This window comes from Coturnix japonica, chromosome 3 (assembly GCF_054131305.1).
Source record: "Coturnix japonica strain WE chromosome 3, WE-NBRP24, whole genome shotgun sequence".
Taxonomy (NCBI): domain Eukaryota; kingdom Metazoa; phylum Chordata; class Aves; order Galliformes; family Phasianidae; genus Coturnix; species Coturnix japonica.
The window spans coordinates 44,664,611-44,790,392 of NC_140665.1; the positions used below are offsets into that span (position 1 = coordinate 44,664,611).

The following is a 125,782-nucleotide window of genomic DNA, read 5'->3' on the forward strand; positions in this document are numbered from 1 at the left end:
CATTGGTAAGCAAGCTCAATAACTTATTTAATGAACTCAGTCACAGATGGAGACTACACTGGAGACTTTTCAGAAGCAATTCTAAGTCCATCTCAAAAAGTAACTGTGTCAGGCATTTTGGGACTGAAATTCAAGCAAGAGCCCACCTTGAAAGGACATAGAATTGATTGCATGTGTCTGTTCCTCATGCAGAAGTTTGTCAGAGTGAAGGGAACAGAGGAACTGAAATGATGACAGGTACCTGAAATGGCACCATTTGTTAATGCCTGCTGGTTTCATTCTGGGGGAAATAAAACAACCACTTCTCAGGCAGGGTCCTATACAGTGATTTAAAGATAGCTGTGGGAACAGTAAATAGACTGGCTTCCAGTTCTTTCTCCCAAAAATCTATTCCTTTTCTCTATCAACCCATCTCAAAAAAATGCCTGCCAAGAGAAAGTCACCAGTGGGTCTGCACCCAGCTTCTCCCTGTACCCAGCAGTCAGGATCCTGCCTACAGAGCTTCTGCTTTCTGCTTTATCTCGTTACATACAGCATGCTGCTGCCTGTGGACATGACATTTTATGGAATCTTGGCTCTAGTTCATGCTTAAGATCTTTTGCAGTCTGCAAAACACCCTCTCCATGGTTCCAGGTCACTGATTTTCCAGGGCAATTTCCCTGAGCTCAGCTCAACACTCTGGTCCCGTGGCCCTACAGCCTGGATCCAGCCTCTAGATCCAGCGGCAAATTTCTTATCTTAATCATATATCAGACATACCCAGTTTCAACAGCAGGGGCAGAAACATGCCTTCAGCTGTTTCTGCAGGAGCTGGTCCCTGCAAGCTGCGTTGTCAGCTATCCCATGAAATGTGCCCTCAGGGGACCCCTGTGCCCCAGTGCCTGCTTACATAGAGGTTTTGGCACAAGCTGGGCCAGCATCCTGCTGTGTCCATTGCTGGGGATGGCTTTAGGCAAGCGTGGTCACAAGGTTGTATCTAAATGCCCAAAGAATGCTGATGTCTTGTTTCAGGCTGCTGCCTGACGCACGATTCTCAGTCCAGATTACCTGACTCCCAGCTCAGCCATCCTTTCTAATGTATTTTAAAATAATACTACTATTACTGTTGTAATTACTCATTAATTTGATCCCCACAGCTCCCCCTGAAACTTGCACATCACTCAATCTATTGGTAGGGAAATTGCAGTTGCTGTTTTGTTTTCCTTGAGAGAATGATCTTGGCTCTTTTTGTTTGTTGATAAGGGCATTTCACATTTCACTGGTGATGCCGGCCTGCAGTCCAGATCCAGCACAGAGAAATGGCTACAATCCTTTGCACTGGATGAAGCTTTGGGTTAAGGAATAGTACCAAATCACAGGCATGCCAGTAACATTCCTCTTCCTGCGATTTCATTGCTATGAAATAATATTCTGTGAAGAAAAAAAATATGATGAATTACCAGATTATTTTTTTTCTAACGCAGCTATCAGCAAAGTGAGGATCCAAGAGTTTCAGTGTATAAAGCCAGAAGGAATTATTTGATCATCTAGTCAGACTTCCTAAACATCACAGTCCATTAAGTTCCATGCCAGTATCTTATATTAAAACCAAAGGCTTTTGAAAAACTGAGGAACTTTGGGAGCTTGCATCTTTTGAGGAGATTAAACGGCATGTTTCAGGCAGAATACCAGAGAGACCAAGCTGGTGCCTGAGGAGCCTGGAACCACAGAGAGCTTATTAGGTGGAATATGTTCCCAGAAAGCAAATAGTGCCCTTGTTGCTGAGGGAAGTACAGAACTGTTCTGTTAGTCTTCTCTGGGAGTTAAGCTGCATTTCTAAGCCCCAGCCTCTGTGGTTGTGTCAGTGAGTGAGACAGCCTCTCCAAACCCTGAGCATTGGCTCCAGGATGGAAGAGTGGGTCATCACCCCTCATTTAAACCTGGCACAAGAAGGCTGAGTCCAGTCCCACCCAAGCAGCACCTGTCCCCGGATTCCAATGCTGCAGGCAGGGAAAACGCAGTCCATCCTGGGCTGTATTAAGGAAATACATTTTCTTCCTCCTGTCCTGATACAAGATTGTTGGGAAGGTTTGAGTAGCAAAACTGGGAGTGCACTGAGCATGCTGTGGCCAAAGTAAGCAATCTGCATCAGCAAAACTAGGGTTAGAAGGGCAATCCAGTTTCACCAGCTTCAGAAACAAAGGAGCCCTCCAGTGCTGTCAGCTCAGCTCTCCCAGAGCATTTTGTTAAGACAGAGCATTAAAGCCTCCCTTTTAGGAAAGGTTTCTCGATGATCCTTTTGCTGATGGGAGATCAGGTCTGCAGGGAGAAAATCAATTGAAAGAATTGATTGCAGTTCCTCAGTGGTGCTGGCTGGTGGTCACAGCTCTGCAGTCCCTGACACAGCCCCGGGATCCTGTAGCGTCTCAGTCCCAGTGACTGCCTGCTCCTCCAGGTAGAGCTCTCCAAGGGTGTTGAACCTAGAAGTCAGGTCATGCCCTAAAGAAAATCCTGTTCCTGTTCACCATTTTTGTCATTTGTGTAACTTTCCAAGTTTAAATAATATACTTCGCAATTAGCAACCAGTGAGTATGGAATATCATAAAGAAAGTGGGAACGTGCAGGAGAATTATCCTCTAGGGAAGGCAGCAGAGGAATGAGCATCTTGTTGAAGTATTACAAGCAGCCACCAATAAAAGTATATGTTTATTCATTGTTCCCATCCTATTGTAGGCTTCAAATATCTAGCGTGAAACTGTGCTCAACCTTTCAGTGATTGACAAGGAGTTGAAAGATACTAAAAACTAGGAGACAAAAAAGACATCAGAAAGGCTAACGCTAGCTAGATGGATATGGGCAGCCCCTCATTGTAATCACCTCAAAGAGAGGTGGCTGCATTCAAGAACTGCTGAAGGGAAGAGCTGTGAAGAGCTCCTTTGTGGTCTCATTGCAACAGGCCCCATTTTCTTTGATTACAGCTAAAATCGATATGCTCTGCTGGTTCAGGAACATTCAGTGTATTTCTTAAGTGCTACTTCTTGATTATTGAGCAAAGATGAAGTAAACAGTGAATGTTCTTGGAGTATCAAAGACATTATTTGGGATTATAAGTGAGACAAAAGTCTGGCAAGCAACCGTGAGCTGCATAAACCAAAAATATTCCACATTGTGCTGAACATTCCATTGTCTTCAAGGGATCCTAAAGAGCGTTAACCCATACAAAAGCAAAACACAGCAGGATTAATGTTCCCAAAAGTGCAGAGGAACAAAGTCTCCACCTGATATAATGAACATCATGGGTTAACTCAATTAATTTTAGAGAGCTGGAAGGGTGCCGTTTTTGCTGAGGGCAAAGTGACCTTAACATGTCTTATCAGCATCTCTGCAGAGATCAGACCTTCACTTGAACTCATGGCTCATTTGTCAGCTTTGTGTATGTTAGAAGAAATGACTCTGAGCAGCTACACTGGTGGGCTGTGGTATCATGTGCATTCAACCTTCAAGCTCCCTAAGCAACACGGTGCGTTGAAACACCGACGTGACTGGTATTTGGTTCAGCTTGTACATGAATAAAATCAAAATGTCATCCAATGCTTCAGAATGAAAGAAAATAATTCTTTTGGACAGACTGCTCTAATTTTATCATCGCTGACTTAAGTGGCAGGTCACAATGAAAGTCCTTAGAAATTTCTGTGTTAGAGCAGTAGAGATTTGCCAGTCAGTACAGAAATAAACTGTACCCAAGATTTATCATCGCTGACAGATTATTAGGAAGTGGCATCCAAAAGGTGAAATTCTGTGGCTTGTGTTACATAGGAGATCAGACTATATTATGATAATGGTCTGCTCTGAACCAAAATAAAATATATATCCACTGACTGTTAACACAGATGAGAATCTGTTGTTTTAAAGTGGACAGAAAACATTAGTAAATTTATAAAGGAAAGAATGCTGCAGTTAGAGTAGAACAGTTAATTGAAATCACTGATAGCATTTCTCTACAAGATACTGTCTCAAAAGACTTCTTCTCTGCCTTACAGGAGGAAAAAATCACCACAATCCTCCCTCTCCTCAAGCTTTGTTTCTGCATGAAGTGGAAAGAAGAGTGACCTCAGCTCTGCACACTTGGCGACAAAGTCTGCATCTGCAGGCTGAAAATTTGTAAACCAGTAAAGCTAATTTTGTTGCAAGATATATGAAGAAAAGAACAGATTTAAATTGCTTTTCACACTCTGTGTAAACATCTTAAAAGCTTGTTCTGTGATTTGTCAGCACTGCAGGCCAAATAGGGAGGATAGTTGATACATTTCTTTGGCACCTATTCAAAGTTTTTCTGCACAGAATGCAAGCGAATATTTGGTTTGATTTATTATTTGATATTGTTTAGGAATATCCATAGCAGGCCATGCTTTACGTTTATGTGCATACAGTTCAATGCAGGCAACACTCAGTGAGATATATATATTATGAGGATTATTTTCATTTGTGACCAGGGTGTGTGTACACTCTTCCTACCTTGCTAAGGTGAAATGAACTGAGTGTTTACCTCTGTTGTACTGGAAGTGAAGAATGCCAGTAGAGGAGTGCAGAGCTGTGCTTCTACATCCTCCTCCTAACCTGATAGCAACAAGCAAAAAATAATAATAATAAAATATTTACAAGGAGAGTCCCATGCTGCAGAGCTAGCTTGCTATGGATGAAACTCTCCTTCCTCGCTGACTCCAACCCCTTTAATACAACTGGGGGACCCTTCAGTCTGGAGTTCTTAGAAAATCAACCTGCTACCTTAAGAACAGAGCTGCTGTAAATTGCAGTTTTCAGCAAATAAATGATTTTCACTCCAGCTTTTTTAGATCTTCTATGTTGTTATTGAACTACCTAAAACTTTAAAAACAGTATTTTTTTATGTCAAGATGAAACAATATTATTTTCAGAGTTCCACCATTCACATTTCTAGATGGCAATAACAACTAGGGATATAACAGTATAGTTTGGATTCACACACCACCTCCCATTCTACAAGTGATGAGTGAAAAAAAAAAAAAAAAAAAAAAGATTATTGAAACAGCAACTGTAAAGTAATAGCATGCTTTTGTTCAAAGAGAGGGATTAAGAACATAAAACTGAGCCTTTGTAATTCCAGGAATCTTCACAAGAGACTTCCAGTTTATACTGGTCCACAGCATCCCTGTCTCATGCTGATCACCCTGGGCACTGAGAGAAACCTCACCAAACTTCGGATCCAGAAGAAGAGATCTGAAGTTACCAGAGGAACTTTCTACAGGAAATCAATCCACCTTCCAACTCCCCATCTGCAAAAACAAGCTATGCAACAAAGAAATCCTTCTCACTGACTTCAGGTGACCAGCAGAAGCCCTGAAGCAATGGGAAAGCAATGGTGGTAGTGACAGCACAGATGGTCCCAGAGCAGGCTTGTGTCCAGCTACAGGCTGAGCAGTGCAAAGCCAATTCTGTGAGCACAGCTTGAAAATGCTTGTGGTAAACTTAATGAGAGGCTTTTCTTGATGAAAAATTGGCAGCTGTTGACAAATTCAGTGGTTTTGAAGGATTTCATTACAAGAGAATATGCAAACAGCCTTAACAAGTTTCTGCTCAGCTTTCATATGCCTCTGTCTGCACAACAGCCTTGATTAGGTAAACACAACAATAGCTATTTCTCTTCAAAGGGTTACCTCTCAGCTAGCTGTGCAACAGCACAGGATAATTAGGGTGAAGAATCAGTGCTTCTGAAACTGGGACAGACAGCTTTCTGTTTACTGACATGCTGCTAAAAACCCTTTTTGGAAATTTGGTGCCAGGTTTGTGAGTTTATTAGGGTTTTTTTGTTTGTTTTGTTTGTTTGTTTACATTATTGTTACTATTTTTAAAGGCATTAAAATATAGCAATGAGATCACAATCTTGGAGTCCCATTCATTTCAAAGTATCCGTTGACTTCATAACCTCTTACAGAAACAAAAGTATCTTAACACACTTCATTTTAGCCAAAGTGGAAAAGCAGCTAAAAAAAGTGACCAATACTATATTCCTAAAATTGGGCACTGAGTCATTTGGACAAACTGTGAGCCTCTTGTCTCACACCCTGGCAATCAGAAGACAAAATGTCAGCTCTTTTCGGTTTAAAAAATAAAAAGGACAACAGACTAGATGCTAATTCTGGACCTCTGTAGCTCTCCAGGGATTGTCTTACTGCAGATGACTCACATGACAGATGTATTTTATCAATACAGATTCCAAGTCATCTTTTGGCAGCATTTCTTCAAGGGACATAGTCAAAACCATACACTTACTTTTTTCCAACTGTATTATGTGCCTGCAGTGCCCTTGGATTAGCATGTCTGGGCTCTACAGCAGAGTTTAAAACCATCTAAACAAAGATCTTGGACAGCTCACTTTTAGTGAACATAAGGCAAATTCTGCTTACTACAATTTTCCTCTGGTGAAAAACGAACAATAAAGATGAGTCCGATTCATTTGTGTTATGCCACTTTCTTCCTGAACTGTGAGATTCTGGTGTTCCAGTTCCACATTTTGTGCAAAAAGAAAAACTGCATGCAGCTGCACTTGAAAAAGAAATCATGTGCTGCTTTATTCTGTTGTTTGCTTTTGTTGATTATTGGTTTTCAGTGGTTTTGTTTGTCTGTTTTCACTTTGTCATTTTGCAACATTGTTGCAATTACTAAAGGATATTAGGAGAAGATATATGTGTGCTACTGGGAAGAAGGAAGATCTATACAAAACATATAACCCACTGAATATATATACTAAGCCATAACTAGGGTGCTACATACTTCTCACTCTAGCTCTCACAAAAATCACTCATTGTATACAGGATAAAAACAATCAGATTTGAGCTTCAAGATGTAGAGTGAGCAAAAAGCCCAGAGCAGACAGTCCCAAGCTGGGTCCCATCCTCCTCAGCTACACTTCACAAGATTAAATCTGAAATGTTCAGCACCTTGTACACCAAGAGCAAGACCAGATATCACATCTAGAATTACCACTGCCACAGGCGTCAGACACTCCATCAATAGTTCTGAAGACAGGAGTGGTTCCTCCGATGTTCAAAGGACTCTTCTCAATATTTTGTTAATTTGAATGCTTTCCAGCACTGTCATCCTGTGGTACAGAGGTCTGCATGTCAAAAGCCTAGGAGAGAAAGTCTGGTGTCTAACTCCAAACTTTTCGTGCTTTACAAATTTTAAAGCTAAGTAAATGGCAACAAGGACACCACCCATGACGGTGAAATCACGGGGTTGGAGGCTTTTATTTCTTGAATTGTTTCTTCTTTCAGATAAATGTGATTTCTAAAGTAAGTCACACATTATACAAAACATGCATACAAAATCACATTGATTTTGACTTTAAGTGTCAGCATTTTTAGTCTTGTTAATTTATAAACACCTCCACTATATGTAAAAACAATTAGCATTTAATTTTGTTCCAGACAGTGTTGGTGCTCTTTCCTGCCTGCCTCTCTCCCCCACACCTGCAAATAGTCTTGGGCTTCAGTCTACAACAGTTGCTATTACCACTCTGAAGGAGTCCAGGCATGAAATCTCTGAATAAAGAGCTGTGGGAGTAGAGTTTTGCCAGGTCAACAAAAGCAAACTAGGAAAACATGTCCAATATACTCTCTGTTCAAGCTTCAAACAAATTTGACCTAACCATTAGGAGGATAACAAATTGCCAGACCACAGCATCAGAGCAACCCTTGGCAGAGCTTGCCCAAATTCTTTCTAACCTTTTGAAAATAACATATTACTGGCTCATATGAGCCACTGTGTGAACGGTGCTAAAAGCCCTTGTCCAAGCACCAGCTTGGGACCTTCATATTTGTTAAGGTGATTGGGTTCTGCTGGTTTTCTACTAGGGTAATTGCCCTAGATCACTTGATAATTGTGAGAGTCTCACCTAATTTCCAGTCTATGCCCAGGCTGGCCTGGTTTGATCAGTTTAAAATGTTCAGAACATACAGGGAAAAAAAAAAAATCCATTATTATGCTTCTCAGAAAGACTGAAGATCCCAAGTTTAATGTTTTCAGTTCCAGCTATGTAAGCCAGTGGTTTGAGACTTGTCTGAGCTCAGCATCTTCATTTTGTCAGAACAGTAATCCTGTTTGACACCATTTCTCATAACGAGGTCACCTGGTTATATCTCCTATAAAGAGAGGCCATTCTGTGCTGCTTATAAGAACATGCTACACATTTCTGGCACATATTATATGTAAACTGTTTTGGAGGCAAAAAATCTTTGATCAGCCTCTTTCCTTAGGTTATACCTCCAGTTATCACAATGAGCAATCTAGCATTGATGGAACTTTTTCATTTTAATTACATTCAATAACTCCTCTAATTTCTGTATTGTTAATATTCTTCCAGGCAATACTGGAAACCCAGATCTCATATTGTGACAAAAGTGTAATTTGAATAAGCTCCACAGAATGGAAGAGTGCTGTAAACTGGAGGGTTTTGATGTTGTCGTTTTGTTTGCTTGTTTGTTTTGTTTTGGGTTTTTTGTTTGTTTGAGTATTACAACCCTGGGGCAATTTTGTGGCTGGCTCTTTCATTAAGTTCACCTAACACCTATAAACATTATATCCTCATTCGCTGCTCTCATTAACCGCAAATACCCTTACTTTCAAACCATAAGGTTGAACTTGATGGTCTTTAAGGTCTTTTCCAACCTGGAAATTCTATGATGCTAGGAGATGAACTTCACCCAAAAACAAGATTTGCGGGTCATGGCTAATGAGGCATGTGATACTACATAAACACACGTGGCTGAGCTTATCTGAGAATTTGCCCAGTAATGTGAACAAGTCTGCTCCAGTGCCAGAGGACCTCAGCAGCATTGCTGATCTTATCTTCAGGTACTAAGAGAGGATGGAGAAGAAAAAGGCAAAGGTTACCAGAAGCAACAGGAAATTAAAATAAATAAATATGTTTTTATATTATTCATCATCTGTGACTGTTTTGTTGACAGAGACTCATTGACCTTATGGGTTTTCCTCATTCAGAAACACACACTTCTGCTGCCTCTACCTACTGCACCAGCCAACAGCACCAGGAGCTGTGCAGGCTCCGAGGCTGCTACAGAGGAAAACCTTTTTTGGAGAGTAAGATTAGAGTTTTCCCTTCTTTCTGGATACTACATTGTATCTTTGTTTTTCCTGAGAAACTACTGTTCTCTTAAGGATTGTTTTCTGCATAGAATAGTGAAGGAAAATACATATATATATTTCAGAAAGCAATAAAGAAATTGCTAAACTTGGGAAAGGTGAAATGCCAGAGAGAGAAAAACCACTGAAGAGTCTTCAGAAGGGTCAAATGGCAGAGGCTGGGTCATCAGTTGCAAAAAGAAGTCAATCAGAACTACAATATCCTGTTAATTAATCCTCTCTGAGCTTCATTTAACATCGAAGAGCCTGCAGAAACTTGGCAGAGAATAACAGAAAGAAAAGTCTCTGAACCAGGCTAGGTATGTCCCTAGAAAGCTGATAACCAAACTGACACACAGAGAAATCAAATGGATCAGTTTCCTTCTTTCTGCCCCAAATGGAATTTTGGTGTAAACTATAAATTGATGTAAATCATACAATACATTACTCACACTGGTCTTTTACTGCTTTTATGCACTTGCTTTAAGCAGCAGTCACCTGAAAGTAGGTGCTTGCTGTTTGTGAAGGCAGACATCAAGACCCACAGCACTTCTGTGCCCCACTTATAAAACAGATAGCATTGGAATTAGTGATAGAGAAGGCCTTGGGAATTATGGAGATCTTCTCCCATCTCTGTGCAGATTAGTTTTGCCTCATCCCACTTTCCAACCCCTTTTTTTTGACAGGGAAGTGCAAATGGAAACATATCAAGAGCAGGACTTGCAGATGAAAAGGAGAACAAAGTGTAGACATCTGCTGGAGTATTTGAATGAAAGGCACAATAGAAGTACAAAGAACTACTGCATATATTTGGCTTCTGATTCTAGCTGTTGCAGGGTTTAAATGAAGTGTGTTCTCTCTTATTTGCTGTGTTGCATTTCCAAATGAATCAGCTGGTAGAGGACCTTAAGGTCCAGGTGCATTTTGCCTCTTATGAGAACACCACATCAATGTTTTACTGAGAACGTAGTAGCTGTTTGGCTCCTTGTCTTCCTCACCCAGCAAAGTAGCTGTGGTAATCCAGTATCGATTGGATGTCTGGTTCTAGAACACCTGTTGTCCCTTCCATACAATGCATGGGTCCTCACAGTGTTATATTCAGAGGCTTTGGCATTTCTACATCTATGTTAATGGCGCATTTCGAGTGAGACTCTTTCCCCTTGTTTTCTTCCATTAGTTGCTTTACAATGCTCTAAGTAAGTAAGGTTTTTGATGTAGACCTACTGACACAGGGCAGAGTGACAGGCACCAGATAATGGCTTTGAAAGCTTTTGAGCAGGAGGCACTCATCAGTAACCCTAAATGCCAGCGGTATGTCCCTTATTTCATTAAAGCTCTCCTGCACCAAGCAGCTTCATATGGTAATTCTCTCACATAATCCTTTATTTTTATTTTCCCCTCTAAGTAATTATTTGGGATATTACTTCTCTCTTCTGCTGCAAGAAATATGTGAGGTGAGCCTTATTTGGGGAAGTATATCTCCCAAGAAATAAAAGAACAACCAAACCAGAAGCAAGTATCAGACCATGCAGGCACTGGCACAGCGGATACATACAGAATTAAGTGACATCAACTATCCCTACTGAAGTTCTCCTGCAGGTTTCTTCTCCAGTGAATGTAAATGGTCATGCAGAAAGACCCAGGCAAGGCCTCAGGCATCACATCCACACTACAGTTCATTGCTGCTCTCATGGTACTGGAGCTGTAACAGGAAAAGGGAAGCTAGAGTCATAGGCTCAGGCAAAGGCTGATAACTGCCTATGTGAGTACTACATTTACAGTATTTATGCAGAATCCTGGACATCAACAAAATTAGGTACCCACTACTAAAACAGTAAGTGACTTGTTAAACCACCCTAGAACCTTATGAAAGCCTATAAATTTGTGGTGAATCTGTGATCTGATGTTTTTCATGCTAGAAGCCAACTGGAAACTGCTGATGAGAAAGCAGTCCTTTCTCTGCTGTTGTACCTATTTGCAGTGTGTGGTTTAATTAATCTCGGCCCACCATAACCCCTGCAGAACTGACTTATTTGTTCATTTTACAAAATTCAAACTTCAAGCGTTTCATTGGCCTCTGGAAAAGGATTAACCCCTTTGAAGCTAGCATCAGCACCTTCAAGAAGCAGGTGTGAACTGCTTTTGGGGACTACTTTCATCTCCCATTTTGTCCTCTACTGTCTATTTAAAATGTAGCTTTAATAGAATCAAATGCTGCACAGGACAGCATTCAAAGCACATTTTACTCAAAGCAAAAAAGGTTACAGTGCAGCAACTCACCCAGCTCCTCATGTCACTGAAAAATCATGCAGATGTTTCTGAGATGTGGGAGATTAGGAGAGGTGGAAGTTTTATATGAAGAGCCAGAATGCTCTTGGGAGAGGCTATGGCAACATGTCTCTGTTTCAGGACCACAGCTGTACTTGGACAGAATTTGTGAACAGGACAGTCAGCATCACTTGGCCATAAAATGATCCAGAGGGGAAAAAAAAAATAAAAATATCATCCAAGTTATAATGAACTTCTATTTCCTTTCCATCCACAAGAGGAATATATCTGAAGTTATGGTATATTAACAATAACACTGTTACTTGACAGTCACTCTACAATAAGCTATAATCTCAGCCACATTTTCTATGTTTGGCAAACACATTCTCATAGCAAAAATTACAAGGGAAAAAGAGAAATTACAGGTCTAAGCATAGTGATCATGGAAAAGATAGGCAGAAATTAGACCTTTATACAAATAATGTAATTTTGAGCTTTAGCAATCACAGACTTGATGTTGCAAAATGCCTACGACGGATTATGTTAATCATATTTTGACTGCATACAAAGAACAGAGGTGTCTCCTTTTCCTGGCCACAGCAGGGTTCTAATCTTTTCACACATTAAATGGCATATTTTTGAGGACACCTCTAGCTTTTAGATTTGCTTGTTGGAGGTGTTTTAAAAGCATTTTTTGGGGGAAGAAAATCATGGAAATCTCCCTGGTATCACAAAGCTAGAGTTTTCCCTGGTTTCTACCAGCCTGCTCCAACATTTTACAACTTATTTAACTCTTCACACCTTAAAACGCAGTTGATTTGGGTTTTTGTTGTTGTTGTTGTTGTTGTTGTTTGTTTTTAAATTCACCTTTTCAAAGATAAATACTGCTGGTGTGCATAACGTTATAGAAAGACCAGACTTCCAAAATACTGGCTAATGAACAAGCATGATCAACACTGGCAACGACAAGATGTTTGTGGATGAATCAGCCATTGCATTCTTTCATCAGTTACAGAACAGTCAATGAGACGTGTCGTGGGAATTTAAAAGAGATGGGAAATAGAACAAGTTAATAGAAAGTAACTGCAGAATAATCACAAATTGATTCAGCATATACTTAAAACCAAAGAATAAATATGTCTTTAGCTAGGGATTTGGATTTTAGAAAAGCAAATTTAGACAAGCTAAGGAAGCTGATTAGCAGAATCATCTGGACTGAGATGATACAGTAACTTGACAGTGGATCAAAAAAGGGATTTTCTGTTGCCTAAAAAGCTAAAAGTAACAGAAAAGATTTACCCCACTTTTTTATCTAATACCCATCTTTAAAAAAATACTAAAATATATACCATTCAAAGCTATATAAACAGAGGATATTAGGAGATAAGTAACAAACAAACAAACAAACTTTGCAAGAACTAGAAAGGGAAAAGGACAGATCAGTAAGTAATGCTAGATTTCACAGGTCAATACACACAAAAGTAAAAAAGGAAACTGCCAACATTGATCTAAGTTAGATTCTGCAAACAGCAAAATGCCCTTTGGCACAGCAGAAAGAAACAAGGAGAAAACTATCTGCTCATCTAGGTGGTGGGTTAACCTGTAGATTAAAGATTAGCTTGATGTGATGCTAAAATTAAAGGAATAATACATAGTACATAGTACATAGATTTTCAGTATGGATGGATGCATTGACAGCAACGGCAATAAATGGGATCAAAATAAAGACATGGAAAGTAAAGCTACTACCCTGGAGAGGAAAGCAAAACCTGAAGATAGCTGCACTTTCAAATGAGTATGGGAAGGGAGGAAGTGGAAGTAGTCTGCTTGCTAGAAGTAGTATCTCGAGCGCAATGTAAGTGTTTTTGTGACCCAGTTTTAGGAAGCATTCCAAATCAAATGTGATAACTTACCAATGGAAACTATTTACAAGGAAAAGGGAAAGGGGAAACAGGATCAGGAAACTTCTCCAAAAATGATCCAATCAAATCCATATAACTTTAGTCGTACAGCCTTAGGTGAGCTTTGGAAGGAAAAGAGAACAAAAGACATGGAGATAAATACAAAGCGGCTACAAAGGGTAATGGCTTAATTTCAGTACAAGTTAACTATTAAATATGAGTGCTGCTTCTGCCTCTGCCTAGTCCAGCTAGTTCCCTGAAAATTCCAGAAACAAGGAGAGCATGGGAGGAAAAAGCAGGTAGCCAGTATGTATTTTCTGTCACTTGTTCTGTCACAGGTACTCAAATATATCACAGTCGCTTCCCTTGATATGCTTATACAGGAAGAAACTTCCTTGTCCTAAGGGATTTTTTTTAATGTCCTGGAACCAAGTACTTCCAGCCATATCTACCTCCCTTCTTCAATCCTTTCCCACTGTTACTCTCATACTGTTCTATTTGATGATGCTTCCTGACTCTGCCAGTGATGCGTTTGTCCTATTTGTGCAAAGATCACTAATGAAAATGAACAGGGTCAGATCCTCTAGGAACCTGCCTCTACGTTATCTTTAAAAGCAGTTTATTTCCCCTGCAGTCAGTTCCTGGCTGCGCTCTGCTTCTCTCTGGTAATCCCAATATTTCTAACCTGACTTTAATACTGAAATCTAAAATAAATAATGATCAAGACTGGTCTGGAGGCCCTAAACTATTAGTAAAATTCATTTCCAGCCTCTGCCAGGACTTGCTCAGGGACTGGATCAGGATCCTCTCATAGCGTGTCAATCCTGAACCATCCTATGGAGCTGTGAGACATTTAGGGGGCCCCATCACAGCCCTGGGAGACCCAGGTGTGGTGCTGTAGAGGGGCTTGAAGCTGGATAAGGAGAGTAGCAGGAGCCACATAGAAAGCAAAGCTGACCTCTGACAGGCACCTGCTCTCTGAGTGTTGTAAAGTATCCAAGTAGAAGCTGCCCTGAGGCTATTCTGACACCTACAGTCCCATGGCAGGTAAAAATACACAGGGAGACACATAAAATTAACTTGTATTCACTCTTGCTGCAGAAATCCTCCCATCCTGAGCACAGGAGGGGGGAAGAGGAGCAGTGCACTGGGCCTTTCCTGCCTGAAGCTGCTCTGCCTTCCCTCCTATGGAAAGCAAGACAAGTGAATAAAGAAATCAAATAAACACAGATCTTCTGACCTCAGGGATGATGTACTGTGAAAGAATAAACCCGATTGTTGCCAAAATGCAGTTCCCTGCCCACTGTTTCCTCAGGCCTGCTGCATGACCTGAAGAGAGGGTGAAGAGGGAGCTCTGTGGTTGTCCATGCAGCTCTGCTCCAGTGAGCAGAGATGCCGGCAGCATCCCCTGACAACCCACAGGTGTAAACTGTCTAGACAAATACTGAAAGAAAGCTGAAGAAATACTACACTAAATACCAAAGGTTCAAAAAATGTATTCTGAAATAGTGAACTTTACATTTTGCCTTAGAGAAAACTTTGGTGTATGTATTCAAAGAGAGTTTTCTTGACCCCATTTGCAGCTCCAAGGCTGCAGAAGATCCAGGTCTGTGTCCAAAGAGGAAAGAAGCAGAGACAAAACCTTCCTGATTCAAGAGCACAAAGGCCCCAGCTGAGTGCATGCTGCTAGCACACATCCTGCCATAGCAAGAGTTTGCTTCTCTACCAGGGATGGACAAGGGCTCAAGTGAGACACATCTTTCTGCAGCACAGCAGAGAAGTGTGTAACATGCTCCCCAGCAGGAAAAAGAGATTTAAATCCAACTCTTTTTCCAGTGAGATGAGGCTTCCACAAAGTTGAAAACTTCCTTAGGAAAATTCAGATTCAGCTTTACTATTTTTTAATTTCTACCAGAAGACCTAAATTAAGCAATTCATCTGAATGGCTTTGGCATTAATTTCTTTCTTTTTCATCTGTTCAGTGCTCCATGGGTGCTGTTGCTAGGTACCTGATGTCTCCATGGTCTCTAGACGTGCTGGCTGAACTGCACAACTTGTAATGTACTTGCTGCACAGCCGGGAGGACTCATTGGTCCAGAAGAGTTCAGTTCATTTCAGAAATATCTCAGTGACAAGCATTTCTATTTCTCCTTAAAAAAAAAACCAAAACAATACCAAAATGCTGGAGTTTGCCTCCAGGTAAAAATCTGTTCACCTATTATTTCCACCTCTGTTTGAATAAACAGAAAATGAAAATGAGCATCTCCCTGCTAAATATCAGTTACTTTGGTACAAAGACAGAATTGAAGGCGGGCTCGTTTTCAGCTTATTTTGATTTCCCACGTGAAACCAGCCCAAACCCTGGAGGTCCATTACCTAAAGGGCTTCATCGCTGCTCTGAGCCAGAACATACCTACAGCCCCCAGGACAGCAGGGTAGTCCGCAGAGGGCAGCAGCTAGTAAATATCTGCAACAGCAAACCAGCTGCTTCTATAAAAACTATCAAGTGAAAAACCAACAGACTAACAAAAAAATGGTAACAGCAGCTCAGAGCTGGCCTCTATCCCTTCTAGTTAAACTGTCAATAGAAGTTCTCTGAGCACATGATGTGCTGACACACCGTGTTTGTTTATGGATCAGTGGCACTGGGAGTTTAGATTTCCACAAAACAAAGAAATAACAATAGATGGGACCAAAACAACCCCAGCCTTCTGATCAATAGCTCTACAGCTGACATCCTCAAGACCATCTTCACACTTAAGTGTTTTCCAAAATTTTATCCAGGAAAGCAAATGTTGTCACTGCAAACAGACTGCAGTAATCCTCCTATGCAAGAATGAACTCATCCACTAGGAACCTTTCCCCTACTCCAGGTTTGGGCTGGAATATCCTACACTGGTGCAGACATTTGCTCTTTCAGGCCTTGGCTTTGATACCCAAGCTGGATGATGCTAAAGAGGTAAAGGTCTGTAGCATTTTCCAGCATGAGATTTGGCAATGCCGAGAGCAGAGTCAAAGGTTATCTCATTTTCTGGCTTGTTTGTTTTAAAAAAAATTAGAAATTGAGATCCTAGAGCACCTGCTGGCTCTGATGATAATCTGAGGATGCAAAACATGTTTCTGGACATTAAGTTTTTTTCTGGACTTTATTCTTTTTCACTTAGTATTTTGTCAGACGTGACATTCAATAGGGAAATGATTCTTTCTTATTCTTTTGTGGAAGTTATGCAGCCCAAATTATTGCACTGAATTTATGGAGTAAAGCACCATGAAACAGCTCTGTAAATCAGGAAAAAGGAGAACTCAGCTTTTAAGGTATAAAGAATGCAGCAACGGACATCCTAGAAATTCTATATTAGAATACAAAAGAGAAAACAAATGGAAACTGCACTCCATTTTACTCTGTGAATACCAAGAATGGGTGAAATGTTAAGGCGGGGTTGTTATAGCAACGAGATAGCTACTTCAAAAAAGCCCCACAGTCTGGTTCCTGCACAGATTTCTCCCACAAGGCAAGGCTAGAAGGGTGAGATGGTGTCTTTCAGTAAAATAACTGATGCAGCGGGGAAAAAAATATATCAAACAAGCTTTTGGATGTATCAAGCTTCTTGAAGAAGAGTTTGTGCTCTTGAACGTTTGTCTCCTTTATCCAGTTATTTCAGTTGCCCTCAGAAGACCTTCACATAAAATACTTCTTACTTATGTCTTTAGTCTGTCTTGGCTGCAGCTGTATTCCTGTGACAGACTGCCACAATGAGATGCATAGCTGCTTTCAGAAATGCTGTGTGGGGGGAGTCTGCATCAAAAGCAGCTGGACAAGAATAACAAAATCTAATATCAGCCTCCTGTATAAACAGAGTCAAGCTCAATAGAAATACAGGGACTCTCACAGTAGTTTCCGTGATCAAAATATATCTGGAAAAATAAAAATAAGTAATAAAATAAAATGACCACCTACTCTATGCTTTCCCTTAGTTATTTCCCTTAATATGTGGTGCTCTGCAGCAGCAGCTTTGGGTGGGAAAAGTGCTGTACACTGTAGAGGAAAGTACTGAAGAGATAGATCATGAAAGGAAGGAAAAGTAAGACATCAAGCAGGAACTAAGGATAAGATGATGACATGAAAAGAACTTAAAAAATGTTGAAGTCCAACTGGCAAAGTGGAAGGACACTGAGTCACTGTTGAACACAGGCACAAAGTCTAGAGATGTGAACACAGGTAATGCCTGTTTCCTGAGCACTGCTGTTTTATTGCTGGAAAGGGTGATACTGCTGCTTTGGTGGTAGTCACCAGATTGGGCCTGGCAAATATACGAGCTGAATTTGACCTGTTTGCCTTCTGTACTACACCTATGTATACACTGTTCCACAGAGAGAAACTCCAGTTACTTCAGAACCAGATTTAAGTTTCAAGCCCTTCAGGATCACCATGCTTAATTCATTTTTCTATACAACTCTGCAGGAAACAACTCAATGATTTTTGTTACATTTTTGTATTATCCTGCTTTAGATATTTGCTGGCCTTTATGCATAAAGGGTCTTCTGCATGGTTGAGCAAGCACACCAGCAAGCCCCAGACCCCAGATGCATAAAGGAGGGGATATATGGCCACCTGTGGGTTGCAAAGGAGAGGCCAGTGTTGGCTGGTTACTGGCAGCAGTAGCAGCTGTGTGGGAGTGAGGGCTGGGAAGAGGGAGCAGCAGAAGTCAGAGCCCTACTGGCTGCTGGAATTAAATTTTCCCTGGAAAGGGTTTCAAATGCCCCAGCCATTATGGACTTTGGCAGAGTATCTAGCAAAGTCTGTGATAGATGGTGACTGATTAGGAGTGATTTGGCTCAGAGTACAACACTGTAGATGAGAGGAGCTCTCTGAAAATCTCAGATGCATTGGAAAGGGGAAAAAAACCCACAGGAGATGTTTTGTGATGAACCAGAGCTTGAGGTGAGCATTTGGAGCTGAGGTTGACCTGGAATGCTACACCACACCAGTGCCCAGCTGGCATGGGACACCATAAGCAGAATACACAAAGATTTGGGGTTATCAAAGCTCATCGCTGGCTCAGCTCTCCTTACTCTACATCATGCAGAGCAGCTGTCTTGGCCTGCACACCAGCCAGGATAGGGGTTTTTTAGAATCTTTCATGAACAAAATGGTAATAAGCTCACTTTCTTTCAGTGCTTTTTCTGCTCGAAAACAACAGCATTTAAGGCAATGGCACAAAGTCTGTTTAGCAGCAACATGGAAAAGATATGCATTTGTCTTTGCCGTGTCCTGAGAAATTACCTTTAATTTTAAAAGAGGACACACTACTTCAATGGATGAAAACTCAGTAAATCATTTCTGCACTCTTCTCGCCCTGCCAATGGCTTTCTGTGGGACATCTTTAGCTGGTCCAGAGTTTTCTGCACCTGCTGACCTGGGATATATATGAGCAGATTTATCTCATCTAGACTTAACTCTCAATTTTGGTACTTGATAACTTTAAATTAAAGGATGCCTTGCCTTGCACATCAGCTCTCATTTTGTAGGTGCCCCTGGATTAAGTGCTACACAGGGTGGATTTAACAGTAGAAAGTGATTCTTGGTATCCATCTTGGAGATAATTGTAATGGAAGGCACCAAAATACAGCACAGCAGCCACACCAACATCTTTTGACTTCTAAAGGGCCATGACTTGTCAACATCTCTGCAAGGTCTGTCTGTTTAGAGCACACAGAAATTCTGATGTTAAAGAAAGTGTTACCTATTTGGAGACAGCAGCTTCCTGTCCTGATGTTTACAGCAATGAAAATGCTTTCTCCAAGTACTTTGAAAAGGCTTTATGACACCATATAGAGCAGACAAATGTAATACTGTTGATACCAGTGTAAAACTGAGTGTAACACAAGCAATTGAACCCATAATTGCCCTTCAGCCCCTAGCTTCCTTTTACTAAGTGGTGCTTTGTACATATTAGGTACAAAAATGAGGGACTGTAGATATTCTGCTTCAATTTTATTTAGTATTAAGTATGTATTTAAGGCAAACCCTTGGGCTTTTAGAACCTCTTCAGATAGAAGTCTTTTAATAACTGAGAACAGATATGAACAAGCCATTACATGACTGAACTAAAAAGCGAATGATTAAAAGGAAAAAGACATAGACATATTTCTAATTTTAATAAAATCACAGTGCTTTTCACGGCTGTTTTTAAGGCTGAAAAAGTAAGCCTTTGCTTCCCAATTGCCTTGTCTGTACCTACAGACTGCAACCCCCGATTTACATTTATGTGCTGTTTATGCCTGGGCTTCTACCACAGCCGTATTATTATTCACAGTTGTTGTCTTTTATTTCACACTGAGCTTGTGCTGCTTCTGATCAGGACACGGAGCATTTCTATGGATACAGCAGACTCCAACGTGGTGTGACAAGACTTTCTAATAATTCATGGGCTCTATAAAAAGCTTATATATGCTCAACTGTACAGTCCAAAGCATCCTTGCATGTATAATTGAGCATTATTCCTAACGAAAATAGAGATATGTATATATTCACATCATAGTGTTTTAGAATCATGAAAACAGAACAATTAAATGATATTTTTGTTGTTGTTGTTGTTTTGATGGTACCTGCACTTTCCATGCAAGATCTTTTCCCTCAAGGAAATGAGATTACAATTTGATTTTATTGTTAGTATGAGTTTCCTTTATCATTTTTCTTTTATTTCTACACCTTCCTGTTACTAATGTCACCTTCACATAAACAGATGCAGCAATTAGCGTTACTGACTATACGTTATACCTGAAAATAAGCAATTAACCAAGGTGTTTTTTCTTAATTAGAAAATAAAAATGATGTGTTTTAAGGTGTGATATTAGTCATCTATGTGACCTTAGAGAAGCAAGATGACAAGTCTAATTCTGCATTCCTGTGAAGTCTCCCAACAAAATTAATTTCATGGAGCCCCACAGTCAAAGCTTTTCTGAAAGCATCTACCGCTACAAAGATGCTGGGTTCACCCACATTCTCCTCTAGAGCTCCCCTGAAAAAAAAAAAAAAAAAAAAGCTCACCCAACATACTTCTTTTTTGAGAGTGGATGCAAAACTGGATGGCACATTCTTGGAGTGAAAAACATTTTTGTACTTTAAGCAGTGCCAGGAGATATGACTGCCTGGCCAGCAACCCCGAGGGCAGCTAACAACCCTGGTGATGCTGCATTACTTCATGCCTGAGGTTGGATGCTGGTGTTGACTTTGGATGGCTGATCTCAATCTGCATAGGGAAATGTAAGCTCTCCTACTTGGCACACAGCAGTAAGATGCTGAGCCCCAGAGAGAGGGTACACAGCAGCTTCAGTCTGGGCACTGAATACAGCCCAAGGTAGCTACAGGAAATGAGAGGCCTGGAAGTACCCAGGGCTGTACCCAGCCTTGAACAGCTACACAATAAAACTGTTGAACACAATAAAGCTCTACAGCAGCTCTGCTTTGTATTCTTCTCGTGAAGCCACCATTCATGCAATAACCCCTACCCACCTTCTCCGGCTCTTGTTCTCATTCCTTCTGTCTCTTGCCAGTCACTTTCTTCTTGGAAGCAAGAGATCATCATCTCTGATTTGTATGCAAAACTGTTTACCTGCCTGAGGCAGATTTTTAAAAGGAAGAATAACCATATTTATTTTAACTGACTATAAATCCCCACACTTTGATTATCTGCAGCACTCTGAATTTTCACATACACAGTAAAAATGAAAACAGTAGGCCTTTGTCTCAGTTTCATCTGGAATTGAATTGCTTTCTTCAGAACATCTGGTGTGACGCTGCTTTGATTCTAGGAGAAAAACAATGATGTTGACAACACATTGATTTTTATAGATGCTGCTAAGCAGGGCTGTACAGAGCCAAGGCCATTCTCAGCAAGGGGCCCAAGGAGCTGGGAGGGAACAGAATCACGACATCTGACTTAAACTGGCAAAAGGAATATTCTATACTACACTGACATTATGCAAGAGGAGTTTTGAAGGGGGCGAGAGTGCAAATCACTATCTCTTCTGCTGTTTGGGAGTTAGTTGGGCATTGGTCAAGGGATGGTCAACAATTGCTTGCACATCACTTGTTATATATGTTCATATATATATTTCTCACAACTATGATCCTCTTCTCGGTCTTAGCAGATAGTTTCATCTCAGCCTACAGGATCCAATTCCTTACTTGCCCAATCCTCTCTCCCACCCTACCAGGAATAGGGAAGCAAGCAAATGACCACGTGGTGCTAAGCCACCTGCCAGGCTAAACCACAACAGTCTTTTTAAAGCCACAGGAACAGAGGAGGAAAGAAGGGGAAAAAAATCAAACCCAAAAAACAGCACAACCAACTGCATACCCTTAGAAGGCCTCACACAGACAGCTATCTCCAGCAAGAAACCCTTGCCTCCACTGCCAACCCTTAAATGAGGTATGGGGTGTATCCTGACTCCACCCATTCTGGTCACTCAGGGGCAATACATGCACCTGAGCTCCCATGAGTTAGCCCTGCCTTCCCACCAGGTGCTCAATCACTGCTTCAAGCCATGACTCGGCATTGCCCCTTCAGATACCCAAGAGAATCTTACTGAAAAAGTTAGGAGAGGCCTTTCTGTTCCTTCTGGGAGACATAAGAACAGATGTATATTCAATATAGAGGTTTGCCTTCATCCTTCTGGTCATTAGCCATCATTATTCATCAAAAAATCTGTGTCTTGAAGCCTGAGATAGATATTTCCTATTAAACATTTGTACAATTGTGCAAGTCTGCAAGGAAGCAAAACTCCTTTTGTTGATTAAGCACGCTGTAACATATGGCTCTGCCATCACCGTGACAGTACCTTTCCACACTTCTTGTTAGCAATAGCAGATGTGTCATGGGAATGTAGCAGTTTTGATAAGTTACTGGAATATCTTTAAAACTTTGGCTGTAAACTAAAGGATACAGATACTGAAACTTTTGCCGGAATACTTTTATTGTAGCCATAAAAAGATGAAAGAGGATTTTCAGTAAAAAGTAGGCACTGACATCCGCTAACATGATAGAAGAGCTAGAGTCAGCTTAGGACACCATCTCAATCCCCGCAGCAAACTGTAGGCAGTGCTCAGCCAAAATGTATGAGAAATAAGGCAATCAAGGCATAGGCTTCCCCTAGCAGCATTTCCAGCCTGCCTTTGCAGATCTTGCAGACACACCTTCATTTACGACAAAGCTGGTAAAGTAAAACCCCAAAGATTTACTGCCTTTGAGGAATCATATCCAAACAGCAGTGCAATCTGGCCTTGGAAGCCCACTCTTTGCAACTCAGAGCCATTCAGTATTCCTTGAATGTGTGCTCAGCTCAACATGCACAAGCTAGAAATAAATAATGAGATGAGGAAATGAATTTGGAGACCAAGAGAGATCTCTTTTTTCTCTTTTTTCTTTCCACCCTCCCCCCTTTCAGAATTTACAACAGAAGAGCGAGCTCTGAGGCTGCATGATCACTGTGCTTACTCGAAGAAGTAAAGCACAGTTCTTCACTTCCTGCTTGATTTATTGCCAGTGAACAGAAGCCTCTATGCAGGTCTTGATACATGTGTTCAGTGGACAGTATAATATTAATTGACTATTAGAAAATGCACATTTGTTTCACAGCCAGGCTGCAACACAAAATATATTTTCAACTCCTTTATTTATGATTTTTTCCTTTTTATTAATAAACGAGGTCTAATACTATTACTCTTGTTGAAGTCAGTGGAATCACCCAGGCAAGGGATCTGTTGTGCATATACAAGGTTATCAAACAGCAGGCTCTGCAACCAGCCTAAACTGAGGAGTGAGTGTCCTGTAGCAGCTAAAAATGCAAGGTTTGTGCAATGAGAGCAGAGGGGGATGCTGCTGGGACAGACAGCAGCAGCAGGGGCTGACCAAGTGGGTCTGACTGGAGGTCAGAGGAAACATCATGGAAAGATACACGTACAAATAAGTAGGGAAAAAAAACAAACATAACAGAGAGTGGAGGTGGTGCCTGGAACTCTTGTTCCCTACTGTTTTAATCCAGGTTTACTTCTCAGAAAGGGTGGTCAGGCACTGGAATGGGCTGCCCAGGGAGGTGGTAGAGACACCGACCCTGGGGGTGTTCAAGGAATGTTTAGATGTTGTGTTGAGGGACATGGTTTAGTGGGAGCTATTGCTAATAGGTGAATGGTTGGACTGAATGATCTTTAAGGTCTTTTCCAAACTTGGTGATTCTGTGATCATAACTTCACCTGTTATCCAGGAAGGGCATTGATTTGCCAGCTGCAAGAAAATTGAGAAAATTGATGCTTTTAAGTTAGCTCTCGCTTCCTATAAGTTTTTTGTTCTTAACCAGTGAAGATAAACTGTGAGAAAAAATTGCTTATGAAAATATATTTTAGCATATTATGTAGGTATACATTAGCAAATACGTGGAAATGGGGCCTTGGGTGTCTCTCCATAGGCTCCTGGTCATTTAGGCCTTACTTATCTAATAGCTGTACTGGTCACCTTGACTTTAATTGCTTTCTTTTTGGTACTCCAGAACTAAAACTGAGGGTGTTAACCCCAACCAGTTCTAACCAGCTGCCATAACAATAAATATATGATACATTCAAATATGAATGTAGCAACCCAGAATACCATGTGGAAAATGATAACTTTATTCAGCCCACCACTTAAGCAGCATGCAGGGAGCAGCCAAGGGGGCACACTGAAACTTCCCTTGGAAAACAGTCAGGGATCACTGAATTAAATGAGCCACCAAATACAAGGAGAACATTTTACATACCTGCATTTCCTCAGAGTACTTCTGTTATTGTGCCATCATTCCTTAATTTCATGTCAAATTCTGGGCAAAACATACACCTCTATTCCCACGGTTTCACAAAGATATAGGAGTACTCTGCATGGCTCCAACTGACCTTCAGAGGAACAGCCACACAAAGGCTATCAGGAGGATATCAACATGTCAACTCTGGGCTGTTCAGAGCTCAGGAACAAAGCATCACCCTTTGCAGGGAGCAGTTCTAGGGACAATTACATGATCCAGCTCATCAGAACCACCAAGCACACACTTAAATCATTTTGAAATTAGAGGCATAATGAGGGCAATGAGGACCCTCTAATGGAATAATTGCATTAGCATGGGAAAGTGATGCTGCTGAGCTCTGTGGTGCTTAGACCACAGCAATGAGACCTTGATGTGCTGGTGATTCAGCAAAGCAGCAGAGGCAAAACAGCTGCTAGTCTGTGGAAATCAGGGCCATTAGAGCAGCTGAGCATCCTCACAGCAAATCACCTGCTGCTCAGTTCCTCTGAAGCTGGCAAACTAAGAGTTTTCAAACCTAACGCACTGATATCTCTCGACCTTGTGCCTCTAAAATATTGATATGAATATTAGTTTTAACTTGAAATGTAGTCTGCTCTTTTGTTGACTTCTGGGTGATGTTAATATATGTTGGAGCAAACACCAGGTGACATGGGTTAGCCAAAGTGCTGCTGCAGCTCTGGGATCCTGTGGCTGAGAAAAAAGAAATAGAATGGAAACATGTGAAAGTGAGAACATATGTAACAAACAAGTCTGTAGCTTTTGTTTCTAAAGGAGATGGGTTTTGTTTCTGGCTGCTGCATTTTTGTGTTCTCTCCTCCTTCATCCAGTAGCAACATGTTAACAAAAGAAAAGAAACATAAGAACTGTTTTTGTATGTATACACATATTTATATTTAACAAGGAAATCATTCCAGAATTGACAGGGAAATTAAGATACTTTTTCTCCAATAAGAGAACCAAGCTTAAAGCCTACGGGAAGTTGATTTGTGCAGAGCTTGCATGCTGTTAAATGTAATGTGATTGTGGAAGAACAGTCAAATTTCACAGCAGGGGTCCTATCCAGGAGTTTGATTATTTGTTTGTGTTATAAATCACTATATAAGTCCCTGTAGTTGGAGTATGCAAATGCTGTAGAATTTTTCCTAGAGTTTTAAACATCTTTCTGAATGAAAATGCTAGAAAAACAGACAACCCATAAAATTGTTAATAAAAGCAATTTCTTGGTGAAGCAGGAGAAAAATGAATAAATTTAGGAAGCCCAGGAGAACTGAATGGTGAAACTGAACTTTGGGGATTTACATAGGCCCTAAGTTAGCACAGCAGTAAGAAGGAGGAAATCTTTGAACTGCAAGTGGTGATTGACGTGCCTGAAGCATTGCTTCGCTGCATACTTAACTGACACAGCAGCCACTGTGGCCAGCCAGAAACAATGAGGGATGCTGTCCTTCTCCAGCATTGCTAGGGTAAGGGGCAGTGTGGTGCTTTGTGAAGCCCTTTCCTTATTTTCTGCTGTAAAGAGCATCATCTGATCTTTTACTGCTTCTGAGAAAGAGCCAGGTTCTCTCTTTCTAGGTGCTTTCTTCTGCTCCAGCCATACATACTTTCTTATGACAATTTGTAATAGTGTTTTACACTACGTAGCTTCAGTTCGGTGAAACGTTAAAGTGTTTAACTGCTTTCCCACACAGCAAAACCCTAATGTGCTAATGGCCAAGCACTCGGATAGTTGTTCCCTCAGTGAACACTCTATAAGCCAAACTAACCAACCCTGAAAAGTAATTTGTGCATACTTCTGCTATAAAGTCCACTTCACTATATTGTTAAAATACAGTTAAACATCAGTAGTAGAAGAATCGAAGAATCATAATCACATTACATTTTCTACAGTATGTCTTGACTGCTACAAATTCACAAAAATAGTTGGTGTCATGAAAGATATTTTTGTACAATGGGAGATTGCATATTTATTTTAGAAATAGAATAGGTAGATTGCTCTGAAAGTAATGCCTCCTATTTATTTCCAAGGAAACTACAGTAAAGAGCACAATAAAACTTTCTGATAGAGCAAATTCTTAGCTACAAAACATTTTTTTTTCAACAGAGTTACCACCATTAGCTATGCATTTACACCAGCTTGCATGCCATGCTCATCAGAATCAGCACCAGTGGAGATGACTGACTTTCACTGTTGATACTGCTGAAACACACCACCAACCTCCTCACTGTGCTCACACACACTGTTTGTACTCCACAAATGTGCAGCAAGCATCAAGGAATGCCAATGGTTGCAATTTTTTCTGCATAGAGGAATTCAGTGACATCTTTGCTTCATCCACACTTCCATGTCAGACACCATGCTGTCTGACTGCCCCTCTGCTGCCATCTGTCACACAGCAATAACATGTAATGGAGTGTTGGTGGGAAGGTTCACTCTCTTCTGCCATACCACCAACATTTGCCTCTGATCACAGAATCACAGAATTACCCGGGTTGGAAGGGAACTCAAGGATCATGTAGTTCTCCCCCCCTGATGTTGTGGGCCAACAGTAAACAACAAAATAGGAGGCATTACTTTCAGAGCAGCTTTTGTATCTTCATTCAATTGGAGACTGCAGGAGAGGTAGAAAACCGGCATGGCTCAGCAAGGACCTGCTAAGAGAACTGAGGGTGAAGAAAGGGGTGTACAAGCTCTGGAAACAAGGCTGTGTCACCCGGGAAGAATACAGGGATGCCGTCCGAACTTGCAGATGTGGGATCAGGAAAGCCAAGGCGCAGGCAGAACTGAACTTGGCGAGGGATGTGAAAAACAACAAGAAAACCTTCTACAGGTACATTGGCCAGAAGAGACAGGCCAAAATGGGCGTACCTACTCTGGTAAATTTAAAAGGAGAAATGGCTTCAACAGATGAAGAGAAAGCTGAGGTGCTGAATGAGTTCTTCACCTCGGTCTTCACTGGTGGCCAGGATTCTAGTTTTTTTCATGTCCCTAAGTCTTGCACCCCCATACCTCCATGTGGGGACCAAGGAGGTAAATTCCTCCCCACTGTAAGGGTAGAGCAAGTCCGAGAGTGCCTCCTTAGACTGAATGAGTATAAGTCTATGGGGCCAGATGGCGTGCATCCCAGGGTCCTGAAGGAGCTGGCTGAGGTGGTTGCTGAGCCGCTCTCCATCATATTTGAGAAGTCGTGGCTGTCAGGTGAGGTCCCGGATGATTGGAGGAAGGGTCACGTCACTCCCATTTACAAGAAGGGGAGCAGGGACGACCCGGGTAACTACAGGCCGGTGAGTCTCACCTCTGTGCCTGGGAAGATTATGGAACAGATCCTCCTGGACAACATGCTTGATCACATAAAGAACAAGCATGTGATCCGAGACAGCCAGCATGGCTTCACCAGGGGAAGGTCATGCTTAACTAATCTTGTGGCCTTCTATGATGGAGTGACGGCGTTGGTGGATGAAGGGAAGGCGACCGATGTCATTTACCTGGACCTGAGCAAGGCCTTTGACATGGTCCCCCATCACATCCTCATCTCCAAATTGGAGGGAGGTGGATTTGATGGGTGGACAACTAGATGGATAAGCAATTGGTTGAAAGGCCGCAGACAGAGGGTGGTGGTCAATGGCTCTATGTCCAGGTGGAGGCCGGTAACGAGCGGCGTCCCTCAAGGGTCTGTCTTGGGACCGGTGCTCTTTAACATCTTTATTAATGACATCGATGAGGGAATGGAGTGCACCCTCAGCAAGTTTGCTGATGACACCAAGCTGAGTGGTGCAGTCGATACGGTGGAGGGAACAGATGCCATTCAGAGGGACCTTGACAGGCTGGAAAGCTGGGCTCGGGTGAACCTAATGAGGTTCAACACGGCAAAGTGCAAGGTTTTGCACTTGGGCCGGAAGAACCCCAGGCACCTGTACAGGCTGGGAGGAGTTGTCCTTGAGAGCAGCTCGGCTGAAAAAGACCTAGGGGTCCTGATAGATGAGAAACTTAACATGAGCCAGCAGTGCGCTCTGGCAGCCCGGAAAGCAAATGGGATCCTGGGCTCCATCAGGAGAGGGGTGGTCAGCAGGGATAGGGAGGTGATCGTCCCTCTCTACTCTGCTCTTGTGAGGCCCCATCTGGAGTACTGTGTCCAGGTGTGGAGCCCTCAGTACAAAAAAGATATGGAGATTTTGGAAAGGGTCCAGAGGAGGGCCACAAAGATGATCAGGGGGCTGGAGCACCTCCCCTATGAGGACAGGCTGAGGGAGTTGGGTTTGTTCAGCCTGGAGAAGAGAAGGTTGCGAGGTGACCTCATTGCAGCCTTTCAATACCTGAAGGGAACTTACTCCCAGGAGGGGAGTAAACTCTTCAAAAGGGCTGATAATAGCAGGACTAGGGGAAATGGTTTTAAGTTGAAGGAGGGAAGATTTAGGTTGGATGTTAGGGGAAAGTTCTTTACTAGAAGGGTGGTTAGGTCCTGGAACAGGCTGCCCAGTGAGGTTGTGGATGCCCCGTCCTTGGAGGTGTTCAAGGCCAGGTTGGACGGGGCCCTGGGCAACCTGATCTAGTAAATGTGTATGTTTAGTGGCCCTGCTAGGCAGGGGGGTTGGAACTACATGATCCTTGAGGTCCCTTCCAACCCGGGTCATTCTGTGATTCTGTGATTCTGTGATTCTGTGTCTCTGTAAGCAGGAATTTCTTTTCCTGAATTCTTCTCCTTTCAATGAATTTCTGTGCCAAGTGCAGCACAGACATGTAGCCCCAATTTCAGCTGGTCTACTTCAGTAAATGAAAATGGCTGTTGCACAGTACCTACAACATCAGCTATTCAGGCTGATTTGGGTCTTCAGACTTTGAGGATTATACAGCAAACAGAAGACTTCAGTGCTTTTATTGCACCACTGAAAATTTCCCTATATGTAATTTGAGAATTATATCTGCATGGCACATATATAAATCTACATATATAATTCTGAAAGTATAAAAGCATCTTCATACCTGGTGAAAATACCTTTCATGCTGGACTTGAATCATGAATCACTTGAAACATGTTGGCTCTCATGGGTTCCATTGCTGTGCAGGGCATGGCCACCCTTCAGTTCCCTCCTCCAAGAGTTCCTCAGCAGGGCAGAGCCAATGCACATTCCTCTCATGCTGGCCCCAGCAGAGCTCCAACAGCCACCCATCAGCCAGCTCTGTGGCACCTTCTTATTCCATAAGTTTAGCCAGGAAAGTTTAGCCAGGAAGACTATCAACTTGTTTTTAGAGATGAGGTGAAAGCGATGATGATCACTTTCCTGACAGGCAATAATTTCTTCTTAGCAAAGCCATTAGAACCATCAAGCAAATCTGCAGTGCAGTACATAAAGTAATTTCAGGGATGCATCTTATTTACTCAACTGCCTGTAACGAGGCTGGTTTGTTTTATCCTGTTCTGTCAGTCACTGCTTTAGAAATACAGATTACACTTATTCTGAAAAATATATTCCATCCCTGTCACACTTTTTTTTTGGAACACAATTTATCAGACTAGTGTAAAATCCCCTGAATTTTCAGCATATATTGAAGTTAATGACCTAACAAGCTATGTGATACAACCAAGTGACACATTTCTCTTCAGTTATGTACACCATTTTGCTGACTTCCCAGGGAGCTTAGCAATTACATTAAATAAAGACTTACATCTGTGACATTTATCTATGCAAGCAACAACTGAAAATGATCTGGTCAACCAATCATTTCACTGAAGTCCTGAAAATAGACCTTCCATATAGCATAACTGTCTGAATTCCAAGTGAATGAATTTATTCATAACAAGACAATCCTTTAGCAGGAGAGAGTAGCAGGGCTTATATTTCTATGATACAATAATATTTTCTGTTTCTGAGGCAGCACAAAACAGCTTAAAATAAGCATAAGGGGTCAAAACATACTTAAAACTAAAGAAAGTCTCCCTTTGAACTGTAACGTATGGGCTGGCCTGAATTCTAAGGAGTCCACCAACTTTCTTTGTCACTTATTCCTTAGGAAATTTCTTCCCCGCAGGAAGTTTTATAATGATAAATTTTAACTCTGAAAAATTCAAATTGCATTAAAGTTTCCATTAAAGCTTTAGGAGATTGCCAGTGCCATCATTTCAGCTTGGAACGGCCACAGTCAGTGACTGTTTCTTATGGGTACCACATAATTTATTTTCTTCCATTATAGATCTCCAGGCATTCTCATTTTTCTACTTTGAGAAGACTTCAATTAAAAGTCTATCTTTTTTCTAAGTATAAAAATAAAACATTTAATAGCACAGAGGAAATGCAGCCCTGAGCCCTCTTGCTCAAAGACAAGGTATATAGTTTGTCTTTTCTAGAATTCTCAGCATGAATTAGCTGGAATCATTAAAGCTGTGGATTGGAGAAATACTGCTATCTGTCTGGTGCTGGGGACATTTAGCATGTAGAAATTAGAAGTTGGAAGACATTTGGAATAGAAAGAGAGAAAAAGAAACCAAACAAATCCACAGTTCCACATTTTAAACTCACAACCCTACACAGAAAGAAAAATCTCCACAGGCAAATCACACTGAAAATTCACATTATCTTGGTTATATTTCATGATACAGAGCAATTCACTCAGTTCTTCTATGCCTCTGTATGGGAAATTGGTAATCACAGCCTGAACCTCTGATTAATCAGCTGAGGCAACTGTTGGATCAGCTGTGGTAGCACAGGTGAGAGTGATTTAGCTGTGCTCCAGGAAGGGGTGGAGCTTGACTCTACCTCCTCTAGACCTCATTTAAGGGCTGACCACCCTTAAGGCAGCATCTCTTGGATGCTCTCCCTGGTGGAGGTTGCCTCAGCACTTCCCAGGGAAGGCATCTATATTGGTGAGTTTATCCTTATAAATAATCTTTTGAATATCTGTTACCATCTTTGTATCATTCCACTTTACTGCCTTCTGTGCTTGTACTCTGTATTTTCTAAGATGACCCTTCTGCAGTTGGTATTTATAAGTAAGTGCCCCCCTGATCTTCCTTCACAAAATACAAGTAGCTCAAAATGAAATGCTAAATCAAATACTGCTTGAAAAATTTTGTGCTATACAGGTATTGTTTGAGTTGGAAGGGACCCTAAAGGTCACCTAGTCCAACTCCCCTGCAATAACCCTCCTCTGCCCTGTAATGATGATGGACGAGAAGCGTTCCACTAAAGCAAAACAGATGTTGTGGAAGAAGCCATACTCTTAGAGCATATCCTCTTGTTGCTCATCAGCTGGTGATGACCCCTCATTTCTCTGCACACCTGTGAAGAGCAGTGTCGGACTAAAGGCTCACCTGAGAGCTCCTAGTATCAGCTTTATCAGTGTTGCAGAAGTGTTGGTCATTTGTGCTTGATCTACTCGGTTGCAAGAATTAAAGTAGCTTGATTTTTAAAGGGCTCAAAAGTGTATGCTCTTCCTGTTTCTAAGCAGAGTAGCTGAATTCTGCTCACTTGTAGCAAAAAGTCAAGTTCTTTCCGTAGTTCTTTATCTTGCTTTAAAGCCAATTGTTTGCTTCTGCCGACTTGTAATTGCACAGAAAGGTGGATGTCTGCAAGTGCGAAAGAAGGTTTTCTATCATTATGCCTAATGGTTGTTCCGCTCTGCTGGTGATTATTCATCTGCCTCTGATGTTTCTTGCTCTTGCCAGAAGACTTGCAGCAGGTCAGATTTTTGCCTTATATATCTTTCACAGAATCATTTGTTTTCTCTTCCAGGAAAACATCAACATCTTAATGCAATTTATTCATCTGATTAATCCACACATTTTTTTCTGATATACACTCATTTTACTCAATAAGCTGCAGATGTTCATGAAATCCCTGTGTGGAAAAGAAAGCATTTTTACCTGATTAGTCTCACTTCTTCCTATTACTTGCTACAGAAAACAAAGGCATTTGGGGAAATGCACTTTGCAATAACCAAATACATCTGGCAAAGTGATATTTAGTCTCTGTGCTTTGCTGAAACCCACCAGGAGGTAGCTGGCTTTTGACTGCCACAGACAGGAGGTCTGGCACTGTGGAATGTAAAGGATGACCATCTCTTTGTGAGCCCAGAAAACCACCATCCACTTCAGAGGCCAAAATCCACAATCCACTAGTCCATTTTGAAAGACTTCTCCAGTAGTCTTTTCTTATAAATGCTGTATTACTAAATGACTTCTTACTAATTGTAACAGAGGACAAAATGAGCCTTGATATTTATGGGAGTGTTGCTATGGAAATGGGTGGAAAAAGACTAATTTATAGGATATATATTTGATCCTAACCATTCTGGCAAAAAGTATGTAACTAAATTTTAGCTGACTTCTTGGCATCCTGAATACTTGAAGTAGATCCTTCCGCTGTATGGGGCACTCTCCTCACACTCTCTGGGTTTTAGCAGACAGTTTTACACTTAAAAGGAGTTTAATTTCTTTGAGCCTTAAAGATAAAGCCTCTTGCCTGAATTTTTAGCAGGAAGAACTTAACTGTCTCTTGGTGAATAAGTAATGACCCAATACATCTTAATCAGAGCATATGTCCTTCAGAGACAGAAGGTCTTGTGAAATTTCACCTACAGCCCATCTGTAATGTCTGTTTGACAAAGTTTAGCACTTGTTTAGTACAATCAAAAATGCAGACTCATTTCATCATTTTCTCCCTTATGCTTTCTCTGAAGGATGGAAAGTTACCAGCCCAGACCTCTTGTCTGGTTTAAACACGTATCAAATGCAGGATTTCTCACAAGAAATACACTTAACTACTTGCTACCTCTTTTCCTGTCCCTGCTGATCAAGGAGAATGCTTTTGTACTGTCATCCTATATAACTTACATCGAGCTTGGTATCTTTGTCTCCAGTTTTGCATGACAACAGGAATACTTGTTCAAGTGCAAACCTTACTGCAAAGTTTTTAAAAGACATTTGTTGAATAACTTAATTTTCATCATTTAGCATGTTTCACCTAATGAACTTCATTTTGCTTCTCCAAGGATACGATCTGTTAATTAGTTCACCTGCTCATTCTCATTCAATGAAAACAATGAATCTTCCAAAAGAATTTCATCATGACATTCCATGAGATCCTCCCCACTGTTATATATCACTGTGAGGGTGATGAAGTCCTGGTGCAGGCTTCACAGAGCTCTGAATGTCCCATTTGTGGAGGTGCTCAAGGCTAGGTTGGATGGGGTCCTGGGCAGCCTGATCTGGTGAGTGAGAAACTAGGTGAACTTTAAGGACCCTTCTATCCCAAGCCATTCTTTGATTCTATGATTCTATGGTGGTGTGTTTAGCTGAAGTGCAGTATTTCACAGAAGACATGCTGTGATCACCAGCAACTTCAGAAAACAGGCTTCTGCAGCAGGAACTGAGAGCTCAGCAGCAACAACAAAAACACAACACCTTCTCTGGTAGAAAAAATAGCTATTTATCTGCAGCAAATGCAAATCCAGGAACTTCAGCAGGGAAGCTTAGCAGATTTACTTCTGGATAAACTTGATCATCCTGTAAAACTTCCCTCAGGACTGATTCTGTGAGTATGAGCAAGAGGCTCAACAAAATACATTTTGCCATGCAAACTGATGATCTGTCACTCACCCCCCTCAGATTTACTGCAGACTCTGGGTCTCGCTTGGGTTTTGCTGGAATGAGATATAATGTTCTGGTAACACTGAGTGGGTTTTTTTTAAAGGCTGGAAAATTTCATGCAATAATTAACCACCTCTTGCTGCTTGGCTTGCTGAAATAATAAGGGTAATTGAATAACATGCTTATGGGTGTAAGCTGACTGCCTGCAGGGCTCTGGAAGGATGTATCTTCCCTGTACACCACACAACATAATTGGATGGGTAATAGCTATTATAGGAGCCTTCCACCTTCCTCAAGAATATCAGTACAGAAGGCACGATGTCAAGTTAGACGAACAAATGATTTAATCTGGTATGGAAAATCCTCTGCCCCTGCAGTGTGCCATAGTGAGCAACCAGCTAGACTGCAGGATATGTGCCTGCCTTTGTGTAATGAGGTCCTGGGTAACCTGGGTCATTATTTTTAATCTGAAATGCCAGCAAAAGCCCCAAACTTCTCAGGATGCTCATCTCTATGGCAACCTCCATGCAAACTATTGTTCAGTTTTGAATTAATATGTATTTATGCTTAAGTGAGAACCAGGAGTGACTATTCCTGGTTTTACAAGCACACCATCTCCTGAATCCCTTTAATCTTCTCTGTGTGTTGTTGAATGTCAGGTAATGGAGAGGCACAGTGTGAGCTCAATTAGTTTAAAATCTTATCAGTGTAATTGGGCAGGATGAGCTGTATTAGCTTGCCAAATAGGACTCAACGCTTTGAAGTTATTTACTCAATTTTATATTCTTCCAAAAGCAATTAATTGCATAACTATTAGCAACTAATATTAATTAATTAATGGGGCTCCGACATAATCGTGTGTGATAGACATCACCAAATGAGTCCACTGAGATGGCTGGGAGGTATGGGATTGCCACCATGAATACCAAATCTACTCAGCAGATTGACAGTAGACTCATTCGTAAACCATGTTGAGGAATGAATAGAAAAGGGCCAGTGCTAAAGAGGGCTCAGAGCACACACTGCCCCACGCATGGCTGCAGCATGGTGGTGCTAAGTGTTGTTAAATCAGGATAGCCTTGCTGAAAACAGGACTGTCAAGTGTCTCTGTCTGCAAGAACAACCTAAGTAAATGCTTTCCCCTACATTAAACAGCATTTCACTTGCTGTGGCAGATTTCTGCCCTTTTGAACTATCTTTTCTTCAGTCAGTTTTCTTCCCTATCATTTCAGGTAAGTGAGGCTGAAATCCTTCAGTGTAATAATCAGTTTACTGTAGGCTTACTTGCCAAGCACCCTGCTCATGCCTGCCAGCACACTACCACTCCATTTCCTCCCATTCACCACTTTCAGCAGCTGTTGCCCAAGGAAATGGAGCTCACCAGAGGTATGTTCTGGGCTGCTGTGCTCACCGCCCTGATTCTCCACAGACAAGAGTGCAGAAGATGCAGTCACAGCACTGAACTTCAATGAATGTCCAGGATCAAGCATTCATTTGACAATTATGAGTTGGGCTATGGAGGTAGCCTGGCATTCAGTGGGGTGAGTATGTGAGCTGGGCATTACTGGGTACTGATCAAAACACTGATTCTGGGGTACGATAGGTAGACAGGATACGATCCTTATGATAATCATAATAAACACAGGTAGGGAAAGAGATGAAGTGAGATGTATTATTTTCAGATAATGTTATTAGTTGGAGACCCATTTTTAGCTGCACTTTTATCTAAAGGTCCCCTGCTGTTTCTGTTGCATCCTGCCTTGCTTCTGTCCCTCGCTGTGGGACTGTGTTGTTATACACAATTAAACACATTTCCAATTTGTGCTCCCGATACTGTGGTGGCTGCACTTCAATAGAGGGTGAAGGCAGACCAGATGGAGAGAAGGTGAAGTGCCGTCAGTCCATTGAGATGGAAGATGCTACAGAAATGCAAACAGAACCTATAGTTTATAAGGGAAAATAATGTCCTGACAACCTGATGAAAGACTAACTCAGAAACCCCCTAGTCCTTCCAAAATTAAGTTCTGAGAAGATTGATATGGGTGCACTGTCAGATGCTTCATCATTTTTATCCTTCTATAGCTTTCTGTGTGTGTGCGCATGAGAAACTGTTCCAATCTAATCTGAATGAGGAAAGTCACCTTCTTTGGTGCTCAGTTTCATTTTTCTCGAGTAATAGAAATGAAAATGAAAATCCCACTTTAAAAACATGAAAAAGGGACATTCTCTCTAAGGTAGAAAGAAGTCTTCAACAGCCCCACAAGGAAAGCTCCTTAAAACTGTCACATATATCCTTAAAAACTCAGGCTGCTTAAAACCATATGTGCCTGTTCTGTATTTTTTTTTCCTCAAAGACCAATAGAAACTGCAGAGCCTCAAAGATCCGATAAATGCATAGCAAGGGAACGCTTGAGAAGAGAAGGAGGGAGGGGAGACAGAACAGAAATCAAGTTAATTTGGGAGGCACTTTAAGAGAAACACACTGGAAGCGTATGAAAGCTGTTAGAACAGTTCTTCTGGGACTCACAGTTCTGCACATTAGTCGGTAATGAAAGAAGGTGCTGATGTATAGATCAGCATCTAAATCCATAATAGTTTTGGCAAAGCACACTACTAGCTGTATCTTCTCTCTTTTTATACTGTAGCTGTTTCACATACATGTGTTTGTATTTCTTACAGAACAGATGCTGCACATCTGAAGCAGTGCTAAGTCCCAGGGCATCAATGGAACTTTCAGCCCTCTGTACAAATCAGGGTCTGATCCTGTTTCCATTTGTTAATCTTTGCAATCATCCTTACCCTAGCAAAGCAACAGTTTGCAGCAGGTTGTGAGCCCCTGATCCCAGTGGAACACTGCACTTGGTCACATCAAAACCAATGAAGGAGGTGAATATCTGCTCCCGTCTGGGGGGTCACAGCTCTGCCCTTTGTGCACAGACTGCAGCAAAACTTCCAGTCAACTGGCTTGACATCCTTCTAATTGACTGTGAAATTATGCAGATCAAGGGCGGTTTGCCCAGGAACGTCCAACTCAAGCATGGCGAATACTGGCTGTAGCAGTACTCTGGATTATGAGGGCTTGCCTGGATTTTCCATAAGCACCTGAAACATACTTAGTGTTTGCATTCCCAACATCCCGCCTGCTTCACAGACACAACATCCAGCTGCAGCAGCCAAAGGAGCTTTTTGCATTGGCTGCTCTATAAACAAAGAACTTGAAAATACTTCCCTTGCCAAAAAGCATACATAGAAATCCAGGTTTCCACAGGTACGCATTTTTTACCCATTTTTGGAGAGATAAAAGGAGCAAAGAAAATAAATCTCGTGTTTCTGAGGTCAGTGTACTGAAATCTGTAGGGACAGAAGATGAGCCAAGACAAAGGAAACCCAGTCCCACATCACAAGGTGCCCTGGGGGCAGGAAGCCCAAGCCCAGCTCTGCCCCACCAGGCAAGGTCAAAGCAAAGACCCTTCTGGGTGGGTCATCTGGGATCCTGCCCGATCCACAGCAAAGGGTTTTCCCTGCAAAATGCTACCTGAGCTCCCTCAGCTCCCTTGTCAAAATCTCCCACGTGGGAATCAGTCACAGAAAGGAGGTGAGATACAGGGAAAACCACAGGGGAGACTCATCCTTCCTTCTGTTTTGTATTGAATTACAGATGTTATAATGTGAAATAGTGTGATAGGGGTATGCATTATTCCCTCACGAGTGTCTCAGGGGAGGAATTCAAAGAGGAATAGAGCAGAATTTAGGTCTGCTAGTTACAAAATGAATATTTGTGGGGCTGCTCTTAGCCAAATGCAAAAGCATTATCATATATTTTAAAACACCGAGCCTATGGAATAAGCAGACTATAACTAACATGAAACTTAATACTAAACATAAAATTTTCTTCAGTGGATTTCTGTATTTCCTCTGCATCATGCATATATATATATTTTTTTTTTAGTCAGCATGACACAGAATACATTAAAGACGTAAGAAACAGATTTCTTGTCTTTAGAACTGAATGCACGCAGCAGACTTTGGTGCATATGCAAGCAACAGACATTTATTAGATGCTGCAAAAACAAAGATCTGGAAAGCCAGAGCCTTTTATTTCTACCTCCTCGCTGATTGTGGGAATACTGTAGCAAAGTCGCTGTAAGGGAAACTGGTAATCACAGCCTGAACCTCTGATTAATCAGCTGAGGCAACTGTTGGGTCAGCTGTGGGAGCACAGGTGAGAGTAATTCAGCTGTGCTCCAGGAAGGGGTGGAGCTTGATTCCACCTCCTCTAGACCTTATTTAAGCGCTGACCACCACTAAGGCAGCATCTCTTGGAGATTGCTTTATGGTGGAGATTGCCTCAGCGTTTCCCAGTGAAGGCATCTGTATTGGTGAGTTTTTCCTCATAAACAACCTTTTGAATATCTGTTACCATCTTTGTATCATTCTACTTACATTTGCCAACCCACACGCAGGGCAGATTGCATATTTTCATATCCAGTCCTCCTTTGCCTTTCTGTCTCGTTACGTTTTCAAGATGGCTTCTTCATTTTCACAAATCTAAATGGCAGGTTTAATTGCAGTATCCCAAATGTGTTCTATGACAACTCTTAAAAGCTTGGAGGCTCACACGATATTTTTAAGCCCTAATTAGCCTCGATTTTTGTGCCAGGCTGTAACAGCTGACATTTCATAGAATCACAGAATGGTTTGAGTTGGAAGGGACCTCAAAGCCCACTCAGCCCCAACCCACTGCCATGGGCAGGGCTGCCCCCTACCAGATTTAGGCTGCTCAGGGCCTCATCATACCCAGCCTTGAGTGGCTCTAGGAATGAGGCATCCACAGATTCCCTGGGTGACTAGTTTCAGTGCCTCACCACTCTCTGACTAAAGAATTTCTTCCTAACACCTAACCTTAAATCTCCTAACCCCAAAATCTGGAAGGAGAATCTTTTTCCCTCCTGCCTTGCCCTTGGGAAGGCAGATTAATGGTAGGATAAACATACCAATACTGATTTTCCCACTGATGCTCATTTTAAAGCTTTGTTTTTGTTTTTCATACAGTTTTTAACACTGTGAGCCTTGAATATTTACAGTAGCACAAAAACACAATGTTTTCAGCAATGCTTCAAAACCCAGCTATTTTTTGGGGTATTTTCTGTGCTACCCAAGTATATGTTTTAGCTTGAAATACAGGACAGTGGTGAAGTAAAAAAGAAGATAATTGTATGTTCTAATTTCAGCAATGCTGTAGTAAACACGGATGATGATAATTAGAAGTACAGAAATTATCTTAGATCTGTATCATTTTTACCAATTTTTGCATGTTTCCTGGAGGTTTTTTTTTTTTTCCCATCTTTTTAAATCTCAGTGCAACTGAAAGGCATCCTGAAATTATCGCTATTAAAGAAAGCAAAATAAGAACTATGTACACAGTTAAAATGAAGTTATTGATTTCATTTCCATAAGCAGAAAAGCACGAATGGCTCAGCTCAGCATTTTTCAAAGTGTTCTCAAATCGTGTTCCCAGCAATCAAGAGAGACTTAATCAAATTTTTTCTTCTCAGAAATAACGATCGTGGCAGATTTTGTTGAATAGCTTGTAAGGTTTTGCTGCTTCAGTGTATATCACTGAGCTTTCGTTGGGTGCTGAGATGGATTTGTCTCGCTGCCGCATCTCAACAGATTGATGCTTTCTTTAGGTCACGTATTTCCCACTCCTCCTTGAACATCTTTCTCTGGTTTGCAGGCCCAGTACATACCTAGTTCTTACCTTGGGAAACTTCTAGTCCTTTGCATGAAACTTGCAGCAGAGTAACACATGTATTTTACAACTAAGGAAGGATGAAAGACATCAAAACTGACTATTTTCCATTTTGGTTGTCCACAGAGGTAAAAAAAACAAGTAACCTCCCACAACCACTGTGGGTCGATGTACTGAGAATAGCAGTTGTTGTATGGTTGTGGGTCGATGTACTGAGAATAGCAGTTGTTGTATGGTTGTGGGTCGATGTACTGAGAATAGCAGTTGTTGTATTCAATTACTGACAGTAAACTGAGGTTAAGAATTCTTCACGCCACCGCAAGACCCAAAATGTTGATCACGTTTTCAAGTGAGTTGTGGTGTTTGTTATCCCAATTCAATATGTTTTTCATTGACATTAGCTGCAGTTATACTACGAGTTTTATGTATTTTGCCTTTCTGCAAATACAATCCTTATATTCCTTTCCTAACCTCTGTGTTTATGTATTTTACTGATTTTTTTGGAAATTAGATTCCTTTTCAATGTTTGGTTTGTTGCAGTGACTTTGGGCTGGCTGCCCAACGTAAATATGGTTGCAACTCTTGGATGATGGCCTGGTTGTTAATTATTTTCCTTCTGAAACTGTTAGCACAAAACAAATTTTGTTATAATGACGTTAAATAATGACCACAGAAACCTGCCTGGTGTTATAATTTTTTATCTTGGCAGCTGTTTTACGCTTTTTCCTCACATCACATAAATTAAGAATGAGGTTTCATTTAATATTTTACCAGCTCATGAATAAACAGGCCTTCTATTTTCCTTGATGCAAATCTAACATCAGTATGGGAATAATTACCAAATAATAGACATTATCTTGCCATTTTTATAAATTAAGTCTTCCGAATAAGACAACACATTTAAGCACACACACACAAAAAAGCTGAACTATATAGAGTTTGGGCTCATGATATCACCATCCTTGTTTTACATGATATATCTGTTATTATTTCCTCATCCAAAGCCAAGCTTTGATATGCATAAAAGGGCTTAAAATACTTCTTACTTATCTTTACAAATATGGCAATTTTTAGTCAGGGACCCTTTCCAACTAGTCAAGACTGGGATGGAGCAGCTTGATGTGGAAGGGTAGAACAAGGAAAAGAATCTATCTCATTGAGAATTAATATCCTATAGGTTCAGTGTTAACATAACGGAAGGTTCAAAAACATGTTTTGGTTGCTTATATCGCAACTATGCTAACATATGGCAATGGCATTGCCCTTGAAAAATTTGCTTTTTTTTGTTAATTTAAGAAGAAGATCAATAATAAATTCAAATGATTTGGTCTTGCTGGTGATGTCATTGCTGTGTCACAGAGCAAAGAAAGAATGATTAATTCTTTTAACTTCCACTGTTCAAAAAGCTGCTCCCTTCGAGCTGCTCCTTTAACTTTAAGCTATAAACATGTGTAAAATAAACCATAATTCTTTCCAGCACAATATTTTAAAGAAGCAACTGCAGAGGTGTTGATTTAACACATGGAATGTAAACAGCTAGAGTTGGAGAAAGTCATCTATATCCTGTCCTCCGCTACATTAATCCAATTCCATTTTAGCTAAAGGCTGTCTACTGTTCATTATTCTACAAGAAGTTAGGGCTTGCTTGCCAAATATATACTTTTGTGGTAGTTATTATGCTTCCAAATATTTATTCACAGCTTCCCACTGCACAGTCTCAGTGCATTTTTTTAATGAATTAAGATTTTTGTTTTAACTCTACTATTGATATGAAACCTCTCGCTGCAATTTAATGAGGAAAAATAAAAGAAGAGGCAAGGTAATAAAATTAAAATAAATTTTTTGATGATTTTCAATCAATTTTTTCTTCTCATTAGGAGGTCAGTCCTAAAAAAAGTCCATGTGTTATCCTATAAATTAGAACTCAAAAAGTCGATCTGTTTTAGCTAGAGAGTCTCCTTATGGTAATGTACATAGTTTCCAGGTGTGTTTTCTGGTGTGTTGTATGTTTTTGTTATAAATGGGCAGTTCATTTCCTGCTCCTGCGCAACCTACAGCCTAACCTCCATCACACTTCCTCAGGAAAGCATGGCTGGGAACCTCAAATCAAGAGACAATAACACGGTTTCATAATAAGCTTTTGTGCCGCGCATACAACTCAGTTGCCCACTGTAAGATTTTCCAGCTACTCTGGAGCACAACCTGGTACAAAACCAACAGTCCAAGTAACATCCAGAACTATGCTGTGCTCAGTGCTGGACCAGCAGACAGGGAAGACTGAGAGATTCCAACCTGAGCAGACAAGTACCAAAGGGAACAAAGTTCAAGGTGTGCACAGGAGCAAGGGGGGGTATATGGAAGCCCTGCCAGCAAGCCCAGCATCCTTTATTGAACTGCATCTCTGTCTAAAATCTCATGCAGGAGGTCCACATTAACTGCTTTCTGATATCAAAAGGCAAAATATTCATGAAACCAAACCACTCAGAGCTCAACCCGTTCATCAAGGGCTGTGTTTGTTATAACACTATCTGTAAGAGCTAGCTGTGCTCAGATCCTTCAGGTACACAGCCCTGGGAAAGAACATGCACTATTGCTGGGCCTATTAATGACACTGAAGTATTCTAAGTATCCTGAGTCAACAAATGGCCCCATCCCATGTAACATGTTCTGCTTTCTTCTTCCATCTTGCAAGGGTGAAAAACTGCTAGAAGAGGACAAAGAATACTAATGCTCTTAATAGCAGATAACCATTTTCCTTAACTGATGCTTTTCAATGACATTTATAACAATATTTCTACCTGGTTCCTGTTACTGTCTGTTTGGCTTATTGGGTGCACTGTAAAATGAGCATTATTGTTTATCTGTGTGTTATTCTTTCAATAGGAGTTGCCCTTCTCTAAGTATCACAGCACGTTTATGACTAAGCTAGTAAAGTATACATGGATGTAAACAACAGAGCTGTCCTCATCGTGGCATCCAAACTGCATAAGGAATCTAGTACGAGGAAACAGCTAATCAGCAGAAGAACATACTGAAAATTGCAATTCTAATAAATAAGCAGTAGATGCAGCTCTATCGTGTAATTATACATTCTATTTTCATATTATTGCTTCTTCTATTACTGTAGCCTGTTCCGATAACCTCTTCAGCATTTAAATTCCCAGTGGCTTTCAACAGACAGAACTTATAATGGATGTTACTTGACAGAGTGGCCTCCACTGGAGAAGGCAAGGAGGTGGCAACGAGAAAACAAAGCGACAAGTCAGCACAAAGGAATTACAAGTCACAAGAACTCACTGCATTTGTTGTTAAAATGATATTGACAAGCTATTTTCATGTATGTCATCAGCTAATGTAATCTGTTTATGGTACATCTCACTACCAGTTTAACAGACAAGGAAACTGAAATGGCAATAAACAATGAACTAACAACCCCTTGCTCAGGATTCCTTCAATATATGGCTTCTATATCATTTGAACTCCTGTACTTCCAGGGATGAAGTCTGCTTCAACTGCCAAGAAAATGAGCATTAAGGAATAACCAATGCAGCATGGTTATATCTTAGCTGTATACTCACTCGTGTGCACCATATTATGCACTGTTCAGCCCCCAAGAACTCTAAACAAGAAATATAATCAGCTATGAAACTAATTAAATGCCAGGAACAAAACCAAAAAAAGTGTTGGTCACAATAGGTAAGTTGCATCAAATCAAAAGGAGACACGCTTTAAGCTCAGGGTTTCAACTGTGTCCCAAAGGAACTATAAAACTTCAGCAAGCTCCAGTTTCTGCTCCTTGTGGCCTCATCCTCCTCTCAGTGCTTGATTGAGAAGGGCAGAGAGCAGACCCTCAGAACTGGCATAGTGTAGCAGACAAGCAACAGATCATCATCATCATCGAAGTGGCTGGTCCCTCCCCCATACAAAGGTCAGTCATCACCCTTCCTGCTACGTATGAAATTGAGCGTCAAATACATAGGACAAAATGGACTACTGCAATCACCACGGTGTTATTTAATGAGTAAACTTTCTCATCCAGTTTTTAAACAGGCACTGTCATTGCAAACCAAAACCAAACAAGCAAACAAAAAATGTTAAAAAAAAAACAACACAACAAATCAAAGTCAAAACCACTCATACAGAATAACTTAAACACTTTTTTCCTTTTGAAGACTACTGAAATAGAAGATAAATAAAACATACTGTATAATGCTGGGCATTCTCCATTAGCAGTTCATATCCAAACAGGCAGTATTACTTCAAAGCAAAAACAAAGAAACAAGCCAGAAACGGAGTCGTGATCAAAACAACACATTCAGAATAACTTAAATTGCCACTTTTCTTCTGAAAATAATTAAAGTAGAAGATAAATAAAACATCATACTATGTTATGCTGGACTTTCTCCATAACAGTTCATACCCGTTTCTATATTAAATATTCAGATAAACTAAACTTATCAGTTATATTACTCTGGCACTGACTGGGTCTTTAGAGGGACAAGTCAGTTGGCTGGGAAAAAAACTCACAAGATTTCACTGAAGAACAAATGTACAGAAATTAGTTTCTTAATGTTTATGGATCCTTAATCCTCTGTTTCCTAGAGAATGCTTTTCCTCCCTTGGTCCATCCTGGACCTATCCTACAGCAAACTGGTTTTGCCCAAGCAGGACTGGGAGCTCTCAAAATATTTAACATTAACAGGAAAAAAAATAAATAAATTAGTTGACTGCATTTTATATTATTTTTTTGCTCAAGAAACTCAGATGAAGTCAGTTTCTGGTCTTTTGCATTAAGACCATTTTTCTACAAAATTACTAGAAAACACTTCAATAATGGACACTCTAAAAAAACTGAGCAGCTTTGACTATCCTCAGCTCCATCCAAATCTGAACCGTAACTCCGTCAACCTCACGCTTGTCTTTCTGAGACCATCTTCCCTTTCTTGTCACTAAAATACTGCCAACAGTCATTATTTTATTTCAAGACTTGCCTTATTATGTCTACCATAACACTTGGTTCCTGTAGGTAAATAGTTAAAATAGAATCTTAGTCTCCTTTTGCAGACCTTTGTCTCATACTTGCAGCAAAAGGTTTAGAAACATGAGTCATATCAGCTTCAAGAACGCAAATGAAAAACACTCAAAGGCACTTCTGAACAAAATTCTCAGGGCTGTTAGGATAAGTATGCGATCTGATGAGGAGAGGCACAAGTCTGATTCATGATTTCTTAATCACTAGGATTCGCGTGTAAGCATTGCTCTTCACCTTCCTTTTTCTCTTCTGCTTTTCTACTCTTCCACTTTACATGAGGAACGAAGAGGTCCAAATTTCTGGAAGAAATCATCTTCAGCACGAATCAGAGCTTCCTCATCTATGTAGACAGCCGGCCTCCTGGAAGCCAAGAAGTACTGCACCTTCCGCAGGCTCCATCCCATCACATACTTCAGCCAGCCACTGACAGCAGCCGTAGACCTGCCAACACCAGCATTGCAATGAACGTAGACAGTGTGTCCATTCTGCAGCAGCCCATGCAGGAGGCAGACAGCCTGTGGCAACATCTGTATTCTTCCTAAAGATAAAAACAGGGTATGGTCACTAGCATTTGGAAAAGTTAAGATTCATGGCAGAGATTTTGTTTGCACAGCCTGATGCACTGTAAATCACAAGGGCAAAATGCTATATATTTTTCTGTTTTCTCTCTCTTTTTTTTTTTCCCCAAATGACCTTCTACTCTAACTTTCATTTCTTCTTGCAACGTAGATCCACATCATACAAAACCTGTAAAATGCCCACAGTCCTCTCTAAATATACATTCTGATTAACACTGAATGTGCATGGCATATTCATTTTACTGAGATAAGGCAGGAAATTACATCAAGCAGCAAATCTTTTATAGCATTCATATCAGCAATCAAAAAAATGATTTTTTTGAAGTTTTTTTTATTTCTTTTCCACCAATGACTTGCGAATCTACCCATGCACTGCTGCTTTCCAAAACCCTGTAATGAAGACACTAATGTCAATTTTAAGGGAGGAAGGGAGAAAATAAGAGTGTTTTCCTGTACAACTTAACACTCTCACAATCTAACTGTGTTCTAAGCATATAGTTAAATAGTCTGTGAATGATTAAGAACTGTATTTCTCACTCCCACAGGGATGTATATACTGTGTTTCTTGATACCTCTCCCTGCTACCCTGGGAATTGAAGCTGCAGACATCAAAGTGTAACTTTTCCTCACGGCATAGACAAGCACTGACGTTAAGCCCTTTCAAATCCCTGTCTTAAGGTTTCCTGTCCTTCCTGATGTCCCATTCCTCACGTGACAGCTCCCAGTCCATGGAATTGAACTACACTCTGTTTGAATGAGTAGCCTACCAGCCAAACACACAGTTCCTACCTGCAGGCTAAAAGCAAGATTCTGAAATGAGCATTCCAACCAAGGAATTAAAAATATTAATTTATGTTATGATGCAATGCACTACGGGTATTCTAAATCAATTGCAAATAATTATAGGAATGACTCCCACGGAGATTCATCAGACTGGGATACTATAGATAAAGAAAAATGATTTGCTTGGAGAAGGGAGTGACTGCATCAGACCTGCAGCACTATCTCTCTCCACTTTTAACCAGCAAGGATGGCAAGCTGTCCTGCTGTGCAAGCTTGCAGTCTTCCACCTACACAGCATGTTTTTGTTATACAAGCTGAATGCACACTGAAAGCACAAGCAGTCAAGCAGTTATCAGTGTCTGGTGGCTTCAACCTCAAATACACATACTCTGCCAGACACAAGGTAGTTTACATGGCCTCTCCACCTACTAGAAAATGTAAGTAAAACAAAAAAGATTCTTGTGTTGTAGCTGTATTTTCACACAAAACTTTTGCAAGGACAAAATAAATAAATAAATAGATAAATAAATAAATAAATTTTTAAAAAGGCAGCCATGACAGCAACAGCTTAGTAACTCAAAGGTTTTATTGCAACTAATTTAGCTGCAAGACTGGTCTGAGCATTACCTTCTGTGCTCATGTCTGGGGTTGGCATCCAGACATAGGCAAGACCTTCCTCTTTGTACAGTTTCATGAGGACTTCAGGGCTCATAGGTTCTGGGTAGCGATTGCAGCCCCAGGAATTCTGAACAATGTCCCACTCGGTCTGGAAGTTCATCACTGCTGTGATACCCAGTTCGTGCTTTAGCTTGACCGTCACATGCTCCAGCTGCCGAGGGCAACTTCCCAGCCAGATGTTTGGAAGAATTCTAGCATGGAGAAGAAATTGCAGTGGGTTTGATTAAAATAGCTGAATGTAAAAATTGCCAAATTAAGTGATGTTCTAGCTCAAAACCTGCTTAGCATCATCACATGAATACTCTTAAGAGCAACCTTTCATTTCATGCAGTGAGAAGCTTCCTCATTCTTTACAGTTTAGTTGGTAAGGGTTGATGCTGGGGATCAAGCTCCTTATCTACTATGAAGACAGTCTGAGAAAAAATTCTGAGCAGTTACTAGCACAGGTCCCCAAGGAATGTATCATACAGTCTGCAGTGGAAACTTAGCAACATCACAAATTAGAATAAGAGAACTCTTTAGATTCATGCAATTTGCAGTGAAGAAAGAGACCCAAGAGATTAACATGATCCAGATCAGAATAATAAGACAAATCACAGAACTCCTCCAGCTTTGTAGCTACCACCATAATGAGGACAGTAGACAGAGGGGGAAAAAAAGAGAAGAAAAAAGACAAGGAAATAAAAACCAACAACCCTTAAACTTCTCTTCTGTGACAAAACTCAAAAAGGAATTTAATTAGTAATTTTCTTCTCCTTTTTTTTCCTTACTAGCAGAGTCCAAGGGGAACCAAGTGCAGAATTTCCCTCAAGGTTTAAAGAACTAGATATTTTCACATGAAAACTCAAGAGATACAGGTGGAATAGATAAACATCCACATTTCCAGTATTTCTTCAAATCAAACTTCAAGACTGCTATCATTCACCCACTAATAATTATCATTAAAATATCCTATGTATGTCCCAACAAATTTTTACATAAACAGAATGCTACAAGCCCTGTTTTTAAATGAGAATATTAAATCTGCATATACAGTTATATTTATGTTATCTAAAATGGATTATTTACATGCATAAATTATTAGTGATTTATTTTTTCTGTATGCATAAACATCTATTTTAAATATGTAATTCACAAACTACAGTAAATATACTTAATAGTTGAGCGAAATTTATTAACAGCAACAAAAACTGAATGTGAACTATATCAAAAACAAGATCTGCAAAAATAAAACATCTGCCATAAATTTCTTAAGGGTTTTTTTTTTTTTTTTTTTAGGTTCCTCAATTTTAACCTCAGGGACAAATGGGAAAACTCGTTTTTAATCGAGGAACAGTTACTCATATAAACAGCCCTTAAGTCATCAGGCAGCTATTTCTATTTGATAAGACTATGACAGAAATAACTGCTAAGTAGGACTTAATTAAGCCCTGCAATTGGCAATGATTAAATCCTGCTACATTACTACAGAAAGATAGTCAAACATAATAAAGCACTCTTTATTGTTATTGTTTCTTGTATTTCAGCTGCATCTACAGTGAGAAGCATACAGCTATAACAGTCCCACCAACCCCCATGTCAGTGAGACAAGGACCCCAATCTCAAGGTACAGTACCTGAGTATGGTAACTGTTAAGTCATGGCCTGAACCACTGCTTGAGCACCTGGGGAATGGACCCGGTCAGCCCTGGGAGCACAGGTGAAGACAGTTCTGCTGTGTGAACAGAAGGTGTGGAGGCTGGCTGCACCTCTCTTAGACCTCATTTAAGGGCTGGCTGCCACTGGGAAGGGTCTTTTTCTGGAGATTGCTCCTTGGTGGAGCTTCCCCTGTTAACCTGGAATCTTCTGATATGGGTAAGCAATCTTCTTCCCTTGTAGCACTTTACTATCATGTCAATCCTTTACACCTCTGGTGAAACACCTTTTCCCATCATATCAATCTGTCCAATTGCTACAACCTGAGTCTCAGCTTTCTGGCTTACAGACAGTGAGTGAAAACCAGATAGTTTGGATGGCTATATTACATAGCCAATGATCATTTTAACCTGTTGCTTAAAAGAAAAAATGGAAGTATTGCTAATGCTTTGTGACTATATGAGGATATTCTTTCAAGAACATTACTGTCCTTCCTTCAAAGGCCTTCCTGGAGATGTACATATCATCTTCTTGATATGTTTAGAATTATCCAATACAATAAGTTACTTGATTGGACAGCAAAGCGTGTTTTCTAGCATTTGATTAAATCAGGAGCGATGAATTCCTGAGATAAATAAAATCCTGGGTAATACTCCTGCTTACATGTAAAGCAATAGCTAACAACTTTCTCCCCAGTGATTATTTAGTTGGAGAACATCATAGCTGCACTATCCACAAGACCATGGAAATACATACCACTTATTTATTCTGTTGGGTTTTTTTTTCAGTCTAAAAGTCTGGTTTGTGACAAGACCATCTGTATTTATCAATAACAATCATACTTACTAAGTTTTTATCACATTATTTCTCTGTAATTAACTAAACCTATGTTGGCATCCAGAATGACCAGATCAACTGCAATATCCATGTATGTAATACAAGTATCTCTTATGTACTGGTTTTCTGAATAGATCAGAGTTTTGCCTTTGACAGCATCAGGGCCAAGCTTGAAGCTTGGTACTCAAGCCTCTTATTTTATCCAGTTCCAATGACTGTGAACTCTTGGCTTTGCTGGAAATGGCTTAGCTGCTCTTTTTCTTGGAAAACAGTTCCCTGCACAGAAGGGCAGAGCTCTCCTATTGACCCATTGATATTAAAGTCCTGGGATAATTCCACAGTACCCATATTTCCATTTGGCTTTAGCTGGTTCAAACATTAATTTAGTCTTTTATCAGAAGGAAAAGATCGGCACAAATGCAAGTGTGGCCACTGATGAAGAGTTTAGCAGCTGTGTTTTATATAGAGATTACTGACAGCCCTACTGAGAGCTGGATTGTGCCAAGGACCAGGGAAGTATTAATTTCAATTTTACATCTCTTACATTAGTAATAAGAAATTCTAGTTTCTTTTTCCAAAGTGCCCTTTCTTCTTTAAGCTGCCATTGTACTTCAATAGCAGCTAACTAGATTGTAGCAATGTAGCTCTTGGCATGAGGAAGAAACCTCTTATTTTCTCCCCTCAACTGTCATGCAAACTACTTTGAGCAGCTCAACAGCTGCTGCTTTCCAGCTCACATGTGGTTGTTTTCCAGCAGTAGATTAACTGATCTTTACATACAGTCAAAAAAATCCACAACATTTAGGGATTATGCGTGATTGGTAAACCTGTACTCAGTCATTAGTCCTTTTCATATTCCCCAAATATTACAATAAGATAATGTTTAAACAAGATTTTACCTGCAATTCTGTTTTAATAGTAAGCACTCTGTCACTGTACGTGTAAACTCTCTGTTACTAAGGACAGTATACCATACCTGGACTCAGAAGATATGATCAATTCAGTCACAGTTTAGCAATAAAGAAATTACCTACTGCAACATCAAAACATTCAGCTAACCTGGCAGGGTAACATCTATGGATTTTCTAAAAACTGTTTCCTTAAGGCTGCTTTCTGCAAAGTTTATTTCATCCTGCCTTACAACTCAGTTCCCCATTGGGAATGTGAACATGATATTTACCTACCTCAAGAGGACTTTAAGGGGGGGGGGGGGGGGGGGGAAGTGCTGATCTGTGGTAAAAACAACAAAACGTGAGACAGGTATCTACTGAATTTACTTGGCTTACAGATCCCAGGCTGAAGGCTTACATGTTTATATATATATATATATTTATAATTATTATTATAAATTATAAAAATTATTATATAATTATTTATATTATAAATATATATATATATAATATATATAAATACTGCATTTTGACTTATAAACTGAAAAACCCAATAACAATTTATCATTACTGAGGAAAAATTATTATAAACACCCTGAAATCACTTGTATCATTATTTGCCAGCTGCAATCACACTTAAATTATTTTTAACAATGCAGCTATACATTGTACTTCGTTGCTTCCCCCAGGATTCTGAAAAGTCCAGATTAAATTTAAACTATTCACTAAGAATTCATCTGGAACAATAAATGCATCCCCTGTAACCAATGCATATACAAATGGTCTTCCCATCCATAAGGGCAAAATGAATCTGAGGCAATAAAAGATTAGCGTTCTGATACTTTCATTTTTAATGGAGCAGATTGTCATTTTCAGGCTAGAAGAAATGTACCCAAGGAATGATGCACTGAGCATTTCAATCCTAGACCTCCACAGGCAGCACAAAAGCAGTTCAGCAGCTGTGGGGCTCTGGTTCACAGCACAGGTGACCTGCTACAGGGGAAGGTACTGAGTTACTGCATCCAGCTGCTTCTTCACACACTGGTGTCTATACTACTGAAGAAGCTCTTGTATTATTGCCATTGTTTGCAGTTTAAAGTAAACAGACTTTGATTTTTCCTTAAAATGCTGAGCTATAAACTAGGATGACTTGGGTACTGTTTCCAGGTCCATTGAGTCATTAGTGCATTAGGAGCAATCATGTTATAAAGTCTCTTAAGTTCAGTCAGCCCTTCTTGGGAGTCATGGCTTTTACAGAAAAGTGTAGGATTTAATCCTTTGAGGAACACATTTCATTGGAACACTTATCAGGGACAATATTGCAGATGTCCATTTAGCCGTATAGTTGCCAGATTTAATCAAGAAAGAGGACTTCATCAAACCAGAGGGTTTTTTTTTCCACTGGTTATTGGCAACAGAGAGTGATCCATTAACCACTCCATTTGTTTATATTGATAACGTTTTTTGATCAAGATCCAGCATGTTATTTTAAATGAAAAGTGATGGATTCATCCCTTAGTGCCAGCTCAAGATGTAGCCCAGTGTTAAAGCTTGCAATTCACTTCAGTTGTCTGCAATACAGTCTTCTCTTAAATCACATTAAGCATCTGATGACAAGCAGGGATGTGATTTAGCAGAGGGTTGTTAGGGTAGTATGGTTTGGATGAGGTTGGACTTGATGATCTTGAAGGCTTTTTTCCAATCTAAGCAATTGTATGATTCTATGAGTATTAATATACACACAGGACAGAGCAATTTAGTTGAAAATAAGAAAAAAAAAACTGATTAAATTGGCTGTGTTCTCTCTAAAGGCTTTGGTTTCTTAAAGGTGTAGTATGCAACTATGGCTACATGCAACTTGCTGCGAAACTTATTTTGCATTCCATAGGAATAACATACAATTAAGTCAATTTGCCCTCAGAGTTTAGTGGTGCTCCTATGCAATATGGTTTTGTACTGATGTGATGCTGTTACCCCGATAAGAGCACAAGAAAGCGGTCCAAGGGGAACTTGGCCCTGAAGTGCAACTCAGATGTATTTGCAGCTCAGTAACTACTGGAAACTGCTTCAAATTTCAGTGCAACTGCTCTGGAGACAGAATTTTTTAATAAGGTGGATTTTCAATGGAAAATATCAGTCTGAATCAAAAGACTACACTGCAACTTTTTAGTTTTAGACAAGTTTAAACTAGTTTAATGACTAAATGTCTGATGAGAAATAAAGGAAGAGTGAGGAATATAAGAAAAAATTCCTACCTCTTTTCTCTCTCACTTGACAGATAAGAGATTTCCAAAAGTACTGCTTTGGGCATATTCAAAATGAGAATATAGGAAATCTCAGCAGCTGTAGCTGAGATGCTCTTTCATCTTTTCTCTACACTCTGCCTTGTGACAAGACACACATTGACCAGTAATACCACCAGATCATGATGATCTATAGCTATTATGCTGTATGTGCTCTCTGTTCTACCACTAGCATTTTTTAAATACCACACTGCAGCTTATTTTTAAATACACGTGCATCTTCCCCAAAGCACCAAATTAGATATCTCTTTCCTGGGCCTTACTTGATAAAATCTCCTGATGACTTGCTAGAATTCAAACAGAGTTCCTGTTACTTAGATTCCTATCTGAAGTCCTGGAATACATTTACAAGCAAAAAAAGGTTTTTCAGATGACCACACTGTGACCTCCAATGGATGATGTGAACACTTTCAAATATTGCTTGATATGTAAAAATACACTGACTATCCCTGACTCCAGAAATATTCTCCTAATGTCCAGTGTGAATAGTGTAGTCACAGGTTACAGAAAATTGTTGTCTCTACAGTGGACATGCAGAACAGATCATTCCCTTCCACTCTTTAAAACTCTTACATATCTGGAAATTACTAACACACACCCACACAGCTGTGCCTTCTTCACACTAAAATAAAGTAGAACAAAAAATAAATTAATCTTTCCTCACTTGTTATATAGTCAAAGTATTCAGTGATTCTTGTTTGCCTTTGGACTCCAGCTGATGAACATCTTTCTTAAGATGCTATTCCCAGTATTGGAAAGAAGCCCTACCAGTTCAGAGCAGAACCAAAGAGTAGTTATCTCTTGTGCCCAAAGGCTACCTTCCTATGTTTAGTTCTGTTTTTTTTACAGCATGATACCGTCGATCTATGTTCAACAAGAAATTCTATTTTCAAGTTAAGACCCCTCACAAGAGATGAGTACTCAAGAATGGAGCAAAATCTCCCTGAAACAGAATTATTTAAGATCTTATTAGTTACAACTGCCACCATAAAATAAAACTAAATGAACACGCAACAAGAGAGCAGATGAGATTCATAGTTGATGTGTCACAGGAATACATATTGGAATAAATAATCTCAGCCACTCACAAACATCAATTGGGTTTAAGTTAACTATAATTAATTCCAAAAGGAAACAGCACATCCTAGAAGTTATGCTTATAATAAGTGTTGCTTCAAAGTAGTAATGTTAGCTTGAACAAAGAACTGAAATGAAATATAGGATTTATAATAACCTTCTCAAATCAATGATCTCAGTCTGTGTACTAGAAGTTTGAACCTTCTATTAACTAGTCTACTGTATAAAAGATATAGAAAAATGAAAACAGTGAAAATACAGGAGATACAATCTATTACCAAGAAAATAATTCCATATGTAAACAGACCAGAAATGCAGAATATTTAAGAGAGAATTAGATTACGGTTTATGGATAAAATAAATTGGAGAGATAAATCAAGTGACCCTATCTACATAAACAAGGTAAAGATTCTCAGCTTCCATACAGCTTCACCTACACAGCAGCTGCTGAGAGACTATAAAAACAGGCAGGTGCTTCATTTTTGGGGGGTGGTTTGTTTGTTTTTTTTCTTGCTACTTCCCCAAAATACTGACAACATATGTGGATGTCAAAGCAGATGAATCCCTGGTTTGGTCTTGTACAGCAATTCTGACTTCACTCCAGTCTCTTTAAATAAAGGACACCTCTCACCAAAATGAATCCTTGCCACTGAAATACGACATAATAATGCAGATCTGAGGGGTTACGACATTGACAATTCATTGCATATCACACAGGGCACATGGGTAAATTATTGTGGTCTTAATCCCTTCTCCTGCTGACTTACTGATGAAGTCTCCTTGCAGAAAAAAAGCTGATGAGGCTTTGTGATGAGAGGCTTGACTTAAGTAGGATTGAATGAACACAATCTGATGCACTCAGTGACCCAGCATGCAGGCAAACACTAATGACCACAGTAAGAGAGCAAGGTTTGATGACATTAAGGTTTAACTCACAAAACACCAACCTCTAATTGCCAGGCTTAATAACATCACTCTTCTTAATAAAGATGGGTTAAATGGCTGTAACATCAGCAGAATCTTCACAGAAAAGCACTGATTAATGATAAAACTATATCCTGCTGAAATGACACAGCTGTACATCTTGTAATAACTAATATTTTTGAACAAAAAATTACTTTTACCTAAATGGCAAACACAGAATAAGTCGTTGTACAAATTGCTCTGCACTGTAGCTGAAAGCACGCAGCTTATTTTGATGTCAAGAATTCTACCACAGGGCTTTAAAAGAAGAGAATTAAACAGACTACAGTATATATTGTGTGGTTTGGTTCGGGTTTTGTTTTGTTTTCTTCTACTTATAATTTGGCACTGTGATAAAAAGTAATTAAGCTTGGGCAAATGTTCTTCTTAGACGTAATTTGGTCTACTTATCTAGCCACTCACATGGGAGCATACTTGGCAACAAAAAAGAAACACCTGCTTTTATCACCTTAGAACAACACTCTGTCACCTTAGCAATATGCAAAGTTTCTCGAGCACTTGAGTCCGAGTGCTGTGCTTAATAATATTGCATTTATTCCATGCTCACAAATGTATGAAGGTAGCATTAAACAACCCTGTTTACTGATACGCAGAGCAAACAAGCCACTAAGAACTGAAATTAAGCTGACAACGTGCTAAAATGAAAACAGCTAATAAAAATACCAGAGTGATACCTGAAATACAAGGTTACACATTCAGACACAAAGCAGTTCCAGTAGTACAGTGACTTAGAAGATTTCTGCAATACAGGGCTGATGGAACAACAGGACTGTAGTCTTCACCCAACAACCTGCATTTCAAGGCCACAAAAATGAACTAAAGGCTGGAGCTCATCTCCCGTGAAGACAGGTTGAAAGAACTGGGCTTGTTTAACCTGGAGAAGAGAAAGCTCTGGGAAGACCTCATTGCAGCCTTCCAGTACTTAAAGAGGGCTTATATAAAAGATGGAGATCAATTTTTTACACAGGCAGATAGTGACAGGGCAAGGGAGGAACTGTTTTGAACTAAAAGAAGAGAGGTTTAAATTAGATTTTAGGAGGGAATTCTTTACTCAGGAGGGTAGTGAGGTGTTGGAACATGCTGTCCAGAGAACTTGTGGATGCCCCATCCCTGCAAGTGTTTGAGACCAGGCTAGATGGGGTCCTGGGCAGCCTGATCTAGGTAACCCTGTGGTGGTAACCCTGCCCATAGTCGGGACACTGAAACTGGATCATCTTTAGGGTCCCTTCCAACCCAAGCCATTCTACAATTCTGTGATTTACTGCTGGTGGTATGATGACTACAAGACAAAATACAACCACACTAATGACTAAGCATAACTTTGCACCTCATTCATAATCTTCTGGTGGATTCTAGCTGCGGCAGAAGCCTGTAGGCCATGCCTGTTCTATGGATTGTTCTAGCTTTGAATGCATTAGGAACACAGGATAAAGTAGAATCCACCTGAGCAAAATTCAAGTCATTCCAATACCTTCTAATGGATGCCTAAACAAAACAGCAGTTGGTACCAGCATTACTCAGAAATGACATAAAATAGGAGCAGAACTAAGGTTTCATACATGTAATTGGGGCCACTGATATGCTAGCATGTGTGAAACACAAAAAGTCAGCATTTTCCATGCTAGAAAGCCAGATTAATTTGAAGCATTCTGGCATTGTATGTGATAGAGTATGAGGAGACTCACTCCTATTCCACTGAATTATTTCTTCATGTACACGCAGCCTTGAAGATTCTGTTACTCTGACTCAAGCATAAATACTCTCCAGACCACAAACTGAACCTGCGCAGCTTAACATCAAAACATGGAAGCACAGAAAGTTAACCAACTACAAAATTTTCTCTCCACACTGTACAACTAATCTTAGTCTCAGATACTTCAGAATAAGTCAGTAGCACTCAAGAAGCCAAATCAAATAGGCATGAAACTTTCTCATCGCTTTATTCACAGAAATCATAGGACAGGGGATTATCTGCCTAAAGATGCTATAAAATGTAACGTCATAAATGTAATCACCCTTACAAATCTTTTACCAGGAGACAACAGCAGTCTGATAAGGAGTCTGATGTACTAACAATAATCTGAAGAAAGTTGAGAAACTTTCCACAAAATCATCAAGTACTTTGGAAGAGCAAAAAGAAATAGAGAACAACTGACAAGAGCAATCAACAGCACAAAGACAAAAAGGGAGCCATCTGCTTAGCTAACAGACCTAACAAAAAAGTAGATTTATATAAACCAAAAAACACTGAGATGTTTCCAACTCATCTATTATGTGATTCTGTGAAAAAGGATAGCAGTTTCCAAGCATATAAGAAATGGCCATGAAGGAGCAGGATATTAATCTGTGCTCCATGTCTGGCGTGGAAAGGACAAGAAATAAACTTAAATGGCAAGCTCATAACATTAGGAAAGCATTTTAATGGCAAAAATAGTGAGTTCATTGAATGAAAGAATGGGCCGTAGAATCTCATAACTGAGATGAGATCATGTGTAAGACCACACTGGATAAACTTGGAATTATTTAAATATAATTGAGACTAAGTCAGAGCGAGAAAATGGACTGGATGTTTTTTTAGGTCTCTTTGAGCCTATGATCTATGACACTACAATCCTCTTAATCTCTCTCTCTGGGATCACTACTTATATTTACTTATCAACCTCCATCTTTAAATAATTTAGGTTCTTTGTAATCCTTGCCCTGTTTGAAAGGTCATGCCAGAATTCAGCTACTATCCCTTTGATGTCAGAAATATCATTCTAGTTTACAATCTAAATTCAGAACCAATTAATATCCATTTGATGTAATAGAAAATTCTTACTTCCTTGTACTAATTCTCAAATGCTTTTCACAAATAGAAATACATTTTCTCTCTATCTTAATTTAACAACACCATCTATCTCAGACACTCAAGGCAGACAAACTATGGAAGTACAAAGTTCTTTGCAAGCAAATTTACTTCACTACAAGTTCAGTGCCATGGCAAATTTAGGTTGAATATTAGGAAACACTTCTTTACAGAAAGGGTAGTTGGGTACTGGAATAGGCTCCCCATGGAAGTGGTTGAATCACCATCCCTGGTTGTGTTTAAGAGCCATTTGGATGTGGTACTCAGGGATATGATTTAGTGGAGGGTTGTTAGAGTTAGGGTACTATGGTTAGGCTGCGGTTGGACTTGACGATCTTCAAGGTCTTTTCCAACCTGGGTAATTCTATGATTCTATGACAGCTACGTAGCCTCTGGAAGACCCCTCATTTATTCCAAGCTCAGGTATCTGTGCTTTCCACTAGCAGTTTGTGTTGAAGGCATATCTTATGTCAGGGAATCCAAAAACAATGTTCCATATTTAAATACATTTGCAAATCCAAATCCTGTCATTCCCACTGAACTGATGATACAAAGAAGACGTAGAGTTCTTCCAATCAAAAGTCTGAGGGATTTTTTTTTTATCATTATTTTCCAGGGGTATCTGAGGACCATGAAGTTTATCTGAAGACAACAGAGATGAGGAGAGATGAGGAAATGTATCCCCATTAACAGAGGTTACATCATTACTTCAAAGGTTAATTATTGAGAGAACTGAAAAAACAGCCTGATGAAGCTGACCTCTTCCATGGAAGGACTAGAACACGACCCAAATTCATCCCCCTTGAGAAACTGAGTGCAAAAGGAACTGTAAGCTATCTTTGCTCTTCTGTCACAATAATAGATAAATGAAACTTAATTCTGCCTCAGGGATAAATGGGCATGCTCCAGTGAATTCAGTGGAATTGTTCTCATTAAGCTCACAGTATACTTCTATCTATACAGGGAAATAAACTTTTCTATCTTCTCATTCACCTCACTCCATTAAGAAGCTTGAAGCCAATGAATTTATATCTCATGCATTTTTAATAATCTATTTTATCTCTGTTCTAGAAATGATCTAAAATAACTTGGTCATACAAGACTTTACACACATGACCAAATTTAAATTATGGAAGATAAAATTTTATCATCCCTGTGTTCAAAGTGAAATATTTTATGTCATAATTCACTGTGTTCTTCTATCATGAAGATAAGATACTGTGAAAATAAGAACAAAATCTTATCTTGCACATTGATGCCTTGTAAGACGTCTACATCCAGCCTTATAGGATACAGTCAGTATTTGTTTCTGCTGATTCGTAGGAGCACACTGTATGCAGGAGAAGACAGTATTTGCCTTTACAGAGAATGACATCTCATGACTTCCTTTGTATAAATGCTATCTGAAGCAAATAAAGTGGCAATTGCAAAAATACAGCCTGAGAAGAGAAAAAAGTTCCAAAGCTTGCACTGAACAATCTCAGGACCTCATTCTGGAAATGACTGCTCATTTGGCTTGTGGGGATTCATATTTAAATGCTCCAGTTTTAGAATCTTGTTTCATAACTGGCTGCCAATGGTTACTTCCTACATATGTCTCCATCAGGTTGCCAACATTCCCATTTGTTTTGAATTAGAACAAATACTTAGAAACGCAAGAACAACCGGCTGCTAAACTAAGCCAGATAGTAATGAGCCATGAATCCCTTGGCAAAAGGAAGGAGAATTTCTAACATTAAAGCTTAGTAACAGGAATGGTGCCACTGCTGGCATCTGTATGTTAAGGCAACTTTGTTAAGATGACTTAAGCTTGGATGAACTTCAAGTTAGTACCTGAGAAGTGTTAGTAAAAATATCTTTCACATTTTTTCAGTGTTTTTTGATCCAAATGGTAATGTGTACACACACGCGGTGTACTGGAATGTCCTTAGAGCTAGGACACAGACACAGGAAAAAACACACTCATTTCTCCTGGTACCATCCAGACACAACAGTCCTGATGGACATTGTATCTGTGTTCATCCCAGTTAAATAATTTATCCAGAACTTCCAAAATTTCAACAGTTCATTTATATTTGTTTAGAAGAGGGAGAGGTGCATTCTAGTGTACCACAGACTGGGAAAAACCATTTTACAAACAGTGAGGAAAAACTGAATCAATTCATCATTACAGTCAGAAATATCTAAAAGAGTAATCCTCCACTAAAAAATGTCTAGTCAAAGGGACAAAGGCTATCTGGTAATATCATACTAAATTGCCAGCAAACAATTTTAGATGGAATACCTGGATACTGAATCATAAACCTGAGATTAATAACCCTGGTGAATGAGTTACCAACCTATGACAGAACTCACATTATAACAATCTCTTTTCCCTTTATTTTTTCCTGATTTCGTGTGTACATGCATGCTTTTCAGCCTAATTAGCTTTCTCCAGGTCCTAAAAAATTAACAGAAATAATAGTAATTAAAAAAAAAAAAAAAAAAAAAAAAAGAACTTTGTCTGCACCCTTCACCCTGACATAAACATCTCTAGTACCTAAAAGTCAAGCACTATAGTAATTTCAATTCTCAGGTCTGCAAACAGGGTCTGAATAATAGAGAGGCAAACATGGGGATGGAGCTGTAGAAAGCACCTTTGCAGAGCATGCTTGGAGTGCTGCACAGATTAGAAAAGAGAAGCTCAGTTAGTACAGTACAGCTGCAGAACACTTCCACAGACAGCTACCCTGCTTCAGGACTTAAGCTAACTCATCTACTGGCACAATTCATGAAGGACAAGTCTAGCTCTGTGTTTTCTCTCCTGGCTCCTGGAGGAGCTGAAGAAAGGGGGGAAAAAAACACATTTTACTTGACATTTTATAAATTAACTATTCTGCAGTTTTTATGGGAACCAACAGATTAACAACAAATACTACAGCTTGTCTAATCACAGAATCACCAAGGTTGGAAAAGAACTAAAAGATCATCCAGTCCAACCAATAGCTCCCACTAAACCATGTCCCTCAACACAACATCCAAACATTCCTTGAACACCCCCAGGGTCAGTGACTCCACCACCTTCCTGTGCAGTCCATTCCAGTGCCTCACCACCCTTTCTGAGAAGTAATACTTCCTAACGTCCAGCCTGAATTTCCCCTGCTGCAGCTTGAAGCCAGTCCCTCCAGTCCTAACACTAATGGCATGAGAGAAGAGGCCAACCCCCAGCTCACTACAGCCTCCCTTCAGGAAGTTATAGAGAGCAACATGGTCTTCCCTGAGCCTCCTCTTCTCCAGGCTGAACATTCTCAGCTCCTACGACCTCTCCTCATACAGCCTGTGCTCCAGACCCCTCACCAGCTTTGTTGCCCTCCTTTGAGCACGTTCCAGGACCTCAATGTCTTTCTTGCAGGGAGGGGCCCAAAACTGGACACAGTACTCAAGGTGCGGCCTCACCAGAGCTGGGTACAGAGGGACAATCACCTCTCTGCTCCTTCTGGCAACACTGTTTCTGATGCAGTTTTTGAAACAACATTTTTCCAGCTTTATTTCTTTTCCTTGCAGTATCATTTTTGAGATTGGAGCATTATTACAGTATCATTGGAGAATTTAATTGCAGGCACTTGAATAAACCTATTAAAGTCAGCTACTGTTACTAAAGTTCTTGCAAATGTGTTTGTGTTGTCAGCTGAAGCATAACTTCGTAAAACATTACTCAGTACTGGATAGTCCTCTACCGTCTACATTTATGAGAAGGTTTTTCCTCTTTCATTTTATCAGATTGAAGCAACTCAGTGTGAGAAGAAGCCCAGCAGTTCAGTCTTTGGCAGTGAAAGCGATAGTTAATGTTATGTTTAGGAATGGCCTGCACAAGGCAGACCCTTCTAGCTGGCAGCCTGGCACGAGAAAGAAGAATGTTAAGGAAACTATGAAGGAAATAGTGTTCTCCTCATCAGACTTCCATCCTGAGACAACAAAGGCACAGGTTATAACTGTCCTGCAGAGTTTTGAAAAGACAACCCTGGAGGAGCTAGATAAACTAAATTAAAAGACTCTAAGAAACCCACAAACTTCAATACCAGCACATCATGCCTCTAAACTGAAAGACTGAGCCACTGAGAGTCTTGTCCCTGGCCCATTGCTGATACTCCATGCTGTATGACATCATAAAAACAAACAAACATAACAAAAAACCCACCACCCTTGAAAAATGGTGGGGTGTTGGTCAGTGTGTGGTGAGCAACTGCTTGTGCATCACTTGTTTTGTGTATTTATAGATATATATATAAGTATCGTTACTGTTCTCTTTTTTGTCTTCCTTTTCCATCATAGTAAATAGTTTGTATCTCAACTCGTGAGTTCTACTTTGTGTTTCTTTTCCTCTATTTTCAACCCTATCCCACTGGGAAGGGGGAATAGTGAGCTAACAACTGCATGGTGCTCAACTATCTGCCAGGTTATACCACAACACTATTCTTCGCTCAGCTACTTTAAACTACAGGTAGGTAGACAGGTAAGTAGGTAGGAAGGTAAACAGATAAAGCAGACATTCTACTTCACTGATGATCTAAGTTAGATTCTCTGTTCTTGTCTCTGTATTAAAACTGAAATGCATATTTCCTCCTTTCCCTCTTCTTGCATGCTTAAAATCATCTTTTTCTATTAGCAGGTTTTTCACATCAAAGTGAAAGACATTTCATTTAAGCTCACAAACCGCTGTATTTTTTGAACCAAGAAAGAAGAAATCCATATTTCTTATAACTTGGTAACCTTTATGACACCTGACTCAATTTTTTATCTCAGTTCACAAGAGGACATGCATTAAACTCATGAACAGTGTCACGGATTATGTACCTGACTCCCTGAAATTAAATTTCCTAAAGTAGAAGCATAAAAGGAGGGAACAAGAGAATTTTTCAGTACAGCCTCTTAATGCACTTCCTAAGAACACAAACATCATTCGTTTCTTTAGGTTTGTTTTTTTCTTGCAGACAGTAAAATATACACAGGAAAATACAGCAGCAATTTGATGATGTTTACTTGTTCCTGGGAAATAAAATAGTTAAGCTTCTGAGACAAACTTCTAACAGACTGGAGCCACATACAAGTTTTCCTTCCTAATAAGTAATTTTTTATTCTTTAAGCAAAATTCCCTGTATTTTTGTATAGAGGACCTTTTTCAAAAAGCATCTAGAACATTCCAGCACAAAAGCTTGTTTTAAGTCTATTGGCACTTACAGAAATTAAAGACAGGGGTAGAATTTGTAATTTCATACCTTCAGGTTGCTACTCTTTTAAGTGAATTATCTTTTACACTTTTCCCATTTCATTCATATTGAAACAGGAAAACAGTGTTGGTTTTTTTGTTTGTTTGTTTTCAGATATTGTGACTTTGAGGTTGCTGGTTTCAGAATTAGAGTATATACTCAGCAAGTAAATACCAAGCAGTGTGGTGGAAATAAACTAAGTAGGTTGCTCCAAAAATAGTACTTTCTATCTATTGGAAAGTACAAGAGATACAAGAACAGGACATCACTATTTGATAGAGCAAACATCCAGCTACAAAACACTGTTTTTCAACAGTCACCACATTAGCTACATGTTTTTGCCAGCAATAAACAAAAGCCTGCATACCATGCTTGTCAAAATATGTATATGGCAATCCAGAATGCAGCTTGCTTTTCACATTGCTGTCACCACTGCTGAAACACAGCACCCAGTGCCTCACTGTGCTCACATCCACTGGTTTGTCTACACCAATGTTCAACAAGCATCAATAAATGTCAATGGGTGCAACTTTTTCTTGAATAGAAAACCACACCTTTGCTTCATCCGCACTTCCATAACAGATACCATTGTGTCAGACTACCACCCTGCTTCCATCTGAAACACAGCAACTACAGGTAATAGAATACTGGCAGGAAGTTTCAACCTCTAATGCCATACTACCAACATCTGCCTGTGATGTTGTGGGCAAACATAAAAAATAGGAGGAATTACTTTTAGAGCACTCCTTATATCTGGTGGTGTCACCTTTCCTATTTGGAGACTGGGACACCTATAGATTCTTCTCTAAGAGAGTCAGCTGAAGACCTGCTGGACTAGATTGGCCCAGGAACTGTACCTGTGAAGACCACAGAAAGGTGATATAGGGACAGCCTACATTGCAAATACCAAGTCCCTGGTTCAGCTGTTTCTCTGGTTGTAAATCTTGAGGTTTTTTTAAAATGATATTCTTTCAATAACAAAAAACTTTATGAGTATCTCAATTCCCACCTCCCTGATAAATAATAATAATTTTAAAAAAAAGCAAGAAAATTGAGTGTTCAGTCTCTCATTTTTAAAAAGAGCTTCTGCTATCTTGAGATAAACTACATTAAGAAACACCAGAGATTACAGTGGACCTGACAAATGCATGTAAAAGATAATGAGAAATAAATACCTGCGAGACCTCTGGAACATCCTCTTTGGTGAAAGCACTGTGCTGCCTCCCTCCCTGCCCGCAGCCCAACTGTGAGCTAAATGGAGCAGGATTTCACCATCTCAAGCAATTTCATTCACAGCCAGCACCACCAGCAAATTGCTTCCCAATAAAGGCAGAGCTTTACTCTCTCACTGACCACCTGAATGCTAAAGACTAAAGAAGCAAGAGAAAGGGCTGAAGACGTTCAGAAGAAATACTGGCAAGGGACAGGAAGGCTCAGTAAAACAGAAAAATAATCTAGAAGCAGCAATAGGTTTTGCTCCCTAGCAGTGATCCCCGCATAAAATTCATACTCGCTAGACTATCAACATTTGTCTGTTCTATCCCACAGAGAAAAACAGAACAAATAAGTACGTTTACTCCTCAGGTTTTCTTCATGCAGAGTTCCTGGGTTTTGCTCCTGGGTTTTAAGCTTTTCTTACAAGAGAAGGAAATTATTTTGTGCAGCGACACAGCTAGGAAAAGATCCATTTAAAAAGGCAACAGTGGTTTTAAGAAAATATTACCCATTATCAGACAGTTGAAAAACATTCAACTTGCCAGCAACAGTCAGGCTCTGTTTGCAGCCATTTTATTAACAAAATACTCATTTTGTGAACAATCACTTCCTCCAAAGAAAGAATGCTCAGTCAAGCATCAGTTCCAAATATCACGTATGATCAACAGAATGGAAAGAACAAGAAAACAAACAAAAAACAGACAAAACTCACAAGACTATCAGAGCAGCACACTAACTCCCCCTTAGGTCTTGCTGGCCACATCCTATTTGGAATTTATGTAGTTAAATTACCATTGTTCACTTTTCTAAAGCACCCTGCAAGTCACAGGCTCTCAGCACATGAAGGAAACTTTTACTTCCATAAAACACAGCTGGTCTTTGTTTGCAGCTTCCTCTGCCCCTGCCATGTCACAGCACTCAGTTCAGCTCAGCTAGAGACTTCCTACCAGGTACACCTGCACACAGCATATAACGCTTATCATTTAATATTATTAATGTAATTCTTGATCCTGGTGATAAATACAATTTTGAAAATTTGCCAACTTTACCTGGCTGCTAAGAAGCACACTGAGCCATGCTCAACTCATGTATATACACATGATCTGGTTTCTAGAACTCACTTTAACAACTGCTGCCCTTCTGAGCTTTGTTCTGATGTGGATCCTTCTAGTGATCCCATTGGTTTTGTTTTTGCCATTCCCAGGTTGACAGTCCAGAAGTGGGACTACACAGACCTCAAAGTTCATGCCATCCCTCTGACAGACAAAATTATATACTTTTTTTTTTTTTTAATAGCTAACAAATGCAGGGAAAAAAAAGTGTGTTTACTACCTCTCCAGAGCTCCTTTCCAACCCCCATGAACCTGTGACTCCAGTACAGGGAGACATCCAAATAAATACAAATCAGATAAGGACTATAAAAATTGGTTAAGTTATCACAGAATCACAGAATTGTAGGGGTTGGAAGGAACCTCTAGAGATCATCGAGTCCAACCTCCCTGCCAAAGCAGGCTCCCTACACCACATCACACAGGTAGGCGTCCAGGCGGGTCTTAAATATCTCCAGAGAAGGAGACTCCACCACCTCCCTGGGCAGCCTGTTCCAAAGTTCTGAGCTTACAATATGGTTCTCTTCCTGCTCCTCTTCCTTCAGACAAACTCACTATACAAATTCTGCATTTTCAAGAACTTGAATAGAAAACTGCTAAAAAAAAATCAATTCTTACACTGATTTGAAACGTTTTCTTCCCCTCCAGAGACTAGTAAAATCATTTCATACCTCCGGTTGAGAGTGATAATGAGAGTGATAAAAACCTGAAGATATACATGGGACAAAACCTCAAAACTATTTTTAAACAATTCTGTAAAATATTATTCTCACTGGCAAGTAAACTGTGGAACTAATTTAGACTAGTTTATAGCTAGGTATAATGAAAGTAAACTTAAACAAGCAGTCAGATGTCCTAATTCATGAGATATGTATAACACAAAATGTGGCTTAGAATATTTTAATAACTTAATGAAAAAAGGCCAGATAATTTTACAATTAGAACCAGCACTGAAATCAAAGCATGAACTCATATTATGTTAAGTATTTTTAATCAGGATTGTTTTGCTAGAATACAAGGGAAAACTTTTGATCTGTAGCTCATTTCTTTCTTATTCTCTTCTCTAATATTGTTACCACAAGTCTCTTCTCCAGGCACAGGGGACCACTAGCTCTCAGCTTTTAATGTTAATTGCTGTAATCTCAGTAGACATCATCACCTCTTAGTTCATAATGTAGGCAAAAAGTATCAGTGTAGCTTTCTACTACAGCAGCACAGTTCACTGCACCAGAGGGGTTTTTTATAATAACTTCTTCTTTAAAGCTTCTTTTTTCTTCTTTTTTTTTGTTTTAATAATTCAGTAATAAAAGAATTACTTTAGAATGACACAATATAGAAGGGTATTTTGTTCTTTGAATGAATTAAAAACAGTTAAGCCAGAAGAGTAACTCTCCCCAAATTAAAAAGCAAATAAAAGCACTCTCTCTTGTATTTTTCCAGTTGTACAATTCAAAGGTAATTCTGGCCCCATGCTGAATTGAGATGAACATTATTCGTTAATGCAGGCTAGGGAAAGATCAGGCTCTTAGACCTGAGGTGTCCTCTGCCATAGCAGTGCTCAATGCATTGTTTGGTTCAGTCTTCCTAACATCCCAGATGTCCTGTAGCAACAGGAACATCTGCGTGGCACTCACAGATGTGACCAAAGAGCTATAAAAAACTATGTTCCTGCAATGTACCAGCTGGAGGCCTGACAGTGAACTTTAGACCATCTGCAATGACCGCAGACATTCAATTTCAAGCAACAAGACACAATAACTGGGTGTTTAAAAGCATCATTATAAACCATAGCATTAGCATAATCGATGTAGTTTAGAGGCCATTTCAGTTCTTCAATTCACTGCTAAGCAGACACCTAGTCACTGCTCTATATAGACATCCAGAGTCAGTACTTAGCCTTAAAATGAGTACTACCACAGAAGTCTTTAAGAATATCTTAAATTCATCAGTCCCAGCACTTGCAACATACAAATAGCAGTAAATGCAACACAACTAGTTAAATGAAGTTATATTCTTTTCTTCTCTCCAGTGATTCTCAGACAAAACATACCCAATAAGACTGTTTTCCACTCAGACTAAAGATGCATGTCAATCAAGTAGGTGCACATTATCTTCACAGGAGAACTATAAAGCTTTAGTTTAGCTATATCTGACAAGATTCACTCTCTTCACTCAAATTTGCTATTAAATTGCTCACTCTTAGACTCCTCTACAACATAAAGAACAGTGTGATAAGTAGGAATGATCAGGAAAAGTTACATAAAATGTGCAGCCCTAAAATCTCAGTGTAGATATGCAAGTGGATGAGGAATAACCCAGCTTCTTGTTTAGCTTTTGTTTACAAAAAACAAAATTAACTAGCCAGTACCATCAGGCTACTTTGTTATAATAACTGGGCATGTGAATCTGTCCCCAGCTATTAATAACTAAAAAGTAATTTAAGGCTGTGTATCTTCAAAGTATTATTATGTAACAGCACTGTTATGTGATATGCTCAATAACTTAATAAAGCTTAAAGATATGAGATAAGAATTACTTACTGAAGTTCTATATATAATACTGTCTTGCAATGGAGATACGTGCACGTGAGAGGCAAAGAGAGGAGATCCTCTTTGGGAAATGACTACATAACACAGAAAATTTTCTCAAAATACTCTTTAGTGTAACCTGTAGGTTTTTACCTCGTTTGGGAAACATACAGGCATGCAGATAACACAGTATTAAATGGATCACTGCTGCCTCTGGAAAGGAAGATAAGTTAGCCTTTGGTGCTTAAGTATTCTCTTTCTGACAGCTGTTCCTCTTTCTCACAAACTTCCTCTGCCAAGAGAAGATTATTTGGGATTGACAAGTTTCTGTTTTGGAGGAAACAAGATCATTTTTCTGACAGGATGCTGGAAATGGATGCTTAAGATACAGATAACACTCTGTCAGGAGTATTACATAGCTTGAGGGAGTCTCCAGGAAACTGTACCAAGTAAAATACCAAGTCAAATGCATACCTGCATATGCCTAAGAGTGTTTATGAATCTGTAATATTCCAAAAGATCCTAAGAGGGAAAAAAAAAAAAAGAAGTCTTTCCCTTGTTCTCTGCAAGTCTCATGAGAAAAAAGTTCTGCTTTTCCTCTATTCTGTCACAGTTCAAACATAACAGCTAAAGGAGGAGACAAAGCAGTAAATATAGAGTAGCTAAAAGAGTAATCCAGAGAAATCCACACAAAGGAATGCCAAGACCCAGTGAAAGTACAGACTTCGACTTCTTCAAACAATAGGTAGCCCTTTAGGACCATTAACTGCTCTATAGCAACATCAGCACCACCTGCCATATCAGGTTTCCAGTGATACAACCATTGTTAATCAAAATCTCTTGCCACACCCAGAACTGGAGACAGGGACAAAATTACTAATGGCCCCCAAGTCCTTAGTGCATACTGCCAGCCACCAGTGCTAAGGCTGCTGCTCTAAACACAACCTCCGCTTTATGCACAGCCCCAAAGGGTGCATACTATCTTCAATTGAAGCATTGCTGGCTCCTAATTCAGGCCATGGGTTTCACTGGTGAGTCAGCAGTGAGGCATGACAGACTATTTTTAAGCGCATGCTTCAGAGGTATCTGTATCCTCTCATTCTGTTTTCCCTCACATAGCAGCAGCAGCTCTAGCAGCACTTCTTGAACCCAGTACTTCAAAGATGAGCTACAATTACAGCAACCCAAGCTTGCATGGGTCTTCTAGACACAAAAAGCTGTGGGAATCAGTTGGACTCTACAGAACTCCAGGGAAGAACATAAATTTTAAGATTTTAAGACATCCTTAAATTTTAGCTTTTTTTTTTTTTAAAGAGTTTGCATACACTATGTTTAAGATGTATACATATACCTATAAGAGCTGTCACTAATTGCCACTGCTTTCACACATAAGCAATAATATATTTTTTTCTCCAAATAATGTCCTTCAGCAAAATAACCCCCAACACAAACACACTAGATATGTGTTAAATAGATGCATATTTACAAACACTAAATAACTGACAAACATTTTCTTATCTGACACAACAAACAGTTCCTCATAGGCTGCAGGCCTCCTTGGGCACAGAATCTCTTCTTTTAATTGAAAAAACATGATACTTAATTGCAAAGAGGTGTTTAATCTTTCTTCAGATTTCCTGAGGAACTGCTGCATACATATTGCCATTCATTGCTTCTAATGCAAAAGTTTTCTGATGTCACATTGATTCCCTGTTTCAAAACTTGACACCAGACAAGTCTCAGACCACTCTTTTACCTTGAGTAATGGATAGCTTGATGGCCTGCAATATTAAAATAGAAGTCAGTTGTATGTTTCATCTCATCAGTATGTCCAGAGACTTCAATCCAGTGTGCTATTGGGAGGCAGTAAACTCCATCAACTATGTTGCTCTGGTCGTAAACACAGCTTCGATCATGATGGGGCCCATTACCTACAACAGAAGAAAGGACAATCGTAGGCTGCGTATCCAGAACACTTTCCAAAAGATCTGCAGGGGATGTAAACTGAATATTTAAGGCAAGAAGTGACGTTTGCTATATGTTTAGACTGCGTTTCTAGAACATGTGATTAACACATTAAATAGCTAGAACACAAGAATGGCCTCAGAACAAATGTTCAACATTACAATCAATTGTTGTTAATGAATTAAAGACAGCATTAGGCCACTGTCAGGTTCCCAAACAGTGAACTGTGACACTCAGAATTCCAGGAATAATTAATTTTATTTAAGTTCCTCATCTGATGTTTTGACAGTACTTGACCTCAGCATGTAACATTTCTGCTGTGTGATCTCTCTCAGGGGTTCAGCTTTCTGTGATTCAAGGTCTAGCATTGATACAGCACAGCCTCATAACCCTGCCTCAGACTTCTAAGGAAATTGCTAAGCTATGAGACAGACCTTGGATACACAGCACAGCCATGCAAGATAAGAAAGGTACAAGTGCAAAAGAAGGTAGGGCTCTCAAGGCTGGATTGTTACCGGACAAGGATTCAAGAGGAAAAAAAAAATGGCACAGAATAGTATAAAATCTCACAGGAAGAAAAAGTAAGCAGGAGGAAGACAGCAACTCAGAAGCACTGAAGACCTGGCCAGCAAAGACTCTGCAACATCCTCCTGGGGATCACAAGCATGATAATACGTAGCCTAGAAGCCCATTACATCCTACTTGCCTTTTACATTTGCTAATCAATAAATGATTGCTTTCTATTCTTTGGAGTCTCACTGTATACAGGAAAAGTTCCCCAAGGTGATCCAGAGAGAGACTGCTATAACAAGTGAGCACTATTACCTTAAATGATCTAGACTAAAGTAAGAATTTTTTATTACAGTTATCCACTATCTACTATCCATTACCCCTCTGACTTATCTTACATCAAGTCAGAGCTTTATTACAGGCAACCAATTTTTAACACCATGCCACAGTAAGCTATCTAAAATGAATAGGCTCATGTCAGTAGTGAAAAGGTTTGCCAGCTTCCAAAAATCTAGTACATGTACATTCTTCCCCCTCCATTTTTACAGGCTTATTATAATACTGACTGCCATGTAGGAGTTATTGCACCGATTAAAAATGACCCAGTGTAAGGCTTGCTTTTAACATAAACCTGTTACATTTATACATTATTAATAATGTTAGAACATTTTGAGGTAAAACGATGCCTGCAGGAATGCCTTCAATACCATGTAAATGCTTCCAAGCATCATCCATAAGAAATTTCCTAAAGAGCATTTTAGGAAATGTATTAATGCAATGATTAGAGTATAAGACAAACATTTAATAATCAAGCTGAAAAATACTCCTTATTTCCAGATATAATACAGCATTCCTTATCATATTATAAAATACTATTACTTACCAACCTAAGAAAAGAAAATACTAGGCAAAGGACCATTTTCTCTTTCTATACTTGTAACACTATAATGAGACAATAATTGCAGGGTGGCAAAGTCTTTAGCTACAGCAAACAAGAATGTGCCCAAATACAGCAGCCATGGATACAGAAATAAAGGAAAAGAGCTGCTTATCTTCGGAAGGCCTCAGGTGGGCAGGGATCTCTGGCAAGAGATGCCCTCACCTCCACTGCCAACCCTTAAATGAGGTCTGGGAAGGGGTGGATCCTGGCAATCAAAGCACATTCTCTCTCTTAATTTCTCCTAGGATGCTTGTAAGCCCCAGAAGACATGGAAATCTTCTCACTCTTCAAATCTGTGATCACAACTGCATCACTAGATGCTTAAGAGTTGCCCATTTCCAGTTGCTTCTGCATAAGGTTCATGCACTACCATTTGCCAGTTCCACAGCCCATCATCCTCCTTCAGCTTCGATTCTCAGCTCCTTTCTTTTCTATCATCTGCTCTCTTAAATGGCAGTAGCCTCCATGCCTTGTAATCTTTTCACCTTCACCATGATTCATTTCCTTATCTAGCCTACAATCACACACAGCAAAGCCAGGAGTAAACTCCCTCTATAGACATCTGCCTCATTTGTTCCCTAAACAGAGTTTGTCAACTCTCGCTCTTGAAAGCTCCCTCCTCTAACTGCTATTAATCACTGTTGATTTTCTGCACCACTCAACATCACCTTCCTGCTGCGGCCTATATTCAAACAAGAATCTCTGTATTTCTGTTTTCATCTTAATACTTGAGTATGCAATAACAACTTGCATTCATAGCACTTTTCATGAGAGCTGCATAGCTCTTTATTTCTCTTAACATTACAGGCTGATGTATGAATTAACACCTCTCTTACTGAATAATGATGGCTGCGAAACAAAACGAATACAAAAGCAAATACAGCAAGATTTCAAACAGGAAGGAAAGAGGCTAACCACATATAGAAGAAGAATATTACCATGGGGAAGGAAACAAACAAAAAATATCATAGTGAATTTCTTAGAACACTAAATGCTAAATTCCCCTTCAAAGAGCTATGAAAGAATGCAATTCTTGGTACAAGCTACCAAGATCTCATTACCCTGGTAACATCCAAAGATCCTACTTCCCCACTCAAGTGCTTCCTGCCACCACTTGCTTCAGAAGATGCTGTTAAGAATCAAGTCCTTAGAAAAGTGAAGACTGTTTTATCAGTTTACATTATGCATCTGCCAGCAGAGTTTGCCATAGGAAAACTAATTTTTCTGGTTACTGTGAAACAACAACACAAGGAACGTTTTTTTTTATGTACAGCCACACTACAGATTTAGAAGGAAAATGTAAATGATAATTTAAAGCTCCTATAAAAGGGATAAAGATTGAATTCTCTTAACTTTTATCTCACAGAGTCATTTAATATAAAAAAAGAGTCTGACAATTAAACCAGCTTTTATTCAAGTTAACTGATCATAAACAGTTCTTTAAATAGAAAACAATTAGGACCACTTACATTTTCTTTTTACACATTCTATTATACGCCTGCAGAACACATACAACTATGCAAACAGGCACAGCTTGTGGGATGAGCAGAAAATATTAACTACACAACCATCAGTTCTTCCTTCTGCAGCCCTGTTTCTATAAACTTTTTCTCATTAATAACCTCTGTTTGAAGCAAAGTGCTTCAACCTCATGGCATGCTCAGGCTAAGCATAGGAAGTTCCACATGAATGTGCGGAAGAACTTCTTTACAGTGAGGGTGACGGAGCACTGGAACAGGCTGCCCAGGGAGGTGGTGGAGTCTCCTTCTCTGGAGATATTCAGGACCCGCCTGGACGCCTTCCTGTGTGACGTGGTGTAGGGAGCCTGCTTTGGCAGGGGGGTTGGACTCGATGATCTCTAGAGGTCCCTTCCAACCCCTACAATTCTGTGATTCTGTGAAAGCATGCCTTAACTTACCCATCTCATTTATGAGAAAGTTAACCAACTCTATCGCTCTAAGCCCAGCTCAAGGCCTCTCAGAACAGGAAGAGTTCATGCAAAGAATAAAATAGCTACCAGAGACAGGATAAAACTTTGGTACTGCTTGTGAAACACTTACTGTGCTCTCTCTTGCCACTACAGGCCAAACAGATTATTTTCTGGATTGAACTACTTGCAGCATAGGGCTTCCCCAGCCTACAAGTAAAAGAACCAAGAGACCATCACTTCCTCACTCTGGCCCTTTGTTGTTTGTTTGAACAGTATGGTTGGTTAGGGAGGAAACAAACCGTGATGAAGGTAATGATATCAAGCTTAACAGAATTTGAATCTTAGTGCACTGAGAAAGTGTTGCTGCTCTTTTTATTTCTTACCCTCTGTTTAAACACCAGAGAGAAAAGTGGCCAGGGCAGAAAGAAGTGCCATGAGACTACCACGTGCAGAGTCTAGACATGAGCTCATGACTGAAGCTGCTCATATCCACATCAACATCCTATTCTACTTAACCCTTCTATTCGCCCTACTCCACCATGTCCCAATTGTCTGAAATCCCAGCTCACATTAGATCTTCTAAGTGACTTCACTAAGTCAGTCAGCAGCATACCAAACAGAAATGGTACATTCAGCACAAAGTATTATTTACTCATTTCTCAAAGCATTATATAATTGCACACAGACTGTATCACAATTTGGAAGAGACATGATAAGCTAAAGCTTGATCTTTAAAGACAATGAGCAAAATCTAAGACAACAAAATTTCTCAACACCATTAAGTGTCCTGAAGAAAAACACATGAATGAATGAAGAAAACATAAGATTAACTTTTCCGGTGTCTCTGCAGACAGTGGCTTTACAGCAAAGCTGTTTCATATATTGTCTAGCTGCAGCCCTGCCAGCTCCCAGCTTATTGTGCTGCTACTTGGTAGAAGTTTTAATTTTTATCATTTATGATGTGAATGAAGTGGTTATGTAGAAACTACACAGCACAGAGTGGTTGTAGAAGCGCTATGAATCTTATTCTTGCCCTAGACAGATCCTAAACCACATGACTTCCTTTTCCAAACATCCAAGTCCAAAAATGTCAGCGTACTTCTCAGTTCAGAGCTAGCTTTGAAAAACCACAAGGCTACTTAAATGACTTCAGATACACACATTAGCTTCAACGGCAACAAGCAAATCCAAAAAGAAAGCAGTCAGGTAACTTTCAGATCATTTACTTTCAAATCAGTGAGAGCAAAAACTTTCTCTTTCAATCTTTGTCGTAACTTCTGCGTGAACCAGCAGGGTTATGCACGTTGACTCAATTTTTTAACTACGCTTAAATACAACAAATAATTACACTTGAAATACTAAATCAGCTCAACTTTAAAAAGGTAAATGAATACCTCAGGTTCAAGTTTAGAAGTTACACTGGAAGAGTTTAATAACATCATAAGCACTACAAGCATTCTTGGAGTAGGGAAATGGAAAGGTATTAAGGAACTGAAGTTTGGGTGGTTTTTGTTTGTTTTTTGTTTTTAATAATAAAGCAATGGGAAATAAAGGAAACACTGAAAAATTTCTGAAATGAATGATTTAAGAGCCTAAGTATTTGCTACCTTCTTTACCTTTCATATCTATATGACAATGGAGAAAATCCTCAAGTTCTCAAGTTTTGGACACGATTCTTACAATTACTTGAATATGCTGCAGTGTAATGTCGTTACCAGACAGTATTTCAACTGGACTTCCACCACTACACTAGCAATATTCAGACTTACTATCCTTTACATCAGATTCTGCCATGGAAGTCCCCCTACTGCCCATTAGAAAGGTATTCAACCTTTTATGTCTGGAAATATGACCTGTCTCAATCCCATCAAGTCTGAATTGCTATTGATTGCTAAAAACCAGATAAGGGAAGCTGAATTTCCCTCACTGGAAAGATATTTCAGGTCAGATATTCCAGCAGTCTGAGTCTGCCATAGACCCTTAGATAGAAGTCCCACCTTTCAAGAATCTAAGCAAAGTCCCTGCATGGCTGGCCTTTATTTTAACATTTCAGACAAATACTTTCAAATAACACATTTGAATTCTGTGTGTCACGTACTAATCCTTACTTGCATGCTCTGCTTCTTAATGCCTTTTCTGTTGTCACTATTCTGTCTGCCCCTTAGGTGCAGAAAACAGTAGGCATAATTCTATTTCTTGTACTGCTGCAATATGTAATAATGCTCAAGAGAAAATTGTTAATTTGCCACACTAGCTCACTAACTCCTTGTTCACGCCTGGTTTGGTTTTCAGAATCGTTTCCTTGCACGCGCTAATCCCCTAAAAGTATCCAAAAAGCAGAAGACCATTTCATGGTGAGTTTATTTTCTATGAAACTAAAATAGTGATGATTCAATTTCTCATTCTGTGGACTAATATACATTACCAACAAAATAAGTTTGAAATCTTGTCAAAATCCAGATTTAATTCAAGATTTTTTAGCCTATTATCCTACCCCTAAAAACATTCCTTTTATAGATTCTCATTACACTAACATTACAAATAAGCGGCCTACAAGAAAGCCCTCTTCAGCACTTAATGCTGTTTATCAACAAGAACTTTTTTTTAATGAGAAAATAAACATTTTCTAAGGCAACTTTCAGAAACATCTGTTGTATTTCTCTAAGACTGCTTAAGCACAGGTGTTCACAGTGGGAGCTGCAGCTATACTAAGGACTTATAGCCAAATGTCCAATCTGATGATATAGACTAAGCCACAGAAACGCAGCTCGAAGGCAATTCAGATCATGAAATGAATGCTCTTTTCATATGGTGGAAATAAGAACAAATGCAAAGATAAAATAATGGATGCTAATAACAAAATACATAATGTAGAAGTCTTAACCAACTGCTCTGAAACTCCATATGGTTTTGTACTGTATATTACTGTTTGCTACTTAATAACAAACCAGAAAAGATCACTAAATTACAGTCAGGAAACAAACTATATCTAGACTGTAACTATGGCAAAATCTTAATCAAAAGATTATCCCAGTTACCTATTTTTCTACTGCTCAGTGCTTTTCAACACTGAAAATAAATTATTGACCCATACTAAATTCTTCTGTCCCTTAGAAGTGAGGAGAAGGAGTGGACAGCAATAAGTGAGGCACCTGCAGAAACAATACATTTATTTCATCATTATAACCACAAATGTTTAATTGCCTTTCACAGCAGTCAGAGTTGCCCTGCAGTTGTCACTGTGGGTAGGGATGACACATACCTGTCCAATTCATGTGTATGGATTTGGCAAATACCATTGCACATGCTTATTTTCACTCTTCTAATTTTGCAGTTTCTCGGGCAACTCTCCATTGCTTTATACATCTCCAGTCGACTGCTCAGCTTAAGTTGCTTAATGATGACATACAGACAGAAAGGAAGAAAAACCTTGTTACTAATCATGTCATTATATGTGCTGAGGGAGCTGAAGAACAGAAGACCAGGAGCTACTGTACTTTGTAAACAAAAGCTTCTCTCCATTCATTATCCTGTATTCAGAAGCAGGTTTCAAACTTATTCAGTTTTGCTCATAGCAAAGTTTCCTCGCAGCTGAAAGGTTCTCGAGCACCCAGTATCACACAGGATGCAACAGGCTCACACAATTATTCAGCTATCAACATCCTACTGCACTTTTTGTTCCTTCCAAGACATTATCTTCTTTAGAACAGGACTAGAATGGAGGAAGGAAATAAAACCCCGTGTTATTTTCAAAAGCAGAACAGATGATGCTGGACTAAATACTGATGAGATTTGCGAGCAGTTGCAAGAGAAGCAGCCCCTGGCTGTACACAGCTATACACAGGTAAAATGGCGACACCCAGTGGGAGCAACACTGCATAAAGCAGCTCCATTAAAAGGGCTGAAGAAACGTTAAACAAACTATTAACAAATCAACAAATTTCTCGTTCCACTTTATCTAGGAAATGAGTAGCCAAAGCCAAAATAAAGAGAAGCTACACGGCCACTGAGCCACAATCCCCTACAATGGACCATACCAAGGTCAACATCCATAGCCAGAGGCTGCTTCTAAATTGAACCGAAGACTCCCAAGGAACCACAAAGAACCATCTGCCCCCCAAAGTAATGTTTGTTATGTGAACATGGATCAACATTTACTTTCCCCTCCTCAAAAGCTAAGGTACCAAGATACTATATTGCATCATCTCAGAACAGTTTGGGGCATACCCTTAATATCTCCTTTGTTGTTCAGTGGAACATTTATCTTGCATAGTACCTACAGTTTATTTGGACCACAGACTGAAAGAGATGTATAAATCCAGTTCTAAAGAATCTACACCAAAAACAGATTACAGAAATACAGAAAGGATGTTGCTGAAAAGAAGATAGCATTGATATTCCCTTATTATTCTATTGGGTAAAATTCTTCTAGTCTCTGAAGCTCAACATCATTAACTGGTTTTTGATAAATATCACACACTTAATCTTCCTGTATTTCAGGCCTTTCAGCTGAACTCACAGCAGGTAAGCAAAGTACCATTGCCAAAGAAACATTATTTGGACCACAGACATGCAGGAATCACAATGTGAGCCCAAAGGGCCCAATGGCTTTAAGGCACAGGCCCCAGGTGAGCACCAGCATCAGTGTCATCACCTCGGGTCACTGCAAGCATCTGACCCTTTGGGGAAACAACAGCCTCCTCTCCCACCTCATCCTCCTACCGAGAGGAACCAGTTCCCCTCAAGACACAGGACACAAGCCACCAACCTGTCACTCCCTGTGACAGAACCATAGTATCATTTGAGTTGGAAGAGATCCTTAAAGGCCATCTGGACCAACTGCTCTGCAGTGAACAGGAACACTTACAGCTTGAGTAGGTTGCTCAGAGCCCGTCCAGCCTGACCTTGAGCGTTTCCAAGGTCTGAGCTCCCACCACCTCTCTGGGCAACCTGAGATTGGCTGCTTAAATACACACCCCGAAAAAGGATGAGGAGTAACTGCTCTATAACGTGCTATTCTCTACACGGATTATAAAACTGGATAAAAACGTGGTGAATTCTTTAATCATCCGTCTTCTATTCACCAAGTCTGATCCTTTCCTCAGTGAGGAGAGGTGAATTTCACAGAATTGTAGGGGTTGGAAGGGACCTCTAGAGATCATCGAGTTCAACCCCCTGCCAAAGCAGGTTCCCTACACCACGTCGCACAGGTAGGCGTCCAGGCGGGTCTTGAATAACTCCAGAGAAGGAGACTCCACCACCTCCCTGGGCAGATTTACAGCTTCATACTTCTGTATCTACAACAACAGCTCGTAGAAACTGACTAAAGTAACCGAGCTCTTAAGAACACAAGAGAGAAAAGCAGCCCCCGCAGCCCTGCCTGGCCCGGCCCGCCGCGTCAGCTGCCAGCCCCACCCCGCTCCGCCCGAGCCCCGCCTTTACCTTCCCATAGAAGCTGGCCGCCCTCCCGCCGCAGGAACTTGTACCAGAAGGGGCTGGCTGTGTCCTCGTCCGGCAGCAGCACCTCCCCCAGCCACAGAACCGGTTCCTGGGCCGCCAGCGCTGCGCTCGGCCGTGCTGGCTGCATGGGCACGGCGCGCTGCGGGTCCCACTCGCCCAGCTCCGGCCGCGAGCCGGCCACAAGCAGCGCACCGCCGCACTCTGCGATGCGGGCCGGCAGCACCACGCCGAAGCGGAACAGCATGGCGAGCTGTACCGGGCCGAAGGCGGCAGGGTATGGGGTGGGGGGAATGAAGCCGTGCCGCCGCCAGGGGCCGCCCCGCACCCTCACTTCCGGAGGGGGGACCGGGGCGGGCGGGGCGCTCCGGCTGGGGCTGTGCCTCGCTTTGGCTGCCCGCTGAGGGCATGGGATGGGCTGCTCGGCAGCACGGCCTCAAATGTCAGAGTTCAAGGAGTGTTTGGATATTGCTTTCGTAAGGTTTGATTTTGGGAGGTGCTGTGTGGAGCCAGGGTGATTCTTGTGGGTTCCTTCCAACTCGGGCTATTCAGTGCATCCGTGACTATTATCCCAGCAGATAACTAATGAACTGAGATTGCAAAGGGTTGCTCGTTACATATATTGACTTTAGCGAGCATTACTGCTTTGTTCAATGAAGCTGCTGCAATTAGTCCAGAGAGACTTAATTTAGTGCTGCAAACACCTCATTAAATCACTGCTATACCTGCGGTGTTACAAACAGTCTCAAGGTTTGGTCCCAAATAACGTGCTTAGTGCTCAGGACAGTTATACCTCCTCTGTAGGCAGGGAGATGCCAGCCATGGTGAGACTAGGAATGTGAGGGACTGGTGGGGGCAGCAGGTGGTAGACAACTCTTCAACAATTCTGCTGCTCTTAATTGCCTGCATTCTATCTTGCCCTTCTGGCTGTAATTTGGCAGCTCCTACATGTAGCAATATTCAGGGCTTGCAAAGACTGAGGGAAGGGATGCAATCCAACCATTTATAGGACGGTCCTTGTCTGAATACACCCATTTCAGAAGCATTTAAAGACAAACAGAGAAGTAGTAACTTTATTTAGGTCAAGTTCTGGGAACAGGATGAAGGCTTTTCAGTGAGTCAAAAGAAATCCTGCTTCAAAAGGTGGCTGCTTGTTTCCTGTGTTCGATGGCGATGACACACTGAAGAATATGTACTGCCAAATGTATTTTTAAGAATGCTTGAGCTCATTTTCACTGATCCCAATTCAACTTTTGTAAGTGATATGCCACCTCTGTTCCAGACATAACCAAAGTGAAGGGGATTCTGGCAGCCCTCCTCCTAGCCCTGTTGCTTTTGTGGAACAAAGCAACACATTTTAATCCTTGTTTTTGCTCGACCTTACAGTCAAGTTACCTACAACCTGTCTCATAATTATCTTTCAAATATCTACCCTTGTAGCATACACTTTCATTTTAGTATTAAGGGCAGTACAGAGAGCGATGGTAAACTTAGATTTTCTACCTCAAGCGTGGTAGTAGCCCTAAAAGCATCTTGTGTCTACATAAAACCCCAAAGAAGTGGTGGAGTCACCATCCCTGGAGGTGTTCAAGATAAGGGTGGATGTGGCAGTGAAGGATGTGGGTTAATGGGATAGCGGTAGCAGTTGATGGCTGGACTGAATGACTTAGAGGTCTTCTCCCACCATAATAATTCTGAGATATGCAACTGTTCATTCCAGGCACCGTTCGAGCTAAGAAGCTGCAGGATCCAGTAGCGCATCTGATAATTTAACTCCTGGCTGTTGTCTAAACCTTAACGTAAAAAGACCTGCAACATATATGTACCTTTAAAAAAAAGCTTCTTTATGTGTCAAACCCTCATTATAGACCTGCAATAAAAACTATATTTTTAGTCTTGTGCAGAATATTAGCGGCTAAATTAATTGTCCATTTCTTCTCCATATTTCACCATGATCCATTTTGTACACACCAGCATTGGGTGCTGGATTAAGGTTAAAAATAGCACAGAGTGACATGCTCGAGTTCCTGCAGTTTTTACTGTTGAATAGTTTTTATTGATGAATACTACCAAACTGTGAAGTGTAGACAGGATGATATGGGTCTTCATTAGATCTAAGACCACATAAACAAGACTATGTAAGTACCATAAGGTTTGGCTCCAAGCTCAGAAGTAAATGGTTTGCTGCCAGCTATACGTAGTCTATGGATTTCTCATCTCTAAACTGGTGTTTTATATAAGAACCAAAGGATGAAGGGGCAATAGGGAGCTTACACGTGCTGCTGTGTAGTTGAATATTGCAGGAATTGAAGAAATACTTTCACTTCTGGGCCATTGCTTTAAGCCTAAATTCCTAAGGAATTAATGATAAACCAATTTCCTTTGAAAAAAGCCTTATCCTCATACCGCATGACCAGCACTCTGTCCCTGCAGTCCTCAACACTGTTCTTAAACCTAAAAGCCTTTTCTGTAAGCCAGTCATCTTTAACAGCCACAAATGTAAACAGGACCATTTCCTGGTTTTGCTATATCAAGTCCCATTCCAATAAGCATGCCTTTCAGGTCCAATCAAAAAGCTCTGGCATAAAGATGCACAAACCCTACTAATTAAATTGCTTTTAGCTGTCCCAGAAGCTGTTGTTTTCATTCATATGGGAATAAACTATCATCTGAGAGCACTGTGACCCGTCTGATTGTGGTAATTGATACTGTGCCTTTGTGTCCTTGATGGCACTATAGGCTGTAGCATTATACTCAGAGCTGCAGCTCTGTGTGCCTCAGTCTTCCTTAAATCTAACGATGCAGTGATGTTTGTGTTTTCCTTACTCTACAGAATCCCTTTGATTTCTTTTACCATCTCTTCCTGATATAAAATTGTCCCGGTGCTTTCATGAACTCATACCTTCAAAACTTTCATTACACTCATGAAACTTGGCAAGTCAATTCCTTACTTACAGAGAGAGAATTGCTGGCTGAAATTATAATAAAGACACTAACCAAGAAGTTTGACAGACCACAATTCAGCTTTCTAAGTTGAATCTTCACCATGGTTTTCTTACTTGAAAAGTGTCTACTAAATATAGAAATAGAACACAGCAACGGATGCTACTGAAGAGGCAGATGTAATTCCATGGTGTAAGGCAGCCTCAGTCCGTAGCATGCATGTTCCTTAGTGATTGTAAACTTTTACACCCTGGGCCTGTTTGCTGCCTGGCACAGCTTTATCTGCTGTTGCTGTACAGTGTTCTCAAACAATAATATTTCCAAGTAGGGCAATGTGTAGCGAAGGCAGAGCTTGAAAAACAAAACCAAAACACAGATATCAAAAGGATCTGGTTGGAGAAGGGATGACATTTAGATGTGTTTTTCTTTTTTTCCCAATTGCATGTTTTGGCTGATGTTTAGATCAGCTGCGCTTCCTAGACTAGATTTTACTCCCTTTTTTGGTCATTTTCTTTCTCGTGAAGATATTGGGAAAGAGTTACTGCGATATCTAAATGTTTATTATAGAAAAGAGGCAGCACACTGTAAAAAGAAATCCATGTATGTTACATGGTAAAATCTGAAGACAGAAAGAATTTTAAATACTTAAAGATCCTATTATCAGATAAATGCTGCTATTCCAACTTTTTCATTTTAGCTGCTGCTTCAGAGGAGCAATAACTCCATTTACTGTTTTAGCTGCTTAGTGCTAATAGCAGCTTTCTATGCAGGCTAAGCCAGCTCCCAGTGGGGTTCTGCCTCCCCTGGGGTGTCCCTGCCTCAGGGACCCTCTGAGTTCCACCATCCACATACAACGCATTTGCACTGGAGCAATGGCCTCAGTGAATGAGGTGCATCCCAAGCCCACCTGGAGCTCTGGCAGCCCTCTCATCAGCGGGGCCCTTCTGCCTGGCACAAACAGGCAGAAGGCAGGCCAAGGATTTATTCAGAGGGCTTGCGTAAATGCTTACTGGACAGTAAAGATTTAACGACCGCTAAGTACCTTGATATTCTCAAGTGCAAATTAGTACGTAACAGTAAATGGTTGCAATACTAAACTCATTATAAGGTACCCTGTTTGAAACTGACCTTTAACAACCACTCTTCAGTAACAGATCAAGCAATCATCTTTAAAACATAGGTAAAGTGGAAGGAGGAATTAAAAAAACTCCAGAAATCACCCTACCTACCCAGCTGTCCTACCACACCACACAAGAAGAACCAATTGTACCACTAGCCAAAGCTAGTAAAGAAGTAGATTTAACACTTAGACAACAGTGTAGAGGGATCTTGAGTATTTACTCCATCATCTGTCTTCTATCTATTAATATGGTATTATACCCACTGTATAGATCTCATACATTGTAGCTTCCTCATTTTCTTGATTTCTTGTATTTACCAGTTTTTCAACTATAGACTTCTCATTTCTCTTTTTGAGAAACTTTATTTCAAGCTAATCTGGCCAGCTTTACTGAATTCACTTACCCAACAGAAATAATCCATGCAGAGGAACACTGTTTTCAACCAGCTTTAAAAACAAAGAAAAAAACCACCTAGAAAATATGAAGTGCAGTCAAGAATGAGCGTATAAACAGTCTGAAGCATAGCAACTTTCCACAGGTCATGGCAACAGTTCGCAGCCAAGAGCCAGAAAATGTGTATGGCATAGTTTGGAGACTAGGTCATAGACAGGGGACTCCTACTACTTAATTTGGCGTGTGTATGTTGCTGTGTATCATAGTGACCTGTTTCCACTGGAGCTCGAGCCCTCCCACAGCTGCCTTTCCATTAGCACAGCCAGTCCCCTCAGGGCAGTTCCAGCAACAGGAGCCACAGGTGGCTTCTCAGGAGCAGTACCTCCACTGTAAGTCACCAGCTGACGGTTTATCATTGATTTCTCCCACTCCACACCTGTTTTGAAAGAATAAAAGTTTGGAGATGAACCTGAAAATGAATCTGTCATGTTAATGAACAATGTTATACAAGCCTCTGAAGGACACGAAAGTGTACTTCATTGTAAGCATATGAAGATTTCTCCTTGAAAAGTTGCACTTGTCCATTTCATGTATGAATTCCATTGCCTCAAGCAGTAATGAGCACATATGTTTTCAAATAACAAGATCCTTGTCAGTACTTACTTTTTGATCCTTATTGCATGAAAATACAGTTGTACAAGCTGTCTGAAATTTGCTATGCCCCCCCCTCCACCTTCCCCAGTGCTTTGAAATTTACAGGAAAAAGCACATAGAGTTAACTAGATTCCTTCTTGGTTTGCATTATCTGCATACTTACATAGACACAGTACTCCTAAGCTAAGATAGTTATGGAAGACTTGATACTACAAAAATATTTTCACCAAAAGCCTCTCCTGCTCTGAGATAAACACAATCAGAAATGTCTATGACACAGACCAACATTTAATAGTCCTTGAATACGTCACATGAGCCCAAACATGTTGTTATTGCAATCACATGCTTTTACACCTTACTGATTCCTTATACTGACACATATTTAAGTGAAACTGATTTCTTAAGTTAACAGAATTAGTTCATGCTTGATAGCAAATTCCTTGTCTTGGAAACTTGTACAATAAATCCCGCTCTGATCTTTTACTTTTCAAGGTGTACAAAGACAACAATGTAAAGATGGTAATGGCACAAGAGAGGTGGTAATAAATATCCAAAAGGTTATCTACAGAAAAAACTCACCTGTATAGAAGCCTTCAGTCAGCTAGAAAACACTGAGGCAATCTCCACCAAGGAGCAGTCTCAAAGAGATGCTGCCTTAGTGGCGGTCAGCCCTTAAAGGAGGTCTAGAGGAGGTGGAGTTAGGCTCCATCCTGTCCTGGAGCACAGCTCAATTACTCTCACCTGTGCTCCCACAGCGGACCTACACTTGCCTCAGCTGATTAATCAGAGGTTCAGGCTGTGATTACCAATTTTCCATACACAAGGTCATGCCCACAAAATAGTGAAATTGAGTTTTTTAGCGTACTGATGCATAGATCATTTTAACTAGTCCAGTGCAAACTTTGAGCACTTGAGTTGCTGTCAGCCAACCAACATTTCTTTGTAGTGTGTTGTGGGGTACAAAATTCTACGTGGGGTAGAATTTTGTGTTCCAAGTTCTCAAGAACTTAATCTTGTTTTAAAAAAAAAAAAAGTTACTTACACTATATACATTTATCAGCATGTCTGACTTGTTACTAACTGAAGTTATCCCAGAGGTTAAAATATTTTTTAAGGAAGAAAAGGAAAGGGGAATAATATAATCAAGCTACTGCAATGGCCAGTCTGAACTGGCAACCGCAGCACAACAGAGCATTTGATGACGAGCTAGATTTGCCTCTACTATACTTCCTTTATAAGCATCTGCACTTCCATTGACTTAAACTGAAAACAACAAGCAAGCCTGTATTTTCAATTTACACTGTAGGTTTGAATATGTATATATAATTACTATTGTAAACATTAACTAACCTGATGTGTTAAATGGCAAAGGGTATGAACTGTATCCCTCAGCACTTCTAAAAGATCTAGATGTGGTAACTCTACCTGTTGCTTCCATAATCAGAATTTCAGAGAGTGTCAGTCCCAACTGAGTCAATGTTGCAGTGGTGCTGAATAGTTTGTCCTCTGTCAGAAACAGCAGTAAATTAAATGAGGTACTTACTGGCTGTTTATTCCAGCTATAAAAGACCAGTTCCAGCTACAATATCCCCTCAGGGCAGTTCCAGCAACAGGAGCCCGTCTGACCTGGTTTAGAACACTTTGAAAACTGCATGGAAGACAATGGAATCGACTCATTTCTCCCGGAACACCTATTTTTCTGTACATTTACTAATAGCATCACCATATGCCGGAACATGAAAATGTACAGCACAAGCATTCTGATTGCTAACAATCTAAAGCCTGTTCTTCTGAGCCCACAATACTAAAAAAGTCTGTTGAAAGTTTTGTTTACATAACAAATCCAGCTGGCATCATTTTCCACTCAAGTACTTCAAAGTCAGATAAACAAGTTGCTGACATTCTTTCCCAAGTAAACAAATTCTATTTAGATTTGTCTGTACTGCTGGTGAACAATTATTTTTGTCTTACATGTAATGTTCTGAATTTATTAATACATGCTTTTCTGTAGCATATATTTGTTCAAACATTACCACCTGCATAAATTCAAGGGATCAGAAACTGACAAACATCTGACATACTGATCAAACTAAGCATAAAGTGCACTAACACAAATGTCACACCTTTAGCATTTCGCTTCATTTTAATGTGATTAAATCCATGTGGTCTGCAGGGAGCAATACATAAATAAAGTTCTCAGTCCACTCACCCAAGCTGTACTATGGATGAATTTGTCAGAACATCCACTTAAAACATAACAGCAACTTTACAGATCATTTTAATGCTGGCTTTGGGGAAAAAAAAAAAAAAAAAAAGAAAAAAAAGTCTTCTACTGTTAATCTCACACTTATGTAAAAAATCAGCAACGATAGAGTGGCATTTTATGCCACAGAGAGAATTAGAAATGACAAAACTGCTGGGGGAGTGCATTTGGCTATGATGTCATGGGCTAGATTTTGGCTCCTAGCACATCCTGCTGCAAATTCTGTATAACAGAATCCCAGGGAGAAACATTTCCTTTGGAAAGGCAGGGTACCATGCAAAAAAGAAGATCAACCATAAAGGCTGAATTTTCTAAAATCAAAAAGGCTGCCATCTTCAACAGAGGGAAGCAGATGGCCACTGACTTAAAATAAGAAAAGTCCAGAGATGAGACAGGATCAGATTAAACTGGTGATAAGAAACATCCTACTCATCTGCATCAAAAACCATGTGCAAGGTGAGATCCCATTTGAAATTCTTCTCACTGCAGAAGTAAAGCCACCTTGCTTAGACAAAGAGGTACCCACTCATCCCTCCCCTCACACTTGAAACACACAATGAAGTGTTCCCTGACAGCTGAGGCTCATAAACAGCTGCCACTGTACATAACAGCCATGTTTTACCTTAGCCACGGTTCAAATCTCATTGATGCATTACTTCTCATCTGCTGCCAAAGCCTCCAGAATTATATATTGAACATAACAATGTAATCACAATACAAAAAAAGTACACAATATTCAAACAATAACACAGTACATAACTGTCAAACTCTAACACTTCTGAGCAAAGTCCAACAGATATCAATGTCAGGTCCTTGATTGGTCCTTTGCTAACTGGTCAGTAATCCGATTAGTTTTGTTCTACTGCTTACCCCTTTGCTGTGATGTTCATGTGAAAGTACTAACAAATCTCAGCTTTCATGTTGCTAGTAGAATTTTGTCCATTTAAACAACAATAAATTTGAAATCAGCCCCCCCCTTTTTTTTACCTGCTTGAAAATGTAACTTAGAGGGAAAAAAGCTAATATTAAAAAACGTCTATTACAATCTAGACTTTGTATTGCATTACTTTTAACACTGTAAAATACTCAGTTCAATACCACTTCATGATGCTGTCAAACTGAAATAATGCTCTATCATAAGATATATATCATGATATATAAGATATATAAGAAATGACACCGTACTTTAGGATGAAACTAAACACCAGAATATTAAAATACCAGTAAGACAGAAATCACATTTTTCTGATTGATTTTATAAATCTAGCTTTAAAGTGAAACACACCTCACTGAGTGCTAGTTGTTTTGTTTACTTGTGGGTGTTTTTTTTGTGTGTGTGTGTTTTCCTCCTGTATTTTGCAACTGATGCCCATTTTGCAGACATTTTTCTACCACCTGTTATCAGTCTGCATATCCACCAGTACATGTTGCTGAATTTGGCTTGTCAAAATGACAGAGGCATGGACTTCTGCTGTCCCATACTGTAACGCATCTGATGATGACTAAAGATGTTTTCTAGACTGTCACACTACTAGCAAGTTTTTAGCAAGTGACAGCCATCAGTCTCTTTATTTTTCTTCTTCCACATCTTTGTTCCCCTTTTCTGTGAAAGGCTGATGAAAGCATGCAGGTAAATACTCCGTATCAGAAGGATCTTATTGTCCTATTACTCTTATGAATTACTGCCTCTGACACCACTGGCAGGTAGAACCTGCAGCAAATAAATATTTGTATTCAGTAGAGAACTGCATTCAACATAGCTAATACTTAATTGGGGAATACAGGTAGCACTTGAAGACAGATTATAACTGAAGTGTAGCACAGAGTAAAAGTAACAGGGTACAGGAGCAGGGTAACTCCTGTTATTATAGAAAGACTGATAAGCCATTAGTAGAAACAGCTGCAGAATGTACAAGCCTGAAACTCTCTGTACTCTCAGAAACAGTCAAAAGAGGAGTTTTCTGTGCTGGAAATGGATGCCTTTTTTAGTACGTTGAGCCCATTTCTCCATTCAGTATTCTTCTCTAGTTTGGATTTCTACAAAATTCACCACACACACAACAGCCATGCTAAGAAAATGCCATTCTTCAAACTGCCTCTAATTACATGCCATAACTTGTTTATAAACACTAACTGAATGCAGTATTCCCTCCATGCTCTTAACAACCACTGAGCTTTGTTCATCAGAAGATGATCAAAGATACCTGAATGGACCTTTTGACTTTACAGTAAGAATTTGAATCATCTTTCTGTTATTATAGCAAGAATCAAACTTTCCATTTAATTTAGATCTTTATTTGGTAAAGTGCATTCACTATGTAAGACCCTATGAAGACAGTTTTAGTAAGGACATTTAAAAACTAGAAAAAGGCAAAATATTCTGGAATACTTGAGGCATCGAGGAAAGTAAAGCAAGACAAAACTGATTTCCTTACATAGCAGTATGCCCAAATACACTTATGGAGAGGAAAATACAGAAGGCTAAACATGGCACCTTGGGTACACTTGTACAAAAAGTAAAATAGCTCCAAATGTGTAACGGTGGTTAAAAACAACTGTGAGCCATAGCACAATACCGAGCACAGTTCAGATTCATTCATCAGTTATCAGAGTTATGTAGGATAGGTGCATTTTTGTCCTTTAAGATTGTCAGTTTATTCATTTTAGCACACTGCAGGGCCAACAATCAGTTCCTGGACAGAGTCTTCCACTCCAACATTAATGATTCCATGACTTCACTGAGGTTTTATTTTGTGTTGAGCCATTTTCCAGTCAATCAGAACTACAACTATGTTCTCAAAGCTACCCTAGATTTTTTTTTTGCTTCTGGACTACTTCAAGCAAGAGCTTTCTACAAAAGAAGTCTAAATGAAACAACACACTGAAAATGTTCTTTGCAAAGAAATATTGTAAAACTATAGCTTTCATCAGGTAATCTTTCCAACTTACTAAGAGTCAGCTCTATATAGTTGAATCTTAAATTGTGGAAGAAAATCGATACCATTTCAGAGACTAAAGCAATAGAAACAGGTCTGTAGTCAAAAAAGAAATGGCTGACCTTCAATGCAAAGTGGGTATGTATGAATTTTTTGCAAATCATGCGATGTTTCAATACTTATCAATGGATTCCTTGATGTAATTTGATTTTTCAAGTATTTAGTAAGATCCTACAGGCGGACATTGAGCACCATGTTTGAACACTGAAATGCTGATGGAAAGCTTTCAAGAACAAGAGCCATACTAAAAGAGAAACTCCAAAAGTTTTATTAGGATTTTAACAGACAAAAAAAAAAATTAAAAAAAAAATAAAATTGCATAATGATTGAAAACATTTTAAACAAAGATGCAACGTGGTATCAAGTAAAAGAAAGACTGGAACAGCTGTCTATGTGCGCTGTAAGGAAGATGTACCAGAAAAGGGATACAACGTTTTTAAAATTCAAGGGCAAATGTGAACAAGCCACATTTTGATAGGCTGACTATATACCTTAGATGTTTTATGAACTGCATAGCAGTGTTAAAAACAAAAAGCAACAAAAAAAACCAAACAGTTTTATCCTAGCTATATTGTATTCCTGCATTTGCAGTTTACAAGGCAGAGATTTTGTTTACAACATCGATAATTTTAATAGCTCTGGATTCTTGTAAAAAATAAAACTAATTTAACAACAACAACAACAAAAAAGCCTGTATCTACATTTGAAAACAAAAGTGCATGAATTGAGAAATAGTGTTATTTCTTAAGAAGAACACTGAGTACTTAAAAAGTTCGTTTTAATAAATCAACAACAGATACTTTAGATGTAGATCTGCACTGTGCTACAAGTGAGATTCTACCAACACCAGTTCCTACAACTGGATACCCTCTTTTCCTAAGGAACGAAGATACACCCCTGCCTACCATCACTTATCAGGGTTTTGGGTAGTTACAAAGAATGCCAAGTACCAAAACCACCAAACTGCTGACCAAGACGGACATTTTAAAGTAGATTTTGCCATAAACTTGACCATAAGCTCCTCAGCAATCAGGATCCTTCCAGTCACAACTACTTTTAAACTTTGGAGAGCAGAAGCAAGGAGCCATTAGAGCTAAAAGATAAGAACTGATTACAGTCTCTCTCCTGCCTTGTACTGAAGAATTTGTGGGTAGATAAGCACGTCAATGTCCTAAGAGAACAGGGTTGTTGTTTTTATTTTGTACTGCTATTTATATATTTATATTTTTTAATTCCTACCTAAAACCCTGCTGGTCAGTTCTGTACACAAGATTCTCCTTCTCTGATTCTCCTTTCCACATAACTGTAGTAACAGCTAAAAATTACCACAAATACTGCTGACTTCTCTGGTAGGTTTACTCAACTCCTGCCTTCAACCAAAAAAAAAAAAAAAAAAAAAAGAGAAAGTGTGGAAAGAACGATCCAGGCAGAGCTTCTGTTTGAGCTCTTGTAATTTAAACTCATGGCACTAAAGGATTAGATTCTTTTTTTTTTCCTGGGCACCTTTAGCACTCTGGATAGAAAAAGGCAGTGAATGTTTAGCTGGACCAGACCCAGAATGGGAAATGCACAGATACCAAAGTTGTGAACTGCAGCCAGGCTAGCCATAAACAACTGTCCAGTACAGAATTTACAAGTAATAAATTTAGCCATTTTTGTAAACATCTCCTTCTTACTAATCTCTTATTTTTTCCTATAATGGAAATACGTACTGTATTTCTTTGTTCTAAGCACTGGTCTGTTTCTGTTTTAGCTTTGTGGCACAGTTGCTAAGTGCAACAAGCTAGAGACACCAACATTAATACAAACAAGTTGGAAAGTCAGTTCAAGTAATTACAGTTTTGCTATACCAGGGCATTTGTCATAGCATGTATTCCCTATTCACAAACGCTTTGCAAGATCTTTTATTATGGAAGACCCAAAACAAACTGGAGTTGTTCATTTAACAGGTATGGTTGAATAGACATTTCTGATATGCTTTATGCAATTAACAAATCATGTCTCATCTTATGAAGATGATACATTTGATATACATACCAGTAATTTAAAATGCTCCTCAAAAAAAAAAAAAAAAAGCAGCATTTTTTTTTAGACAAATTAACAGAAAAGGAGACAATACATCTCACAATACCATAAAACAAGTAAAGCCCTTTCATTAGCTGCATTGTAAGTTCATAAATGCTCATCACATACTTTGAAATTCCAACTGCTCAAGCAATTTAACCCTCAGCCAATTGCAGGACAAGGAGAAACATTTTAAACCAGATGTCATTGTAGGTGCGAGAATAAAAACTAGCATTCCATGTTTTTAGCTCTAAAAGTTTTGCTCCCAGAAGTGACATAGCTGCTAATAGCTCAGAAGAAAAGTGATCATTTTTGACATGTCAAAAGAAAGTTGTACTTAAAATTAAGCTGCTGCAAATCTGAGCTCACTTAGATCATCCCTATAAAAATTTTTAAAAGCTTATCCTAGGTCACCTGTTAATTAGAAACAGCAGTAAAACACTGATTTCATGACTAAAGATGTGCTTCAATGCTGAGTGTTTGAGATATCTACCATGAAGTTTTGAATTCTTCTCACCTTTCAAATTTTTGAATTATAATTTGTTAAGAAAAATAGACCAAATACAGAAGGTGCATTTGGTCAGGATTTTGTCTCAATACGATTCAGTTTCCTATCTAAACGTGCATACCATTTAGAGGCCATTTCTGAAATGTCATTAGTCAACAGCAACATGGGCACCAGTGAATAAAAAAAACACACCTTAGGATTCCTTTTTTAAATTACATAAGTTAGATAAAACTACCCTGTCCAGCAAGTTCCAAATTTTTCAAACGTTAAGGCAACTTTCATTACTTTCCAGCTAAACGGTATTATAAAAAATAAATGTCACTTCAAACCTTATATACACAGTGACAGAGTAGATTTAGCTAGAAAGTATCTTTAGTACATTAATAAAGTGTCACGTAATATTACCGAGGTTATATCAGGTGCTTGAGTGTATGTGCAATTGGAGTGGCTGCAATATTTAAAGTACAGGTTTCAAAACAGAACGCAGTGAACGTCCTTCTTTAGTGAGTTCTCGTGTTACACACATACATGGCAGTGGAACAGCCTCCTCTCTTCTCTCTACAGCATTATAGCTACATTTCTTCAGGTGGTCAGCCATGCTTACGATGTCAGCAAACTTCCACTCATTCACAGTACAGAAGGCTGTACTGAACCGCCAAACCTAGAAAACAAGTTGTACACAGGCTCAAAATGCTTTAAGATACCCAAACTCAGGCAATTAAATGTTTGTGCTATACTTTCAAGACATGTTTTGGATCTATAAAAAAATCAATATGACAAAATCACACAAGTCCAGATTTTGGATAGTCAGTTCCAGGCTGACTCAGATTACAACAGTTAGCTCTGAACACCAGAAAGAAAGCCAAACAATAATATTTAGTGTGTGTCTACAAAGTAAGTGCTATTGGAAGTTAAATGATAAAGTGCTGCATGATCATCTGTACTGGTCATGACTGGTAACTTCATTAGAGAATTATCCATTTGTGAAAAGATCAGCTTCCGCAATTCCAAATGATTGTTGTGGATATTCTGCACTTTGGAGGGTGGGAAGACTGGAGAAACAACTTACAAAGGTCACTGGAAGGTTTTAAAAACAATTTACATACTTAAGGCACTCAGTCATGACATCAAATATGATCTGAACAGATCAAAATTGCTTAAAACAGAATAATAAATGCAAGAGATGCAAACTCTGTAGGCAACTTTCCCACTTTTATGGAATATTTCAACACCAACGAAAATAACGAGCTAAAAGCTTAAACCTCAAGTTTCCTCAAGATTTTAAAATGTTAATTTATACCAAATAAAAAGGACAGACATCACTTCTACTTCTTGAATCATGTAGAAAATTGAACCAACCTGCTAGCCATTTATGCTAATTATTCTATACAATAATCTGTTTCTTGAAGGTATGTTATATCAAAAAACAGTAACAACATTAGATCAGGAAGAACAGTAACAGAAAAGCAGAGATGACCGTAATTAATATTTTTCCTTTTATGACCAAAAATAACTTACCTTTTCTTTTATTTGCCAAGAAGAACTTCCGTCTGGGCACTTTCTCTTCTCCCAAAGCAGTATCACCATTCCACGTGCTTGAAGCAAGCTTCCACACACATCTCTCATTAAACGTGACACTCTTGAAAGCTGACATAAACTAAAGCCATCTAGAAAATTAGCAATGTGCTGCAAAACCTCAAAAGGTAGACTACTCAAATGGTCATTGTGTAGTCCAATTAAGCAGCTTTTTGCTGGTTCTACTAATACTGTAGATATACTAGGCTGAACTCCAAATGACCGTAAGTGGCGGTCATGAATAATTTTTGCCCCTTGTGTTGAAGGACAAAACCTTCGTTGAGAATATGTACACCCATAATATGCCAAGGGACACCTCTGCTCCATCCAGCCATTAAGGCCAGCATGAATGTCACCATGCACATTCTTAAAATGAGAAGAAAATTCATTCCTCCTAAATAACTGTCCACAAACAAATGTAAACATTGAACGCTGTTTTGTTTGGTATCTAGCCACATATTCCAATACCAAGTCCAGTCCAAGGGTCTGGAACGGACTTGGATTTGAGAGCTGTGGGTTGGCATGATCACATGCAGATGCTGAAGCTATTTCTCCCACCATCGTATTTGTGGCCAATATAGCTGATGGGAGAGAAAACGTTTGGGTCCCAAAGTCAACACGATACACATCGACAGTGCGACTTTCTGATATTCCCCTACCTCCAGGAGAGTCTCCTAGGCAAAACAACAGAGCTGCAGTGATTAGATCAATTCCCTGAAGACCCATAGGATCTTCTGTTATCTCCAAATCTGATGTATCAACAGCTTTGTCTTCTTTTGGTGCTGACCAAAGGAATTTGTACGATCGATGCCGCATAATTGAAAACACATCTACATTTCTCAGTCTTTCCTGCTCCACTTGCCTCTCTAAAATTTCTTCTTCATTAGCATTATGGGGAAGCAGCATATGATTAACATTGCCATTAACTAAGTGATCAGGTGGTATTACTTCTTTGTGCTGTGCTGTTACAGGGAAGGAGCTGCAAGACTGTAATGCTTCATCATCGTGAGATGCAGTACATTCACCATTTGCTACACTGGATGATTTTGAATTAGATACACTAAGATCTTCATTCTGGTCCAGCACCCTTGAAGACTCATTTTCTACATGAAAACCATTACACAAAAGTGAGGAGTTATTAAGGTTTAGATTTAAGTCACGACTTTGTATTGCATCATAACAAATATCACTAGAGCCATTTTGTTCCATTTGTGAATTTTGATGCAGGCTATCAAAGTTAATTCCCCCAACTGCTCCAATGTTTTCTTCGTCTGGATATTCGTGGTCAGACTTACTATCCTGAATAATGCCATTAGAAGCTTGTTCTTTAATCTCAGTATCTTCTTTCATTTCCTGTGGTGAAGCACAGAGCCTTGAGTTTAACATACTGATGTCCCTAGTAGCAGTGTTCAGGATATCCAGAGCAGCAGCTAAACTCCTTGTCGTTTCCACAGTAGCTTGATAAAGTGCTCCATAGGACTCTTCATCTACAGGTATCAAACCATTGGAGCACACTGTATCTGGGGCGTTTGTTTTGACAGATGTTTGTTCTCTGGATTCTGACATTTGATCAGCTGCTTTTGACATCATAGTTGCTACTTTAAGTGATTCTAGTAACATGCGCTGGTCTTGAAGGGCCAAAGCCATATCTAGCTGCTCCACTTCATCAACGTCTTTACTCAGATTTTCATAAGATTTTCGGTCTGCATAACTGACGGGCCATCTGTTCCACTCCATGGTGCAACATACCACGCTTGCAGGACAAACTTCCAGATGATCAGCAATTTTATTACGGGCCACTACGAAGGGACATCCAAAGCCACTATTCAAACAAGGCACTCTTTCAAGTGGACATAAAATACGATGTTCCTCAGCTTTACATGAGTGAAAAACTGCTCCACAGACCAGCGGACAGCCTATCAAGTCGCATGAAATGCCAGGTTCTGGTCTGGTCATACAACGACGGCTGACACAGTTCACACAGTGCAAATGTTGCTGATGTTCCTCCATGACTGTAAATCCAATTCTGAATGAAGAGAAAGGAGACAAAAAACCCCACAAAATATTAACTCAACATTGTTAATATTTACCAACAGTTATTTGCATTTTCTCATTCTCCATATGCATGAAGAAATGCATATTAAAACAACAAACTGATCAGTAGTCATTTTAAGAGAACAAATAGGTGAAATTTTACTTCAAACAAATAGTGTTTAAAACTTCACCCAAAAATTAAACATACACATTTGTATCAGAATACATGCATGAACTGTCACCAGATACATGTCACAAATACATGCCACAAACTATCATCAGATATTTAATGTGTAACTTAGATAAAGACACTGAATAATCTCCCAGGAAGAGCTCTTTTCCCCTGCCCATTCCAAACAGATGTCTCAACTAAAACCAAAGCAACATCATCAACTACCATTTATTACTTAAAATCATAAAACATACCACTTACAAAGAAAGGAGACAAAATAAAGCCAGACTCATCCTCATCTGCACTAAACGTCCAGTTCTCTAAACTAAACAAAGTTGCCTGGGCTACTTGCCACCAATTAAGCTTCCAGCACCTTCTTCATGCAGGTCTGTTTAAGGCAACCTGCAGCCCTCAGCATTCACAGCAACCTCCCTACGTGTCTCCACACACATTTCTACAGAGAACAGTACTTTGTAACAGATCTTCACTCTTACTAATTTCATCTGTAGCTCCTCTTTCATTTTTACATTTTTCCATAAATGTTCTTAAATGCATAGTAGAATGGCTCATTTATTTCACTGAAAATTTTGACATTACCACTACACTGCCCCAAATAGCCCTACTGATGCATCTTCAGTTCAACCCACTGATTTAATAAAGGTAATTTATTTAATGCATTCTACCACTCATCCTATTTACAATACTACCAGTTCAAAGTGTGAGGGTAACATGGCAACTCTCTATAACTAGGACAAACAGCAATAGAAATCCAAACAGAACTGACTGCATAATCTGTTTTAACACACTGACATGTACAAACCCAATTCTCTCCTGTGCTAACTGTAAAATTAGTAACAATTAAAAAAAGTTAAACTTTGCATCTTTATATCATACTTCCAGAATCTCTGGAACTGCTTACCAACTTGAGTGCAGGCCTACATAAATGACCAAAGCCTCCCACGTGCTCCAAAAAGCTCCCCTGCAGAAGTGATACCACTGGGATTACAGTTCAGAGATACCACAGAGTGACTAACGCAGAGCCAAACCTCAAAATACACCGCTCAGTTCCATCTTTTCCTCACTCCCTAAGCTCCAAATAAAATTCAGTTCTTTGTTGTTTTTTCTGTTTGTTTTGTTTCATTTTAATAATAATAATAAAAAAAAACACTTGCAGAACTTAAGATTAATAGAACAGAAATGGTTCCTTACTTTGCTTTCTACTGGCTAAAAAATGGGCTCAGTAAACACTTCAGCTTTAATTCATTAAAGCTTCTTAAGTGAAAAGTACTCTAAAAACAAGAATGATGAGTATTATTCCTTTTGTACAAACTGCAGATAAGAGGAAACAAAACAGCTTTTCAGACACTCCACATTAAATTATTTAAAGCATTTAAATAGAGTTCTGTCCAACGTCACTCAGCTGTATTCTTTTAATACTTTGAAATTCATGCCAACTTATGTACCAATCAGTTCTCATCCCTCCATCCCTCGTAATGTGGATAACTCAAATATTTCAGCCACCCACTCTCTCCGAACACTTCTAACAAAGAAGCATATGTGCTACACTTAGCAGGCAAAACACAGCTGAATTTTCCCCACTGCACCTTTGTATTTATATACTGAGTAAGAAGTTTCTTCATCATAATTTACCAAATGCATCAGTCACCGAACTCTGTGACTAATGGATTGCAGAACATTTCAGCAAACCTTTCTAGCACACAACATGCTTTAAACTTACCTATCACAACTGGTGGCATGTAACAGAAAGATCTTACAAATGTTCAGTACACAAGCAAACAGAACATTACTCGACAGAGAATGCAGTTTTATTTGTAGTTCTTTTAACAAAGCTCTCCTTTTAAGTAATTCCCATGAAATACAACAGTCTACCCGTTGAAAGACCAAAACAACCTTGGTGTTTTGCATCAGTACTAAAGCCAAACTCCAGGTTTCCTGGAGTCAATCAGAGAACAGAGATCAGAAGGATTCTCTTGGATTATGTGCGTATTTTAAAGCACTTGACACACAATGGACACAGCCTTGAAAAAGAACAATGTTAGCTGATAATGAAAATGTCTTCACAGGGCCCAGCCCTCCATATGTCTAAACACAGCCTGGCTTCCAATAAACGAACAGGCTGGTAGCTGCAAGGCTTAATTCGATCTGTAAGCCACAATTACATTTCAAACTAAATGTATGTTTGCCTACTTTGCAAAAAGCTGTGCCCCTGGCTCACTTTAAGAATCAAGCTGTTTCCAGACCAGGCAGCAAGTTTGTTAGCTAGAGCACACAGCTATGCTAGCACTGCTGTCTTGCTTCTAGGCCAAAGCTGGCTTACATTCAGGCTGCTCAGAATGCAGTTAACCAGAGCTCATGTTTGCCTGCACCATTTGTGTAGACATACCCTAAATTAGTCAACTACCATTAAATACTACCTTTAAATAGCCCATGTGAGCTTGCACAGAAGTACATTCTATTAAGACGGTAAAACATCCTCCTCCCTAGCACGCTATCTTGGTCTTTACAAGTCAGATTGTGAAACCCAAGTTGTGTGGTTACACTAGCTTTTCTCAAGCTCCAAGACTCCCTTCACACAAGCTAACCCCTACCAAAACTTAACAATCTCATAGAAACAAATGAAACTCTGAAGTGTGTGAGAAAGAGACAGAACCTGGTAAAAACATTAAATATCACTAATGGCTTATGAAGACCACATGAGATCCTAAAATATCATGTGCTACCAACAGGCAGATGCAGGTTATGCAAGTGAACAACTAAACAGCTGAAAAAAATCTACTCTCTCAGTACCTGTAAATTAGAAATTCATTGGCACCTATAAAAGCTTTATTGGTATTAAATGTTTCTCCTATTAAAGTTCAAACCCTGTGGTTCCATGAGAAAATATATGATCTAAAAACTATTTGGACATCAGTAGAGCATCAGCATGACACTCAATACTATTCTGCACAAGCCTTAACTTCATAGCACCTGCTGCAGAACTTAGTACCTCTTTGATTCACTGACTAAGTGTATCCACACATGAATCATTTTCCTTTGAAGTTCCACAAATGAGGTATTGCTAGTACTACACACACAGCATGAGCCAACACCTTCTTCCCAAACACTATTTGATGAAGAAAAAACTGTTGGGTAAAGGATAAAGAAAATTCTTGCTGGATGTAGCCAACTCTGAAGCTGTGCTATCGATTACTCTGATAGACAAAAGTAAATACCCTGCAAAGTACACCTAAAGCACACACATTGCTGACCAGAAAAAAAAACAAAACAGCTGTCATTAAAATACATACAAATAACATTTACAGTGTTTATACCCCATTGTGTTTCTTGTCACAGTTTGGTGAGAAGACAAAATGTCAAATCAGTGACTATAGCAAGAAGGAACAGCTGTTCTTTTCTGATAGCACAGTGTCAGCAACTAGGTTCAGTTCATATGAGATGCTTAAGTACGCACACTTGACTGTTACTAGCAGAGAAACCTAAAAATACATCCAGTTCCAATGAGGTGACCACTGGTCTCAGAATTTGTGCAATCACTTGATGTTATTGTACATACTATACAGTCAGCTGACCAAATCAGCCAGAGCATGCTTTGAAAATCTGTCATAATTAAAAGGATTAAAATTCCAGCTGCTACAGCCACATGATTTTCAGTTGCTGTTGTAACACAAACATTAAAATAGCATAACAGGACTTTTGAACAGTCACTGCACAATAGTTCAGCTGAAGTGAGAGCTCTGTCTCCTATAGAACAAAGCATAAGCGTACTTAGTTCTAACAAAGCTGCAATCTGCTTACTTACTCCCCTCTACATGAACTCTTGGGTTCCAACAAGAAGGAAATCACTGCAATTATTGCCACTGCTGGAATCTCCTTTACTCAGACACTTTCTATTCAACAAACCTATAAAAGCTCAGCTCTCTTCAAGACTCTTCCCTCTATCAAATTTGATTAAATAGACCAACAGGTTCTTAAATTGCCAGTTCAAGGAAGTAGAAGAACAGAGATGAAGCAGTACTACAGGTTTAAACTTCCAGAAGCATCCAAAACCACCCACAAGCAACCAAATGTATGCAAATTGTTCTAAAAAATTCCCTGTTGTTCCGGAGATTGAACAAGACAACACAGTATTTCTGAATCTTCCTTCCACCTTTTAACCAGTTCTGTGGCCAAGATTAGATTGCAAGAAGAAGAAAGAGAGCAATATAAAAACGTTTTAGAATATTCTGCCAAAAACAGAATTGGTAGTACTACAGAAAACAACAGAACAAACACTCTTCTTTTTCTACATCCTCCCATGCAAAAGAGAGCATCATTAATCTTGACTAGAAAAACTGCTCTAAACAAAATGTCATAGTCTTCTAGAAGGTAAGCTCTTCTTGTCTCGGTTATCTTGCACAAGTATAACAGCTTTAATACTTACAGAACAGACAGAATATCTGTGTTATGCACGTTACACTCGCTTTTTGTTTGGTTGTGGGTAGTTTTTTGCTTGGCTGGTTTGGGGATTTGTTGATTTTGTTGTTGTTGTTGTTGCTTGGTGTGGCTTTTTTTAATTTATTAGTTTTCAAATGACAGATGGATAACATGAACTGGAGGTTTGGTCTTCTGACACCATTCCAATAGGGGGAATGACAGGTATCACCACTAGCTGCCATCCCAGCTTGAGTTAAGTGACAATAAGGCAACTCAACTCATCAAACTCAGCTCACCCAGACTCAACAAATAGCCAAGGTTAAACAGCCTCGTTCTGAGGCTTCTTCTAAACCAATGCAGCCTTTGTCCCCCACATTAGGGAACAGGTCGCCTCAAATCCTACTTAAATGTCTCTCTGCAGCATCAGGAAGGCAGGAAATAGACACATAGATTTTAATCTAATGCTACACTAATTTCCAGCTGCTCATTCAAGTGACAAATTCTGGAGCACAACAATCAACATTACAAACTGCTAGATCCTTATGTGGAATAACATTGCGAAGAAGTGACAAATTTATAAGTTATGTACTTCAGTTGTGCAGGTAATAGAGCAGTACATATAGCCATCTTGTAGTATCCTATGTATGAGGCTATATATATATATATATATATATATATATATATATATATATATATATATATTTTTAATACAGCTTTCCTAGTTTCAAAGAGAAGTTCTTTACAGGGATTTTATGAAGCCTTATGTCTTCAAATTGGTTTACATCAGAGACACTGACAAAACAAAGTCCTTTTAGATGCCACACTTAAAACCTCAGCTGTATGCAAGTGACCCTTTTCCTCTATTTCTCAAAGTTCATCAAGACAACCCCAGCTTCTGTTACAACCAGGTGCATCACAGTTGTCAATCAAATATTGTGAATGTAGTTTTAAAGAGTCTTCCCAGAATAAAAAAGCGAATAGCACCACCCCTGGCTGGTAGTGAGTGCACATATTGGATACATGAGATTGAGTCTAGATTACTCCAAAATTAGTGAATACAGAACAAGAAGCTCAATTAACTAAAGCCCAAGCTACTATCCAAGTAGTATGCTGCTTTCACTGTTACCATCACAGGCTACAGCAATTGACATATAACATATAAAAGAGGCAGAAAATGATCACGCTCTAAACATGGCTTCTTACTGCAAGAGAAAACACAAGCATAGATCCTTCTGCAAGATCCTGCTTTTATCAGTGATATAGCACAAAGGATAAATCAAAAACCTCGCTACCTACTGTTTATGAAGCATAATTTAAAGTTATCCATCCAATTAAAAATTACTAGGCAAGTTAGAAATTTCTAACAAAGCAAAAATAGTGAGCATTAAAATTTAGGGGGGGGGGAAGTGCAAATTTTTATGTGTCAACCTTGAAAAGAAGAGCTTTTCTGTATCTATCTGCTGAAAAAATCCATCCTATTATACTAGCTGACCTGTATTTTGCATTCCTTTGGTCAACGCTTTAGGAGTTCCTTTTTCCCCAATGGTAAAACATCTTCATCCCATTCACAGAATTCACTGAGATATTTCCTTTCAAATCACTGCAGATGAAAAAAAATAGAGCCAAACCCAAAACAAAACACTGCTTTGAAGCAGACACTCACTGTGCCATATGTATCTGGACTGCCTCCATTTTACAACAGAACACTTTCTCTATAGCTATCAGGCTCCAAGAATGTTAGAAAAAAGAACATCTAAAAAAAATCATACCCCAAACTAGCAGGCTTTCCTTTCCTTAGAGTACTTTTGTGACAGATTTGCCATGCATTCTTCTTGACACATTCCCCAAGGAAGAAACCTGAAGGCCTAAATGCGCCTTTTGCCACAGGACAATCACACCAGGAACAGCTACGCTTGGTGCATGGCTCAGGCACAAAAGCACTCTACCTGTTGAGATGGTGACAGGGCAGAGTCAGCTAGAGAGCCAGCAGATTTCATGTGTAAAGTACTTCTGAACTTGAGCTCAGCGCGACTCCTTGATTGCTGCAGACTCTGCAAGAAACAAGATCAGAAACAAGGTTTGATTTCTGGGGTACAGATTGCTTTCCATATGTACAATCCTCTGCAAAGGTTGTTTGGTTACGCTACCTGTAGCTACAAATGGTTAAACATTATCACATTTTTGCAGGGAAAAATAAACAGGCCTTTAATAGACTTTACAAGTGTAATGCCATTGCAGCTTACTGCTAGCTGTTAGTCACGCTAGATGGTTACTTTGATTTAAGGCTAGAAAAGACTACTCTTCAAAGTTATTATTATAACCTGCTTCACTTTATTCTCTGGTTTGGCTCACCAGGAATCTTCCAGGAAAAACATGCATGAAACTTGAATTAGAGACTGCAACAGTTGGAGAACTAAAAAAACATTCCAAGTTCCAAGTGTTCTTTATTCTAGTTAACATTTGCCCAGCTCCACTCTTCAGACTTAAAAACTTATTAAACAGTTGCTTAATATTAATTAGGTCTTTAATAAACAGGCTTCTTCTATGTGCTCACACCCATGCGCTTATTAAAACTTGACAGCGATGGAGCAGAGGTTATAGATCTGAGCAAACAACATCATGCTCAGATATAAACTCACAAACCTCACAGAAAAACAGAAATTAAAGTAAACCATCCTCAGAAATCAGAACCATAATTACTGCTATAATGTAATGCTTGCTTCATTACAGCTGGTAGTTGTACAACCAGAAGAAACCAAAACTGAATTCTTATTCTTCTCCTTACATGATATTTTAATTCATACACATTGCTGCAGAATACCTGTATATATATTTACAGAGATCAGGCCAAAAAATCTTGTTACTATTCTGCTCCAGGTCTTACTACACAAGTTGAACCAGTTCCCGTAGCAATGTAAAAAAGCAACTGCAAAATGGAACGTGAACACAACTGCTCTTTGAAACCAAAGCAAAGATGTAGTGTTCTCTGCACACATAAGGGTATTGCACTATTAAAACATATACCCCTGATAGTAGCACGGAGCCTGATCACTTTATAAGAAAAGCAGTTAGCATACAAAAGTCTTAATGTCCCACCTGCCTCCTCCCCACCACATCAGATAATAGCAAAGCATAAAGACCGTCCTAAAATAATTTGAACATTTTAAAGTAGATGAGAAAGAACAGAAACCCAAGATCAGAAACGGTGTTAGGAACATCAACCTATTACATTTTCAGGTATTCAACTTTTTGCAACACCTGTTTGGCTTTTCCCCCCTCCTACACGACTTGGTTTTAAAAGCAATATCCAGTTTCAAAGAAACAAAAACCAACCAACCAACCACCACCCACAACAAACAAACAAGAAGCAGGAGAACCCCCCCACCATTTTCTAAACTAAACCAAACCTATCTCAGCCCATGGCTGGGAATTTATCTCCTGCTGAACGTATTATATGCTGATCTTTCAATGCTTGTAACTCAAATCTAGAACAAGAAAACACACAGTTCTGCACTATAAGTTTGTGCAAGGTTTGTGGACATACAAGTCATCAATTTCTCATCTCTAATATAGTTTAAACTGCCCTCCCTTAATGTCAGTGGGCACAAAGCTATTACTTTTTCCACAGGCTCCAGCTGAACATTCCCATCCAAATACATCCCATGGCCGACGACAATAGTGACTCAGCTAAAAGAAGTTCTTGTAAGAGCATTACAGTTATGAAAGCACTCCTGAAAAGATCCTATTTGCAGAGAACCTGGCATTCCAACTAATTTCTCTATCCTGCCAAGTTTGGAGCACTACAGTTTATGCCACAGATGCTGCTAAGTAAACAAATACGAAGCTTAAACTCCCAAAAACAAACAGCACATCACCTGTCTCCTGGCACCTATGTGACGAGGTCCAAACCAGGTATCACTGTACAAAGACCATTGAACCAATAACATAAGTTCGGGTTCGAATCCCCCCTATGGTGCAAGTGGTAGAAGTGCCGCTCTGCTACACAGGGGCTCAAATCCTGGGGGTTGGACTCGATGATCTCTAAGGTTCCTTCCAACCTGCACCAGACTGTGAGACTGTGTAAGTTCCACACAGAATGTTGTGCGGTCTGTTCAATTAGATGTCCTACAGGCTGTAAGGGTTTGCATGGTATTTTACATTCAGATGGCATTAAGAGATTATAATGAAATGAAAAAAAGGGTGTTACCCCAAAGACTATTAAAAACAACAGCTCACAAAGTTAGTCAGAATCTGGAACTCCCTTGCAATTTCAGCTTCCTTGGTCTGTTTTATACCACAAGACTTCACAATCCACGCTGGAAAACAGCATGCAAACACTTGAGAAAGCTTACATAGATCTCTCTGTTATCCTCATTCAATTTTAAACTCTTGCTTTAAAGTCTTTAACAATTTGTGGTCCTCCCAGGAATATCCAACCACTGCACGATCACTCTGTCTCACTGACAGAAACTCAACTCATCCTTACTCTTACTGTTCAGATAAAGAAATCGAATCGCCACCAATACAAATCATCATTACATACGTGATTGTCTATGTTCATCTTAGTCTCCTTCTCTGGAGATATTCAAGACCCGCCTGGACGCCTACCTGTGTGACGTGGTGTAGGGAACCTGGTTTGGCAGGGGGGTTGGACTCGATGATCTCTAGAGGTCCCTTCCAACCCCTACAATTCTGTGATCTCCAGACCACTGTATCCCACTGCCAGAGGCAAACTGCATTTGTCTCATCTGAGACAGAACTCACCAAACAAATGTGTTCATCAGTAAGAAGGAATTTATGTTGTGCTGGTTTTCTTTCAGTTCAGCTGAACACAAAAGCACGTGTTTGTTATGATGCTGAAATCCCCAGCAGCTGCACAAGAGCACTCAAAGACTGACATCCCTATGCTGTCACAGCCACGTGCTTAACATAGGTACTGGGAAAAGCCCTTCAGGACATAGGTTAAAAAAAACCACAGGTTGCCTTTAAATGTTCAGAAATCTTGCCAAGATACTTTCCAACCAGGTCCTGCTAGTTAGACTTATCACTCATGAAACTTCTATCATCAAAGTAAGAGGCAAATTACAAAGTTAATTGAGTAAACCAATAATTTAGTTCCAAAGAGAAAGAACATCCAAGAAGCACAGCAAAGTCACTGCTTTTGCTTAGACTTTGCCCATTCTGCAAGGATTCTCCTATTCTCCAACACCTTCCAAATTAAGAATGAGGCAGTGGCCCCGCAAAAAGTCTCAGTTTGCAATACAACTTCAGTCCACCCTGCGAATCTAATTTCCTTTCCAAGTACAGCCAGACCAGTATTGGAAAAACACTCAAAGCCATTTAGAGCAGAATCACAGAATTGTAGGGGTTGGAAGGGACCTCTAGAGATCATCGAGTCCAACCCCCCTGCCAAAGCAGGCTCCCTACACCATGTCACACAGGTAGGCGTCCAGGCGGGTCTTGAATATCTCCAGAGAAGGAGACTCCACCACCTCCCTGGGCAGCCTGTTCCAGTGCTCCGTCACCCTCACCGTAAAGAAGTTCTTCTGCACATTTGTGCAGAACTTCCTATGCTGTAGTTTCATCCCAAGACAGACTAAAGTTGCCTGTGTATTTCTCAGTCTTCTGGCTTAGTTTGCTTAGCAACCAAAGAGCTTAACGATACTTTTCGTACTTTTAGATGAGAAGCGTAGAGAGGAAGACCACACAAAAGCATTACTACACTCTCATCACCACACAACGCTGGGGATACACGAGCCTTAACCCTCCAAATCACACTATAAGGTGTATGATATGCATCAGATGGCAGCAGCTGCACAGGGAAAGGATTTGAGCACCAAAAGTGTTCTCCAGAAAAAAAAAAGAAAGACAAGAGAAAGCAGAGGGAGATCTCCTTCCTTAAGCAGTAGCTAAAGCAAAGTGATGCTGTTGTTAGAGGAATACAGGCCCACTTTAGGATCAGCACGCTCACACACTCTGATTTTGGCACAGTAACAACACAATCAGCAAAAGGGAAGCAAGGATTACGAAAAGCTTCTCGGCCAAACCTGCCCAGAACTTTACAGAACAAAAGCAAGCCCTCTGGCCAGCCCACGGGATTTCTCCCCAGAGATTTCAAGCAGCGGCAGCATTGCAACTTGTGAAATTGAGGCTACAGCACCTTCAACGTGCGTGCCCTGCAACGAGCCCCTGTCACAGCCCGACACGCCGCCGATCACCGACCTGCGGGGTCACACGAGTGCAGCTACGCAGCCTTCCTCGCCTTTACGTGGCAGACAGAAGCTTCCAGCACAGGCCTACAAGCCGGTAACAAAAGGAACGGAGAGAGAGACAACATTTCTGAGAAAGCACAACCTCTTGCATAATCCGAGCACGGCGACCGGGAACCCGGGGGAGAGGGATTACAGACGGCTTTCGGCAATACCTCTGGATTACTCCCGCTCTTCCCCTCTCCCCGCCCGCACGAAGGGCACCCGCCGACCTCACTGTGCAGCCCCGGCCTCGCCCCGTCCGTGCCGGCGGCAGTGCAGGCAGCAGGGCCCGGGCAGGGCCGAGCGCGGGGGCGGGGCCGGCACCCTACAAGGCCCGCTCCCACCGGCACCGGGCGGGCAGGGAGGAGGGGACGCGGGCAAAGCGCACCCCGAGCCGCCTCCGGGGGGCTGCGGCCGGCACCGCCCCCTCGTCGGTCGGACCCCACGCCCCGCCGCCGTTTGTTTACCCCTGGGCTGTCAGGCGGCCCCGCTGGGAAAGCAAACCTCGGCCGGCCTCTCCGGTGGCGGCTCACCCGTCGCCGTCGCTCTGTAGGCAGCACGGAGCGGAGCAGGGCCGCACCGCCGCGCCGCGCCCTTTCCCCGCCAGGATCTCGCCGAGCGCCGGGCTCACGCGCGGCCCCGCTGCCGGCCGCGCCCCCAGCGGCCGCGCGCACCAGGCGGGCGGGCACGCGCGCGAGAGGCGATGAGACCGCGCCTGTCCGGCCCTAAGGGGGCGTGGCCACAGGGCAGCGCCAAATCATCACAGTGTCACAGTGTGGGGCGGGTTGGAAGGGACCTTAGAGATCATCGAGTCCAACCCCCGGGGTTCGAGCCTCTGTGTAGCAGAGCGGCACTTCTACCACTTGCGCCACAGGGGGATTCGAACCCGTGGTTTACGGTGTTGAAAGCGGCATTGCTACCACTGCGCCACCGGGGCACACAAATGCCCGGATGTCGCGTGCTTCCCTTCCATCCCCCCCACTCACCCAATGCGCGTGCGCGGTGGTGGCTGTGGGCTGTTGCTTAGAGCGTGACTTGTGGCCTCAGCGCCCAGCGCCCTGTGTGCGCGTTTGGCCGGGCTCTCACAGCCCCGCTGAGAGAAACGGGTCGGTTTATTTCCTAGAAACCTGGCCTGGCTCCCGGAGTCACAGGGCGCTGCGGGGCCAACTGTACGGCAGGGCTGTGCAGGCAGGTGGGGGGCACGCCGTGCTAAGGGACGTCTCACAAAATACAGAATCAATAGCAGTTTATTGACTTGTGGCTGCCCCATCCCTGCAGGCATTCAAGGCCAGGCTGGATGTGGCTCTGGGCAGCCTGGTCTGGTGGTTGGTGACCCTGCACATAGCAGGGGGTTGAAAGGAGATGGTCATTATGGTCCTTTTCAACCCGGTTTCAAGAGCAAACTCAACAGATTCTCTTAGGACATGACTTTAGTAGAATCCTTGGAACTTTCTGCCTCTTCTTACTCTAAGAGAGCATGGAAGAAAGATGTAAAAGAAGCCATTGTGTTAATGATTGGAACATAAGAAAACCTAGGATGACCTCAACTGAAGGCATCATTGCCAGCTCTTCCTTTAATAAGCATTCTCAGGGTTGCCCCACCCTTATTCTACAGCCTTGATCATCCTTGATCCTGAGGACAGGCCATATATTTCCTTTATAGGTTTGATTATAGGACTGGGATTAATCATCAAGACAAGTGAGCTCCAGAAAATGGTAGGGATCAGCTCAGTGACTCACAGAAGCCAAGCAAAATAATTTCATCTGCTCAGCAGGCAATTATACAAATTGCTGGGCAGAATCCATGTAGGCACTCACTGGTTTTTGCAACTGCTGCTGCTTATTGGTAATGTCTTCTGTGGGACAGATGAAATCTGCTTTGCTGTTGCTTCTCCCCACAGCGGAGTGTACTCTGTGACTGACAGATCGACCTGCTGCAATGGTATTAATTACATAGGGGTACTGTAGAGCTTTTGTTTCTTTTGGATTGTGTGTAGCTACCAGGCTTCTATGATGGAGCCTTCTATGAGCCTTTTTATTTTAGTCGTCTCTTTTGAATGAAGAGAATGAACTTCTGTGGTTTAGACATCCCTCATGACTCAGCTGAATCTCATCTGGTCCTTTGGTCTATTCAGGGAAGAGTCTGCTGCTTCTGTAATGCTTTAGTGCATCGGCATGAGCCGGCCCTGAGCGAGCCCATTCTGGCATTCAGTGGGATCCAGCAAGTTGGAATCTCACCATTTGGCTTAGTACCATTCCCATACAAGCCAAAAAGTCTTGGAGGATACCGTCAGTTAACAACTGTAGATGCTCTTTTCTACTGGCTTACGTCCAAAATGAATGAAACTTCATTCTGGTTGTTCATAAATGGAAAATGAGCATCTGGCCTGGTATTGTTGTGTATGTGACACTGACACTGAGGTTTTCAGAAGAGTGAAGTGTAAATTGATTCTTGTGGTAGTGTAATTCACTTCTCTCCCCCGGTCTGAAGCAAAACCTGTATCAAATGGTGAAGCAATCAGTGAGATGTGCAGTCTATCTCCTATAAGATGCTAACTATGCATGAAATAAAGCAGATTTCTTCCTGTGGTCATAAAAGGTGCAGTCTGCCAACACGCTTTCTAATAAAGGCAAATAATTTAGGCACACTCTAGTTTCACATCCTAACAAACCACAGTTGTTTTCTCTGACAGTTGTTTGTGTCTGGAAATTCTTTTTACATGGAGGTATAGAGGAAAAAGAAATTATAAATGTTTCCAATGCATTTGCAAGTAGATTTACTAATGCTTGAGTGTTCTTATTTAGCAGCATGCAAAATAAACAGCTGAGATCTGCCCACAAAGCCTCGTAAGCAATTTACACTGCACAGCTTTGAGAGCAGAGTATTTCCAAACAACAGAGACCTCAACAGAAGTTATTTTATACCTCCCAAGTTCACGTTTTCAGCTTAGGCCCAACAGGAGACTTGAAACTTTACTTAATACCTTTATGGTTATAAATCTCCTCTAAAATCCTCTCCCCTTCAACAAGGCATCTCTTCTGTCATTAAAAAACACACATACATAACCTATAAACTTGAAGTGATGTAGGAGTCAGATTCTCCGTTGCAAAGATTTGATGGTAACCATGTTTAAGCTTTTAGAACTTCTGCTATACAGACTGTGTAAGAGCATCGGCTACAAAAGCTCTTCTGAATTTTGGTGTCTATGGTTGTTTTTGTATCATTCTATCTTCAGCATGAGGAGGTTTTTATGGTGGGATAGTCCATGTTTGCATCAGGTCAAATGGCTCAATTTCAGCATAATTGCCCGCCTACCTGGTTACAACCATAGAAGCTGTGGTGGGTGTGTACTGCATATGTTCTGGGGAATGTTTGGTGCTCCTGCCTAGGTACTAGGATATAAATACCTTCAAGTCAGTATGGTTTTAATCAGTCTAACTGTACTCCCTTTGCCGGCCACAGACCTATGGAGTAGCAAGACAGAAAAGATCAATGCTTTTTCACAGAGTGAAAACATAATGTTATTGCATGGGAACTTGTTTTGATCAAAACAAAAGTGAAAACCATCAGGTGATCTCTGAATACCTTTCTTATGGGTTAAAAGAAAAGGAAAAACTACCACACTATAGCTGTAATAAATTATAGCATTCATACTTCAGCTGGTCTTAGTGAACTACGTGGGTCAGAACTAAAGTAAATACTGAAACATCAAAATGAAACCAATGAAATCTAACTAATAATATATTATCTTGGAGGACATCAGGTTTCCTCACTTCAAAAGCATTTATGAAAGAACATTCCTGCAGCAGGAATTATCGCTTCAGTGTTTATCTGAGGGGGAAAGGAGCTAAGGATCAAGTGCTGCATCAGGTGATTGAACTGGGGAGTACCATGGAGGGCTGCAAGGGAAAGCAAGGGTCAGAATATCAAATAGACGCTGCTGCCAGTTGTGCAGTTCTGTAGCTTATTTCTGTCCTTGGCAGCATTGTGATAGACTGAAAATCATCAGACTTGTATATGTTTGTTTAAAATAAGAAAAAACAATTGCATTCTTACACAAAAACAGTTGTTTAGAAACTAAAGGTCACCAGAAGGTTACCACACAGCTCAGTGAGGCCCTACAGAGGAACTGTTTTCTTTCAAGAAAGAGCTCTAACACCTATATATGCAAACCAATACATCACGTACACCAGAGACACAAGACACAACTTGTCCTGAAGCCAAAGCAGGAGTATCTGCTACTGAGAGGACTTGCAGTGGAACACTAACTTTGTTTTTGTAGACAGGCTGGTTCAAAGTCATTTGAGGACAGCAGTGGCCTGAGCCTGCTGACCAAGGCAAGGAGCTGCAGCAGCTTGCGTGGGTATAGCTGTACCACAGTTCATTGTCTGCCTCTCCAAATCAAAAGATTTGTAAGAACTCAGTACAGTTCACAAAGAGATAGAAGCATTACATCTCTAGAATGAACTCCTAATCACATATACTTTCAGTCATATAGGTGGGTACGCTCAGCAAAAAGAACAGCGAAAGAAATGTATGGGGTCTAAGCCTGAACACTTTTGTTTCACACCTCACACTCTTCCATGTGCAGTTACATTTCAGATCTATTAACAGCAATGCCAATACATTGGCTGGTCACATCCTGTATGGGAAAGATCACTGCTATGTGTTAGATTATGAAATATTAGGGTGCTAAAAGACATACTAGAAGATACTTTAGCATGTATGTGTATATATACACACACTTATATATTTATTAATATATATTATAAAGAAATATAGTTTTATTTTGTCAGCACTTGCTATTGTCATCAGTGTTGCTATTGATCTGGTACTGTAGCTGTTACTGTTATTTGTAAACGTGGCATTCAGTAGTAATTTCCCTCTTTTCCGCTCTCTCTGAACAAGCTGGCTCAAATGATACTCTCTGCATACTGAAGATAGACCAATTATTCATCTTAAATGCTTCTGCCCGTAATCACAGGTCAAATTTGGCGTCCTGCACACTCCCATTTTCCAAGAACAAAGCCTCATACATAGCGATCCAGTTCTTGAGAATGATACCGGGGAACTCCTCTGAGCAATGCCAGTGAATCTCTTAGCGTCTTGCTTGGATCAGGGCAGGGAATTCCCAAAGTGCTCAGTCATGTGGGGAAAGACCTTGATATTCGTGGCATTGTCCTGGTACAGAGATACCCAGTTCTCAAAAAGAGTCAGTTTCAAAAACCAAGACTGAGGATTAAGGAAGAACTTTCACTATCCACAATAAAACATATCAGGATTCAGAAATTCTACCCCTTTCACACCCTTGCAACATACCCAGGACTGGACATCCAGGTCAGCTGCAGAGATGAAAATAAACCTTTGCTTCATTGGTTGGGCTCTCAGCCCATAATTCCCTCCAGTCACAGCTGTGCAAGGGACTTACTAGGGCTCTAGCTGTCCCTTCTCCTTCATAAACACAAATTCTGGAGGTTTGGAACTGTCCAGTTAAAGGCATTGTGCAGTACCGAAGAAAAAGGTCTACAGAATGAATCAGCGGGCATAGGACTTCGTTTATAGCTGTAAGATTTCCTACAGCAGGCCATTTGCTTTCCCGTAAGAGAGATACTGCTTCTTCCAGACCTAAGATATTACAAGCATTGGCAACTGGCTAAGACTGAAGAAGGCCTGTGCCTGTACATTACACTAAGACCTCAATGCTACTTTGTTCCAAAGCACGACAAAATAAAAAGATCGACATGGCAAAAATCTGCTTCACTCCACAAAAAGAGTGGAGTCAGCTACGAATGCTGACAACATTAGGCTGCATATTCTGAATAAGAGGCAACATTGGCCATACATTTTCATGTTTTCTGGGTTTTATTGTCCTCTGAAAATTCTGCTCACTTGTACATGCAACATAGCTATCATTTATTTATGCTAATACAAATTAAAGGAGATTCAAGTCCCTTTAAGATGACTGTTACTGAATAACTCGTTGTGATGACATCAAAAATGGGTCTTCAGATGAATCCTGTGGTGAAAGCTGAGGAATCTTTGAGCCTTACCTTAGTAGTGGTCACTATGGAGTATGCCCTCCTTGCTATGGTGCCATAGCATCCTTCCTTACCTCAGTGTTGAATTGGATTAGGCTAGGTCCTACCAGGAAAAACAAATAAATCAGAAGCAATGATTTATTTGTTATATATGCCCTTATGCCCTTGAATGTATTCCATTAAAACCTGATAACACTGAATTACCAAGTTTTTGAATCACAAGATGAAGTGATGTAATAGGATCACATGTTACTGAAGGTTTTGTGCTTTGTCTTTTCAGAGGAAGTCTATGCTGTTGAGTGGACAGCTTATGTAACAAAGTCTGAAGCAATAAAAGACATTTATATCCAGAATAAGAAGCAGTTCCAAGTGTTGTTTTTGTTTTTGTCAGACTTTTCTTGTTGGGTACATTTACAATCTTATGACTTTCAGACCCAGCATGCTGGCATTTCATATTTCCCTTTAAAAAACAAACTGGCTCATAAAACCTTGCTGTCACGAGGCAGCTGCCATTAACATCTAAACTTCTACCACCAGAAACCAGTAAAAATATGTACTGTATTTTTTGTCATCTTAATAACGCTGAAAATATAGCATTTTATGCTCCAATCTTCAGAATATTCCTTTCTGTGCTTTGACTAATAAATCTTATCTCTGTTACCATAATGAAAAGGATTCCACAGCATAAACACTTTTAAAGGAATCTCTTTTTCTGAATGGAATATTATATTGCTCCTATTAGAAAACTCCTGTTTCAGGAGCCCATAACTCATTAGCTGAATGCTTGTAAATGTCACCCAGTTGGAACTCAACAAGCAGGTTCTAATCTGTGCTTTCTGGTACCACATTACATTGTCCGATCAGAAAAAGACAAATTCTTTACTGTTTGTTTTCCTTTGGGACTTCAGATGTATAATTTAAGATGTAACCTAGCATCAGTCCAGATCTTTTTTTCTATGCACGGCATGCTGTGGACATGCTGCTCTAAAAATACTATTGAGTATCAGTCCAAATAATGTAAACAAGACACAAATAGATTTCAGTGGGACTTTTGCCTGTTTGATCATGGTTAAATAATACAATGCATAACTACAAGTTTAAAGTTAAAACAAAAACCATTGCTATTGCTTGTTGTTTGCATTTCTGCTGAGTCACTGCATAGGCTTGCAGCAGGAAATATTATTCTTGAAAATGGGGACACTAGGGCTTTGTGGTTGAGTGCCTTGTTCAGGGCTACACACCAATTCAGTGATGACCACTGGGACTCAGAAACCCCTATGTGAGGAACATGCCCTCAACTTATAAGGTCGGCAGTAAAATAACTTCATCTTTATCCTCACATCACATGCAAAGAAAAGCTTATGGGTTTGCAGACAGCTGCAGTATTGTGACTCATATGAACTTTGCTGTGTAGAGAAATGGTGTTGTAAGAGGCACCAACAAATCCGGACATCTGAATCCTAAACACTGCTTCCACTCCTTCTCTATTCATTAAAACAGAAAGTGTTTCATCCTTGACAACTTGTCGGCAACTATATAAAACAAAAGGTATGGCACAATAGGATCCAAAGGCCACAAAACCTGTACTGAGGAACTGATTCTATCAGACATCGAAGAGATTTAACTAAACAGGATCCAGTGACTAGACTTGATATTTGATCCCACAAAATAATCAGAGTTAGAACTAAAGGAACCAAAATCAGATTGAGAAAAGTAGGAGTGAGTGAGAGTGCAGCCACCGAGAAGTTCCATTAAGGATTATATACATTGAATTACAGGCCCTAAGGGAAAAGGCATATATAAATACGGGTGTAGTGGGGAACAGCTTCTGCAAGCTTACCTGTTTGGCTCATCAGTCAGTAACCTGCTTCTGCACCCTGGTCCAAATTAAGACTTGCTGCTATTTAAAACATTTGACTTCTTTTTTTAATCCAGAGGTCTGAGCTGAGTTGGTAAACCAGCAGAGAGGAGGTTTTGGAGAAGAATAAGTGATGAACAGCTGGGAGACAGCAATATCTTAACCTGGATCAAGAGGAGCTCACAGTCAAACAACAGCCCACTTCCCTGCAGTCTGCAGCACCAACTATTGCTCATCTGCTGCTTGACGTTCCATTCATTACTAGCAGATAAACACATTGCTTGGTGTTTCCGCTCAAATTATCATCAGTGAAAAGGCAATAATACATTTAAATTAGTACCAATCTAATTTGCAGAGATGAATTGCAAGCCCCTTTTTGAACTTGGTGTTTTGTGAGGACTTATGGAGTGCAGATCTACATTTACACAAATCCACCCTTACACAGTGCAAATCTGTATTTACTTAACATGTTCTAAGTTTGATATCCTACCTGCTTTAGCTGGTGACTATTATAATGCAGTCTCAAATTCTGGGCAAAAAAACCAACACATTTTAAAGTATGACTGTTCTTTATAAAACATTACCTTCAAAATCAGTTTGGAGAGAGGCTAAACCAACTCATTTCAGTTCTGCAACTAGTTTTGGCTACTACTGACAATATTCCTTCATTATAATGCCTGATCCTTTTCCCTTAAATACTGGCTAAATACCAGTGAGAGCTCTATCAAATTCATGGTGAAGCGCACTGGCTGTATCAGCTGTTTGGCACCACTGCCTCTCTTCCAGTCCTCACCTCGAATGTATTTGAAAACAGAATTAGTCACAGAAGATACCAAATTGATTTTAACAAAAACATCCTCTTCCATACTCAGAAAGGGTATAGTAGCCCACGTATCCTCAAACTTCAGATCTTCTGATACCAACAGTGAGATACAGAAATTCCCATCTTCTGTGTTTATTGTAACCATTCCATGACCATTTCAGACTGACCACAGGGTCAGACAGCCCGTGAATGGACTACAAGAAGTGTGTCTGAACTATAAAATTGCTTGTTCCATACCTGAGTACTATACATTTTAATCTGGATTTTGTTTCTTGGGTGGCTGAAGAGCCTCTTACTTTAAACATACAAAATTACTGCTTTTAAATTCACGTGAACCAGCATATTTAGTGAACAAGGATAGTGCCAGACACGCTGTGCTTCTGCTATTTTCATTTGCCAGATGATACGTGAAATTGAGTTTGTTCCAGAGTCCCATTCAGCAAAGCCATAAATTAAAACCCAAACTCTACTCAGTTCATGAGGACAGTGGTGTGGGGGAGGCTTTATGGCTGGCTTAGGACTTGTCTGTCCTCCCCTGAGGGGATATGTCTGTCCAGTGTTCATATTGGATTGCTCCCTGCAACAATCCAAGAACTTTCTGACTGTGTGACTTTGATTTACAGGAAGATTTACAGGAAATTTGTAGGGTTGTGTGGCCTAAATAGAGACCGCAATGGAAGTTAAAACCTCAGTGCACTAAAGAAGTGCATAAAGCAATAGAGAGACAATCTGAAACAGACCAAAGCAAACACTGCTAGCCTCGCTCCTCATTACAGCAGATGATGCACAGCAAGATGAAGCCATTTGCTCAAAGCCAGACAGGAGGTGCCGGGTAGAGTCAGACAGCAGATGTGGGACTGAGTCAGTCCAAGCCTGAAAACCCCGTGTCTGCCCTGGATAACATCAGCTGTCCATGGGTGATGGACAGGTAGATCCAGATGGGCTCAGCTGGAAAGGCACTCTTTAGTCAGAAACATCACTAGACTTCACTTGGCTGTCTCTCTTTGGAAATCTTTAAGCAGAACAGCTCAGTAGCACCAGTTAGGAAAAAAATTACCTGATGTCAATGGCGACCTTGTTCTCCCCATTAGGCCCTTACTGCACGTAAATAGAAGATTATTGGCAAACAAGTATTGTACTGATAAAGGTTCTTGAAAACACATTGGAGAAATTGCTCTGTACTGTGTTTGTGAAGACAACATGTGCATCATCAGAAGTCTGGAAGTTAATAAAGAAACATTAGGAGACTTGCCAGCAGTTGCTGCTTATGTGAAACCATCATAATGGGAACATTTGTATCATTGCGCTCCACAGAGCTCCATTACAAGTAATCACCATTAATAACAATTACGTTTATTTTGTTAGCAATGAGACACAAAGAGTGAGCTCTCCTCCCACTGTGCAGAGCACAGACTGCAGACAGCCTGTGCTGGAAAGCTTCCCACCTTCATGTTCAGGTTTGGCTCTGTCTGCAGAAAGAGACAGCGTCTTGTCATTTAAACCCCCCCAGGAACTGGATAGCTAGAAGGGGACCTTAGGCCAATACTCCAGACTTGCTTTTGCCCTCATCCCAGCCCACCCAAACACCTCGACACATTACAGTGATGCACCCAAAGTAGCAGACAAGCCTTAGGGAGTAGTATAGATCACACCACCTGTCTGCCAGTGTAGTTCTGGCTGCTTTTGAGCCAGGTTCAGCCACATCTGACAGAGGTATAGTTCCCAGAGACAATGAGGTTTCGCACACACCACATGTAAAACAAGTAGATGGAGAAAGAAAACCTCATTAGTGCTGACAGAGAGTGGTGCCACATCTCTCTTCCCTTTTCCGCCCTGAGTGAGCTGCTGGCCTGGCTGGCATTGAGCTCACCAGCCACCAGACTGACTGGCCATAGTCCATGGCAGGATGGGTGGTAAATACCAGGGCAAGTTTTTGAGGGACCAAAAGGGATGTGAGGGGAACTGGAAGGTATTGCACAAGGGCCTAAGGAAAAGGAGGCAGCAGCCTTGGCTAGATGAGGACCCAGAGAACCTTATCTATAGGCTGATATTTAACAGAAGCTGGGACCACTTGTCTCCACAGGCCCCTCCAGCCCAGCTGCACTGTGGTCAATTCAGCAAACACTTGGCAGAGGGTGGAAGATGCAGAAGACTTGAAAGAAAGCAGAACATTGTGGTGGAGGCAGCAACAGGAGCTGATACTGCAGCAGTGGAGCAGAGGCAGGAGATAAGATGCAGATCCTGAGGGAGACAGACATTCTTGAACCAGAACAGCTCAAGATGAAAAAAAAAAAAATGAACATTCCTTAAAGTAATTTTAAGCAAACTGTTGGCTCCAGACGTGACTAAATCCACACATCAGACTGGTTGTAGGGCCAGAAAAACTCAGTGACCTTTTTGGTGATAGGTGCCTAAAACTCAGCAACTCTCAAAAGCTCCTTTCTTTCTATATGAAGGATCCCCTATAAAGTGGCTGTTGAGAGAATATTTTTCTCTTTGTTTCCTCAGCACACACACATCTGTTTATCCTGTTTGTTTTTTTAACATATTTCATTAATTCAGATTGCAAATTATAACTACGGCTGTTAATTCAAGGAACATAGCTGGAGAAAATGGCTGCTCTTCTTTTGATTTTCCTCTTTACCTATGGCAGACCTTTTTATAGCTGAGATCCCTTCTTTACTTGTATATTCTGAAGCAGCGCATACACAGCAAGCTCTTGTTTGTAGGAAGATCTGTTCCCATGGACTGAACATCAGCTTTTTGATTATTGTCTGTCAGTTCTTTAAAGAAAAAACAGAGTTTTGCAGAATAAAGCCTTCAGGATCATATTAATGATGTTATTCAAACCACGCATTGAGTTTATACAAACTTTTCTTGGTCGCTGAATTTTCTGGCAATATCAGCACTTCTCATGAATGTTAGGGTGAATACTAAGAAACTATTACAGATCAGCAGTGGCAAGAGAAGAGAGGGAAAACGCACAACTGTTTGCTTCAGCATCAAACACCTGTGTTGTTCTGTAGCTGAAGCCCCAGCTGCAGCACCAGAAGCAATAAACATGGCATTTAGGAAAAAAGGTTTCTTTCCAACAGCAGCCCTTTGTATGCATTACTGCTCTGCTTCCGCAGTCTGTCAGATTGGTTTTAATGCTGAACATGTAAATGGTTCCTTTTTCAGTACCACAACATTTAGGCATTGTTCAGGTATAAATCAGACATCTGGAATAAAACAATCGTTCTTAACAGCTTGTTATGTTTTAGCATCAACTCATTTTATATCTAAATGGTCATTATCTTATTTATGCCCATTCCAGCCTCCAAAACAGAGCATTTCATTTCTAAGAAACAGTGCAAATAAGGAACTATTAATTTTAGCTAGGCATATGAGGAAAAAGCCCCTCGTCATTCCATTATGTTGAAATGGGGCTTGGGTCTCCTCTTAGTATCAAGTTCTCAACTACTGTGAGACAAAATGTGGCTTGCAGAACCAGAGGATGTACAGCTGACGACTTAGAGCTGCACTGGCAGAGAACAGCAAGTGGCCATTCACTCAGAATTCCTGCAGTAGTGGAACAGAGCACACAGTTAGGCTCAGTGCACAGCCCTGGAGCAGTGCAGTTCTACTGTTGAATTGCAAAAAGGAGAATCTCTCATTTCTCCTCATCTGCTTAGACCGTCTGTACTGAAAGACAGCAGTGGCACAATCCTCTAAACTTGATTTAGGGAGCTCCAGCAAAAACCTTGCTCCTTCCTTACTGTTCGGTTTCATCCTTTCTGCCCGTTCTTCCGACACAAACACTGCCAGTGAGACTTCTACATCCAGATTAAAGTCTAGAGGGCACTGCAGAGTGAGGTCCGCCATGACTTCAGAAATGCCTTGCACAGTCTGTCAAAACTCAGGACGTTTTACATTATTACAGTAATTCTGACTGTAGGAATATGCAGCCGTTGCTGATATCAGATGAAAATATACTGATTACAAGGTAAAAGACAGTTGGAGGCATAAAAACACTTATTTTATGTAGATGTGCTCATGGTACCATGAAATCACTAAGATTTGAAAGGACTACAAAGATCACCCAATCCAGCCACCAGCCCACCCCCACTACACCCAGTGACCACGTCTCTCAGTGCCACATCCACACGGTTCTTGAACACCTTCAGGGACAGTGACCCCACCACATCCCTGGGCAGTTTTTGCCAATGCACCACTACTCTTCCTGAGAAAAGCTTATCCTTATATCCAACCTGAACCTCCCCTGGTTCAACTTGAGGCCATTACCTCTTGTCCAATCAAAGTAGTATATATACACATAGTATAGAACAGTATATATGGGGTATTTAACCCAGTGCTTTAAAAGGAAAGCAACTTAAAAACAAAACAAAACAAAACCCAAAGAAAAAATTAAATAAAAAAATACCCTTTTAGATGGAACAGGGTATTGTGTTGAAAATGTATTTAACCTAGAAATTACACATCAGCTCTTTAAACAAATGTGGAGTAATAACTCTAGTCTCAACTTACTGGTTATACTTTATGAGTCCCTAATTACATGTGCTAATACATGTACAAGTCCAACTCCAGCACAGGTTTTACTTTGAGGAAATAGTTCTTTGGATCCGGTCATGACAATCAAAACTCTGGGGTAACTCCAGGTGTGGCAGCACCATTTCCTTGTGGTCTGCTTTGCCTCCTGGCCGTGGCCATGGCTCATGCTGCCTATACAGCTGTATGGGACAGCACTGGGTTTGCAGCTGCAGCTCCAGGTTGCCTGAGTGGGTGACTCAGATTGCTCTCTGAAACCTCACCATGCTCTGCCCTGACCTACCAGTTCCCTAGCTTGGAGATCGCTGACACAACATGCCAGGAAAGCAGTAATTACTGCCTCACACCTTATCGCACCAAGGAGGTTAATGATCACTGAAACCTCGCCACAACCCACTGGTAGTCGTAGAGACAAAATAAACCTTTTATGTGTGACAACAAATGACTTTCATAATCAAAACGGTTCTGTTACTTCATCTTTTCCAAGGCCAGGTTGGATGGGGCCCAAGACAACCAGATCTAGTGGATGGTAACCCTGCCCACAGTAGGGAGGTTGGAGCTCGATAATCTTTGAGGTCCCTTCCAACTCAAACCATTCTGAGGTTCTACGATCTTTAGGCCAATTGTTACAAGATTTCTCTGAGAACTGTTTATGAACCTTTTAGACCCGATGCCTTCTTTCTCCTTACCCAGACCACTCAGGGCAAGATCCTTAGCAAAGGACTGTCCATCAAATTGAAGTAACACAAACCTTCTCCTTCATTCAGACAGCAGTTGCGGCACAGACATCAAGACGCCAGGCTGGCCCTATGCTACAGCAGAGGAAGGTGGCACTGAGGATAAGAGTGGCAGCCAAGCAGCGGCTCAGCTGTTGAGTGGCCCAAGAGTGCAAGATGGAGACGTGTGGCAGCCTGAGGAGTGGCCAGAGGAAAAATAACATCATCTGCTAGATGTAAGCCAAGGTGTTTATTTTCAGTTTCATTAGCACTGCTAAATATACACTCTGGGGAACTGGAAATTAGCTTGGAGAGATCTGGTGTGTTTATGTTCAGTTAAATAGTTACAAGCACTCGTTTGCCCACATCTGTGCCCAGCACAGGGACGCTGTGTACTCTGAACCTAGACAGGAATGTGAAGAGCATCCCATGGGCTTCCGGGTCAGACACAGGACACTTCTGTCCAGATCTCAGCAAATGGTGCAAGGATTGTAACGTGGAGTACATAACAGGGGAATCATGGTTTGTCTTGCAGGTTCTTCCTAGTACCTATGCTATCGGTGCTGAAGGCAGTGTGGCAGCTCACATACCGACAGGCTGTACAAGGACTAGACTTAAGTAAATGAACAGGAGCTATGAGACCCAGCAAGTTCACAAGTACTTACAGCTTTGTTTGGGATAGAGAGCAGACCATGCTGTAGAGGGGACATTCCTGCTCCTCATCATGAGACACTAATTTTGATGAACATCCAGTAAGGCTGCTGGGACCAGAGGCCTTTGGAGGCATCCACCCTGACATCAGATGACATCTTGGCACCACTCCATGAGCGCTGCCCTGAAATGCCCTCTTCCAACCACATGTCATCAGCCTTACAGGTGAACCAGTAGAAAGGCCACTTGTAGCCTACTACCAGAAAGCCTGCTCTGAAAAAGGACTCCTGCAACAGGGAGGCACAGGCTTGTCTGGAGCAGACTGGAGGACTGTTCAAAATGTGGGAGGAGCACTGAAAAATAATCTGATAGTGAGAAGTTTCTGCTGCGCTTTTCCTCCATTAGGGTATGTATGAGTATATAAGAAAAGTAACAGTGAAATAATGCGTTGTATAGGTAGATCAATAGACAGGTGATGTTCAGCTTCCTATCACTGTTACAACAAATCCAGTTGGTGCAAGAGATGATCTCCAGCAATGGGAGGCTGTTACTCACGTTCTGGGTCATGGGCTGCTAGGGCTGGTGAATTCAGCATTAAGGCACTGCGGCCTTTCCCCTTCTGGCAGGGCCCCAGGTGAACCTCAGGCTGAAGGCTGCCGCTCAGATCCCACAAAGGCAACCATGGCAGGAAACACTTTAATTGTTCTGAGCAGAGTAAGGAAAACATTGTGCTTTTCATGTGACCTTTGAATTGTCCATAAAAGCTGTGGCATTTTGGAAAAAAAGAAGGCTGATTATTTCTTGCATTTACAGAGTAAGAGCCCCACTCGCTGCTTAGCGCTGAGTCACCCTCCCAGCAGCGACAGACAGGAGTCCTCTCCATTCTGCCTCAGCAGGGCAGCTCCTCCTTGCTGCCAGCCCACCCCTGGCACAGAGCTACAGCACTTCTGCCACATCCTGCTGCTTTGTGAGCAGCTCTTCCTGTAACTGAAGCAGCTGATGGAGGCCTTTAGGCATTGTCTTCCAGAATGGCACAGTGGCTATTGGTTTTAAACCTGTGTTCTGGAGCTGAGGGGGGTAACTTGATCTGTAACTCAGAACGTCTCTGAACTTTAGACCCAGATACAGGGGAGATCTGAAAGCCAGCACTGCCTTTCTAAACATTCAGCATCACTGTCAGTTTTCACTGTAGCTCAGTTAGCCCTCTCTTAGGACAGAGACCCAGGCTCTGCTCCCACTGCCATTCCACAGACTTAAGGGCATTAGTGCAATTAGAAAACGCAAGGCAGAGGAACTTCTCATGCAGGCGTTTCTCTACATGAACTGATAGAAGCTAATTTTAATCCTCCTGAATGTAGGTTTTCCTACAGAACAGAACACTGAAAGCAGATGCTGTCCTCGAGTTCTCAGATGTTTTTCTTGGAAGAAACCTTATGCTCCCGTGAAATGGTTAGCAGGGGCCTGATTCTTCTCTCATTTCTATAAACATCACAGTGTTTACAGCAACATCCCAATGTTAAGTGTTACTGTACCAAATCCAGATGTCCCAACTCATATAAAACTTTATGAAGTCAACAGGACTGCCTTTGTGGAGAAGGCAAGTTGCAGCTTGCTCTAGATGGATGTAACCAGAGCCAGAGTTTACTCTCACAGTTGCACTGGCAGGAGGAGCACAGAAACTCCACCAACCCCCTGATTTACAGTGGACTGACTGACAGCAAAACGTGTCCCGTGATACTGAAATGTACTCCAAGGAACAAACTTGTTTTAAACCTCTTGCTGGAGCTGGCACACCCTCACTTTCGATAGGTCACTCCAGTCAGGAGTCTCTGTTGCCCTCTTTGCTTTCTCAGCCTCTAGTCACAGCCTTTGCAGCAACACAGCCCCAGCTGCTGACACCTGGCCTGCATGTCTCCCAGCATCAGAGGCACCTTCTGGCTCTCAGAGCAAAAGCCAGGTATGAAATGGATGATTTCAGGGTAATCCACTGAAATCCTACTTTCCATTTCTCCTCGTTTACATAATCCTTCAGTATTTAAGATTAAATGGATTTCTGAGAAAGTTTGGGCTTGTTTAGCATGGAGAAGAGAAGGCTCCAGGGAGACCTCATTGTGGCCTTCCAAAACTCGAAGGGAGCTTATAAACAGGAGAAGGAATGGCTGATTACAAGGGAAGACAGTGATAGGACAAGGGGGAATGGTTTTAAACTAAGACAGGGGAAGTTTAGGTTGGATTTTAGGAGCAAGTTTTTCACTTGGAGGGTGGTGATGCACTGGAACAGGTTGCCCGAGGAGGTTGTGGATGCCCCATCCCTGAAGGCATTCAAGGCCAGGCTGGATGTGGCTCTGGGCAGCCTGGTATGGTGGCTGATGACCCTGCACATGTCAGGGGGGTTGAAATGAGATGATCATTGTGGTCCTTTTCAACCCAGGCCATTCCACAATTCTATGAAAATAAGAAAAAATAGTAATAATAAAAGAGGTGGGAGAAGAACTCATAACCCTCTCTTCCTCAGTGAAAGTGCTGGTACAGACAGCTACCATAAGATACTGTCATCACACCGACTGCTTGTCACTCTCACCAGCTATTTTCCTTTCAGTTCAAGGAGACCCCCCAGTGTGGACTGTCTACAGGAACTTCCTTTCAACAACCAGACTCTAAAAAGCCTCAAAGCCTACTTTTATCACATTTAACACTCAGTTACATATTTATTTCAGCATACGACACTATGCTATAAAAACCTGACCAGTGAGTGCAGTGTTTTTGATTGCTGCAGTCCTTTGACACAAAACCTTCACCCCCTGCCTATTTATATCAGAACCATTTCAGCACATCACTCTGTAAGATGCTCTGTTCTGCTAATAGATGTGTTTTTACCAAGTCATACCATCTGGCAAAAGCTGTAAACTAAATTGTGGGAACACAGGAGACAACCTTGCTCTGCCTGCATGCAGCAGCAGGGAGCATTGTGAGGAGCAACTGAGAGCCTTTGTGGAGCTGCATCCATACACATTAACACAAACAGCAGGCAGAGGGCCCTGCTGTTTGCCAGCAGGCACAGTGTGCAACAGCTCCAGCTGAACACCTCCAGGACTCACTGTGCCAGCAGCATTGTGTGAGAAGCATCCCAACATCAACATATCTGACCTGGCTTCCCATGGGTGAGGGGTCTCCTTCCTCCACAGCAAGCAGGGGCTGGGGTGTCGAGCTGCCCTCTGCCAGTGCCCAACTCTGGGTGAGCCCCTGAACTCCTCGTGTCCTTCACAGCTTCTGTGCACTTTGCCCCCGTGAGGGAGGGCTTGCAAGCAGTTCTGCAGACACTTAGCAGAAAACATTCCATCTGTCTTGGATTTGGAACTTGGATGATATCCCAAGCACTTGCCCAGTGCCCGCAGAAATGAGGACCTGCTGGAGTGCTGACTTAATGCTATCTGAAAACACCTTGCTTCTCATGCCTTGTCAGAATTTCCTTTTTTGAAACATTCAGTTATTTTTCTCATTCTAACTAAAAAGAATTGAGCTGCTCTTTCACTTTTCATTCATTTCATAAAATGTTGAGAGGAATTAGTAATACCCGAGTTGCAGTGCTGCAGTGGGTTCAGGAGGATCATTATTACACTACAGTCTTTAAAAAAAGAAAGATTCCTTGTGCATTGAGGTCGACCAAGCATGACTTACAGTTCTAGGAAGGCAAACATGATACAGTGGATCCAACAGACAGCTTAAAGGTATATCAGCCCTGGTTTCTAGGGAGCAGGGGCTACACTGAAGAAATGCTATAGAGAAATGTTTGCTGCTTCCAGCAGGCAGCAGTGTTAGAGCTGGGTTACCCATGCTGAAAAACATACTGAAAAACTATAGACTATTGGGCTTCTACAGACACAACAACTGTAGTTCTGAAAAACAATTATTTACATATGCAGAGCATTCCTATAAATAGGCATTTAACAGGCACCACCTATCCAACAACTCAGTGACATGTTAAGGAAAAGTATACAGATTAGTAAGCAGTCTCTTCTAAGAGGCACCACCTACTTTAACACAAACCAGAAAGGAGGAAAGAAAATGTCATTCAGTGAATATTACTGTGGTCATCAGCAGCAACAAGACAAAAAATTTGTGTTCACAAAGACTTTGGAAATAGCTGCAAACCGTAAGTGATGATGTGATGCAATTCTGAAAGTAAACTGAGGGTGCAGAGTGAAGGCTATCGGCAGGAATGTAAAGTTATTCAGAGACAAAAGGAAGATTATGTTCTACCTTTATATGCCACTGGATTGTTTCAAGTAAAAAGAGTAGTTTTGCTACTTTGTAGATAAATTAATTCCTTAAGTAAAACGTTCTGTTAGATGCAAGGAAAGCGGTCAGGTAATCCAAATAATCATTCTTGGCTCATCACCTAGGAATGTCAGTCTTGGAACACAGCTGAAAACTGCTGCTTTCACTTCCATGGGTTGATTTCTAGAAGACATTAACTCATCACTGCATAAATGATGAATTTCACTATCCTAATAATATGACAATTATACCCTGTTTCCACAAAGAAATCTGTAATTATCAGATAGAAAAATAGAAAAGTGCTCATAAATAACAGACAAAATATTTCATAACATTTATTTACATAGAACAAAATTTAAAGAAATATCTGAGGATTAATCTGCAAATATACTTTAAACTTAGCATTATTACAGTAACCAAATCATAACAAATACATGTAGAACCAGCAAAGCTGACACTTAAGATAACCAAACGTGGCATTTCAAGATCTGTTTCTACTTATATGTAAAACATTACAAAGGCTCCAGCTGCCAGATTAAGACCAGGGTCATCATTTTGGTCTTTAAAACGTCTACACAGAAAGAAGCATCTCAAAAAATGAGCAAATGGTGTCCTGTGCCCTACAGGATTCCTATAGTGCTACATCAGGGGAGACCAAGCCTACTCAGAAAGCTTCTAGAGTTGATCCCCCAGGACAGGACTCACCCCAACTTGCATATTTTCCTCTTGTGCAACAGCAGCAGAACAGTGTGTTCGTTATTAAGTATAAGTAGAGTCTCTCTTACTTCATTCACCATCTGCCCCTTTGGTACTTTATGTCATTCAATTCTGCCATGTAAGCTTTCCGTGAGAGCTGTAAACGAGTCAGAAGCATCAACCTTGGGTGGGTGGAGGAGAAGGAGGAGAACAAATGAAATAGCAATTGTAAACACTGGGAATGATAGAAATTTTAGGTTTGCAGATTTACAGCAAACCTATGCTTACAAGATGACTGATGGTTAGAGCATACAAAAAGAAAAGATTCCCCCAAAACATCTTTGAGATGGCCCTCACTGACACAGCAGACTCAAACCTTTGGCAAGGTGCCTCCGCACCATCTCCCTGTAGGACAAGACAGCTCTGCACTTACTGCCTCTCACCTCCTCTGCAGTTACTAAGCCTGCTGCCTTGCTCCATCAGACACCTGCACATTTACAGCAAAAGTGATCAATTGCCTTTCCTTTATTAAACACAATTAAGCAGCTTGTTCCAGGAGGTCCATGCACTCGCGTAATTTGACTTTAAACTCTTATCCTTCACAAATCCAAGCCATAAGTTTGGCTATAGTGTCCTATAAACTTTATAACGCACATATCAAAGCACATATCACAGGGCTACAACTTTTCAATATTCCTATTTCCTCAGTCACCACAAAGCTGTG

At 40.5% G+C, this 125,782-nt stretch overlaps 2 protein-coding genes and 1 long non-coding RNA gene across 24 annotated transcripts; all 3 read right to left on the reverse strand.

Annotated features, from left to right (window-relative positions):
* Positions 1 to 43,488: 43,488 nt before the first annotated feature.
* On the reverse strand, positions 43,489 to 79,938 carry EPM2A (EPM2A glucan phosphatase, laforin). Of its 3 annotated transcripts, none has more exons than XM_015858171.3 (4): positions 78,027 to 79,938; positions 68,996 to 69,170; positions 46,518 to 46,759; positions 43,489 to 45,067 (listed from the first exon to the last, which is right to left on the reverse strand). In XM_015858171.3, exons 1-4 carry the CDS (start codon positions 78,286 to 78,288, stop codon positions 44,787 to 44,789), a joined length of 960 nt encoding a protein of 319 aa, XP_015713657.2. In that variant the 5' UTR covers positions 78,289 to 79,938; the 3' UTR covers positions 43,489 to 44,786. The 3 variants fall into 3 exon arrangements, with proteins under 3 accessions (XP_015713657.2, XP_032299751.2, XP_032299752.2); XM_032443860.2 differs by lacking the exon at positions 78,027 to 79,938 and adding an exon at positions 75,847 to 75,989; XM_032443861.2 differs by lacking the exons at positions 68,996 to 69,170; positions 78,027 to 79,938 and adding an exon at positions 75,847 to 76,395.
* An 8,725-nt stretch (positions 79,939 to 88,663) lies between these two features.
* Positions 88,664 to 106,084, reverse strand: FBXO30 (F-box protein 30). Of its 20 annotated transcripts, none has more exons than XM_015858148.3 (5): positions 105,983 to 106,084; positions 105,421 to 105,494; positions 101,145 to 101,249; positions 92,502 to 94,584; positions 88,664 to 91,644 (listed from the first exon to the last, which is right to left on the reverse strand). In XM_015858148.3, exons 4-5 carry the CDS (start codon positions 94,566 to 94,568, stop codon positions 91,441 to 91,443), a joined length of 2,271 nt encoding a protein of 756 aa, XP_015713634.2. In that variant the 5' UTR covers positions 94,569 to 94,584; positions 101,145 to 101,249; positions 105,421 to 105,494; positions 105,983 to 106,084; the 3' UTR covers positions 88,664 to 91,440. The 20 variants fall into 20 exon arrangements, with proteins under 20 accessions (XP_015713634.2, XP_085397578.1, XP_085397575.1 ...); XM_085541452.1 differs by having other exon boundaries at positions 105,359 to 105,494; XM_085541449.1 differs by having other exon boundaries at positions 105,954 to 106,084.
* Positions 106,085 to 108,789: 2,705 nt separating this feature from the next.
* On the reverse strand, positions 108,790 to 113,460 carry LOC146761386 (uncharacterized). Its single transcript, XR_014943995.1, has 3 exons — positions 113,329 to 113,460; positions 111,501 to 111,591; positions 108,790 to 108,914 (listed from the first exon to the last, which is right to left on the reverse strand). It is a non-coding gene; the product is annotated as an uncharacterized LOC146761386 (long non-coding RNA).
* Positions 113,461 to 125,782: the final 12,322 nt, after the last annotated feature.

What these genes read in the sequence shown, in the direction of transcription:
- EPM2A (XM_015858171.3), bottom strand. Translation starts at nt 78,288, where the DNA reads ATGCTGTTCCGCTTCGGCGTGGTGCTGCCGGCCCGCATCGCAGAGTGC. An exon ending in CGGCCAGCTTCTATGGGAAG is followed by an intron (nt 69,171 to 78,026) that starts GTAAAGGCGGGG and finishes CTTCTGTTGTAG; the next exon opens with GTAATGGGCCCCATCATGAT. An exon ending in CAAGCTATCCATTACTCAAG is followed by an intron (nt 46,760 to 68,995) that starts GTAAAAGAGTGG and finishes TCTCCATGCTAG; the next exon opens with AATTCTTCCAAACATCTGGC.
- FBXO30 (XM_015858162.3), bottom strand. Translation starts at nt 94,568, where the DNA reads ATGGAGGAACATCAGCAACATTTGCACTGTGTGAACTGTGTCAGCCGT. An exon ending in CTTGGCAAATAAAAGAAAAG is followed by an intron (nt 91,645 to 92,501) that starts GTAAGTTATTTT and finishes CTTGTTTTCTAG; the next exon opens with GTTTGGCGGTTCAGTACAGC.